The 125,242-nt window shown below is 42.5% G+C and overlaps 1 protein-coding gene and 1 long non-coding RNA gene across 3 annotated transcripts; both read left to right on the top strand.

Moving 5' to 3' along the window:
- The first annotated feature begins 12,951 nt into the window (after positions 1–12,951).
- Positions 12,952–28,757, top strand: PRDM14 (PR/SET domain 14). Its single transcript, XM_039225145.1, has 7 exons — positions 12,952–13,651; positions 14,213–14,266; positions 14,354–14,511; positions 15,692–15,962; positions 19,759–19,961; positions 25,805–25,906; positions 28,503–28,757. The coding sequence occupies exons 1-7, from the start codon at positions 12,952–12,954 to the stop codon at positions 28,755–28,757; spliced, it is 1,743 nt and encodes a 580-aa protein (XP_039081076.1).
- A 13,619-nt stretch (positions 28,758–42,376) lies between these two features.
- LOC120226983 lies at positions 42,377–120,951 on the top strand. Of its 2 annotated transcripts, none has more exons than XR_005527135.1 (4): positions 42,377–42,445; positions 46,003–46,061; positions 49,095–49,163; positions 120,756–120,951. It is a non-coding gene; the product is annotated as an uncharacterized LOC120226983 (long non-coding RNA). The 2 variants fall into 2 exon arrangements; XR_005527136.1 differs by lacking the exon at positions 120,756–120,951 and adding an exon at positions 66,687–66,746.
- The last annotated feature ends 4,291 nt before the right edge of the window (positions 120,952–125,242 follow it).

Genomic DNA, 125,242 nt, shown 5'->3' with positions numbered 1-125,242 from the left:
AAAAAAAAAAAAAAATAGGCAGAGGGCATTTTTCTAAAGAACACATGCAGATGGTAACAGAGACATGAAAAGATGTTCAACTTCACTCATCATTAGGGAAATGCAAATCAAACCCACCCTGAGATATCACCTGTCAGAATGGCTAGAATAAGAAAGACAAGCAATAACGAGTGTTGGTGAGGATGTGGAAAAAGGGAACCCTCCTGCTCTATTGGGGGGGATGTGAATTGGTGAGGTCAGTACGGTAAACAAGAAGGGTCTCTTCCATAAAATTCCTGAGACTGTACTTATGCATAATCAGATCACAGCTAATTTGAATACAAAACCATAAGTCCAACACAACTTGAGGATTTCTGTGAGGTACCAGAGTCCTAGTGGGCCTAAAATTTACCACCATTTTCAGGATTTCTGGGGCTGAGAATATCAAGGTTTAAACTAACCCATCCCAACTTTTACTCAGGGTGCATAGTACCCTTAAAACCTGAAGAAAATGGGGGGAAAACTCTGAAGAAAAGGAAGAATTAAGGGCCATGCTAAAAGGAATAATAGACGAAAGACCCATTTCACCCTGTACTCATCCTTAACACACTCCTATCCTGCAAACCGAGTAACTCAGTAAATGGATGTACATTGGTACCACCATCTCAGGACCATCATGAATAAAATTATACCCCGCAATCTAGGGTGCCAATTCCAAATACTATTCGTATCCTACCCTACTAGGGCTCTACAGCTGTGTATCTACATTCTGCCTTCTTTAGAACTTGTTCTCTTAAATTCAAATTAATTTTTGTTGACCTGTCCTTGGAAGAACCCAAGGTATACATGCACTATTATGCCCTAGAGATTCCCTGTCCTTACCTTTCACAAGTTCTTAATTAGGACCTCAACGTTGGGCTGCAGGATGAGATTTTGCTAAGCTCTAAAGATGAGAAAGGTGTGAAAATAAATTCTAGCTACTTTCTGACTTTTGGCACAAAAAGACAAATCAATTGTAATTTTTGCCAGCAAAAGTTTCAGTACCTGGGGCATGATTTTTCTCGGACCAGTCACTTATCTCTGATTGACTGACTACAGTTCATCCAGAACTTCCCAAGACTCCCTACTTAAAAATTATGCTAGGTCTCACAAGGCATTGTAGACAGAGAGTTCTCAGCTTTCCTGAAATTGCTTCTTCTTTATGACCAGACTAAATCCTTGGTGACAGAGCGCCTCTCCTGGGAACACAAGTATGAATTCACATTTTGCTGACTAGAGCCATCTGATTAGAGCTAGCTCTTCCACCAGACTCTACCCTTGGTCAGTCTAATTTTCCATAAGTTTTAGAATCTTCCTTGAACCTAATGGTCCCCCAAGCTGTACCACCTATGTTACTTAATGAAATGTACAGCATTCCTACCTGAGCCAGCTTACATCCTCTGAAATATTGTTACTTTCTCCTACACATATTTCTATTTCAGCACTGTAAGCCTTTGAACCCTGCTATGTTCCTTTCATCCCAAAAGTAGGGGAAATGCATTTTCCTGGGCATTTGTACAAGAACCATTCATACTCCATTGCAGACTTACTAGAAACGCCTTTGGAAAGTCCACCCTGGGCCCTGATACTTGACAGATTGTATCTACAGACAGAAATGGTAAATGATCAGGGTGACCATGCCATAAAGATCTCAAAATCATTCTTAGAATACTGTTCTTTACAGCACAGATGGCAGAATTAATTGCCCTCACCAGAGCCTGCCAGAGAAAAGAGAGTTAATATACAGATAGTAGATATGCCGTGAGGTGACCAGTGATGTCTGGGTCCTTCAGAAACAGTGAGACTTGTCTCATCTCAGTGGGGATTCCTAACAAGGCCAAGGAACTCCACAACACCCTAACACTACCAAAGAAATAAGTTGTGTCTAAGGCACACTAGATGTAAGAGAAATGCCCTGTCCAATCATTTGCCCCAAGCAGAGGGCCCTTACAACAGGACTGGGCCAGGGAACCAGCCAAAACCCCACTAACTTGTAGGGGTTCAAAGCAGTCATTATAGGATGCGAAGACTAGGTCCCAGTATCAAAGTAGAGAGACAGATCTGGATGTCAAATGCATGAAGATACTCTCTGGTGTTCTCAAGACAGCTTTTTGGAAACCAAAGCCTCTTGCAGAAAACCTTGCTGAGATTCCAAATGAGACCACCACCGTTACAAGGACACACTGGTCATCATTCTAATGTCTGAGGCTGTCACTGAGGCTGTCACTTGCCTGTAATCGATACACTCCAGGCAAAAGCAAATCACTAGAGATGGGGCATGGACAAGGGCCCCAACCTCAAGCTCCATTTGAATTCATCCAAACGGGCTTCAGACAGTTACACCCTGTAGTGGGATATGAATGTGTTCTCGTTGCTGTGTCCGTTTTTCAGGGTGCATCAAAACATTTCTCCCTCAGAGTGAAGGCTCTGACAGTACACGAAACAGCACATTCTGTATGATTCCATTTATATGATGTTATAGAACGGGCAAAACTCATCCGTGGGGCCAGGAAACTCAAAACAATCTTCTCTGGGGTAGTTAAACACAGAGATTACCTGGGAAGGGGCTTGAAGGGTTTTCTGGGGTGATGCATTCTATATTTTGGTAAGGAGCATAAATCCATACACTGATTTATGGAGCTGCTCAAACTCATGGTACATTTAAGACGCACGCATTTTGTCTGATATAAATTGTACTCTAAAAACAAAGAACCACATTTATGCTGAAATTATTTAGGCATGAAGTGTACTTATGGCCACAGCAGCTCCCTATTCCCTTTAAAGGCTTCCTCTTTCTCCTTCAATGGACTTGCAAGTAAGGAAGTAAGGACACTTACAAGTGTTCCTTGCAAGATCTGGCCTTGGCTGACTCTGTACCTCCTCCACTGTTTTTAATTTTATAATTAAAATTTTTTTTTTATTAATTCCTTTTCTTCCTTCAAAATGACAAAATTAAGGAATTCACCCCAAAAGAAAGAGCAGGGATAAATGACAGCCAGGGATTTAAGCAACACAGATACAAGCAAGATGTCTGAGCCAGAATTTAAAATCACGATAATAAGAATACTAGTTGGGGTTGAAAAGATTAGAATACCATTCTGTGAGATAAAAGAAATAAAAGCTAGTCAGGATGAAATAAAAAATGCTATAACTGAGCTGCAATCTTGAATGGATGCCACAGCGGTGGGGATGGATGAGGCAGTGTAGCCAGGGAATCAGTGTTATAGAGGACAAACTTGTGGAGAATAATGAAGCAGAAAAAAACAGGGAGACTAAGGCAAAAGACCACGATTTAAGAATTAGAGAATCAGTGAATCATTAAAAAGGAACATCGGAATCATAGGGGTCCCAAAGATGAAGAGAGAGAAAAGGGGGTAGAAGGGTTATGTGAGCAAATCATAGCAGAAAACTTTCTTAACCTGGGGAAAGACACAGACATCAAAATCCAGGAAACACAGAGGACTCCCACAAGATTCAACAAAAACTGACCATCCACAAGGCATATCATAGTCAAATTCACAAAATTCTCAGGCAAGGGAAGAATCATGAAACAGCAAGGGGAAAAAACGTCCTTAATCTATAAGGGAAGACAGATCAGGTTTGCAGCAGAGCTATCCACAGAAACATGGCAGATCAGAAAGGCGTGGCAGTATATATTCAATGTGCTGAATCAGAAAAATATGCAGCCAAGAATTCCTTATCCAGCAAGGCTATCATTCAAAATAGAAGGAGATTTTTAAAGGTTCCCAGACAAACAAAAATTAACGGAGTTTGTGACCACTGAACCAGCCCTGCAAGAAACCTTAAGGGGGACTCTCTGAGGGGAGGAAAGACGGAAGAAAAAAAAAAAAGACCAAAAGCAACAAAGACTAAAAAGGACCAGAGAACACCACCAGAAACTCCAACTTTACAAGAAACATAATAGCAATAAACTCATATCTTTCAATACTCACTCTAAACATCAATGGACTACATGTTCCAATCAAAAGACAGAGGGTAACAGAATGGATAAGAAAACAAGATCCATCTATAGGCTGTTTACAAGAGACACACTTTAGACCGAAAGACACCTTCAGGTTGAAAGTAAGGGGATGGAGAACATTCTATCATGCTAATGGTTGACAAGACAGAGTAGCCATACTTGTATCAGACAATCTAGACTTTAAAATAAAGACTGTAACAATCGATGGAGAAGGGCATTATATCATAATGAAGAGGTCTAGGCACCAATAAGACCTCACAATTGTAAACATTTATGCTCCAAATGTGAGAGCACTCAAATATATAAATCAATTAATCACAAACGTAAAGAAACTCATTGAAAACAATACCATAATAGTAGGGGACTTCAGCACCCCGCTTACAGCAATGGACAGATCATCTAACCGAAAATCAACAAGGAAACAATGGCTTTGAATGACACATTGGACCAGATGGACTTAACAGATATATTCAGAACATTTCACCTTAAAGCAGCAGAATACACATTCTTCTCCAGTGCACACGGAATGTTCTCCAGAATAGATCACATACTGACTGGGACACAAATCAGCCCTCAACAAATACAAAAAGATCGAGGTCATAGCCTGCATATTTTCAGACCACAACACTATGAAACTTGAAATCAACCAGAAGAAAAAATTTGGAAAGATAACAAATACTTGGAGACTAAAGAACATCCTACTAAAGGATGAATGGGCTAACCAAGAAGTTAAAGAGGAAATTAAAAAGTACATGGAAGCCAACACCATGGCCCAAAACCTTTGGGACACAACAAAGGTGGTCACAGGAGGGAAAGATATAGCAATCCAGGCCTTCCTAAAGAAGGAGAAAGGTCTCAGATACACAACCTAACTTTACACCTTAAAAAGCTGGAAAAACAACAGTAAATAAAACCCCAAACCAGTAGAAAACAGGAAATAATTAAGATGAAAGCAGAAACCAATGCTATCAAAACAAAAAAAAAAAAAAAAAAAAAAAAAAAAAAAAAAAGATAAATGAAACCAGAAGCTGGTTCTTTGAAAGAATTAACAAAATCAATAAACCCCTAGCCAGTTTGATCAAAANCTCCCTCTCTCTCTGACCCTCCCCTGCTCACGCTGTCTCTCTCTCTCCTAGAAATAAATAAAAAAAAAAAAAAAAAAAAGAAAAAGGGAAGGCCCAAGTAAATAAAATCAAGAATGAAAGAGGAGAAATCACAACCAGCAGAGCAGAAATACAAACAATAATAAGAGAATATTTTTTAATTTTTTAAAGTTTATTTATTTTTAAAATTTTTAACATTTATTTTTGAGAAACAGAGAGAGAAAGGGAGACAGAGTCTGAGGCAGGCTCCAGGCTCTGAGCTGTCAGCACAGAGCCCGATGCAGGGCTCAAACCCATGGACCACAAGATCATGACCTGGGCCAAAGTTGGACACTTAACCAACTGAGCCACCCAGGTGCCTCACGTTTATTTATTTTTGAGAGACAAAGAGAGCAAGCATGAACAGGGAGGGGCAGAGAGAGAGGGAGACACAGAATCTGAAGCATGCTCCAGGCTCTGAGCTGTCAGCACAGAGCCCGATGAGGGGCTCGAACTCACAGACCGCAAGATCATGACCTAAGCCAACGTCGGACACTTAACCAAGTGAGCCACCCAGGCACCCCAATAATAAGAAAATATTGTGAGCAATTATATGCCAGTAAAATGGGCAATCTGGAAGAAATGGACACATTCTTAGAAACATATAAACTACCAAAACTGAAACAGGAAGACATAGAAAATTTGAACAGCCCTATAACCAGTAAAGAAATCAAATTAGTAATCAAAAGTCCCCCAAAACCAAGAGTCCAGGGCCCGATGGCTTTCCAGGGAAATTCTACCAGACATTTAAAGAGTTAACACCTAATCTCTTGAAGCTGTTCCAAAAAATAGAAATGGAAGGAAAACTTCCAAATTCTTTATATGAAGCCAGCATTACTTTGATTCTAAAACCAAAGACCCCACTAACAAGGAGAACTATAAACCAATTTCCCTGATGAACATGGATGCAAAAATCCTCAACAAGATATTAGCCAACCAGATCCAACCATACATTAAAAAAATTATTCACCATTACCAAGTGGGATTTATATCTGGGATGCAGGGCTGGTTCAATATTTGCAAAAACAGTTGATGTGATTCATCACATCAGTAAAAGAGAGGACAAGAAAAACATGATCCTCTCAATAGATGCAGAGAAAACATTTGACAAAATTCTTTCTTTCTTTCTTTCTTTCTTTCTCTCTTTCTTTCTTTCTTTCTTTCTTTCTTTCTTTCTTTCTTTCTTTCTTTCTTTCTTTCTTTGAGAGACAGAGACAGAGTGCAAGTAGGGGAGGGGCAGAGAGAGACGGTGACTCAGAATCTGAGGGAGGTTCCAGGCTCCAAGCTGTCAGCACAAAGCCTGATACAGGGCTCAAACTCACGAACTGTGAGATCATGACCTGAGCTGAAGTTGGACGCCTAACCGACTGAGCCACCCACGCGTCCCCAGCATCCTTTCTTGATAAAAACCCTCAAGAAAGTAAGAATAGAAGGATCATACCTTGAGATCATAAAAGCCATATATGAAAGACCCAATGCTAATATCATCTCAATCTCCTAAGGTCAGGAACAAGATAGAGATGTCCACTCTTACCACTATTATTCAACATAGCATTGGAAGTCTTAGCCTCAGCAATCAGACAACACAAAGAAATAAAAGGCATCCAAATTAGCCAGGAGGAGGTGAAACTTTCACTCTTCACAGAAGGCATGATACTCTATATTGAAACCCAAAAGATTTCACAAAAAAACTGCTAAAACTGATCCATGAATTCAGCAAAGCCGCAGGATATAAAATCAATGCACAGAAATCAGTTGCATTCCTATACAAAAATGAAGCAACAGAAAGAGAAATCAAGGAATCAATCCCATTTGCAATTGCACCAAAAACCATAAAATAGGAGTAAATCTAACCAAAGAGGTGAAAAATCTATACACTGAAAACTACAGAAAGCTTATTAAAGAAATTGAAGAAGATATTAAAAAATGAAAAAAGTTTTCCATGCTCCTGAATAGAAAGAACAAATATTGTTAAAATGTCAATACTACCCAAAGCAATCTACATATTCAATACAATACCTATCAAAATAACACCAGCATTCTTTACAGAGCTAGAACAAACAATCCTAAAATTTGTGTGGAGCCAGAAAAGACCCCACATAGCCAAAGCAATCTTGAAAAAGAAAACCAAAGCTGGAGGCATCTCAATCCCAGACTTCAAGCTGTATCACAAAGCTGTCATTATCAAGACACATGGTACTGGCACAAAAACAGACACTCAGATCATTGAGAGAACCCAGAAACGGACCCACAGATGTATGGCCAACTAATCTTTGACAAAACAGGGAAGAATATCCAATGGAATAAAGACAGTCTCTTCAGCATGTGGTGCTGGGAAAACTGGACAGCGACATGAAGAATAATGAACCTGGACCACTTTCTTACACCATACACAAAAAGAAACTCAAAATGGATGAAAGACCTAAACGTAAGACAGGAAGCCATCAAAAGCCTCAAGCACAAAGCAGGCAAGAAACCTCTTTGGCCTTGGTCACAGCAACTTCTTACTCAACACGACTCCAGAGGCAAGGGAAACAAAAGTAAAAATGAACTGTTGGGACCTCATCAAAATAAAAACTTTTGCACAACAAAGGAAACAATCAGCAAAACTAAAAGGCAACCAAATGAATGGGAGAAGATATTTTCAAATGACATATCAGATAAAGAGTTAGTATCCAAAATCTATAAAGAACTTATCAAACTCAACACCCATAAAACAAATGATCCAGATGGCCAACCAACACATGAAAAAATGCTCAACATCACTCATCATCAGATAAATGCAAATCAAAACCACAATGAGATACCACTTCACACCTGTCACAATGGCTAACATTCACAACTCAGGCAACAACAGATGTTGGTGATGATGCCGAGAGGATCTCTTTTGCACTGCTGGTGGGAATGCAAACTGGTGCAGCCACTTTGGAAATCAGTATGGAGTTTCCTCAAAAAATTAAAAGTAAAACTACCCTATGACCTAGCTATTGCACTACTAGGTATTTATCTAAGTGATACAGGTATGCTGTATAGAAGGGGCACATGCACCCCAATGTTTATAGTGGCACTATCAACAATAGCCAAAGTATGGAAAGAGCCCACATGTCCATCAATGGATGAATGGATAAAAAAGATGTGATATATATATATACGCAATGGAGTATTACTCAGCAGTCAAAGGGAATGAAATCTTGCCATTTGCAACTACGTGAATGGAACTAGAGGGTATTATGCTAAGCGAAATTAGTCAATCAGAGAAAGACAAATACCTTATGACTTCACTCATATGAGGACTTTAAGATACAAAACAGATGAACATAAGGGAAGGGAAGCAAAAATAATATAAAAACAGGAGGGTGGATGAAACATGGAGAACAGAGGGTTGCTGGAGGGGCTGTGGGAGGGGGGATGGGCTAAATGGGTAAGGGGCATTAAGGAATCTACTCCTGAAATCATTGTTGCACTATATGCTAACTTGGAAGTAAATTTAAAAAAAAATTTTTTTTAAAGTTAAAACAAAAGAATTGTATTGTATTCCCTGTTTCTGGCTTAGTGCCCAGCACATCAATAGCTGGGGATTCAAGAAGTTCATTGGGTAAATGACTAAAAGCAAATTAAAATAAGGTACCACATGTTACATGAAAGATAGTTTTAAAGGACTGGTGATATTCAGTATTAGGTGAGGGCGTGAGGAAGCAGGGCACTTGCACTCTTTGTTGGGGGAGGGGTATAAATCGGTAGGAAGTACCTATCAAAATGGTCAATGTTGAGACCTGTGGATCCACCAATTTCACACCTAGGGATTTATTTTATAGGCACAGTTACAAAAATATGTATTTGTATAACGATGTTCCCAGAAGTTGCTTGAAGTGTTGAAAAACCGGCAACAACTTAAATACCTTTCCAGAGGAGACTAAAAAACCAAGGGTACACCCATAAAATGAATTTCTGTACTATGTAGCCATTATAAGGAATATAGTTAATCCTAATGTACTGATAGAAGCCATGACTAGTTGATAGTGAGAAAAAGCCGTCCAGAAGTATAAAATATAATCCCATGTTGTTAAAAAAAAAATCCTACATATATAAATACAATTTAAAAGTATGGTATTTCTCTGTCTCTGTCTCTCTCTCAAAAACAAATAAATATTAAAACAAATTTTAAGGGGCGCCTGGGTGGCTCAGTGGGTTAGATTAAGCAATTGACTTCTGCTCAGGTCATGATCTCATGGTTCCTGGGTTCAGCCCCAAGTGGGGCTCTGTGCTGGCAGCTTGGAACCTGGAGCCTGCTTCAAATTCTGTCTTCTTCTTTCTCTGCCCCTCCTCCACTCATGCTCGTGTTCTCTCTCTCTCTCAAAAATAAAACATTACAAAAAATTAAAATAAATAAAAGTATGGTATTTTAAGAAAAGGAATGGGCGTAGGGAATAAACCAAAGTATTAGTCAGTTTGCCCTCTGAGAGTAGGGAAAAGAGGCCGTCAAGGACTTCTACCTTTACTTTATCGATTACGCTAAACCAGCAAATCTTTTTTTTTTTAATTTTTTAAAATGTTTTATTTATTTCTAGGATAGAGAGACAGCGTGAGCAGGGGAGGGTCAGAGAGAGAGAGACACACACAGACTCCGAAACAGGCTCCAGGCTCTGAGCTGGCAGTCAGCACAGAGCCCGACGCGGGGCTCGAACCCACGAACCACGAGATCATGACCTAAGCGAAAGTCGGGCGCTTAACCGACTAAGCCACCCAGGCGCCCCAGCAAATCTTAGAATTAATTTTTGTTTATTGTTTTAAACCCTAGATAATCTGCATAACAAGACCTGAAGATAAGGTTCATGTTGCTTCTGCTAAAATAAAGCTACAACCGGTGAGTGGCGACACTGGAAAATGGCCTCCAGAGGACCTGCTGTCCCCAGACCACCCAAGTGTCGGCGCCCGTCTTTAAATCCTACAGGTGAGGTCTGGGAGGAGGGAGGAGGGAGGAATACAAGTGCTACCCACCCGCAGTCCTGGGGCCGGTCTGCCTCCCGAAAGCAGCCGGCAGCAGGACTTACTCGGCTTCTCCAAGTGCAAGATCCCCCCTGGAGGTGCTTGCTGTCCCTTGAGAAAAGATTCGTGGGCACTCTTCACTTGCTCAGACTAGCAGCCAAGCTGTCCTAAGAACTGGGGTACTGATGTAGCCCGAGGAGAGAAGGGAAGCCCTGAGCTCCTAGCCATCCCATCCGGGAGGAGCAAACCCCGCTCTCGCATCTCGGATCCCCCGTGCGACTGGCAAACCCATCCTCCCCGCTGCAGCGCGGGCCTCGCCAGCCGCCGAGCCGGCCCAGCACGTGGACTCTGCGGGCGGCACCGCGGTGCCTGCGGCCGAGGCGCCCGCCCCCTGGGCTGCTCGCAAAGGCGGGGGCGGCCACAGGTCTCTCTCCTCCGCCAGTTTGGGGACCTGTGGCGGCGTCTCGCGGCCGGCTAGACGTTTCCCCCTTTCCTGCCCTCCACCTTTAGTAACCTAGCCAAGACCAGCCCCGGCGGGAGGGTGTACGCCCCATTTTGCAAAGAAGCAGCGGCCCGGGGCGGCGGGGAACCTGGCCAAGGTCAGCCGGCATTACAAGGGTTCCTCTCCCACCCTAGATGCTTCCATGTGAATGTGAATGGGCCTAAGTGCTCCTTTCTTTCCCTCAATGGCCGGCACCGAGAATAAAAATGCGGTCTTTGAGCGCCAGGTATGGGTCTGGACCTTGCTTTCCAGAGGCCAGTGCATCCTAGGTCGCGAGCCTTCCCCGCGGGCAGCCGTGGCTGAGCGGGGGGCCGAAGCGCCCACATCCCAAGCTACTGGAGAAATAAACGCCCCCAAGAGGGCTAAACGGACCCCCCGGGAACCTCGGAGGCGTCCCGGAGGCCGAGCCCACCGCGTCCAGCTGCACCCAGCCGGGACCCGCTTCCCAGCCCTTAGGGCGGTGCCAGGCTCCCCTCGAGGCATCAGGGGTAAAGTCCCCCCTGTCCTCGGGGTTTGACTCCGTCTTCGGTCGGGCGCAGTTCTTGAGAGCTCGAAGCCGAGAGTCAGGCGCGGGACCCCGGGACGCTCGTGTTCTCGGACCCGGAGAGCCCCGGGTTGGTGTGTGAGCCCGGGGGCCTATGCGGGACGCTCAGCAACTCCTGCCCACGCTTTCTGCTCCCCTACCCTGCGAGCCTGGAGGGGCAATAGTGCCGGCCGCAGTCGGCGGAGGGCGAGTGCTCCCGCAGGGTCCCGGGAGGGGTTGGAGACCTGAGGAGTTAAAGGCGCGACCCCTGGGGACTGGAGGACTAGTGGAGCGTCGGCCAATGGCTGCGGTGGGCGGGGAGGAGACCCGCCCGAGACCCGCCGGGGACCTGCGTGGGCCGCGTCCCTTCCCCACCCTCGCCCTCTCTGTGCCCCTCGGCCCCGCCCGCCCGCCGCCCTCTTAAACCCCGCTCGACCCTCCCGGCCCGCTCGCAGCGTACCAGGCGGAGCCCGCGCCGCCCTCAGGGTCCTGGAGGCGCCCGTCCGGCGGCGGCGCTCTCGGAGGTGGGTGCCGGGCTGGGGCGCCGCGGTGGCCCGGGGCCGCCGTCCGCCGGGGAGGTTGGGGGCGCAGGGAGCGGGCGCGGGCGCAGTTCGTCTTGGGTGGCCCTTTTGCCCTCTCGGGACTTGCACTCCTTAAGTGGCTTTCAGCCCTCAAGTGGCATATCCTCGCGGTCAGCGGAAACCAGGAGCCGAGCGCCTTTAGGGGCGCGGGAGGAGAGCGGCCGATACCCTTGTCGTGGCTGACCTCTTCTCCTGACCCCGTGTTCTTTAATTTCGGAGTCACGACCCTGCTGGGTTTTCTTATTGGGCTTATTGATCTTGCCCTCGAGCCCCGCTGGCCATGAAGGGGCTCCATTCCTCGGCCTTGGCGAACTTGGGTCCGTGAAAACACGGTCCTTTCGGGGTGGGAGCGGCAGCGGCCGAGGCTTCTTTCCCACTCGGCCTGGGGGTCCTCGTGTGCTCCTGAGAGGCGACCCCAGGCTCCCTAAACCAGCAGGTGGGGCGACCAGAGTTCCCAGAGGGACTTGGGGAATGTGGCGGGACGCGGCCCACGTGGCAAATCCGGCGCTGGCTGCGGAGCTCAGAGGGGAGCCGAAGGTGGCGCCCTCCTCCATGCAGCCCGCGCTCCTGGGTCCGGGGGGGGGGGGTCAGACCCAAGGATCGTGGAGCGGCTGCCTCCCCGACCTGTCCCCGGGGTTTGAGGAGCTCATCTGTTTCTGCGCTAACTGGCCGGGGGCCCTTGACTATTCCCTGACTGCTGGGGACCCAGGAGCGCCTGGAGCCGCCGCCTGCCCTGAAGCGCAGTACGGCCTTGCGCTCGGCCCCCGGCCCCGGGAGTGGGAGGGTCTGGGGGCCCCGACCCACCCTGTTAAAGAGTTTCGTTGGACAGAGAAGGCGGCGGAAGAGGGAACTGGAAACGGAATTCGCAGGAGCCGGGTTTGGGGCCGGATGTAGAGGGGGCTGTTGGAAACGAGCTGCGCTTGGTCAGGGTGTGTTCGGAGAAGGCAGGCAAAAGCGACACTGACCGGGAACTTGGAGCCGAGCAAGATCCTGCAAGATTTTCGTTCTGGGTTTTGTGTGTTTGTTCGCATTGAGGTTTTGTTTTGTTTCGTCTGTGGGGTAAGGCTCGTGGGATCGAATTGGGGGGTTTAAGCGATTCCCTCCCACCCGGGGCTAGCTCGGACGGCAGAGGGTAGGCAGGTAGCGGGGCCGCAGCGCCCTGCGCACTCACTCTGCGCTTGCTTTTCCGCAGACCCGCTGCGCTCCGTGCCGGGGGGATGGCTCTGCGGCGGCCAGGTGAGGCCGGACCCCCGGGCAAGCTGTGCTACCCGCCTGAGAGACTCCAGGGCGGTCCCCACCTGGACGTCTACTGCCCGCCTTTCCCGCCCTATGGCCACTATGGGAACATGTTAACCGCTGCAGAGGAAGATTTCCAACCTTTCCCGCAGCTGGAGGCCGCCGTGTCTGCATCCCACGCTATGCCCCCCTTTGCCTTCCGGCCCGTGCCTCCCTTGCTGAACTCCAGCCTGGCCCTCCAGAGGGAGCCGCTCTACGACCTGCCCTGGTACAGCAAGCTGCCACCGTGGTACCCAATTCCCCACCTCCCCAGAGAGGTGCCGCAGTTCCTCAACAGCAGCCACGAGTATACAGGCGCCACCAGTGAAGACTTGGGCCGTACTGGTGGCCAAAGAGACAGTGGCCAGTGCTGTGGACCTGAAATTTTAATGCCGCCGCCGGCTGCTAATGCTTCCCTGTTACCTGACGGGGTGAAGGCCTCTCAGGTACTATCTTGCTCCCCCAACAAGTGGTCTGAGGACGGCTCCAAACTCCCGAACCAACAAGGGAAGTCGTCTAACCGCTACCACTTCACCCAGGAGGACCTTAACTTAGTTCTGTTCGGGGTCATTCCGAGCCTGGAGAACTCAGCCCCTCTGCATCATGCAGTGTCCGGTTTCCTGGTCCCCACAGACAGCTCTGGTAAAGGTGGTCACATCCGGAGGGAGTCACATTCCCTGGGGAATAGAAGTGGGAGGAGGAGTGGGGACAGGGCACCTCAAGCTGGATCTGAGACTGTTCAAGTCCAACAGGGAAGTGTGTATACTTCCCATCAGAGGGAAGCCTCACTTCTGAGGCTGTACTTGGCTGAAGTGCATGGGTCCTAAGGTTGGCTTTAGTGCAAGTGGAGGGCGAAGAGAGAGATGGTTCACTTAGTGGATGTCAGCTGGGATCAGATTCTACCAGGGTAGTGCAAGGTATCTCTATGAGAGTTTCATGCAATTCATACTGGAGTCCCAGTTTAGTCATCTATCTCGACCTCAGTCAAAATCAGCATTATCTCTGATTCTCAAGTTCTTTAAATTCGCAAATAGAACATAATCTTGCAGGGGTTGTTCCAAGTCTCAAATGAAAGATGTTATATGTAAAAGGAGCAGGGAAAATTTAAAGGATAAATCAAGATTAAGCTAAGGATAATGGTTACCTCTAAGGAGTAGGGAGGGAAACAGTTTATGAAAAATAAAATTTTAACTCCTTCTCTAGGATCTGATTCTGTTTGTCGAACTCTGGATAAAGACTCCCTTCAACTACCAGAAGGTAAGCAGGGCCTCTTGCGTAGACTTCGGTCCCTGACATAATGCAGTCAGTTCCATCATTGGCTTTCCTGCCTTGGGCTTCCCCTAGGTCTCTGTCTGAAGCAGACGATGTTTGGTGAAGTGCGGCATTTTGGTGTATTCTGCAGTAGCCTTGTTGCCAAAGGAGTCCGCTTTGGACCCTTTCAAGGCAAAGTGGTCAACGCCAGTGAGGTCAAGACCTATGGAGACAATTCTCTGATGTGGGAGGTAAATAAATATGCTTCTGGTGGGTTGACAGAGTGGGAAATGAAGCTGGTGGAGAACAGTGTTGGCTTCTGGCCCTCTGGGAGGGGGGCATTCTGCTGTCTGCTGCCCTTCTTGCAGTGTAAAGAGAAGGAAAGAGGGGTGCCTGCTCAGTTGGTTGAGCAACTGACTTCGGCTCAGGTCATGATCTCACAGTTTGTGGGTTCAAGGCCCTGCATCTGATGCAGAGCCTGTTTCAGATCCTCTGCCGCCACCCCCCCTCTTCCCCAGCTCGTGTTCTCACTTTCTCTTTCTCTCTCTCTCTCTCTCAAATAAATAAAATAAACTTAAAAAAAGAGAGAGAGAGAGAGAGAAGGAAAGGGGGATGTTCACTCCATGAAGATAGCACCTCTACATGAAGTCTTTGTGTTGTGTGGTGCCTTAAATCGTTTTACTCTTAAGATTAGCACTGGAATATACGTTTAAAGAATTATTATTTATCTATGTTTATAGGCAAAGCTAAATGCTTTAAATGTTTATACAGTGATGCTGAGAATATGCCAAAGAGAATAAAATTTGCGATATCATCTGCCTATGAAATTAGCTATGGATTTTAAAAAACTGATACTCTTGACCGTGTTTGGGGCATGTTGGTAGGACTCCAGTTTGTTCGAATATATCAGGGACCTCCCCTTGACCGTGAATGCCTACTTCTAGGAATATAAATCAGGAAAGTAATCTGAAATTCAGACCCTGTGGAAGATGTTAATCATAAGGTTGCTTAAAATAACAAAACATGGGAGACAGTGGAATTGCCAACAGCAGAGAGAATTAAAACATGGCTGCACTGATATGCATGACAACCAGGTTGGGGAAAAGCACAAAACTATAGTCGGTTGCCTTTAAGTTGTGAATTAAATGCAAACTTCTCTAGTTCCCCTTTTCTCTGCTTATGGAATTAACATACTCACGACAGAAATTTGGAAATTAAGAAAGTGATAAAAGTAAGAATCTTTAAAAATGTCACAGCACCTATTTATCTCAATAGCAAACAAATCTATTTGGGCTTAATATTAATAAATAATAAGTATATTCAGTGGACTCAAGCATGAGATTTGGAGTATAAATTTTAATAAGTAATCCTACAGGTTAGGCAAATACAAAAAGTGCATTTTAAACTTTCTTTCTTTCTTTTATTTTTTAGATCTTTGAAGATGGTCACTTGAGCCACTTTATCGATGGAAAAGGAGGTGCAGGGAACTGGATGTCCTATGTCAACTGTGCCCGCTTCCCCAAGGAGCAGAACCTGGTTGCAGTGCAGTGTCAGGGGCAGATCTTTTATGAGAGCTGCAAGGATATCTGCCGGAACCAGGAGCTCCTGGTGTGGTACGGAGACTGCTATGAGAAGTTCTTGGACATCCCCATGAGCCTTCAGGTCACAGAACAGGGGAGGCAGGCACCTGGGCCCTCTGAAGGTGAGTTCACACCTTTGTCTTTCCCAGCAAGGCTCTTCTATTAGAAGGACTCGGCTTTCTTGTGAACGTGAGCCACCTCTTGCAGCATCTCTGCTGCCTTGTGGAGCGCCTCCCTCTGCAGAGGCTAATGCAGGGGAGACTATACTGGGGATGTCTCTAACCAAGGGGGCACTACCCAGCGAGAGGGAAATGTGCTTGCCTTTCTAAAGCTGTGGATGCTGCTTCTATTCACAAGGAAACCTTTTCTTCTTCCCCTTCACCTCCTTTCGGAGGAAAAAAATAAATAAAAGCTAAATAAATGGATGCAGCTTCTTCCCTAGGTGAGCCAGTTTCTGATTCATCTCTGCCCAGGGTAACACAGCTGATGACTCCATCAGAGCTCTTAGATCAGTGTTTTTCAAATAGGGGTTGCAATATCTTAATGTGGTGGGAAATCAATTTAGTGGTTTAGACCACCTTTAAAGGAAAAAAAAATTAGAGTAGAATAGGAAATATCAATGTGAATCTCAAGGAAGAGTAAGCATTGTTTGGTGACGTTTGATTTCAAATGGAGATGTGCAGTATGCTGAGTCTCACATAAGTAATATATTTCTTACTGTGGGTCTTAGTCCACTTTGAGAAGCATCGAGTTAGACTCTCACCCTCACATTTTAATGTGGGTGTTGAATACCTGGGGATCTTGGAAAGATGCAGATTCTATTCAGGGCTGGGACCTAAGATTCTGCATTTCTATCAAGCTTCCTGGGGAGGCTGATGCTGTTGGCCCCTGGACCACATGTGAGCGGCAAGGAGCCAGAGAACCACCAACCTGCTCAGAATGAGCCTCGGGCTTTGCAGATTTCTGAGTGATTATTACATGCACAAAACCTTGGGAATCCTGATCTAATGGGTGGGATGAGTTAAATGAAAAATGAGTGTAATAGGATGGAAGCCCGCCTTATTATGTTATAATAAATGTGATAAGTAACAGTTTAAAAAGTTGCATTCATCACACAATACAGTAATTGTGTGATGCATGCGCATCCCCATTGTAAACCCAGACCCTTCAGTGCAGGAAATAATCCTAAGCGCCTTATTATCTCCTTCACCTGGATCCTAGAGTGTATTGAAGGAAAGCAAAAGGTATTAGGTCTAACAGTGGGGAAAAGCTGCTTAGGGATGAGAGGAAATAACAAGGTGCGTTAGACTGGGAGAAGGAAGACACTCCAGCTTTGGGGAATAGTGAAGCCAGGGGGAAGGACATGGACATGCTCATGGGGATTAGGAAGTGAATAATGAACAGCCTCTTGTTTCAAGAGTCCTAATAATGAGGGCCTATTGGAATCATTTGGGTGAACCATCTTCCTGCTACCCCAGTGAGCGGATGGTGGGGGGGTAAAGTCGGGAGTGGTGGTGAGATCATGGGACTCTCTAAAATCCATAGACTTCACAGTTGTCTCATACCTGGTGAGTCTTTTTGGTCACTTCCAAAATGTACTGACTGTTTTTGAAATAAAACTGAAAAATTGATTTGAGAAAATCTACACATGCTCAGTAACTCACAAGATATAATCATCTTTTTGAAAAAGTATTTAGCACTACGTATTGCTATTACAATGATCATAACTTTTGATTTCTCAAGAAAGTAATACTCTTCTGGAAATTTATCCTCAGAAAATGGTCCAGAAGGACAAGCTTTGTGCATGAAAATTTTTACAATGGCACCATCCGTATTAGTGAAACATCACAATCAACTGAAATGTTCAAGAGTAGAATAATTGTTATGTAAATGATGATATATTAACATATAGAATAATATGCAGAAATCAGAAATCCTTATCTGGTAATAAGGAACAGGGAGGGGTGTGGGCTTATAAACGGGGTTAAAATAATATATATTTGGGAGAGTGTATGGAAGGAAATTAGTAAACAGCTTAATTTGTTGGAAAGAATTATGGATGAACTCATTTGTTTTCTGTTAATGAGTGGATTTGAATAGGATTAAAAAGGAAAGAAAAATCAAAATTCTTCTGTCTTGTCAAAGAACTTTTCCTCAAAGGCTTTTGGCGAGGAACGGTGGGAACTTCCTTCCCCCTTTAAGGTCTTGAGTGGGAGGGAAGAGTCTGGACCCTATGTGGGCGGGTTATTTGAGTATGCAAGCCTGTGGAGTGTGTGTTTTGGGGGATAGAGGTGTGGAATGTGAAGACAGCTCTTAACTGTTACTAAACACTAAAACTGTGTGTGGTGGGGGCAGAAAACATCATTGTCAATATTGGGAAACCCCTTGGCTAAAAAGAGTAGTTGACTGGGGGTTGGGGGGGGGCTGGGGAGAGGATGAAGGAAAAGGAACAGGATAAAATTATTAAGTTAAATTTCCAAAGACCTGAGCAGAAAATGCAGACAGGTGACCCCTAATTAGTTAGCAAGGGTGGTGTGTCATTTTTGCCTAAGTGGTTGTTCTTATGCAAACTCACCATCAGAACCATTATTCTGAATTTTGGTGTGCTTTAGTGCTTTGATTTGTAAAGGCCACTGATCCAGCCTTGTAGCCCCTCTCCTCCCACTCTAGGAAGCAGGAAGGCCAGGCATTTCTGACCAATGAAAATTCTAGTGCTAAGCTAAAACCATCCCAGCAAGGGAATTCTGAGAGTATTAGCACCTCAATGAAAGTGATAGACATGCCGGGCGATGGATGTCCTGGGGATGGCGGTTGCCTTCCTGGTTATTTACTTAATGAATGGTTTATTTCCTTAGCCACCTGTTAAACGTGCCTGGGAGGTAGTTGTCAACTAACAAAGCCCCTGATGGATAACTTCCCTGCTGTCCTGATGCTAAAAAGATTTCCATCTACAGACTCCTGAATATACTTATTCCTGGCTCTTCTCTCTCTCCCTGGGGCCAGACAATGAGGTCTCAATGATGCATTCACAGTCAAAGCCACTTGATCCTCTGGAATCCAGAGTGTCCTCAGCAGGGATGCTTTTGTAGGTGGCCCCTGTCCTCTCCCCTCCCCCCAACACATAGACACCCCTGGACCTGGGACCTCCCTTGCTAGAGTCGGCTGAACCCTCTCTAACCTCTCTCCCCCTCCCTTCTCCATTGATAAAAACAGATTTACCTTTCTGGATATTGTCTATCACTCAATAAATGACAGAATTAAATTAATCATCATGATAACCCTATGAATACAAGGGAAGGCAAGATACTGTCAGCCTTACTCCATACCTGATGGTCCTAGCTCTGGAATCTTTTCTAAAAGTTCAGAGAAGTAAACTGTAAGCTAAACAAATGTCTAAGACTTCATAAATGGGGCCAGATGGAGCAGCTCTTGGGAAACCTAGGAGGTAAGCTATTCATGTCCCTGACTGTCTGGTATCCATCATTCTCTGAGGTGAATTGCTTTGAACTTAGAAATTGGACTGATCTGCACAGTAGGCATGTTTTGATATATTAACCCAGCCTTGTAACACGTGCCAGTCAGGAGTGGCTTCAAGACCTGTAGGGTTGACGGGCATCTGGGTGGTTGAGAATCAGTTAAGTGTCCAACTTCCGCTCAGGTTGATCTCACGATTCGTGAGTTCAAGCCCTGTATCAGGCTCTGTGCTGACAGCCGAGAGCCTGAAGCCTGCCTCGGATTCTGTGTCTCCCTCTCTCTCTGCCCCTCCCCGCCCCAAACACTGTCTCTCTCTCTCTCTTTCTCTCTCTCTCCCAAAAATAAATATTAAAAAGAATTTTTTTTTAGTCCTGCTGGAGGAAGTAAAAAAGAAGGAAGGTAGCTGACGAAGCCCGTGGCAATTTATCCTCCTGTGTTTCACAGAGTCTGCAGAAGGCTACAGATGTGAAAGATGTGGAAAAGTATTTACCTACAAATATTACAGAGATAAGCACCTCAAGTACACTCCTTGTGTGGACAAGGGTGATAGGAAATTTCCCTGCTCTCTCTGCACACGATCCTTTGAGAAGCGGGACCGGCTCCGGATCCATGTCCTTCACGTTCATGAGAAGCACCGGCCTCACAAGGTAAGAAGTAGGGCGACAAAGGATGGGTGGCCCATTACTCACATTGCTTTCATGCTCCTTTCTCCAACCCCTGAAGACATAGTGAGGGTGCCCTGGATGTGAGTTGCTGGGACACGGTGCTTGACGATGTAGGGTCTATGAAGAAAGGGACCGTACTGTGGAAGGGCAGGCATGAGCTACCTCGTGACAGAGCGCTGTGTGAGGTTGAGAGGACACGAAGGAAGGTTGTCTGCTTCTACCCGGAGACATGGGTTATGAAAGGCCTCACAGAAGAAGTGGCCTTGAGCCAAGTCTAGAAGGACAGTGGGATGTCTTTATGTCAGAGGCAGGGTTAGTTGATGGGAGGGGGTTGATATGTTCTGAGCAAGAAAGAGCCTCGCATATGCTTTTATTTATTTAAAAAAATTTTTTTTAATGTTTCATTTATTTTTGAGAGAGGGAGCGAGACAGCGTGAGCAGGGGAGGGTCAGAGAGAGAGGGAGACACAGAATCCGAAACAGGCTCTAGGCTCTGAGCTGTCAGCACAGAGCCTAACGTGGGCCTCGAACCCATGAGCCGTGAGATTGACCTGAGCTGAAGTTGGACACTCAACTGACTGAGCCACCCAGGCGCCCCCGCATATGCTTTTAGATCACCGTATATTGTTCCATAATCTGTGCAGGCATGTGGACAATTGTAGTAGCTAAGGAGGAAGCATAGGCCCAAAGAATGGAGGCCTCTGTGTCTTGCCAAGGATTCTGTCAGGTGAAAAGCAACAACGGTCATAGGGAGCCATTTTCTGCTATTCTAGATATCTGGTGGCTCTACCAGACTTGGTGAAAAAAAGTACAAGCTACCATTGTTTAGAAGAAAGGATGGGGCTTGGGTGCAGGCTTGGGTGTGCCTCCCAGCCCCGTCACAACTAGCCCATGAGGCTACCACCTGAGTGACTCTTGAGTCCCAGTTCTGTTCATTTGAAAAGAGAGTACTCTTCATAAAATTGCCCTTATCTTCCCCCAATGGTGGATCTTACCTATTCACAGCTAAGCTTACAGGAAAACCCCAGTCACTATATTATTTAATCCAAGAAAGTTTGAGGATTTTTACAAGCATCATGTGTTATTTGTACTCATCAAAAGACATTTAATATAACTAGTTTTCAACAACCCCTTGCTGATCCAGATAGATCTTCAAAGATGTCCACACCGACCCAGTCCCCTCCAAATCCCACTTCCCACAGAAAAGCACATGCTTACCAGAATTCCAGGACATTTGAAGTATAAGACGGTGAAATTACTGGGGTGCCTGGGTGACTCAGTTGGTTAAGTGGCTGACTCTTGAGTTCAGCTCAGGTCATGATCTGAAGGTTCATTAGTTCGAGCCCCATGTTGGGCTCTGTGCTAGCAGCACAGAGCCTGCTTGGGATTGTCCCTCTCTGTCTCTGCTCCTCCTCCCCTTCTCATTCATGCTCACTCCCACTCTCTCAAATAAACAAATATCTAAAAACTAATAATTTTTTATTTCCAATTTTTACTGTTTAACATGAGAAAAGAATGTATGCTTGGTAAATATAATTTGGACAAAACAAAAACCTCCTGATAGGCCATGATCCAAGTTAAGACATTTAAGGTGTAATGTTTTTCTATATGTATATGTATACATGTATGTATTTTAACGTACTTGGGGATATTCCGAGGCTAGTTTTTTGACTTAACATAATAACATCATGAGTAATTTATAAACGTAGTAATGGCTGCATCAGTGTATTTTAGATGGAGGTGCTATCACTTATTTAACCAATCTCCTGCTGTGTGAAATTTCCTTCCGGTGTTGCTGTGGTGAACAATATTATATACAAATCATTATCTCTGTTATTCATGTCTGATAATTTCTTTGGGATAGATTCCCGGGGGTAGAAAAACTGGGTCAGAGGGTGTATACAATTTGAAGGCTCTTGAATTGAGACACCAAACTGCTTTCTGGAGAAGGTGTAGATTTATAGTCCTGCCTGTGCAGCTTGTGGTAAATGCTTAAACTGTATTTTATTGGCACATTGTATTTGTCCTGTGATTTGTCAATTTATGTCCTTGGAAAACATTTCTATTGCTACATGCTTTAATAATAATATTTTACAAGCCATGTTTTATCAATTCTGGGATTTGGAGTTTTTTCACATCTTTATGTTTGTGAAATTTGAGTGTGTTCAACAAGTGACAATATGCCATCATTCTCATTGGTGGCATTTTCCTTTTTAGTTAGCACAGAAAGTAATGGTGGATCTTACAGTTGATAGGATACACCATCTAGGCTATTTGTCAGATTTGCTGCAGCTAGATAGATCAAAGGGTGTTGGTTAACAAAGGAGAAGCAATTGGATTTGTTTTTGTTTGTTTTTCACTAAAAAGAATATAGGAAAAGGTAATCAGAGCTCCATCAAGATATTTCTACTTGAGAGTTGCCTAGGTCATTTGGCTAAACTCTGAGGACAGTGGTAGTCTTCAGCTGGGGTTTGAGGGGAGAAGCTGTACTCGGGTGCTGCCATCTGTTTTTTGAGAGAGAGAGAGTATGGGTAGGAGATGGGCAGAGAGATGATTCAGGATCTGAAGCCATCTCCGTGCTGAGAGCAGAGAGCTGATATGGGGCTTGAACTCATGAATGTGAGATCCTGACCTAAGCCAAAGACCCACCCAGGCGCTCCAGGTGCTGCCATCTTTGAGACTGAGGGACCGTAGAGCAGGCTGCCAGTAGATGACAGAGATGAGAAGGAAGGTGTGGAAGCTGGTAATTGTGTAATGCGGGCTTGGTTTTATGGCCACGTGGAGGAATAATCATCTTAAACTGGCAATAGAAGAGGATGAGTCCTGCGTCCTCAGTGTCCCCACAGTTCTTTAGAGGTCTCCTCTTTGCAAACTCCCCCTGAGTGCTCTTGTCTTTTATCATGACCATAAACAGCATTTCACACTGGGTGTCCATCTCTAGCCAACAGCTCTGTCCTGAGCTCATGAAGCGTCTATCTAGCTGCATTCTAAGCATCTCAACTAGAGTTGCTCATGGCATTCCTTTTCTTATTTTTTACTACTAAACATTTTTTATGCTCTTTTAGTTTCCTTTATTTTATATACTTAAGTTTGAGTACCGAGCTTTTAAAGTGATAAAATATATTTAACTTTGCAAAAGCTTGAACAAAACATATAATTTAAATTGAAAGGAAGGGGGAAAATCTTGGTGAAACAGACCTGCAGAACTTAAGGTGAATAATTTCTTTAAAAAAAGTTTCTGAAAGAGAAAATAACTGATCGACAAAAATATTAGAAGATGCTGGGTGCACAGACAACAGTGAAAAACCCTGTATCCAGCACTTAAAACCTAAGTGTACCTCCTTTTGACATGATTTGTCAAGCAAACCAAAGAAATGTCAGAGGCAGTCCCTGTAGTTCATAACAATGAGTCCCAATAGTGTATACATGAATTTGGGGTGTCAGCCCTCTCCAGCCTCCTGAAATTCCTGACCAGTAGAGAGAAGGCTTTGTTTTTTCAGAAGGCATCATTTCTTATATTCCATCAGTTGCTCAAAATTATGCCAGGCTTTTTACTTTCTTTATATATTTTGTTTTCTACTTCCTTCTAAGCTTTTTGTTTTTGCTAGGATTTCTAATTACAAGAGGTAAATATAGTTTCTTAATTGTGTAAAAGATATTTACATTCTTGCTAAGTATTCTTCATGGAGCTTAGTCAGATTTGAACCACTTGCTTTCTAAGCCTGTGAACTGTCATATTGGGATAGTTTTCATCACCTTTCTGAATTAGTTCCACTGATTTTTCCATCTCACTCTTCCTCTCTCTTGTTCCAATTTTCAAAAACCTTCAAGGAATCTTTCCATTTAGTCTTATCATTTGATGCCAATCTTGTTCTTGATTGTTTATAAATAACTGGCTTCTTTCTTTATGGAAATTGTTATTGATCTTTGGACTTCTGAAATTTTAACAGAAAGTGTGAAGTTGGATGTCTTTTTCTTTTTGTCCTGCTTTATAATCAGTGAAGTACAAAGTACGCTTTTCTTCATTTGAAGGTATAAGTCCTAAATTGAAATGAATTTTCTGGGGCACCTGGGTGGCTTAGTCGGTTAAGCGTCCGACTTTCGCTTAGGTCATGATCTCCTGGTTCGTGGGTTCGGGTCCCATGTCGGGCTCTGTGCTGACTGCCAGCTCAGAGCCTGGAGCCTATTTCGGAGTCTGTGTCTCCCTCTCTCTCTGACCCTCCCCTGCTCACGCTGTCTCTCTCTCTCTCTCCTAGAAATAAATAAAACATTAAAAAAAAAAAAAGAAAGAAAGAAAGGAATTTTCTTCTTCATTCTCTGGTTATTATCTGTCTTCCAGGTCTTTTTTTTTTTTAATGTTTTATTTATTTCTAGGAGAGAGAGAGACAGCGTGAGCAGGAGAGGGTCAGAGAGAGAGGGAGTCACAGATTAAAACAGGCTCCAGGCTCTGAGCTGGCAGTCAGCACACAGCCCGACACGGGGCTCGAACCCACGAACCGCGAGATCATGACCTAAGCGAAAGTCAGACGGTTAACCGACTAAGCCACCCAGGTGCCCCTTCTAGGTCTTTATTTACTACTGGAACTCCTTTTGACTAGATACTAGCTACCTCCTTGTGCTTAACATTTTTGTTCTTTTCTTCTGTTTTGTTTGTTTGTTTTTTGTTTGCTTGCTTGTTTGTTTTTATTTTAGAGAGAGAGCATGTGAGCAGAGGAGAGGGGCTAAGAGAAAGAGAGAAAATCTTAGACTCCTTGCCAAGCATGGAGCCTGACATGGGGCTCGATCCCACAACCCTAGGATCTATGGCCTGAGCCGAAATCAAATCCAACTGAGCCGCCCAGAGTTAAATTTTAATTTTTTTGCTCCTATTCTCGAGTCCCCTAATCTTATTTTCCAAATCATGTATATCTTTACACTTGATCTCTTCTTTTTTGTAGTATTAACTCAGACACCTGACTTTTTGCGCTAGCAGTCATAGTAATGATAACAAATGCTCACCATTAAAACCTCAAACAGCACAGAAAATTTAAGACTTTTAAAATCTACCCCAAACATATCCTCTCTCCTGTCTATGCACATAAGCACACCTGAGGAGCAGGGCATGGAGGCAAAGTACTTTTCTTTTACCTGGTTCAGAATCCCAGAGGAGATTTGACAGGAGTCACAGGGTCAAGACCAAAGAGAAACGACATGAACTCTTGACAGCAGGTGAACACATGCTGCGTCACATGCTTTCACTGGAGTCCCAAACTGGTGACCTTTTCTTTAGGTACAATATGTCTCTGACCATCTGCCACCTGTGTTGCCTTCTGGGGCTACATATTCATCACCAGCCACTAGATTTTCAGCTCCTTGTCTCTATCAAAGTGTCGAACACATAGTAGGTACTCCATAAATACTTGTTGAATTAACTGGGTAGTTCCCATCGAGAAAATCAGAAGACAAGGAGTCCAAGTTTAACTGGCTTGCTCTGGTCACACAGCTACTCATTGACAGAGCAGAACTAATTCAAGCTTCTCCATACGTTACAATCCTGTTCACTTCCCACCTCGTACATCTGAAGCAACTGACACCCAGAGACTTGAGAGGAATTATGGAAAGCTATAGCACTGAGCAGGCTCTGGACCAGAACCCATGCTTCCAGATTCTTCAGTGTAGCCCTGGGTTGTCTTTCTACTACTTTCAGACCCCTCAGCCTGAGTCTACTTGATCCTCTGCCTACAAACATATGCAAGATAAATAGAATATTTAGCTTTTTACTCCCAGATAAACATAATGGTAAAATGAAGATGTGATTTCTAACTGTATGTTTCTTTTATGCCTTAGTGTTCCACGTGTGGGAAATGTTTCTCTCAGTCTTCCAGCCTAAACAAACACACGAGAGTCCACTCTGGAGACAGACCGTACCAGTGCGTGTATTGCACAAAGGTAAATGGAACCCCCTTCCAAGGGATTTGCCTTGAGCCCTGTTTGGATGTTCATGGATAAGAACTTGAAGCATAAAGCCTGGCTTATAAGGAGTTCTTGGTTAGTCCATTATCAGGCCAAACCCCATTTCCACCCCTAAATATGTTCCAGTTTGCTTAAGATGATCAGATATGATCTCCTATTGCCAAATTGGCATTTGGGTCATGTGTAATGAAATAACATCTCCCAGGGGTATCTGGATTCAGTCGGTAGAACATACAACTCTTGATGTTTGAGTCAGGAGTTCAAGCCCCAAATTGGATATAGAGATTGCTGAAATAAATAAACTTAAAAAAAAATTTTTTTAAAGAAATACACCCCCAATTTACAGGGAGCTGTGATGATTGCAGACATGATTACATAATATTTAAGAGCACAAACTCCTCTTTCTAGAGCAACATTGCTGAAATGGAATCTAATGTACATTATACAGAATATTGAATGATAAAAATGAAGACACAGATATATACTTAGGATTTGCTGGAATAGAAACAATGGTTTGACCATGCTTTAGATATTATGCCAAAACATCTCATGTCCTGTTTTAATGATAAACATCTGTGCTATCCAATGCTTAGTTAGCCATTAACTGTAGTGGCTATTTAATTTAGTAAAAATGAAATAAAATGGAAAATTCAGTAATTTGGTTGCAGTATCCACATATCAAGTGTTCAATAGCCCCACATGGCTAGTGACCATCAAACTGGATAGCACGGCCACATTTCCATCAATGCAGAAAGTCCTATTGCAGAGCATTGGAATACATTGTTTCTGTCATCAATTTTTTTTAATAATAAAGCCATAAAAGGAATATGTGCTGTCTTAGGGGGATGTCTATACCTCCCACAGAAAAATAAAACATTGAGTGCACCAGACTTGAGGAAACATACTGCCAAAGAAATTGTGGGTCGATAGAATGGTTGTAATCACCATGACAAAATGAGGCTGAGCCAGAAGTAGACCATGAGGAGTCTGTGCAAACTGAAGGAAGGGGACCATGGCTTTGTGTGAAAAAAGCAGCCTCTCCTGAGGAGTAAATTCTATCCACCAGGATTTCCAGAGCAAGGTCATAGTAACTACACAATGCCTTCTGTTTCTGGAGTTCTTACTCCGATCCCTACCTTGTAACTTCTAACTGACCTGGGACTGAGAGATGTTCTGAAGGGGAACTAAATATTTGGCCCCCAGTGTACACATTAGATTCCAGTTACTTAAGCTGATGAAGACTGATCATGTGTGGGTGTTCAGGCAAGTACAGCTTATGAACCTGACTAGGCAGTGACCCAACTCCACATGTGCCCAGACACCCCATTGTCTAGCACTTCTCTCTCAGCCCCCCAAATCCGAGGCCACCAGTTTAACCTAGTGTTTTATGTCAGTCACTGGACCTCAAAAAAAGTTATTACATCTCTAATATACTACTTGAAGGTGACAAAGTTAAGCACACAGTACTGAAATGAAGGAGGGGAAAAAGCTATAAATGAGGGAAAGAACAGAGTGGCCAAGAAAAGGTATGTAAGCACAGAAAAGTACTTGGGAATCTAAAATGTGACAGCTATTCTGAAAAAGTTTGGCAGTTTCACTAAAAACTATACTTGTTAACTGCCCTACAACCCAGCAATTGTCCCCTGCTCACTTATCTCAGAAATGAAGGCTTATATATTCACACAAAAACCTGTGCAGGTATTTACCTGTAGCAGCTTTATTCGTGAGAACCCACGTTGGAAACAACCCAGATGTCCCTCAACAGGTAAGTGAACAGACTGGGCACATCGCCACCATGGAGAGCTACTCAGCCATAGAAAAAGGCATGAACTATTGTCCACACGCCAACCTCAAAAACAGAGAACAGTTCAAGTGGTTGTCACGGCTGACGAGAAAAAAGTGGGAGTGAGAGGAATCGGTGTGGCTCTGAAAGGGCAACATGACGAGTCGTCATGATGAAATTGTTCTACATCTTCACTATCAGCACGAGAATCCTGGTTGTGGATACTGTACTATAGTTTTCCAAGAGGTACTACTGAGGGAGACTCTGTAAAGGGTGCACAGAATCTCTAATATTTCTTATGACTGCCTGTGAATAACCTCAACAAGTATTGTGTTTACAAAAAGAAGACCCCGGGGTGCCTGGCTGGCTCAGTCTGTGGAGCGTGCAGCTCTCGATCTTGGGGTTCTAAGTTCAAGCCTTGTTTTGGGTGGAGAGATTTCCTAAAAATAAAATCTTTAAAAAAAGAGAGAGAGAAGAAACCAATAAGATCCTACTTTATGCCAGACCTTGGCCAATAGGATCTACTCCTGTAATGCACTTTCTCTTGGTGTGGTCCTGAGTCCATGTGCATCGGAGTTGTTTGTTTATAAGCAGGTTCCTGAGCCTCATGTCTGCCATGCCCTTTTTTAAGACCACTACTGTTGACCAAGAATGCTCTATGGCCTTAAAACCCAGATTCATCGATTGGGGAACTAAGGATCAGTGACAGTGAAATTAACCCCTTTGTCTAGTTGGCTGTCCAGGTGATGGAAGCTGACTTTTTCTTCTTCTGCTTTCTGTTCTGTGCAGAGGTTCACGGCCTCCAGCATCCTCCGCACACATATCAGGCAGCACTCAGGGGAGAAGCCCTTCAAATGCAAGTTCTGTGGGAAATCATTTGCGTCCCATGCCGCCCATGACAGCCACGTCCGTCGCTCACACAAGGAGGATGAGGGCTGCTCCTGCAGCATCTGTGGAAAAACCTTCCCAGATCAAGAAGCGTTCTATTCCCACAGGAAGCTCCATGAGTGCTCCCAGCGCTCAGAGACTATGGGGACAATGTAAAAACTAAATGCCCGGATGCTGTCTTTGTTTTCCTTGCTTATGGGTGCATCGTACGAACAGATAAGAGTTATAGTAAGATGAGAAACAGAAAAATGGAACCAGCCAAAGAGCTGAATTTCACCAGCTTTCACAGAAATGTTTTTTCATAATTTTAAAAAAATTTTTTAATGTTTTATTTATTTCTGAGAGAGAAACAGCATGAGGAGGGGAGGGTCAGAGAGAGAGGGAGACACAGAATCTGAAACAGGCTCCAGGCTCTGAACTAGCTGTCAGCACAGAGCCCTGATGTGGGGCTCGAACCCACGAACCATGAGATCATGACCCGAGCCGAAGTCGGCCGCTTAACCGACTGAGCCACCCAGGCGCCCCGGTTTTTTCATAATTTTTAACAAGAGTGGAATTTTGGTGAATTTACCTAAAAGTAGTGAAAGCTGGCTATTACTAGAGCTTAAGAATCTGGAAAGTCAACACAAACCCTGAGGGAAAGACTGTATTTCAGGGACTGGGAGTAGAGTTTGATTTATGTGAAAAAGAAGACCTTTTCTCTGTATTTGTCTTGGATCCCCAGTTGTCATGTCTTCATAGAATAAACTATTTAAAAGTTCATTCAACCTGAGCTTCCATAGTATTGTAACTAAGTTTTAGGGTATAGGTTAGTCTGCCATCTTTCTTGTATTTATTTTAAACCCTTAGTTTCTACCCCTTGCCCATCAAATGACAAATGCGTGTTAATTTGTTCAGCACCACACGGAATTACTCTGGACACAGAAGTTATGTATTCACACCATTATCTGTGAGCTTTGTAATTGGGGAAGAAAAATTATTACCGGGGCACCTGGGTGGCTCAGTCGGTTAAGTGTCCGACTTCGGCTCAGGTCATGATCTCACAGTCTGTGGGTTCAAGCCCTGCATCGGGCTCTGTGCTGACCGCTAGCTCAGCCTGAAGCATGTTTCAGATTCTGTACCTCCCCCTCAACCCTCCCCTGCTCACGCAGTCTCTCTCAGGGAAAAAAAAAATTACAATAGACTAAAAAATAAGTGTGTTTTTATATTGCTCTAGTTTCAAACCTGATTTCATTCCTGATGATGACACGAGTGGAATTTTTTCAGGCCTAATTGGCCAGTTCATATTCGCATATAGAATGTAAAAGAAGAGGCCCACTGAAAAGGAAAATGTGCTATATCAGTTATCACGAGGCTGATGCAAGCCTTGGGGAATGAATGTCTTTTGTAATATGTGAGAGACCGCAAACTCATTTCACATGGGTAATATTAGCCAACATTTGTAAATGAGCAGGAACCCTGGGAGATGGTACCACTGAGCTCAACATTTACGGACCCGGAAATCGAGGCCAAGAGGAAGCAGGTGATGCAACGTTCACCTCCAAGGGACAAAGCCTGGTCAGCCTGGCTCCACCGCTCAACCTCTTACCAAACCAGCATGCTCCATTATGAGTCCTACCAAGGACATGGCACTTTCCTATCAATTAAGCCATTCTTCCCTATTATTAAAGTAAATCACACCACACTTTTAAATATTCACATGGAACATTTGGGACCAGAATTAAAGTGTTTCATAGGCAACCAGAGCTGCTAGAATGTCACGTCCCTAGCCATGGTGTTATTGACTGCCTAGGATTTTTCTTCACCCTTTATCCATGGCCCATGGCTCTCAAAATGGAGCAAATTCAATATGGAACAGATGCCCCATCCAGAGGGAGGCTCCCAGCTGTAGCAGAGTCCTTTGAGAAAGAGATGTAGTGCAGGTGGAAAGGCAGTGACATTTCCCTCTGGGGAATCCTTTGCTGCGTTGACTAGGTCTTGGTAATTTATCCTAATGGGAATGTGCCCTGTTGTTTTAGGACTGTTTTAGTTCATGTTAATTAAGTCAGAACAATGGTCTTTTGAAAAGATTGGGGCTCATCCTGTAATTAGGCAGCCTTTCTTTGACTGCTAGTTCATTTTAAAATCAAACGGTAAAGCAAGACATCAGGAACTTGGGTGATGTGTATTTTTTTCACTAGTTGAATAATTCAAATTAAGTACTTTGTCCGCATAGTAGCCAAGGAAGGTAATAATTTCCTTTGCCCTTTCCTAACAGTCACTCCAAAATGCCTACATGCCAAATAATATCCTTGTTTGGACCAAGCAGGCTTAATCTGACCTACTTCCACAAAGTTTGGGCCATCATGATCACATTACATGTCAACTTTTTTGTTTGGAAAATGCAGTCATTTCACAACATCCTTCTTTAATAATTACATTAGACTGGTGTTTATTTAAAATGTGTATCTCAGCTATTTTTTAAAAATTCTTTTAATGTGTATTTATTTTTGAGAGAGAAAGCACAAGCAGGGGAGGGGCAGAAAGAGAGAGAGAGGGAGACGGAAATCAAAGCAGGCTCCAGGCTCAGCTGTCAGCGCAGATTCTGACATGGGGCTCGAACTCACATACCACGAGATCATGACCTGAGCTGAAGTCAGATGGTTAACCAACTGAGCCACCCAGGTACCCCACAGCTATTTTAAAGTAAGCTTTATGAGGTGCCTGAGTGGCTCAGTTGGTTAAGCATCCAACTTTGGCTCAGGTCATGATCTCACGGTTTGTGAGCTCGAGCCCCGCATCTGGCTCTGTGCTGACAGCTAGCCTGCTTCAGATTCTGTATCTCCCTCTTTCTCTGACCTTCCCCTGTTCACGCTGTCTCTCTCTCTCTCTCTCAGAAATAAATAAAAACATTAAGAAAAAATTTAAAATAAATAAAGTAAGTAAGCTTTGTACCCAACATGGGGCTTGAACTCACCACCCTGAGAGAGAGCAGGAGTCACATGCTCTACCAACTGAGCTGGCCAGGCGCCCCTAAAATGTGTATCACATCTATTTTTAAAGATAATTTGAGTCAGCTTATAACAATTTTTAAAAAACTAAGGCAGTCAACATGGAAGACTACCCATTACATAAAATTAGGATAAAATGAAAGCTCTGGGCTGATACACTGACAGGATATTGACCAGACATAATACATAGGGTACAGATTTTGGAGGTGGACAAACATATTTGTTTACCGCGTTCTCATTTACATAATACTGGGCAAGTCATTTAATTTCTGAGGTTTAACGTTCTCCTCTATAAAATAACGTCTTAATGATGTTTGTAGGGTGGTGTTATGAGGATTAAATAAAAGGAGGTGACTCTCATTCTGGGTGATATTTAATACATCTATTTCCTTTCTCCTCAGGTAAATGGGAGATGGACTTATACGAATTTTATTGTTGTTATAGAGCCTTTCCTTCAGTCGTTCTCAAAACATGTGATTCCTGAACCATCACCTGGGGACTTGTTAGAAAGGACCATTCTCTAGCTCTACCCAATATCTAGGGAATCAGAAATTCTGGGGATGGAGCCCAGCAGTCCATATTCAACTGTGAGAACCGGGCTGTCTTTGATTTCTCTTCCTTGTCCCTGCAGCACAACAGTAGGTAAAACTGAGTAGCCGGGTGACTTGGCAAAACTGCGAATGCTGTCCATTAAGACACCATTAGATTGCAGACTGTAGACACAACAGCCCTCTTCTTTGGGAGAATGGGTGCCAGCGCAGCACAGTGTTGTCATTTGACTGTTGGAAATTTGGGACTCTTTCTGCAGCTATGACCTGATGATGGAATGTAGAAACCTTGTCATGACTCACCTCCACTCTGCCTGACTGACAAGAGAAAGAAAATAGATTTTCTGATTATGTTTCTTTTCCCAATCTGAGTCTAAGTCTGAAGATAAATATCATCTGTTCATTCTTGAGAGCTTAAAAAAAATGTGTAAGAAAGGATATCTGAACCCTGGAAAAATAATGAGACTCAAAGTAAAGTGGAATCCATGATACTTATGGGGCTCTTAATGGGCCCTCGGGCATCCTTCTAGGACTGGGAGAGGTTGCCAGCTGCAATGAACAAAGCCATCAAAGTGGACAGATGCCTGTGGCCTCTGTGAGGCCTGCGGTGCGCTCGGCATTGTAGCCATAAAGTCATAGCTCCATCTGTGCCTGCGCAGTGCAGGGCAGGTTGGGTTTGGAGGAACTGCCCTTCACAATACGTTAGATATAAGATCTCAGTTCTCGTCCTGGAACATCTATTACTGGTGAGTCTAATGTTGACATCACAGGTTGCACAGTATTTCATTCATGGTAGTTTTAAGTACTTCGAGAGTTATTTATGACTTTTTAGGGACAGTAGTTGCACCGAACTCTTATTTCTTGGACCCTATCCAAAGTTCAGGAGAACAAATTTCTATACTGAATTCTATCAATAGAGACATTTAACTAAAGAAAGACTTGGCTGGCTCAGTTGATGGAATGTGTGACTCTTGATCTCGAGGTTGTAGTTTTGAGCCCCATATTGGGTATAGAGATCACTTAAAAATAAAATCCTAGGAGAAAAACAAAAAATAAATAAATAAAATAATAAAATAAAATAATAAAATAAAATAATAAAATAAAATAAAAGCCTAGGGGCACCTGGGTGGCTCAGTCAGTTAGGTATCCAACTTCGCCTCGGATCATGATCTTGTGGTCTGTCGATTCGAGTCCCACATCAGGCTCTGTACTGACAGTTCAGAGCCTGGAGCCAGCTTCAGATTCTGTGTCTCTCTCTCTCTCTCTCTGCCCCTCCCCTGCTTCTCCTCCCTCTCTCTCTCTCTCATACACACACACACACACACACACACACACACACACACACGAATAAATAAAGATTTTTAAAAAAAATTTTAAAGGGGCACCTAGGTGGCTCAGTCGGTTGAGCATCTGACTTTTCATTTGGGCTCAGGTCATGATCCCAGAGTTGTGGGATCAAAGCCTCCTTATGTCAGGCTCTGTGCTGAGCGCGGAGCCTGCTTGAAATTCTCTCTTCCTCTGCTCCTGTCCCCATTCGTGCATTCGTGTACTTGCTGTTCCTCTTTTTCGCAAATAAAAAGATAAATAAAATCTTTTTAAAAAAAGAGAAACATTTAAAATTCTTATTTTATTTTTATTTATTTGGGGGGGGGCAGCGAGAGGGAGAGAGAATCCCAAACATGCTTCCTGTTGTCAGCACAGAGCCCGTTGCAAGGCTTAAACTCACAAACCATGACCTGAAACCAAGAGTGTGACTCTTAACTGACTGAGCCACCCACATGCCCCAGGAAAAGAAACATTTAACTAGAACATCATATCCCAGAACTTTTTTGTTGATTGATCTCCAACAAAATAGAATAACCAGAATTTTTAAGGAAAAATAGTGTTAATAATATAAAATAGAGATAAACTTCTACCTCCTTGATAATCTCTTCACAGAGTGTGGGAATCTCAGAAAGCAATAGTTTTCTTTATAATTGTAAGAAGTTATACAAGAAACAACAAGTACATGAAACTTTTGTTTATTGTTGCAAAGAAATTTTACTTTATTGCTTTGTTGACTTAAAGTAAGTGATAAAATATGGTATTTTGAAATGAGATATTTAGCACTAATTACAGCTAAGGTAGAGAAGGTTCGGGGAGAAGATTGTGGTTTTATTTTTGCATCTGTTCTGAGAATAAAATATACTTTCACAGTCATTTTTTTCATTTTAAGTTATCTCAAGATTTTTGTAAACTCCTATATTAAAAAGTAGGGTGAATTGTGTGTGTTTTAACAGGTAAATTCTATCTATACGCTTTTGAAATTTGATTTGGATTTATTTCTAGCATAGTACATTGTGGTGAAAGCAGTTTGCTATCAAAAAAATATATCAAAGGCATTGAAATTCCACTCTTGATTTTTACAAACTGTTTAAAAATGCTAGGGGCCTCTGAGTTGCTCTGAGTCGGTTAAGCGTCCGACTTCACCTCAGGTCATGGTTTCACAGTTGGTTTGAGCCCCGTTGTCGGGCTCTGTGCTGACACCTCAGAGCCTGGCACCTGCTTCAGATTCTGTGTCTGCCTCTCTCTCTAACCGTCCCCCATTCATGTTCTGTCTGTCTCTCAAATATAAATAAAAATGGCTAAAAATTTTTTTAAATAAAAATAAATAAATATATAAATAAAATATAAATGCTAGTGCTCTTCCACTTGCTTCCATGTATGTTCTAGTTGACATACATCTGTATCAATTATTTTTTGAATGGTAAGAATAATAATAGGTAAGCTTTTAGAACCAAACATGTAGCCTTTCCTCATTCATAACCAGGTAGACACAGCAAGACATCTCAGAAGCGCACGCAGTCCCGCCACATCACTAGGAGCTTGTTTTTGACAACAGCAGGATTTTTCCTTTGCAATGGTTTTCTCAACCTGATTGTCGCGAGACTGTGAGTACCTGAACTGGGGAAGGTGGGTAGGAGTCCTTTCTCTTGGTGAATTCCACTCTTCTGGGTTATCTGATTTAAAGGTGCCAGAGCCAAATTCTTCAATTTGGTTTTGAAACTCTCTTCCATTAAAAATGGGCAGGGTGTCTTTCTCCAGGTTCTCCCTCAGAGGAAGGCTGCTATCTAGGTTTCCCAGTCGTAAATACCAAACTTGTTCAGCCACAGATGTGCCCCTGGGCAAGCCCAAGGCAGCTCTCTTCCCATAACAAGAGGACCTGAAATCTTCCCAGGTGACTAGGAGCCTAGGGCTGGGTGGTCAAGAGCAGGCGGGAGATAGGATTCCAATCTTTTCCATTTGCCAAATGGGAGGGTTGGAGGGCCTGGAAAGGCCGATGCTCAAGACAATGATCAAATACAAAACCAGAGACCCTCTGGACTATCCTCAGCCAAGACTGGAGACAGAAGACCCTTGAGAATGGCTGCCAGGAACAGATACAAATTACGAATGTCTTTCCTCCTTCACTAGTTACCAGGGTACCGACATTTTGTTTTTCAAGGAGTAGCAGGATTTGAGAGGGAGGGAAAATACAAATGGAGAAATGGGTGTTTATAATCTGAAGTACTTGAATAACAAATACAAAATGTTAAGAGATTCTAAAAAATGAGGGTCTGTGTGTAAATGATATTAATTACAGAAATACTTTCATGCAGAATAGGGGAATTCTGAGACAGGTAATCCTACAACCAAGGTCAGTCATCTGTGGGTCTATCAGTTTGGACTTAAAGATTGATTTCAAATGTAGAAGGAGAGGGGTGGGTTCGTGGTTATAGATGTTCACTCGTTCATGCTGTCATAGTGCCTGGCCCCTAACTTTCTAATAATAGATAACAAACTCCAAAACCAATAATCCATGTTTTGAAAGAAATACAACCATCTTTTCACTTATCAGGTTTGTGATGTTTTTAACTCCCAAACAGAAGGAGCTTGTTGGGCGTGAAGGGGTCTCTATCATGCTAAAGCCTGAGTTTCTCAGCCTTGCCTAAAGATAAGAGTCACCTGGCATGCCTATTAAACCTCAGGTGCCCTTGGACCCTCCTCCAAACCACTGACTCCCAGTCCTGGGTGAGGTGAGGGTCTAAGAATTTGAAGTTTTAAGGAACACCCAGATGGTTCTTATCAGAAGTTTGGGAAATGTCAGTCATCTTTAAAAGGTAGCATTTTTCTTAGGAAGGTTTTCCTGGGTCTCAGAGGCTTTTAAAACTGCCATCTAGAAAAAAAGAGCAAGTGAATTTGGAATCAAAACATGAAGCCACACAACAGCCAAAAGGTAGAAGCAACCCAAATGTCCATGGACAAATGAATGGATTAAAAAATGTGATGTAGGGGTGCCTGGGAGCCTCAGCTGGTTAAAGCATCCAACTCTTGATTTCCGCTCAGGTCATGATCCCACAGTTCATGATATCAAGCCCCAGGCTGAGCTTGTGCTGACAGCGCAGAACCTGCTTGGGATTCTCTCTCTCCCTCTCTGCCCCTCCCAGGTGTGCTCTCTCTCTCTCAAACTGAATAAAGTTTTTTTAAAAAATGGTTAAGATGGTAACTTTTGACGTGTATTTTACCACAGTATTTTTAAAATGTTTTATTTTTAAGTAACTCCACAACAATGAGGGGCTTGAACTTACAACCCTGAGATCAAGCATCGCAGGCGCTACTGACTGAGTCGCCCAGGTGCTCCTATTTTACCATAATTGTTAAAATTTTCTTTAAAAAAGGGAGTGCATGCAACTCCTGATCTCCAGGTTGTAAGTTCAAGCCCCATGTTGGGTATAGAGATTACTTAAAAAATAAAATCTTTAGGGGCATTTGGGTAGCTCTGTCAGTTAAGCATCTTAACTCAATTTGATTTCAGGTCAGGTCATGATCTCATGATTCATGAGATTGGGCTCCACTCTAAGTGTAGAGCCTACTCGAGATTCTCTCTCTCTCCCTGCTCCTCTCGCCCAGCTCATTCTCTCTCTCTTGCTCTCTCTCTCTCTCAAATAAAAAAAATTTATTTTATTTTTTTTTAAAAATTAAATTAAATCTTTTAAAATTAAAAAAAAAAGAGACAATGCCAGATTCTACAAATGGCCAAACCCATATGAATTCTGGGGTTCTAAAAGCACCACCCTGAGGGAGTTCTTTCCTAAACTCTGAAACGGCTTTTCTCCTGTAATCTCTTCCTTCCTAATCTCTTCCTATCGGATCCCAGCACTGACTGTAATGTGAGGGCTGGACACTCCCTCACTCCCGAGAGAAGCTTCACTTTCAGAGTGTTTACCCCATACCCCCTCTCTAAGTGGCTACCTGTCATTTTCCATTTCAGCTCTACCTTTCTACTTACAGGGCTGCTGACCACCAGCTGACATATTACCTGTATTGATTGTCTAAGAGCTGTCACGGCAGAGGGAAAGACTATTCTAAGGCAGCCCTGAGCTCTTAGCTGAGTGGGATCATAAACGCCCCCATTAAAGGTTTTATTCAATAACAATCTTTGCTAAAGTAAATGGACATCAGTCTCCCACCCCCACAACGAATACAGAGACCATTATCAATGGGCAGAGAGCACTAACTGTGGCGGTATCAGTTTCCACATTTTCAAATGATTCCTTTAATGAAAAGCTGCGTTCTTTTCAGGCCATAAAACACCACGGAAAAGTCTATTCATTTAGCTATTGTACATATTAGCTTATTTATTTATGGCTAATGCTACCATCAGCATTCCCTGGATGTGGAGTTAACTCACTTAATGATTGCTTGATAAACTGCTAAAAAGCAAATATGCTGAAATCGGCTCTCATGCAGGGCTCCCTGCATATTGCCATCACACAGGGTGAGCTGTTTATTTTTTCATTGCAAACACAAACCCACTGGTCTTTATACTCTGTGTAAAACTATTCATCTCCCATAAAGCATTTTATAACAGCATGCCTATCTGATCTAGAGCTCACGAAAATTCATTTTCAACCAATTTCATAGGAAATAAGCAAATTGCCATAACTCAACCAAATCTCCCTTAGTTATTTAAAGAAAATCTTTACCACCAAATTGTAGGCTCTTTTAGGGCAAGAATCATCTTCCCCTTTTTCTCTTCTTCCCTACTCCTTCCTTGTCCTGTGTTCATGAAATAGGTACTGAGCCCCTAATCTGGAGCATCGCAGCAGTTATGTGTCTTGTATGGTAAGGACTTAAAGGTTGTGGACAGAATTAGTTTTGTTGAGAAAATAGTACCTAAATGAGACTAGTCATTGATGGATGTAGGAAAAGAATTGGGACTTGTACATTGGTGTTTTCTAAAGATTCAGGTTCAGAATTTGATTCACTATTTCTATTAGTGCATTTCTAAAGGTATTTTTATTTATTTATTTATTTTGAGAAGGGGAGAGCATGAGCCGAGGAGGAGGAGCAGAGAGAAAGAGGGAGAGAGAAAATCCTAAACAGGCTCAGTGCTGCGCAGGGTTCTTTCTTATCAATGTGAGATCATGACCTGAGCCAAAATCAAGAGTTGGGCACTCAACTGACTGAGCCACCCAGGCGCCCCCTGACCATTTTTTCATGAGCCAAACTATTCTCTTCCCCAGGGCCTTTACTAATTATATTTCTTCTGCCTGAAACATTCCCCATTCTTCTGGAATCTAGCTTTAAGTGCTGACTGCTTGGGTTTGGATCTGGACTCCACCATTTAACCAGTTGTGTGATCTTTAACTTCTGTAGACATCAGTTCCCTTATCTGTAAAATGGGGAAAATAATAGTACTTACCTAACTGGGCTATGATAAAGATTAAGTAAAATCGTGTGCCTAACAGTGCATGGCATTTTGTACATGTTCAATAAATGTTAGATATTGATGGTGGTATTATTTCCTTCTATGTTTCCAGAAAGCATAATGCCCTATATATAATAAGTGGCTCAATAAATATTTGTGGGATGAATAAATGAATGGACAAGTGTATTAAAGACAAGATCTGGCCTTCCCCTTATTGTCACTACTGTGGAACCAAAATGTCCCCATTAAGAGGGACAGACAGCAGCTCCCCATGATATCTGACAGCCCAGGGAGGACACAAAGCAAAAGAACAAATAGGAAAGCATAGCATGTATGAAGACAAGGAAGGAAAAGGCAGCACAGTGATGAGTTCATTATGCCTTGTGCTAGCAGACAGAGATGACAGCCCAGAGATCTGCCAGGGATGAACTGTGGGATCAGGGATGAGAGGTGGGAGGCAAGGTGTGAATGCATTTACTCAGTCAACAAACACCATGCAAGGTGCTGGGTGCTAGAAATGCCAAGCACAGTGGGTTCAAGGTGCAGTGCAGAAGATACACTACCCTGTGATGCCTCTGAAAGATCCTATATGGCCACTACCTAGCTGCTTCTAGACCTTGTTACTTTCACACACTCAACAAATTCTAAATGTCACCAGTAATCAAAGCAAGTGGGCACACTCATTCTGCTGAGAATGGTTTAAACTGGCACAAGCTTTTTAGAAAGCAGTTAGGCAGGGGCGCCTGGATGGCTCAGTTGGTTGAGCATCTGACTCTTGATTTCAGCTGAGGTCATGATTCCAGGGTTGTAGGATTCAGTGCCATGTTGGGCTCTATGCTGAGCATGGAGCCTGCTTAAGATTCTCTCTCTCTCTCTCTCTCTCTCTTTCTCTCTCTTTCTCTCTCCCTCTGCCCTTCTCCCCTACTCACACTCTTTCTCTGAAAGAAAGAAAGAAAGAAAGAAAGAAAGAAAGAAAGAAAGAAAGAAAGAAAGGAAGGAAGGAAGGAAGGAAGGAAGGAAGGAAGGAAGGAAGGAAGGAAGAGGAAGAAAAAAGAAAGCAATTAGTCACTGTGCACCAAAATCTTTAAAAAGTCTGTAGTCTGTAACCTGGTAGCTCCTGTTCAAGGAATCCATTCTACAGTCAGAAATGCAGAGATTTGTAAACAAGCATGTTCTTACCTGCACTATTTTTAATAATGAAATCTAATTAACAACATGAACATTCAGCAACAGGGCTTGTAGCACAGCAATACAATGCTGTATTGGGTGGCTATTGAAGTTTTTAAAATAATGTTTGACATTCTTTCTTCACAGCAGCATGACACTGGGGAAAGCTCACAGCATAATACTAAGCCAAAGAGGATCCAACCTTATTAGTAGGTATGTATCTATACAGAGATTGGTACAGTTTTTCATTTAAAACAGACAACTTGACAGGTATTAGTATCCAGACAGAGGGAAATTAGATAGGAAACCGTCCTAACAAGCTTTCCCAGGTCTTATCTGAATTCTTTCAAGACTGTCTCTATGCAGTGAGGGTATCATGCCATCCAGGAACTAGCCTGTCACCTCCGCTGGCTCTGGCTGACTTATCTGTCAAATGAGGAGTTTAGACACCATTACTATCGCTAAGGCTTCTGCGAACAAGCAAATATGCAAGGTAGACACGATTTGGGTTAACATTTGCCATTGTCAGGATGGCCCCATTTGAAAAGGTGCAAAGCTAAGCATTTGGATTGGAAAACTCTAGAAACAGCTAGCAGCCTCTAATCGGGCAACTGAGGCAGAAATAGAGAAACACAGATTGGGGGATCCGGTATGTTGGGGGATGGTCTGGGCAACAAATTCTGAGGAATAGGATCACCGCTCCTGGGGACCCTCTAGCAGATGCTTCAGGGCCAGTAGATGTCCAGGACACCCTTTCTTGGCTGCGTCCCCGGTGTGTGTGTGGGAGGGGGGTGCCCAGCGACCACCGGGGATTCTGCCGCCACTCCCCGCCTTGTGGCCTCCAGTGAGTTTCGATCTGGTGCGTGCTCTGAGCAGCTAAGACCTTCTTTGACCACCAGCCGGAGGAGGGGGAAGCAGGGCTGTTCGGGGAGGTGTGGCGCAGCCCCCTCTCCGCTACAGTGATCTCCTAGGGCAGATTTCGGGGTGAGGTCACCGCTGCGGAGACCTCTAAGGGACTGAGGGGCTGTTTGAAGCCTCTCAGGCCTAACCAGAGCTCTAATAAGAGCAGGGCATTTAATTGGCCTTGTAATTTCCGATCAATTCCCGAAATCAACACTCGGGGCGAGATGGGTGCAGACGCCACTCCCCCTCCCCCCCTCCCACCCCGACCGCGTCCCCACCCCTCAGCAGAAGGCCGGGGTCCCGCCCAGCCTCCCGGAGCTGACCTGGCCCGGGCCGGGAGAAGCGCGGGTTCCCTGCACTTGGCGGGGCGGGGGAAGGGGGTGGCGGGGGACGCGGAGGGGATGCAGGCGCCCTCGGAGGCGCGGGTGCCCCGCACGTGGCGGGCCCGGGGCGGGGGGAGGCACGCGGAGGGGATGCAGGCGCCCTTCCCGCAGCCGCCCTGCCGCTTCTTCCAGAAGGACTCTCTTCCAGAAGGACTCGCCCGAGGAGGCAAGAGCGAGAGACGATTCCGAGACGAGCAGAACCGAGCATTTTAAAATAACTTTTTCCCCTCTTATCTTTACGGAAAATTGACGCTCGGTTTTCAGCCCCTTAGAGATACTATTTTCCAGTCTCTGGCCTTTCAATTTATGTCTATAGGTTTCTTTTTATTAAACAGAAACCGTTTTGTAAACTTCCCCTACTGTATAGTGAACATTTCCTGTGTATCGTTATATCCCGCTGAAAGGATGTTCCATGATTTAGAATCAATGGCATACTGTTGGACATTTAGGTAGCTTCTAATTTTTCAATATGACAAAGAGCTGTGATAAACATCTGTGTAAATAAATATTTGCCTACATCCCGGATTGTTTTTCATTCGAATCGATTTCTAGACGCACACTAATGGCACCAAACGTAGGGAAGGAGTGGAAAGACTTAGGTGGGCCCAGGTGCGCTCACAGCACAGCGACGCGAGTGGCAGAGGCCTCAACAGGGGCTGTTTTTGTTACTTCCTTGATTTACCCTATGGCTGTCTCCCTTCCCCCCGTAATTATTACTCAGAGCTTTCCGAAATAAAGCAGGGCTCTGATTTCACCCGCACCGCAAGAGGTTTCCCTGGTGGGGAGGACTGCTCCGGCCTCGAGGCTCACGAGGCTCAGCTACCGGAGGAGGGACAGGGAGGGTGGAGGGGAGGCAGACGGGAAGAGGCATAGGCAGAGTCCAGATCCATTTTGTGGGATGGATGTCCCTCCCAGGTGACATCCAGGGTCTGACCCCGCCCCATGTCCGTGCGTAAGGGAGGGGGGGGGTCGTGACAATGGCCGTGACGACTGATGGTCCTCCTTTGAGCTGCTGGCCTTGGGGACCCCGCAGTCCCCCCCTTCCTCCCTCTCCCTCCCTAACCCCACACCTTCAGACCTCCTCCTCCCCTCCACCCGCGGCTGCCGGAGCCCCCACACGCCGGTGAGTGGGAAGCCCAGACGCCACCAAGGCGGGCCTCAGGCTAGAGGCGGGACGGGGAGGGGTGGGGTGACGGTGGGGAGCGCAGCCGCAGGCGGCGCGCGGAGAGAACTGAGGCACCGACTGGCTGCCTCCTGCCCACGTGGCCCAGGGCTTCCGGGAGCTGGAGCTCCTAAACTCGGTCCAGGCTGGCCGTCGGCGGGCCCAGCTCAAGCCCTGAGCCTGAAGCCTGGGCTGGCTCTTATCTAACTTTTGGAAGCCGCCTAGGTTGCAGCTAGAGAAAGGGGTCTAATTCGGGGCTGTCCACCTGCGCACTGAAATGGGACGACTGGTTTCTCCTGGTGATCTTTTTCTTTCTGCCGGAGAGGCTGAGACCTCAGAGAGAGCTTCTTGGTTGGGCAAGGCTGAAGCCAGACCTCTAAAGACAGGCATCTTCCCCCTTCATCTTCACCTTAGGCGTTTTGAGAGCTCACCAGGGAGTGAAGGGGTGAAGCGTTAAGTGCAGGCTTGGTGCAGGCCACTCACCTAACATTTTATGCAGTTTTTCCATTATTCACTTTCTCTAAGTCTTACACTCTTCACTACTGCGTATCCTTCTTGAAGGCAAGGGCTCCCTCTTACACTTGTTCTGTTGGTTCCTTGATGGATGTATTTTTATATACTGAATATATTTTAAATATATAATCCACCTATTTGTCTACAACTTTTTGTAGCAGATGTAGTCTTTGAAGCTAGGTATAAAACCGTGTGCAGGGAAGTCTGCCTCTCACACCAGTTGTCCTGCGATCCATGGTTAATGGGCATATCCTCTGAGGACTGTGGGGGTGGGGGGGCCTGGGGGTGGATAATTTCCTCGACCTAGCTCACTGTTTCACCTAGCTCAATTTCAGAGCTTTCAAGTCTCAGCTTAATTTTCATTCCTCTGAGAAATCTGTTGTGACCTTTCCTCCACAAAATTAGGAAACAGATCCTGGGGGCACATGGGTGGCTCAGCCGGGTTAAGCTTTGGACTCTTGATTTCAGCTCAGGTCCTGATCTCAGAGTTTGTGAAATCCAGCCCCACTTTGGTCTCTGTCCTGATAGCACAGAGCCTGCTTGGGATTCTCTCTCCCTCTCTCTCTGATCCTCCCCGGCTGTCCCTTTCCCCCATTCTCTATTTCTCTCTCTCTCAAAATGAATAAATAAACATTAAAAAATAATAATTTCTAATTTGAGGAATTCATTGAACTTTTTTACTGGCCTAATTAATATATAGCTAATATTTTGAAATATTCCATGAATATTTGAAAAGGCTGTGTTTTTTTTTATTGGGCAGGAAATCTGTACCTGTTTATTGAATTGTGTGATGTATTCCTCTACATCTACATTTCTATGTAAATTGGATCTGTTGATTTTTGAGTGATAGGTTAACATCTCCCGCTTTATTTGGGGTTTGTCAGTAGATATTTGTTCTGCTATCAGGTTTTGCAGTATGTATTTTGAATCTGTTAATAGGTGCACAAAGGTTCCTGACCATTACATGTATTTAGTGGATCATAACTTTTATAAATATAAAATATTCTTCTAGTACTCTTTAAGACTTTCAACTTTGATTTCAAATTGGTCTGATATTATTGTTTTTTTATTCGTATCTACCTTGTAGATCGATTTTTTTCGGTTGCTTCTGTTCCTCTTTTTTGGACTTTTATTATTTTGCTCGTCTTTTATTACATTCAATGAAAAAGAGAAAGCAGTGAGTCTGATGGCAATTTCTACCATTTTTGTGATCATTTTCCAAATTGTGTTCATATAATGTTGGTCTTTTTCTTGTTTCTGTTCAGATAGCTCTGTTCTGGAGTCACTAAAATCTTTCGTTCTCCAAGGGAGGAGCAATGAGGGTGTCTCAGAGGCTGGTCAGTGCCCTGGTCACTGATGTCTTTCAGGAGGACAGGGAGTTCCTATGTACACCCATAACTCTGGGGTAGTTCACCTGCACTGAGCAGTGCTCATTTTGATAAGCTTACCTTTATGTGTTTGTCCCTACTTTTAGTTTTGAATTCCATACTGGTTTGAATTGTCTCAAGTAAAGCTTATGCGTGAAAAATCCACACTCACGTGGTTTTTATGGTTTTATACTATACACTATGGACATCAAGTAAAATCTAGACACTAATAGTTAAATGTATTAAAAGTATGTCTGTAACGGTAAAAAGTCCTATTGACATCTATTAGTCCAAGCTATAAAAAAAGTAAAATCACCTACCTCCTTCCAATTCAGTCAATGGGTATTTATTTTCATTGTGTTATTAGAAGATCTGACAACTGATCTATTTCTCTTAGCCTAGTTTTCATACTCTGAGTCACCTAATCTACTCACCTGAAAGAGAGATTTGGTATGCTGGCTTTATGATATGTCTTTGCATAACTTTCTGTGATTTGTCCTACAGCATTTTTGGCACATTTCCTGAAATTCCAAATTTATTTTTCTTTCCCATTTGTTTTGGGAAATGTTCTTTCTTGGGAGACATTTTCCTTTTCTCAAAAAAACAACTTTTAATGTTTGTTTATTTTTGAGAGACAGAGCACAAGTTGGGGAGGGGCAGAGAGAGAGGGATACACAGAATCTGAAACAGGCTCCCTCCAGCTGCCCAGTGCGGGCCTCGAACCTGCAAAACTGTGAGATCATGACCGGAGCCAAAGTCGAAGCTCAACTAATTGAGCCACCCAGGCACCCTGCCTTTTTTCCTTTTTAACATCACAACCTCTATACTGAAATGTATTCAGTCTTCAGTCTTAATGAGCAATTTATTGAAAATATTTCATCTAAGTAGTTTGGTTGGAGATTCATTCATTCATTCATTTATTTAGGCCTGGGGCATGATTTTGAGAGAACATGTAATTGTGACCACGTTTTATCAATCATCTGGTACTCATTTCTAGTTGTGTTACCCATCTTTGAGCAAGCACTCGGGACTAATTGAACATTTGCTCTAACTCATGCAAAAGGCTGCTTCCTAGAAATTGATTTGGTGATTTTTAAAAATGCGTCTAGAATAAGGATCCCCATTACATTTCACATTGGAAAAAAGAAGCAATATGCATGATTGACACCACAAGGAATGTCTGTGTGCTGCGTGTGTACACCTTTTTGCAGTCATTATATCGAACATGACTCATTTTGAGACTATAACCTTGAGTTGTCATTGCTTTAGAAAACGTGGACTGGTTAGGACATCCATTAATGTCCTAGAACAAACGCTCTATAGCAGAGTCCCCAAGGGAGGCAGAGATTTTACTGGTCTCCGGACACAGGAATCCATTTGTTGGAGCATATGCTGAGTGTGATGAGCTGGAAAATGAAGTTAATTTCTGTGTCAGACCAAAGTAGGCGCAAGACAGAGTCACTGGATAAAATGAAGACTGTGTATCCTTGAGAGGGAGGAATAACTGTATTTTTCCAGATTGGGTTACACTTTTTTGGTTTATTCGACAAGGCTCACATCAAGCAGTAAAGAGGAACAGAATCTAAGAACTCCACGTTGGTGTCTAGGAAGCTCTCATTGTGATATCTTTAATTTCAGGTTTTACTTCATGCAGAGTAGTAGAAGAGAGGACAATACCTCATCACTAAAAGCATCCTGTAAGTGGAAAAGCTATTAATATTCTCACAAGTTCTTCTAGTTGAAGTTTTAAAACAGAAGAATTGTAATTTCCTGTCTTCCATCTGGGTCACTTGATTATCAAAGCAGGAACAGTACAACATTTTTGTTTTATATTTATTAGTAGGAGGTGGTTTTAAGTTTTGTGGATTTTTTTAAATGTTTATATATTTTTGACAGAGAGAGAGAGACAGATGGATAGAGCGCGAGAGGGGAGGGGCAGAGAGAGGGAGAGAGGGAGACACAGAATTCAAAGTAGGCTCCAGGCTATGTGCTGTCAGCACAGAGCTGGACATGGGGCTCAAACCCACAAACTGTGAGACCAGGACCTGAGCTGAAGTCAGATGCTTAAGTGACTGAGCCACCCAGGGGTCCCTTGTGGGGATTTTTTAGTAGTCTCTTCACCCGACATGGGGCTGGCACTCATGACCTCAATATCAAGAATGGCATCCATTTCCGACTAAGCCAGCTGAGAGCCTCTGCCCTGACTGACTGACTCATTCACTTACTTTAATTTCTATTTTAAGAGAGAATGAGAGAGAGCGTGAGCGCACAAACAGGGGAGAGTGGCAGAAGGGGGAGAGAGAGAAAGGACTGAGAGAGAGAGAGAGAGAGGGAGAGAGGGAGAGAGAATGAGAATCTTAAGCAGGCTCCACGCTTACTGTGGAGCCTTACATGGGACTTGGGACTGGGACCATGACCTGAGCCGAAATCAAGAGTTGGTCACTCAGCCAGCTGAGCCACTCAGGCACCTCTGCCCTGACATTTTTAAACTGACACACAGGGGCGCCTGGGTGGCTCAGGCAGTTAAATGTCTGACTCTTGGTTTCAGCTCAGGTCATGATCTCACAGGTTGTGGGTCGAGCCCCACATTGGGCTCTGTGCTGTGAGCATGGAGCTTGCTTGGGATTCTCTCTCTCCCTCTCTCTGCCCCTCTCCTGATTGTTCTCTCTCTCAGTCTCTCTCAAAATAGTTAAAGAAGGAAACAAAAAATTATTAAACATAACATACATTATAATGGAAGCAAAGCCCACATTTCTTTTCTACTCCCCACACCTCCCTACCCCAATGTAGTCAATTGTTTTGTAAGCAGAATATTAGCCTTGCAATCCTGCCTAGTATGATAATTAGCTTGGAGATATTTAAACTGTTGTATTTTAAATTTTACCTATTTTTACATATTGAGGAACTACCTCCTATTTTCTGACAGGAAGATGGTACAGTAATTAAAAGCAGAGGGGCATCTGGATGGCTCAATCAGTTAAGTGTTTGACTTCCTGGCTCAGGTCAGGATCTCATGATTTGTGAGTCCAAGCCCCTCACCAGGCCCTTTGCTGTTATCAGAGAGCCCACTTCAGATCCTCTGTCCCCCTCTCTCTCTGCTCTTCCCTGCCTCTCTCAAAAATAAATAATTGTTTAAAAGAAAAAGCAAAAACAAATAATTAAAAGCATAGACATTAGAGACCGATACAATTAATTGTATGATTTGGGGCAGCAAACTTCTCTGAGCTCAATTTTCTATTTGTAAAATGAGGATAATAATCCCTATCACACAGGCTTTTTGTGTGGATTAAATAAGATATTTTGTAAGTACTTAGAACAATATCTGGTTCAAATATAGTAGCACCTTTGTCACTAACTGCATGATTGATATTATTTAAGTGTTTTTTGAAAACAGGGTAATAGTTTAGTTTTATTTATTTATTTTTTGAATGTTGATTTATTTATGTTGAGAGAGAGAGTGAGTGAGCAGTGGGGGGAGAACCTGGGGGCTCAGTCAGCATTAAGAGTCAGATGCTTAACCAACTGAGCCACCCGGGTGGGCGCCCTGGGTTATAGTTTAGTTTTAAAGACTTCTACATTGTAACTAAAATTTTTCCTTCAAAAGGTAGTATTCTGCGGCTCCTGGCTGCTCAGTCCATGGAACATGTGCTTCTTGGTTTCAGGGTTGTGGGTTTAGGCCCCACATTGGGTATAGAAATTACTTAAAAATAATTTTTTTTTTTTTTAATTAAAAAGGTGATATCTTATGTGCCAGGTCCTGGTCTGAATACTTGATGGTTGGTTCATGATCATCCCTGTGGTACAGATGAGGAACTTGAAGGGCAGACAGAAAAAGCAATTTGCCCAAGTGCAGTGAGAGCTCTGGCTCTTACACAGGCAAAGCACTGCAGATTTCAATTAAAAAAATTTTTTTAATAAGTAGGAATAGGAAAATAAAACATATATATATGTAATAAAAATATACAACTGGGGCACCTGGGTGGCTCAGTTGGTTAAGTGCCCGACTTCAGATTCTGCTTCAGATTCTTGTCTCCCTCTCTCTCTCTGCCCTTCCCCTGCTTGTGCTCTCTCACTCTCTCTCTCAAAAATAAGTAAATAAATTTAAAAAAAAGAAGAGAGGAAGAAAATGCAAGGTGGTGTATATCTAGATCCTGTCTTATGAAGCTCAGCCATAGGCACTTTTCTAGGAAGACTATACAGCAACACTGTTTTAGAAAATAGCTCAGAATGCAAAACGGAGAGGATCTCAGTCTGCTGCCCATGGGAAGTTAACCCCTGCACTCCTTGGACAACCACTGGGGAAGCCCCACTGCCCTGATGCTTCAGATGAGTCTGGATGTTGTGGGAGGAGCCAGTGATGTTTGGTGGCCAAGGATCCCAGGGTCAGGCAGGAGCCAGGTGAACCAAGCGGCCTGAAAAGAGGGACCCAGTAGACCAGCTGGGAGACTTATCCTCTCTGATGATGAAGAAGTTATTTCACCTCTTTTTGTTCACTTTCCATATCTTTAAAATAGGAATAATATCAGCCTTTTAGGGCCAGTGTGGAAATTAAATAAAACAATGATTATAGTGATGATAGATGACATATGGTAATAGCATCTAACATTTCCTGAGCATATTCTAGGTATGTTCTGGGCATGGTGCTAAGCACTGTGCACTAATTGCCTTATAGAATCTCAACAATAATCTTACGAGATATAAAGATAATCTTATCTTTTCTTCATCAACAGATGAGGAAACGAAGGTTAAAAAAGGCTGCACATCTAGTGAGCAGCAGAGCCCAGATGTGAAGTCTAAGTGTGAGTGACTAATGAGTGTAGATACATAATTAGTACGTCGTTTTGCATTTGTTAATTCATTCGTTCATTCATTCTTTCACCAAATGTTTTTTGGAAACCTTTGCTGTGTCGAGTGTGTTCCAGGTGGGTGATATATGTGAGTGTCAAAACCCAAACCCCTGTGCTCATGAAGTTCAAATTCTAGTGGTGGGGAGTGGGGGAGACATTCACCGGAGAACAGACGTGGTGAAAAAGGAAATGTAGTATGTCGGAAAGCAAGTGCTTTGGAGATCAAACAAGGTCAGGAAGACTGGGGTACAGACAGGTGGTAATTTGACCAAGGGCAGTCAGGGCAGGCGTGAATGTAAGGGTGTCAAGGGTGGGGATCTGGGAAGGAGCCTTCCAGTCTGAGGAGCAAGTATTCTAAGACTTAAGAGCACAATGTGTCTGTGACAGAGGGACATGGAGGAGGCCAGCGGGTTGGAGCAAAGGCAGAAAGAATGACAGGATACAGTAGCAGGAGTTGAGGAATGCAAGGTTGCAGAACATACGGTCTTGGAGGACCTTGGAAGCCGTCAGAAGGGGTTAGCTTGCACTGGGAGTAATGCAGGCCACACTCTAATGCTACATAACGTAAAAGCACTTGTTACCTCAAAGCGTTTATGATAATTGCAATCTTTTCATGGCCCTCTGTCCTCACACAGCACTGAATCTGCTCTTGCTAAGATCATTAACAAACTCCTCATTGGCAAATGTTAATACACTTTTAAAATCTTATCAGCTCTATTGCATTTGGCTTCTACTTGACATTCAGACAAAGTGTATGTCTTTATATATTTAAGATGCTGTGTATAATAGCTTAAATGCAAAATGATCATGACCTGCATCCCTGTGTTGAACATTTTAAAATGTGTGATTAGAGTCAAATTGAGAAACGTTGTATAGGTAGAGACTTTGGAGATCAAAGCAACGTTCTTGACCCCAGGCGCGGCTTGTTCAAACTTTCTATTAACTGTGTGGCTTTAGGGAAATTAGTAAATAGTTTTGAGTTTTATTTTCCTGATCTTCAAAAATCTTCAAAAGATTGTTGCGAGTGGCTTATTGCTATACCCATTCTGCAGATGGGCAAACAGAGCCAGAGAGGTTGAGGAACCAACTTTCTATTCTCTTCTGAACAAAGACAAAAATTCATCCGCACCTGTGAAAACTGGAGAGCCTGGTGATCACCCGGGCCTCTATAGAGCACCACCCCAGCTTTGCAAAGGTGGGCTAAGGCAGCAACCGCTCACGGGACCAGAATTCTCTTTCAAAATGACTTCAGATCCACTCTAACTTACAGTTAAAATCACACTTGAAGCCCTGAGGTTTACAACTCTAGAAAATCATGGCTGGAATAATTTTTGTGTGGCCTAGAAAATGTAAAAGCAGATATACCTGAAGATTAATCTTAGCTATTTAAAATATAATGGCACATATTAATATCTATAAAACTTCTAGTATTGACCAATACATCTTCCTGGTGCCTTATTTTTTTTTTAATAATTTCTTTTTAATGTTTTATTTATTTCTGAGAGAGAGAAAGCATGAGCAGGGGAAGGTCAGAAAGAGAGAGGGAGACACAGAATCCGAAACAGGCTCCAGGCTCTGAGCTAGCTGTCAGCACAGAGCCTGACACGGGACTCGAACCCACAAACCATGAGATCATGGCCTGAGCTGAAGTCAGATGCTCAACCTACTGAGCCACTGCCCCTCTGGTGCCTTCTTAAAATTAGTCCCTGGTGCATCTTTACAACTAGTAAAATTTACATTAATGTAACTAACATGACAGATTTTAACTTATGAAGGAGTTATGAATTGGGGAAAGCCAAAATTAATGAAGAAAATGAAAGAAAAGCTGCCACATAAATAAAATCAAGGTCTGGTTATTTGGGGGAAAATAGCCCATAGCAAATAGAGAAAACTGACCAAGCTAAAAATAAAAAGAAGTGTCAATTAAAAAAAAACAACATTAGGAGTAAAAAACAAATCCTGAAAAAGATTTTTTTCACAAGCCCTGAAAAGATGAAAAATGACATTATTACATAAAATATTAATAAGTCTGAAAATATGTATCGTTGAATGTAAAAGTATTCTTTGAGTATATTCTATGAACACATAAATTATCAAAGTTGTCTTCAGAAGAGATGAAAATCTGAATAGGGCTGTATCTTCAGAAGGACTGAACATGTTGCCAAAGATCTATTTCCTGAAGAGATATGAAGTTTTACAGGTGTTGTGTGTCTGTGCAACCTTTAAAGAACATATGATTCCTGCCATTTAAATGGTTCCAGGGGCACCTGAGTGGCTTAGTCAGTTAAGCATCTGACTTCAGTCAGGTCATGGTCTTGCAGTCTGTGGGTTCGAGACCCCTGCCTCGGGCTCTGTGCTGACTGTTCAGAGCCTGGAGCCTCCTTTGGATTCTGTGTCTCCGTCTCAGCTCCTCCCCTCCTTGCATGTGTGCTCCCTCTCTCTCAAAAGTAAACGAACGTTTTAGAAAATTAAAACATTAAATAAAATGGTTCCAAGTTACAAGAAAAGTTGGAAAAGTTCCCAAAGTCTTGGGGGAAAAGATATAAACGGTAGTCTACAAGTTCAATACTTGTCCAGATCTGGTTAGAAAATATTAGCATCGTCTATGCCTCACTGAATTTCCTAAGGAACCAAAGCTGGCACAATTTTATCATGGTGGCATGAGCAAAAATGTGGCAGAGAGCTCAGTTTGTACTACCTGGGTAAAACGCAGTCCTTAGCACAAGGTGTGGCAGGAGATGAAGCCAACCTCCCCCATCATGGGGGCTCTGCTCCCCTTCCTGGATCCTGTGCCTGCTGGAACTTCCTTTTTTGGCAAAGAGTGCGAGGGGAAGCACTACACACCTTGAGCTTAAATCCTCAAGTTAACACTTAATGGAAGTGGTATGATTTCTCTCTTCCCTCCTGCTTCCTATCTTTCTGCATTCTCATTGTTTTAAAAACTTGGAGACCACACTTTATTTTATTTTCACACTTTAAAAAATAATTTACTTATGTTTTAATTTACATCCAAGTAGTTAGCATATAGTACAACAGTGATTTCAGGAGTAGATTCCTTAATGCCCCTTACCCATTTAGCCCCTCCCCCGTCCCACACCCCCTCCAGCAACCCTCTGTTTGTTCTCCATATTTAAGAGTCTCTTCAGCTGTTTTTATATTATTTTTGCTTCCCTTCCCTTATTTTCATATGTTTTGTATCTCAAAGTCCTCATAGGAGTAAATTCCTATTTTTGTCTTTCTCTAATTTCGCCTAGCATACTACCCTCTAGTTTCATCCATGTAGTTGCAAATGGCAAGATTTCATTCTTTTTGATTGCTGAGTACATACACAATGGAGTATTGTCAATAGCATTGCTATAAACATTGGGGCGCATGTACCCCTTCTGACTGTAGCCATATTTAACTATACTACTCAGTGGCACTGAGTACATTCCCATTTTGTGCAAGCATCGCCACCATTCTGCTCCAGAACTTTTTCATCTTCCTCCTGACATTTTTAAAGAAATGTTTATTTATTTAAGTTATCTGTATACCCAGCTAGATCTCAAACTCCAGACTTGAGATCCAGAGTCACCTGCCCTTCTGACTCGCCAGCCAGGCGCCCCCCTTCTTGACATTTTTAATGAATACCAATTGTAAGCCAGGCAGATGATGCTGGAGACAACCAATGAGCAAGATAAAATTGCCCCCAGACTCTCAAAACACTGGCAGGAAAAATTTTCATTTCAAAGCTACAGCTTTTCAGTCTTGCAAATGATGGGCTTGAATTCATCTTTGGGCCTGACAGTTTCTTGGTGTGGATACATCACCTGAATCTAGTGCATACAAACACATTATTGAAAAGTGTAAATTGCTTTGACGGTAATGTAAATGACTGTTTCAGTCCTTATCTGTGGGTTGGTTACCTTCTCACTCCCACCTTTGAGACATTCTCTGCCCTTCTCCAGAGGATGGCTTTTGTGGAGTCCTCACAGCCCCTGTTTTATTTATGTTTTTATTATTTTAAATATAATTTATTGTCAAATTGGCTTACATACAACACCCAGTGCTCATCCCAACAAGTGCCCTCCTCAGTGCCCATCACCCATTTTCTCCTCTCCCCCTCTCCCCCCATCCACCCTCAGTTTGTTCTCTGCATTTAAATGTCTCTTGTGGTTTGCCTCCCTCCCTCTCTGTTTGTAACTATTTTCCCCCTTACCTTCCCCCATGGTCTTCTGTTAGTTTCTTGAGATCCACATATGAGTGAAAACATATGATATCTGTCCTTCCCTGACTGACTTTTTTTTTAATGTTTTTATTTACTTCTGAGAGAGACAGCATGAGCAGGGGAGGGTCAAAGAGAGAGGGAGACACAGAATCTGAAGCAGGCTCCAGGCTCTGAGCTGGCTGTCAGCACAGAGCCCAACGTGGGCTCGAACCCACTAAACCTGAGCCGAAGTTGGATGCTCAACCGACTGAGCCACCCAGGCACCCCTTTCCCTGACTGACTTATTTCACTCAGCATAATACTTTCCAGTTCCATCCGTGTTGCTGTAACTGGCATGATTTCATTCTTTCTCATTGTCAAGTAGTATTCCATTGTATAGATAAACCACATCTTCTTGATCCATTCCTCGGTCAATGGACATTTAGTCTCTTTCCATGATTTGGCTATTGTTGAGAGTGCTGCTATGAACATTGGGGTACATGTGCTCCTATGCATCAGCACTCCTGTATTCCTTGGGTAAATTCCTAGCAGTGCTATTGCTGGGTCATAGGGAAGTTCTACTGTTCATTTTTGGAGGAACCTCCATACTGTTTTCCAGGGCAGCTACATCAGTTTGCATCCCCACCAACAGTGCAAGAGGGTTCCTGTTTTTCTACATCCTCGCCAACATCTGTGGTTTCCTGATTTGTTCATTTTAGCCCCTCTGACCAGTGTGAGGTGGTATCTCAGTGTGGCTTTGATTTGTATTTCCCTGATGATGAGGGACGCTGAGCATCTTTTCATGTGTCTGTTGTTGTGGCCCCAGTTTTAAATGTTGTATGGTCCCCAGGCTTCTCTCTTCTCTGCCTGTCTGCACAGTCTCTCTAGAGATCTCAGTCACTCCCTTGGCTTCGAATACCACATTTATGCACTTGGTTCCCAAGCCTTCCTTTCCAATCCAGACTGTCCCTTCCATCTGCATGACCCATAGGCACATCTAGATAGAAGCAACAATAGTAACCATCATCGCTGTCTCAAGGCACGGCACCTACCTACCCAGATGCCAAGTCGGAAATAAAGGGCTCATCCTTGATCTCTACCTTCCTCTCCCTGGACACAATGTCTGCTCCCCCCAATTCTATCTTCTTGTGTCCTTTAAACTTGCTCACTTCTTTCCACCTGTACCGCCAACACATAGCCTGAACCACTCTGCATTCTCCTGCTTTTCGGATAGCTTCTGGATGGATTCCCTTCCACCACTCCCTTCTCCACACAGCAGCCTGACATTTGAAAAGCACAAATTGGATTTTAATACTCAGTTCTTAGAGCCCTTCAGTGGCATTCCCGTTGTTCTTAGGAAAAGTCCAGTTGCTTTAACATGCGTGTAGAACCCGGCCTGATCTGGCTTCTGCCGGCCTTTACAGCGTCATGTGGAGCCCCATCTCCTTTCCTGTGACCCTGGGATTCAGGAACATTGCTCATTTCCCATGGGTTCCCCCTTCCCTAGGGCTGAACTGTCTCCTCCCTTCTGTCCTCTCCAGGCTCTTTGCCAAGTCAACTTAGTTTTAGGTTTCAGCTTATATGCCTCTTCTTCCAGGAAGCCTGCCCACTTCCCCTCTCCACACACACGGGTTAGGTCACCCCTTATATTGTTCCTGTTGCATCTGGCATGGAGAAGGCATGAATTAGCAGGATGTGTGCGGGGCAAACCGAGAAGCCTGCTGTTGCTCACAAGGCAAAGGGCAAGGTGGCAGTAGAATAGAAGGGCCGGTAGCAGCTGTTGTGGGAAGAACTGAGAAGATGGGAAGAGTGAAGGGCGTAGGCTTTGGGAAGAGCTGGATATGGGTTAGGGCGGTGAGTTAGCTTCTCTCATTAGGAAAGTGATCATTTATTTATTTGTTTATTTGTTTATTTATTTATTTATTTTTAGGACTGATTTTAGGTAAGTTACTCACTTTCTCTACACTTTAGTATTTTAGATTTAATGGGAGGCTTAAATGAGGTAATGGTTTGGAAAGGATGCAGGGGGTTAAGACAAGTTGGCAGTGCTCTCAGGCCTTTTGGGGATCAGGGTCTGGCTTGAGGCTGGCTGTGTGGATTTGGGAGCCGTCAGCATGTGGGCAAAAGCTAAAATCAGAAGGAAGCTGAGGTTGCCAAGGAGGGGTGGAGGGGTGTGTGCAAGAGAGGATGGGGTTGCACCTGGGGAGCGCCAGCATCTACACAGCGGGTGCCCAACCCAGCCTGGTACATGGCAGACACCCAGTACACTTCATATGGAGACCTATGGGCGAAATGACTAGGTTTTTCTGATGGAATCTTAGTCCTTTTTAGTTATTTCCCCAAATTCTGGTCTTTTGTCAAAAGGAAACATTTCCCAGTAGCCCAGTGGATGGGAGAGTTTGGGTCTGTTTTGAAGGAGTTGCACTTTTCTGGATTGATAGCTCATCTGTGGATGGACTCCTAGCCAGAGGCGGGTGTAGGGGGAGAGCTCAAACACCCATCTTGCCTTCTGTTATGCCACTGGGAGCCGATATCTTAGGCTGTAGCTCTTGACTGAGCAGTTCCAGGATGCCAGGCCCCTGTGTGAGCTCCTGCAGTCCTTGACCTGGGCCTTGGTGACAGGCATTGTTATGACTTCCATGAAAAAGAAAAAGCTGAGGGGCACCTGGGTGACGCAGTGAGTTAAGCGTCCCACTCTTCGTCTTGGCTTAGGTCACATTCTCACATTTCCATTCCTGTGATTGAACCCCGAGTCAGGCTCTGTAGAGCCTGCTTGGGATTCTCTCTCTCCCCCTCTCTCTGCCCCTCTGCTGCTCTTTCTCTCTCTCTCTCTCAAAATAAATAAATAAACTTAAAAAAGAAAAAAGAAAGGCAGATCACAATTTTTGCTTGTTCCTTGTATCTTATATGATTGAAGTGTTGCCTCGGTGGCTCAGTCGGTTAAGTGTCTGACTCTTGGTTTCTGCTCAGGTCATGCTCTCACAGTTGGTGAGATCGAGCCCCACCTGGCTCTGTGCTGACAGCATGGGGCCTGCTTGGGATTCTCTCTCCCCCCATCCCCCTCTCTGCCCATTCCCCATTTGTAATCTCTCTCTCTCTCTCTCTTTCAAAATAAATAATTAAACATTTTAAAAAATATTTATTTATTTAAGTAATCTCTATGCCCAACATGGGACTTGAACTCATGACCCCAAGATCAAGAGTCACATGCTTTCTGGACTGAGCTAGCAAGGCAGCCCTCTTCCCTAAACTTGGTGGGGATGTCACTTTTGTATAGATCTCTGTAACCAGGAGAAGATAGTTTAAATCAGTCATATTTCTTTTCTTTTCTTTTTTAATTTATTTATTTTGAGGGAGGGGAGGGACAGAGACAGAGAGAGGGAGAGACTGAGAATCCCAAGAAGGTTCCATGCTCTGCGAGAGCCCCAGACAAAACTCAAACTCACAAACCGTGAGATCATGACCTGAGCCAAAATCAAGAGTCAGATGTTTAAGCAACTGAGCCACCCAGGTGCCCTGAATCAGTTGTATTTCTAAAGCCATGGTTGTCATTTAAAAAAAAAAAATTTTTTTTAATCTTTATTTATTTTTGAGAGTGAGACAGAGAGAGACTGAGTGGCGCACGGGAGAGGCAGACACAGAATCTCAAACAGGCTCCAGGGTCTGAGCTGTCAGCACAGAGCCCAACACGGGGCTTGAACTCACAAACTGTGAGGTCATAACCTGAGCTGAAGTCGGACGCTAAACTGACTGAGCCACCCAGGCGTCCCTAAAGCCATTGTTTTCAAAGTGGGGTTCCAGAACCAGCACTATCAGCATCACCTGGGGAAATATAAATTCTCTAACCCCACCCAGACTACTGAATCACACACTCTGGTAGCGGGGCCAATAATGTGTGTTTTAATAAGCCCTTCAGTTGATTCTGAGATCTAGAGCTATGCTCTCCAGTACTGTGTTCATTAACTACATGTGGCTAATGAGCACTTGAAATGTAGCTAGTCTCAGTTTACATGAGCTGTAAGTATAAAATACACACCAGATTTCAAAAGTTTAGTCTGAAAAAGGAAAGCACAAAGGGTACCTGGCTGCCTCAGTTGGTAGTGCATGCAACTCTTGATCTCAGGATTGTAAGTTTGAGCCCCACGTTGGGTATAGAGATTACTTAAAAATAAAGTCTTTTAAAAAAAGCACAATATCTTGTCCATTGTTGGATGAATGGATAAAAAAAAGTGGTGTATACACACACACACACACACACACACACACACACACACACTAGAATATTATTCAGCCATGAAGAAAAGAAAATCTTGCCATTTGTGACAATATGGAGGGACCTGAGGGCATCATGCTGAGTGAAACTAGTCAGACAGTAAAAGACAAATACTGTATGATCTCACTTATACTTGGAATCTAACAAAGCTGACCTCAGAAAACAGAATAGCAAGGCAGCTGCCAAGGGCTGGGGAGTGAGGAAATGGGAAGATGTTGGTCAAGGATGCAAACTTGCGCTTATAACATGAGTAAATTCTGGCAATCTAATGTATAGCATGATGAGTAGTTAACACTATTGTATTATTTTCCTGAAAGTTGCTAAGAAAATTGACCTTATTTGTTCTCAAATCACACACACACACACACACACACACACACACACACAGATGAAGTGTTGGAGGTATTAATGAACATTATTGTGGGGGCCACTTGGTGGCTCATTTGGTTAAAGTGTCTGATTTTAGCTCAAGTCGTGATCTCATGGTTTGTGATTTTGAGCCCCTCGTTGGCTCTTTGCTGACAGCTCAGAGCCTGGAGCCTGTTTCAGATTCTGTGTCTCCCTCTCTCTCTTCCCTTCCCCTGCTCTCAATCTCTCTCTCAAAAATAAATAAAACAAACAAACAAAAACCTAACATTATTGTGGTGATCATTTCACAATATATACATGTATTTAACCATCACACTGTACACCTTAAACTTACACAATATTATATGTCAATTATATCTCAATAAAGCTGAAGGGTGGAAAGCACAATATCTCATTAATAATTTTATATTGCTTATACATTACAATAACATTTTTTTTGTTTTTGTTTTTGTTTTTTTTTACAAATAGTTTATTGTCAAATTAGTTTCCACATAACACTCAGTGCTCATCCCCACAAGTGTCCTCCTCCATGCCCATCCTCCCCTCCCCCCCACATCCATCAGTCCTCAGTTTTTGTCAGCATTCAAGAGTCTCTCATGGTTTGCCTCTCTCCCTTTCCCCCACCATTTCCCCCCTTCTTCTCCCCCTTGTTCCTCCATCATGTTCCTCCTAATCCTCCTATACGTGCAAACATATGATATTTGTCCTTCTCTGCCTGACTTATTTCGCTCAGCATAACACCCTCAAGGTCCATCCATGTTGCTACACATGGCCAGATTTCATTGTTTCTCATTGCCATGTAGTATTCCATGGTATAGATAAACCACATCTTCTTGATCCATTCGTCTGTTGATGGACACTTAGGCTCTTTCCATGTTTTAGCTATTGTGGAGAGTGCTGCTATGAACATTGGGGTACATGTGCTCCTATGCCTCAGCATTTCTGTATCCCTTGGGTAAATTCCTAGCAGTGCTATTGCTGGGTCCTAGGGGAGTTCTCTTGTTAGTTTCCTGAGGAACCTCCACACTGTTTTCCAGAGGGGCTGTACCAGTTTACATTCCCACCAACAGTGTAGGAGGGTGCCCGTTTCTCCACATCCTCGCCAGCATCTCGAGTTCTCTGATTTGCTCATTTTAGCCACTCTGACTGGCGTGAGGTGGTATCTCAGTGTGGTTTTGATTTGTATTTCCCTGATGAGGAGGGATGCTGAGCATCGTTTCATAACATTTTTGTTTTTTTTGTTTTGTTTTGTTTTTTAAATATTTTTTTAATTTTTTTAATTTACTTTTTTTTATTTCTAGGAGAGAGAGGGAGTCACAGACTGAAATAGGCTCCAGGCTCTGAGCTGGCATTCAGCACAGAGACCGACGCGGGGCTCGAACCCACGAACCGCGAGATCGTGACCTAAGCGAAAGTCGGACGCTTAACCGACTAAGCCACCCAGGCGCCCCTACAATAACATTTTTGATGGTTTGGAGTATAAACCATATGCTGTCAAAATTAATTTCACTTGAATGTGGCTACTAGAAAATTTTAAATATTTCCATTGGATAATGCTGGCTTGGAATATTGGAATATTCCCTCAGTGGTAAGGGACTCCATTCAGAGTTTGGGTTTAGGGGAGAGGCGTTTCTTGTTACCTCTTTTGTCAGTCATCATCATCATCACCATCATCACATTCTTTCTCTGGCCTTGGGCAACACTTACCTGATGTCCTGAATAATGGAGGTCCCCAAACAGTGAGATCACATAGGACTGTTTCAGCAAGAAAAATGGCTATAATTGGAGAGTATGCAATCTTCATAGGACCATTAGTATATTACTGTATTCCAGTCTGGCTGCATTAAAAAGTAAGATTAAAAAAAAAAAAGATGGTTAAAAACAAGTAAATTATCTGTCTTGAAATAAAATTGCCTCCTTAGTTTGCCCTTGCACAGTTTAGCATCAGTGCCTTATTGATCAGAATTAGGAAGTTAATAAGGTTTGGGCTAATTAATCAGATGGGTAGGGACTGGAACTGCACTGCAAGGCTTAATCAAGTCATCAAAGCTCTCAAGCCATGAAGAAGGTAATTAAAGGGAAAAAATGCCTGTTATATAGTAACAGGAGACCGGGAGAGGACAAGAGCAAGATAGAGAACCTCCATTTTCTTTTGTACATTTCTGATATAAATCAGACCCAATGACCAGGGCACATTCATTGCTCAGCTTCCTATCAGAGAATTAAGCTGAATGAATTTATAAATCACCTCGTCGGATAATTTACTTGCCCTAGACCAAATGTCCATGAAACTATACTTATTTATAACAAATTTATCTTTACCAAGTTCCATGGAGATGAGTTCTTTAGGATAGTCCTCAGTTGTCCTTAATGATGGCAGCAATTGTGATTTACAAGCAACAAATAATTCGGCTGTTGATTATGCAACAGATACTGACTACTTCTGCTTCCAAAACTGTGCTAGATACTACTGTGGACCATCTAAACTGTAGAGAGCTATTTATTCAAGCAAATTCTGCTGTATGGCAAATGGTGAAGATTCTTGGGGAATCTTTTCTAACCCCTCGGCCTCCTTCAGTCTGTCCCAACACACCTCTTCCCTCAAAATACTTAAGAAACTCAAGTGGGAAAAGAGTAAGGACAGTGTTGGTGGGGGACGCAGGGAAGTTAGGGGCAGGGGAAGAGGTGGAGGGGAGGAGGGGGCCTGGAAGTAAAGGCAGACATTGTTGTGTGCGATCCAGGTGTCATTGTATGGGGAGTGGACTCTCTTAGCCTGGGAAGATAAATTCTAAAGGACCCAAAGTTTGAAGCCATTCAAACATACAGCTTCCTGACGGTATCAGCAAGGTACCACTATATTTTGAAAACTAACCACGGGACCCTAAGAGAAAAGTCTATTGTACTTAAGAACCAGAAAACCTAGGGGCGCCTGAGTGGCTCAGTTGGTTAAGCGTCCGACTTCGGCTCAGGTCATGATCTCACGGTTTGTGGATTCGGGCCCCACGTCGGGCTCTGTGCTGACAGCTAGCTCAGAGCCTGTTTCAGATTCTGTGTCTCCCTCTCTCTCTGACCCTCCCCTTCTCATGCTGTCTTTCTCTCAGAAATAAATAAAAAAAATTAAAAAAAAAAAAAAAGAACCAGAAAACCTAGTGTCCTTGTCAAGAGCCTCACAGTGGAGTGGAGAGGGCAGAAGCCAGATCAGAGACAGAGGGAGTACAGGCCTCATCTCTCTTCTTCCCTTCCTCTCCCGAAATTCTCTCTTCCCTCCTCTCCCTTTCAGGACCTCCTGTGTCCGTGTGGGCCAGTTGAGCTAATTAACATCTCAATGTTCCCTCTTTTTCCTGCTCCAGTCAAATCTCTGGTTCTTTGAGTTTCTCTAGCCTGCAATGCAATTTATTCACATTAGCCACAAAAATTCAGAAAGTAAATAAATAAAAGGAATGAGGGAGTTCTATCCTTAAAAGATTTTTTTTTTTTTTTTTTTTTTTTTAGTTAAGTAAGCTCCATGCCCAACATGGGGCTTGAGCTCAGGACCCTGAGATCAAGAGCCATATGCTGTACTGGCTGAGCCAGCCTGGCACCCCTTTCCTTGACAGAGTTCAAAATCTTTTGTAAAACTTCAGTAAGTGAAGCAGTTTGGTATTGCGCATGAGCATACTGCTCAAGAATATGTAGATCCATGAAACACCGCAGGGAGTACAGAAATACTGCAAAATTCATTTGAGAATTTAGTATGGTATAGGAGAAATGGGGACATTTCAAATCACTGTGGTAAGAAACAACTTAGTCAATAAATCATGTGGAGATAACTAGCTTTCTCACCTCAGGATGGAATTCCAGATGGAGTGGAAGGCATATGCAAGGGTGAGAATTACTAATTTACTTGTAATAGAAAAAGACAGGAAATAACCCAAAATCTACTGTAGGGTTAAATAGTTTCTAGTAACTCAGGAATATTGGGCTGTCTGAAAAGGAAAAGGGTGTGTTGCTCAAATAATTCCAAGATCTATTGCTGTAAGTGGAAAGGGGGGTGCAAAACCATATGTACCTGTGTATCTACACATATACACATATGCCTGTGTGTGCAAGGAAATATTCTAGAAGGATACTGAAGAAACTAAGAGATAATTCTACCCCACCAACCTCACCTGGAGGCTTTCTTTATGCATATCCATTTTTTTTTAAGTTTATTTATTTATTTTTCGAGAAAGAGAGCACAAGCAGGGGAGGGTTAGAGAGAGAGGGAGACAGGATCTGAAGCAGGTTCTGTACTGTTAGCACAGAGCCTTACAGAGGACTCACTAACTGTGAGATCATGACCTGAGCTGAAACCAAGAGTCAGACACTTCACCAACTGAGCCACCCAGGCACCCCCGCATATCCATCTTTATGGCTTGAATTTTTAGATAATCTTTAAATTAATTAAATTTAATAAGTTAGTTACTTGTATTATTTTGTTTTAATTCAGTAAGCTTTATGCTCAACGTGGGGCTTGAACTCACAACCCTCAGATCAAGGTCACGTGTTCTACCAACTGAGAAAGCCAGGCACTCCCAAATTAATTAATTTTAAAAGCCTAGTTTTAAAAAGCTGTGAAAGAGGCTCAATTCTTTCTAGTGACTTCTGGAGCAGTTCCAAAGTAATGATTAAATTTGGGGGTGAAAGGGGGCTGCCTGGCTGGCTCAGTTGATAGAGCATGCCGCTCTTGATTTCAGAGTGGTGAGGTCAACTTCTTTGTTTGACATAGAGTTTACTTAAAAAAATAAAAAGGGGGCACCTGGGTGGCTCAGTTGGTTAAGCATCCAACTTCGGCTCAGGTCATGATCTCATGGTTTATGGGTTCGAGACCCGTGTTGGGCTCTGTGCTGACAGCTAGCTCAGAGCTTGGAGCCTATTTCAGACTCTGTGTCTCCCTCTCTCTCTGACCCTCCCCTGCTCACGCTGTCTCTCTCTCTCTCTCAGAAAAAAAAAAAAAAAAAAAAAGACTTGGGGGTGAGGATAAAATCAGAGTTTGGGTCCCGGCTAAGTCCTTGACAAGCTGTGTAGCTTATGAGCAAATATCCTTCCTGAGTACAACTTTTCTTTAACAGGAATAATAACCCCTGGCTGTTAGGTTTATTTTTGAAGGTCAAATGAATTAACACATATGTACAACTCTAGCATCATGCCCTACTCTTCATATGCCCGAATGAACATTCCCCCCATTTTAAATAACTCCTTATGTCAGGGACCCACCTTCCTCTCTCTACCCCATCTCAGAGATTTCCATCTGACGTGGCTGTGAACTTTAGCTTCTGAAATCAGAACACAAAATATTGGCATCTCTGGAGCTGGGGGGCCCAATCTTCCCGCACCTCTCACCTCTCTTGTCTTTACTTTCTTCCTGGTCCAGCCCAGATTTCCCGGATTTCCAAGCACTCTCCTGCTGATGTCCTCTGTCCTTTCTCCTTCTGTCACATTCCGCAGACCAAACCCTAACAGGGCCGCCTTCCCCAAGCCTCTGTCTCCAACCACAGGTGAACTCTCAGCTCTGCCTGGCCACTCTCTGCCCCAGTGAGCTTGCTTTCCCACTCATCACAATTTTTATTTCAAACCTACCCTCTCCTAAAACTTTTGAGCCTTTTCATTGCCATCCGCAAATGTGCCCCTTCTCCAGCTTCACAGAGAAAACGGAAGCCTGCGTAAGGGAATGCCTTCAAATCCTGGCCGGCCCCTTGCTTACATTACATTCTGCACTCACTCTGCCCTCCTATTCTCAGGACATAAGGGAACATCTGTCCTTTATTCCATCAGAAACTAATCCCAGACTCTGGATTCGATTTCTCCCCGCATTCTTCCCTCCTCAGAATCAATGACTTCTCCTTCCTTCCTTTCACTCAAAACATTCTCCTGTGTCCCTATCTCCAGCAACAAGAAGGACAATAACGTTATCAGCATTATTATCTATAACCTCCTCACCACCGCCAACTCTAAATCCTTCCTCTAAAGCACACACAAAACAGACTCCAAGCTCTCCCTAGAATATCTCCTTTCTCCAGCCATCACCACCCTCTCTCCCTTCCCTTTTGTAACGAAATATTCCGCAAGAACTTTGCACACTCACTGTCTCTACCTCCATGCCTCCCACCTCTCTCCCTCCCCTCTGGCTTCTGCTTCCTCCTTTCCACTCAGAAGTTCTTGACAAGGATGCAGGGTTGTTCTATTTTTGTTTTTGTTTTTTTTTTTAATTAAAAAAATTTTCATTGTTTTTCAATGCTTATTTATTTTTGAAAGAGAAAGAGAGACAGAGCATGAGTAAGGGAGGGGCAGAGAGAGAGGGAGACACAGAATCTGGAGCAGGCTCCAGGCTCTGAGCTGTCAGCACAGAGCCTGATGTGGGGCTTGAACCCACAGATTGTGAGATTATGACCTGAGTAGAAGTCGGATGCTTAATGGACCAAGCCACCCAGGCACCTTGGGTTGTTCTGGTTGTTAAAATGTACTCTTCTCTGGACGCCTGGGTAGTTCAGTCAGCTAAGTGTCCGACTCTTGATTTCGGCTCAGGTCATGATCTTACAGTTCTAGCCCCACATCAGGCTCTTCGCTGTCAATGCAGAGCCTACTTGAGATTCTCTGCCTCCCTCTCTCCCTGCCCTTCCTCTGCTTGTGCTCTCTCTCTCAAAAATAAATAAGCATTTAAAATAATAATAATAAGATGGACTTTTCTCTCAGTAGTGTTTGTGTCTGTATACATCGAACACTTCCATGTTCCTCCCTTGACTGCAGAAGCCATCTTCTCGTTTTTTCCATTTCACTCTACCAGCCTTCCCCTTTATCAGCCTCAGTTCCTGGGTCTTTCACTTGAATGTTGGTATCCATGGCACTCTGTCTTACCCCCCACCTCTGTTCCTTCTGTACACACTCATCAAGGACAATCTCATCGAGCACTATGGCTTCAAACGTTATTTGCTAATGATTCTCTCATCTCTGTCTTCAGCCCAAATCTCTCTTGAATTTCAAGACCATCTGTACATCTGACCATTCATTCATAAGCAGTTTTCTCATTGGGCAGTTACTATGTGCTTGGGAACAAAAAAAGTCAAACAAGGTTGACTCTACTGTTTCTTCTTTAAAGTATATGTTCAACAATTTAATAATATTTCCAATTAAGTCTCTCATTTTTCTTGTGGGATCTCTGTTTGGGCACCACCAATGTGCAAAATCATCTATTCAAATAGATCCAAGGTCTTGGTATAGGTGTGACTCTTCATCTACCTCCTTCCTAAGTTAATCAGTCACCAAGCTCTATTTCACCTCTTGAATCTTTCTTTCTTTTCTTTTTTTAAGGTTTTTGTTTTTAGTTTTGAGAGAGAGGGAGAGAGTAGGTGGGGAGGGGCAGAGAGAGAGGAGGACAGAGAATTAGACGTAGGCTTTGCACTGATAGCAGTGAGCCCGACGGGAGGCTCGAACCCATGAACCACCAGATCATGACCTGAGCTGAAGTCTGACACTCAAATGACCGAACCACCCAAGCACCCCATCTCTATATTAAATATCTCTTGAGTTGTGAAACTTTCCATTTCCTTATATTTCACTGTCACTTCCATAATATTGGTCACATCACCTCTGGCTATTCATTCTGCCTCTAGGTTTGTGCCCTTCCAGTCTATCGTCCCCTTGGCAGGCTGAATGATCTTTCTAAAATGCAAACTTGAGCATATCCTCTCTCGTGTTTTAACCTTCAGTGGCTCCCAGCTGCTCTCAGCATAAAAGTTACACTCTTAATCATAAAGTGACTTAGAAGCTGTCTCAAGATCTGGGAGCTACTTATCTTTCCAAACTCATATCTCTACTCCTGCAGCTCCTGAATGAATGTATCATGGCTTCTTTTATCTGTACTTAACACACCTATTCTTTCTACCTGTAACACTGCCCTAGCCTCCTCTTTGCTGCACTCCTGGTAACTTCCACTCAGCCTTCTGATCTTAGCATAGCCAATGTTTTCTGGGAAATCTTTCTGAATACTCTGAGTTCAGATAATTAAAAGAGACAGAATGGCATGATTAGGAACATGGATGTGGGGCCCCTAGCTGGCTTAGCTGGAAGAGAATGCAACTCTTAATCTAGGGGTTGTGAGTTTGAGCCCCATGTTGGGAATAGAGATTACTAAAATAAATAAATAAACTTAAAAAAAAAAAAGGAACATGGACTCTAATTATGATTGCCTGGGCTTGAGTCCTGGCTTTGTTGCTGCCTGTATGACCTTAATCAAGTGACTTAACCTCTCTGGCACCTCAGTTCCTCATTGGCAAAATGGGACAAATGTACTATCTTCTCATAGGGTTATTATGAGGAATAAGTGAATAATTTCTAAAGCACTTTAAATGTACCCATCAGAGTAAATGCTATGTGAATATTAGCTCTTATTTCCTATATGTCCCAAGCATGACAATTAAAACACGTTCTTGTTAATTGTTACTTTGCAAGTCTGCATTCCACACTACAAGCTGGGAACTCAGGTCCATCTTGTTGACTATTGTAATCTCTAGTGCTTAGCTTAGAGGATACCAACATTAACTGAGCAGGCTTCTAAGCATTGAACACATATATATGTATACAATACATATTTTCATCACAAGGTAGCCACTATTATTGTCTCATTTTATAGGTGAGGAAACTATGACACAGAAAGTGAAGCAGTTTGCTCATCATGGTAACAGACTTAATAAGGTCAGGATTTTACCCTATTCTGTCTACTTCCCCAACCCATGTTCTTAACCACTACGCTCTACTGTGTAGATGGTACCACACACAAATCAATATTATTGACTTACTGGCTGGCTGAATTTCTGTAAGAATTTTCTTACCAAGCTTCTTGTATCTCACCGTCCCCATCCCCCAGCCCCCACCCCCAACTTGGGCTAGTAATCTAGAATAAGAATAAAAGCTAGTCAGCACTGTATCCTTCATTTCATGGCTCCCATTTCCCAAATAATTCTCTATTGAGTTGGTTGGGTCGGTGTAGCCAGACACCTAGTGAAGAGTCAACAATGGAGAAATCTCTTGAATCAAGAGAAAATGGTTTTGTTGGAGATTAAGTTGTAAACATTAAATACAAATCTTTCTTTTCTATTCTAGTCTCTTGCTCTATGAAGAGCAATCATAATTTCTAAGTCTTAGTGATATAGTAGAGTTTCCATTTAGATTCAACCACATTTACATTTGTTTTGAATTGATAATCAAAAAACAGTAAAATAAAATTATATGCTGATTATTTAACATTTTTTTTTGCAAATTTCAAACTTGGAGAAAATTTTCAAGAAATGTACAAAGAATTCCCATACCCCCTTAACCAATAGGATTCACCAATTTATATAAAAAAATCATTAATAACCTAAAGTATTTTTCCACACATTTTTGTTACAAATGGTGCTTGCTAGCTAGCATATGATATACAGTAATATTTAATTACTTACAGAGTACATATTTAATCCATTACCTTTTTAAATGTCAGTTTTTCATGATCATAAGAACCTTTATTTCCATATATTCTTTCACACGAAAAATTCTGAAAAATGTTTCCCCCAGGATGTCCTCTTTTGAATTTTATAAGAAATATTTAAAAAGGGTGTGTGTGTTTGTCTTAGTGGTTCAGTGGGTTACACATCTGACTGTTGATCTCTCCGTTCATGAGTTCAAGCCCCGTGTTGAACTATGCACTGAGGGCATGGGGTTTGCTTGGGATTCTGTCTCTCTGTCTCTCAAAATAAATAAAGAAGCCTAGAAAAAAGGTAAAACAAAAAGAAATATTAAAATGAGCAGCATCATTTCCTGGACTTTCAGCTCAGTGTGATTTCCTGAAAGCATTATGTAGTTCTGGCACTGGCTTTTCTATGAAAATTAAAGTATTGATTCAACTACTCCTTTGTAGTAGTTCATTAGTCATTCCCTTACCATTCTTACTCTATTGGTATAATGGAAAGTGAATGACTTTTGAAGTCAGACAAACTTGCAGTTGAATTACGACTGTTGCTTACTAGTGACATAAAGACTTGGAGTCCTTATGTGGTAAAGTAGCTGATCAAATGTTTCTTACAAGGATTAAACAAGATCATCTAGGCAAAGTGCCTGGTACATCATAGTTTAGCAGGATTCTCTCACAAAGACAGGACACTGAGGCTCTTCTTTCCAGGAAGCAACTTTATTTGTGCCAGCACGGGCTCAGTGGGGTGTAGCCAAAATTTTATGCAATTTCTACTTCTTTGTCTCCCGCATATAGTGACACATATAGTCCGATTGGACATAGTCCAAGTTACAGAGTCATGTCAGAGTTGTGGATATGTATATAGGAGTTGCACTTGTCTTCTTTTGTTCTGTGAAGGCCTCCACCACATTCCTTAGGGAGGGGCTCTACCACATTCCCCCCTTTGATGCTTGGACCCCCTATTTTGGGTCAAAGAGCATCATCTTGGTTCAGAGATTTATATTTCCATAACATCATCACATGTGTGGCTGTTTTTCTTTCAACCCTTGCCTCAGTGATGCTGGAGACAGACTGTATGACCAGGGGAACTAGGCAAGGTACGATTAAGCAAGCTCCCAAAATTAAGAGATAATATCTATAAAGGTTTTGAATCCTCTGAGAGTTGAAATCCATCCTCCAAATAACTCCCTGGGGTTCCAACCTTTCCAGGTCTGGACTGGAACATGCACAGCCTTTCTCATTCGATCTGTGAGCTCCTCTAAGACTTTTCCTTCATCATCTATCTCTAAGCAGCAGCTGCTCAGGTTAAACTTTCCACAGACTTCTCTCTCAGAAGCAAACAAGTACTCTAAGGCCAAGCGATTTTGATAGATGGCATGCACATTTTGGTCTGCTGCTTGGCTGGAAAGTTAAGAGCTCTGGTAGTTCCATTGGTTATAATCTCTACAACCACCTGCAGCCCTATTATGTGGTTTAGCACGCAAATGGGAGTGCAGTAGCCCCAGGACCCATCCTCTGCCCAGGTGGCAGGGCCATAATATTAAATTATGCACTTGGGAGGCCATTCATCATCTTTCCAGTTGCCAATTTGTAGGACATGTCATTTCCTTTGAGTCTCCCTGTTCCCATACACTTGGACTCCCATATGTTCCCCTCTGGCAAGTGGGAGCAGGAAGAAAGGTGGACGAATAGTTCCCAGCACACATGACCCTGACCAGCCTGAGGGAGGTACTGTATAGGTTGTCCTTCCCCAGATCCTGTATAATGCACCTGGGGCCCACCATTGGATAGAAGCATCCACATTGTCCCAGGCCTCTTGGAGATGAGAAAAATTAAATGAGGGGTGGGGATCTGGTTCAAGGTGATCTGGGGAACCCACATTGGGTTTCCTGGGTGGTTGAGTTATAAAATCTTTGGCCTAGGCACGTTAAGCTTTCAACAGGGATGGTGAACTTTCTTCCCCATTGGGCAAGGCAGTTTTTCCCAATAATTGGGATTTTGAGGAGCCAAACCCTGGTAGTGGGACTGGGGTTTTCTATTCCATTATAAGGTTCGTGGCGATCTAATTCTCTAGCCTCCCATGGCCATGGATCCCCCCATGTTGGTTCCCCTTCATACACAACAAGAAGAGACCTTTAGAGTCTGGGCTATAGTCTCTGTTAGGGCTAGAAACAGAGTTTTCATTGTGACAAGACAGGAGGAGGGCCCTTCTCCATTTCTTCATAAAAGGAATGAAAGACCTGTTGGGTCATGGCCTCCTGTGTAACAGTAACTCTCTTAAACTACAACATAGTTCCTGGGTCTATGCCCTGCCCATAGGTAAGCATACCAATCTGGTGGTACATTTTCCATTTTGAGTCTCCTGGGTCAAAGATGGTAAAATTAACGGGGTTACAGGTTCCCTATTGGCAGTTTGACTCAACCACACCCTTTTGGATGAGTGCTGTTTTGTCTTTAGTCTACCATGTGGCCCATGTGACACAGCTCCAATAAAGACAGAAGAATTCAGGTGCCCGGGGCTAGGAATCGCACATACCAGACCCCTCACACATGTATTTATTATTGAGTCGGTACTCTGTTTCCCACGTCAGACCTCCACATGGCAAACCATATGGCAATCTGTCCCTTGTGGTTCTACATACATCAAAGAATATAGATACTAGCCAGTTTGATTGGTAATTTGAATTTTGTTAATTAGTCAAGCCACACCAGTGGTGCCTGTCTTGAGGTGACTCTGGACCTCTAGCCATTCCTCCGTTGAGTGTTGTGGGTGAAAACAAGTGTATTGACTCTCCCAGTGGCAGATAGAATAGGTGGTCTTATTGTGTCTGTAGGTCACCTGACATGAGACGTGGGTATGATGGTATAGTAAGTTCCCAGCGACTCCCTAGCCTGACCTGGTTATGCAAATACATGGATCACATGATGAGGAATCTAGGTCTACTGAAGGGGTCCAGGTTAGGAGCAACCAATACCAACAAAGCATCCTATCCACAAAAGGAAGGTCAGTGCTAACAGAAACCTCTCACGACACTCCCCGCTGGCCGGGGTGGCCTCTGCCAATCCTTAAGGTGAAAAGTGGAGCAAGAATCATAATAGTGAGAAACAAGAGGTGACAGTGCATCACAGTAAGGAAACAGATATAGAAAATAAGGACAGTCTACTTGTTCCACCGGATCGTCAATTCCTCAAGCTTCTGCCGTGTGTATTTCAGTCAGCTTCCAGAGTGACTAAAGCGGGGCTTCAGTCTCCTAGGGCCTCTGGAGTTGCATACCTCTTCTTTTGTATGGTCAGCTTGCAAGGTGTTGATGGATTAAGAACGGACTCCCAGCTTCGAGATGCCAGCTTCACTCTACTGTGATGAATCCAGGGACCCACCTTGGCTACCTTTACTGCAGTAGGGTGAACAAAATGACAGTGAATGGGCTCCCCCAGAGGGTTTTAGGGGTTAGACATTCTATTCCTTCACCCATACAGCATCTCCTGGTTTAAAGGGGTGAGCGTCTGTGGTCAGACTCACAGGTAATTGCTTCCTAACCCAGTGGTGTAAGAGGGTTAGGGTAGAGCCAAGAACCTGTATCTGTTGCATTAGGGTTAGATTGCCTATCTTATTTAGATCCCCTCTTATGCCCTTGATAATGGAGGGAGGGCACCTATAAAGGATTTCAAAAGGGGAGAACCCCATCTGCTTCTTCAGCCTCCCACCTGCAGCTGCAGTCTGCCTCCCTGAAGGTCCTTATCTCTCCCTGCCTAATGTTAACCCTTTCCTTATTTGTTCCTCCCCCTGAAATAGGGCCTCTAACTGGCATTAGGGAACAGGGACCATGATGACCATTCTGGCTTCTTCAAGCTGATCAAGGACGGTGTGGGAGTACAGTTTACCCAAGGGTCAGCCCAGTGGTCCACGGTATGGTTCTATGGGGAGGCTAGCAGACATGAGGCAGCACAAACATTGGCAGACACAAGGAGAAAAACACAAAGATTATACTGACCAACAAGATGGCATCTTAAGATAATGTCCCCAGGTCCCAAATCTGTCAAACAATCCAAGAGAGACCCTGACTTTGTCCAATTATGCAAATGGAATAGATGTCATCTATCAGTTCTAAGACTGTGAGAATTATCAGTTATATTGAAACAACACATCTCAGGGACTCTCTCATAGCCCATGTGATAGAGGAGGAGTAAGTAATCAATGATGGCTCTATTCTCCAAGACTCTGGCCCTAACTTTATTTAACTTTTTTAATTTAAAGTATCTAATGCTTGTGAAGTGTTTAGAGTTTTGCTGAGTATAAGCAGACAGTTTGCTTTATTATGAGGTGTAAAACTTTATACAGAGCTGGGAGTCCTACCAGAGAAAGGGTTCAAGGTAGCTGTTTACCATTATTAATTTGCAAAGTTTTAGGTAAGCCGAACCTGGGCATTATTTTATAAAGTAGAGCTTTTATTACTTCTTGTGCCTTCTCCATTTTTTTTAATTTTGGGGTTATTTTGTTTGTTTTTGTTTTTTAGGAGAAGGCCTCTATCCAATTAATAAAAGTGTCAACCCATACCAACAGATGTTGGGATTCCTTTGACCTTGGCATATGAGTGAAACCTAATTGTCGGTCTTCCCTGGATAGCTTCCAGGTCCTTGATGGTCTTGGAGAGCAAGTTTGTGGCTGAGAGGATTGTTTCTAAGACATTCTTCACAGGCTGATACTACTTGCTGAACTGTCCTTGACAAATTTTTCCCAGTAAACATCCTGTGGGCCATTTGATAAGTTTAATCCCTCCCTAAATGAAAGACCTGATGCAGTGGTTTCACGATCTTTTAGCTCTGTGAGCTAGGTAATAGTAATTGCCCCTGCTCTGCTTGTAACCATTCCAAGGGCTGGAGGCAGTGTTGGTGAGTCAGACCCCAGTTTATTTCCTTGGAGAGAGAGTAGGTGGGATTGAGCTTCTTTTAATAATTGATATAGCAGCAAACTATTTTCCTGAACCCTGGTATCTACAGGGTACAATATCCACTAATTCCTCAAAACTAAGACAATTGTTTATCTGTCCTGGAGTTAGTAGCACTATAGTCTCTAATTTAGTTATAATGTCCCATTCCAGCAAGGGAGTAAGGCTCTCTGGTATTATCAAGAAAGAATGAGAAAAAATTAGTTTTCCCCATATGCATCCCAGAGGCTGAGAGAAAAATTTAGTCAGAAGCTTTCCGGAGATACCTCTAATCGTCATGCTGCGTTTGGATAGTTGACCCGGAGTGGAAAGGAGGAGGGAAAAGATGACTCCGGGATCAAGAAGGAAATGAACCGGACTTTTAGTTACCTGACTTTTCCAGAGTTACCAGAGGCTCTGGGCTTCCAATAGACAGTTGGTTCCAGAGCCACCCCGGAAGAGCCCCAGGCCCCATCAGTCCCTTTCAGGGACACTGGTTATCTGAACCCTCACAGGTAGAGGTTCCCCAGGGCATTCAGACTCCCAGTCTTCATATAAGGGGCATGGCTTGTGGGGCCTTGACTTCTATTGTTCTTCCTGAGGGCAGTCTCCTTCCAGCGCTTTGACTGCCCAGTAGATGGTATTTGGTGCCACGACCTCTGGAAGTCTGGTCTGACAGTGTGTAAGGGCAGGACTAAGGCCTCAGATTTTTCTTAAGCCTCCTTTCCTGTGTTTTGTTTTTTAAACTCAGTCATAATATACCTGATTGGCAGCTCATAAGAGCCCCTCCAGAGTCCCTTCCAGGCCAACAGCCAATCTTTGCATTTCCTCTGAATATCTAGGACTGATTGAGTGACAAATTTGTCCTTTAAAATCATCTCAGCCTCAGGGATGTCAGGGGAGATAGCTGTATATTTGATAAGAGTCCCCTCAACCTCTCCAGGAAGGCCACTGGGCTCTCATTCTGTGTTTGTAAAATAGTGGCTAATTTAGCATAATTTATGGGTTTAACCTTAGACCTCCTTAATTTCTCTAAGACACAAGCTTGAGAGTGGTGGCAATACCATTTTTTAATGGGATCTTGGGATGGAATTACCTGGGCCCCAGTAGGAAACTGGAAGTTCCCTACAAGATCTCCAGCCCCAAGATAATTAATGAGTTTTTTCCCCCCAAGAGTTTAGGGATCAAAATTATTGCAAATTTTCAGAATGCATCCCAAGGGAGTATTGGGCTTGGTTGGGGAATTGCCCATCTATAGGAACAAGAAGGAAGAGGCGTCCCTTATGTTAATTTTCCACAGCTGGTCAGAAGAAGCCTCATCTCCTGGCCCTGCACTTTGGCTGGCTGTTCGACTGACAGGCAAAAGCTTTGTCAGTCTTGCAAGGTGCTGGGAGCAGTCACTCTTATCCAGGCTTGACCCTACTTCCAAGAGTTGACCTTGTCTTCCCCAATTTCTCCTATCCCTTCATTTTCCACAGAGGGACTTTAGGGGTATTGATTGTGACCATGCAGGACTTTTCTGGTTGTAGAAGGATGCACAAATTTTATTTTGGCCCAACACTAATCCTCTTTACAAACTTTTTTTTTTTACATTTTTACTTACTTTTGAGAGATGGAAAGAGACAGCACGAGCATGGGAGAGGCAGAGAGAGAAGGAGAGTCACAGAATCTGAAGCAGGCTCCAGGCTTCAAACTGTCCCCACAGAGCCCTATGCAGGGCTCAACCTCACAGACTGTGAGATCGTGACCTGAGCCAGAGCCAGACGTTTAACTGACTGAGCCAACCAGGCGCCCCTTACAAACATATTTTAAAAGGCTGGTGAAAACCATTTCTAGGAAGGATAAAATCAGCTGTCAAGGGGGCTAAAAGGGCCAAAGTTGAGGTCTGTTCCCTTGCCTTTTTCAACAGTGCCCAGATAAATATGTCCCGGCCATGCAGATGTCCCCATTAGAGTATGTAGGTTGTTACAAGTTGGTATACGCTGGGTGAAGTGTAGCAAAATGGCTCTATGAATTCCAGTAAAAGCCCTTTATATATAATGGTCGTCTATCCCTTAGATGCCAGGCATCCATTCCTTTGCTAAACAGAAACCACACAAATATGAAGCATTTGGAGTCGGGCAGCAAGGACGTTGTCACCATCTCCCCAGCCTTTGGATCAAAGGAGGGGCAATTCCAACCAAGGCTTGAGTAAAACAACTCAAAGGGCTTGCTGTCCCGCTGTCCTGCCCTTGTGGTTAAAATCTTATTTTTTTCCCCATCTTTTTGGGCAGACAAAAGGGAGGAAAACCCTTTTTTTAACCTCTTTTTTTTTTTTTATCAAAGCATACCAACAATCCAAGAAAACTTTGCCTTTTTAACAGAGTAAAAGCAAAATTTTAATCTTATGCCAGCGTACTTTTAAAATCCATTTATTTTAACCTTAGTCTGTCCTGACCACATATAAAATTTCTTTCCAGGGGCGCCTGGGTGGCTTAGTCGGTTGAGCGTCCGACTTTCGCTTAGGTCATCATCTCGCGTTCGTGGGTTCGAGCCCCGCGTCAGACTCTGTGCTGACTGCCAGCTCAGAGCCTGGAGCCTGTTTCAGTCTGTGACTCCCTCTCTCTCTGACCCTCCCCTGCTCACGCTGTCTCTCTCTCTCTCCTAGAAATAAATAAAAATATTAAAAAAAAAATTTCTTTCCAAAGATTTCTCTTCACAAACCCACAACTTTCCTTTGCTTTTAGATTTCGACCTAAGCCCTTTGTCTCTAACCAGTCTTTAGGACAAAATTACTTTCTTTTACCTTCGACAAAAATGATTCCCAATCCTTATATCTTTCTGACATATCTCCTACTTTTCAACAGAGTTACTTTCCTTATTTTTATCAGTGTAGATTACATTCAGCAGGATTTTAATTTTTAGAAACCTTAGTCTCCGGTGAAAACTAAGTAGTAACCAACTGTGAACTATCTGTTACATCAGATTTGTTTTTTTTTTTTTTAAATTTTTTTTTTTAATGTTTTATTTATTTCTAGGAGAGAGAGAGAGAGAGAGAGAGACAGCATGAGCAGGGGAGGGTCAGAGAGAGAGGGAGTCACAGACTGAAACAGGCTCCAGGCTCTGAGCTGGCAGTCAGCACAGGGCCCGACGCGGGGCTCGAACCCACGAACCGCGGGATCATGACCTAAGCGAAAGTCGGACGCTTAACCAACTAAGCCACCCAGGCGCCCCCAGATTTGTTTTTTTAAGATGGCAAACTTATGAATCCATTAAGCATAAAGCATGTTTTATTTTAAAAGATCTAAATATCTTTAGTTGTTATTGTTGTTTCAGCACCCTGGGTTAGGTTTTGGAACGTGTCTATGCATGAACAGGGTTCTCTGAAAATGTGCCAGGTCCTTTTCATTTGCTTAGAATCTTGCAAGGAAAATGGAACCTTTATGGGACCAAATCCACCGTGAGGCGTTTCAGTCAATAGATACTTTGAACGTGCCTTGATTTTACAGAAAGGATTTTTTATCCCTGGCAATCCTGGATAAGGAGGGCACGGGGGTCCAACAGGTGGCTTTTCCTGAGGGAGGCCTCAGGGTATGAGTCTGTAAGTACTTGCCTTTCTTGGCCCCTTTAGGGCAAAGAAGACCTGCACATAAGGAACTTCTGACCATGTACCCGGTCTTCTACAATACAGATATAACTCTAAGATAGTACTGTACTGAATAGTTACCTCAGGAGGCCAGGACTCGCCATCATCCAGGAGATATTTCAGGTGCCTCTTAACATTGGTGAGTTCAGTATGAAGCCCTCACCTAGATGAGACTCCTGAGGAAGCCTAATGCTGCCTTAAGCCGTATGAGGTCACCACAGACTCAACACTCGCTTCGGCCCTTGGTCAGGTCAGAACCTTTCCACTGTCCTCTCATTCACACACAGTCACACAGTGACTCCAGCCCACTGCCCAGTGCCCAGTGTCTTGCAGCTGCCGTTTCGTTCCTCATTCCTTATGGAACTACTTGGGCATCTCTGGGAGGCGATCAGGCTCCCCTTCTGCCTCTTAGGGGCAGGTCTACTAAAACAAACCTGGGTTCTTACCAGTCTGACAGGCAGAACTCCCTGAGCTGGTTCCTGGACCTCACTGGGTTCCATTGTGTATCTGGGGTCCTTGCCCCAGCACAGCAGAGGGGCTAGTCTCCTACTGATCAAGTGGTCCACTGGCAACAGGCAAGGCCATTCCTCCCAGCCCTCCAAGGCTCACACCCCGATGACATAAGAGGTGGAAACACACCGTCTTGGAATCTTTGCTGTGAGCCTCCAAGAAATGTAGCAGGATTCTCACACAGAGAGACAGGACACCGAGACTTCTTTCCAGGAAGCAGCTTTATTTGTGCCGGCACGGACTCAGCATGTTAAGACCTCAAAAAGGGTGAGCCCCAAGTGCAGTGGGATGTAGCCTTTTTTGCAATTTCCACTTCTTTGTCTCCCATATATCGTGACATATATAGTTGATTGGACACAGTCCAAGTTAGAGTCGTGTCAGAGTTATGCATACGTGTATAGGAGTTGATTAGGTATGTTGCACATTGCCTCCCTTTATTCTGAGAAGGCCTCCACCACATTCCTTAGCGAAGGGCTCTCCCACACTAGGTTTTTGATAAACAGTGCTTACATGATCTGTAGTTTGTTATGAAACTGTGAAGGCTAGGAAAATTGGAGGGAACATAACATTGGAGCACCTTCAGACTACACTGAGACATAAGTCAGTTTACCACATGGCTGCTCTAGACTGCACATTGTCTGTTGGTGTTACACTACCTGGAAGGCCTGTCCTCCTTGTCTTTCTAGCAAAGTGTTCTAATCCATCCATATTCAGCTTTCTTGATCACCTTTCTCCTGTGTGAGAGCTAGAGAACCTTTCTATATTTTATACCTCTACATACCAATTGTCATCAACTGTCTCACTACTATCTATCCATCTATCAGATTTAGGGCCTATATTATATCCATTGCCTATACTTATATCTCAGTTTCTTTTGTTAACATATCTAACTTCCTATGGTAGATATGAGCTCATTGGCCTTTAAGGATTTGGGGTCTGGGGGCTCCTGTGTGCCTCAGTCGGTTAAGCATCCGACTTCAGCTCAGGTTATGACCTTACGGTTCGTGAGTTTGAGCCCCGCGTCGGGCTCTGTGCTGACAGTTAGCTCAGAGCCTGGAGCCTGCTTCAGATTCTGTGTTTCCCTCTCTCTCTGACCCTCCCCTGTTCACACTGTCTCTGTCTCTCTCTCAAAAATAAATGAAACATTAAAAAAATAAAGGATTTTGGGTTTGGGTCATCATGAATCCTCAGCATGTAACATAATAAATGCTCATTAAATGTTTGTGGAATGAATAAAAGAGCAGCAAATGAATATATGAATAATTAATCAATGTTCTGGGAAGGAAGGGAATGATCTGCCCTCACTGAAGATCATCAAGATAAGGTACAACGTTTCTCAATCACGAAGTCACTGTACACACTGATGTGTCACAGTAAATTATAAGGTAGTTCACAAATATTTGTTTTTTTTTCCCCCAGTAGTATATTCAAGGTTGCAAGGTTGCAAATATAGCCAAGTTGGTTTGTCTGAAAAGAAATCTCAGAGCAGATATGAGATTATCCACATAGTATCACTTTTACTTGCTTTCCAATGTGCTTTCTTGACTGGAAGGAAAAAGGGTAAATTAGAAGTGGCCAATCAAGATGGGTGCCTTGCCCTGCGGCTGCCCACACATGTGCTCTGAGAGTGGACAACATCCGTTAGGAGTCACAGAGGAAAAGAAGAGAAAATTTCCATGTTAGGAAATCATGATGAAGGAGCCTGTGGGACAATGATCCCAGAGGCTCCTCCCCTGACTATGAATGAAGCAGAGGCAGCCATGTCGGGAGGCGTGAGGAGGATGGTAATTTTGCAAGATTCTCCTCCTGGGCATGCAGAGTGGATGCAGCATTCATGTTTTCTTTTCTCTGAAAATGCAAAGCGCTGGGCTGACCAGTAGCCCTATTTTTTTCTGGATGTGAAGTGAGATTTTCTAAAAGAAAGAGCCAGACTCTCTTGGAGAACATTGTTACGAAGCTCACACGTTTAGGAAGATTTCTATCCAGTGATTAGAAGCGTTGATGATGGAAACTTCTGTGACCTGGAAAATTCATTGGTTTTACTTCTTTATAGCTCGAGTACAAAGACCCATTGTCTACCGATTCCTCTTAAAGTTCAATTATTAGAAAATTGATCACATGTCGAAAAGTGACAGATTCATTGCCCCAGAAATCCAAATGTGTAAGGGGCTAGCATCTGCAGGCCAACTGGTGCTTGCATGTTTGACTCAGGAAGAACTGACCGGGGTCACACACATGTATTATTTTGGCTGTTCCGTAACTATTAGGTTTAGTGACTCTTCTTGTTTGGTCGGGGGGGATAGTGTGATTCAAAAGTGGTAGCCAGTAATGATAATGTTTGTTTTATTTATTTGTATCTACTTTAATTCTAAGGGAATATCCTGAAGAATCTATGTGCAATTTCTCCCCAAGATATTTTTTAAGATTTTTAAAAAGTTTATTTATTTATTTATTTATTTATTTATTTATTTATTTATTATCTCTACACTGAATGCAGGGCTTGAACATATGACCCAGAGATCAAGAGTCATATGCTCTTTTAACTGAGCCAGCCAGGCACCCCAGCTCCAAGATGTCTTTAGATATTAAGAAAGCAATTTGTATCATAATTTTAAGTATGCAAAATAGACTCTGTGTGATAATAGTAACAGCTAATACATTGAGCGCCATTCTCACAAGTGCCCTGGTCTCTGTGATATGATCACCCTTCTCACTGAGCACTTAATTTGTGCTATATGCTCTTCTCAACTTTATACGGAGTCACGTATAGTCACGGTCCCATATATCATAAGACCATCCTTTCAAAGTTTGAAGACAATTAAGCATTTGGCATCGGCTAAGTGATATTGTGCATGAGGTTAATAGACTCTCTTAGCATTTTCATTAGTCAGGAGTGTAATGGTGCTGGGAAAAATCTAATAATAAAGGTAGGCGATGGTAATTGGCTGTTATGGATTAATCAAAGAGTATATAAAGCAGAGCATATAAATTTTGGATCTAATCATCACTGTTTGGAAGTGCTCTGTGTCCTTTCAGGGAAGATAAATGAGCATTGAGAGAAAACTGACATTTCTTTCTCATTAAATGACACCTCTTTTCATTAAAGATGAGTTTATCACTGGTAATTACCTTCTTTCCTTTAAGTAGGCTTGTAGAAATTAACATGGCTAGAGAAAAAAAAATACTGAAAAATTTACCATAATCAAATAGTAATTGTTGGTCCTTTCACATTTGCTCTCCTGTATAACAAAGGTTAAATTTTAGGTCCCTGACAACTGTGACTATAGTAAAAAAACATTGAATTATACACTTTAAAATGGGTGAATTGCATGGTACATGAATTATATAACAATAAAGGTATTTAAAAAATATAGGTCCATGTTACATTGAAGTTTATAATCTCAAAAAACCCCCCAAAATGTATTGATGCACACATTGTATATGCAAAACGTATATATAATTACATCAATTTCCATTTCATGCAATTTGTAAATTACTGCATGTTATTGTACCATAATTTTACTTGAGAAAGTATTACATAATATGGACAAGAAATATATAAAAGATAAAAATAATATGGGCATTGTATGCTTTATAAAAAGACTAAATTATGCTTAAGTAGGATTGATTTTAACATGAATTGACTGATGGTTTTGATAAACATCACAAATGCACCAAATATAAAAAGTGGAATCTGGTCTAGTCACACCCAGACCTATCAAAGCAGATCTCTGCAGGTGGGATTGGAGCATCAGTAGCTTTTAAAATTTCCTGGGTGATTTCAACGTGCCACCAAGGTCGAGGGACACTTGGTTAGCTGAAAACGGATGGGTGACAATTCACCTTCTTTCACTTGGATATGCTAGAAATGGGCCTCTATCTATGGTAAGAACTGCTTTGCTTATATGTAAATATATGCAGGGATACGTTAGGTACTAATTTTGGATGAGCTCAGGATGTACTGAGAACCAAAAATAAGAAGAAATCACAGCTAGAAAGGGCAGGAAGCATACATTAGTAATAATAATAAGGAAGAGCTAAGGAGGTAAATGAGAACCTAGAGAGGGGCCCTTCCGCTGTTCTTACAATTTAACACTAGAAATGACATTAAGAATCTAATTCAATATCCACATTTCTCCCCTGAAGATAAAGGAATAGAAGGTAAGTGTGTCCAAGGACGTACAATTAGTTTACAACAAAACCTTGAGTAGAAGCCAGGAATGTCAGTGCCTGTGCATTCTAGTCCTAATACTGGGTGGGAGGTGCTCCTCTTTCCAAATCATCTTATACTTCCAGAAAAACTGCAATCATATGTGGGTGATTCCCATCAGCCGCCCACATAGCTTTCCCTAATGTGAACCTCTAAGTAGCCTTGGTACAACGATCAAAGCCAGGATATCAACATTGGTACAATGCTATATTCTTTTACAAATGAAGAAACTGAAGCCGAGAGAGGTTAAGGGACTTGCCCAAGGGCACACAGCCCTTAAGTGGAGGAAACCTACTTTAAGGATCAAGTACCCAGTTTTCCTTTGTTTCATCTAAAATCCACTTTACATTACAATGTGTTACTAGAGTGAAGGCTGGGTGCGAGCATCTTATTGTCCTGCAGACCTCAGGGATGCAAGACACCTCCAGGGCATGTGAGAGCCCCTCCTCTTAGGAGGGCCCTCAGCACGTTGTTTAATGCTCTGCTGTTGTTGAGGTCATGAAATTCTTAATAAGTCTATCTTGGAACTTGTGTTTTGAATGTAAAGGGGGATGGTGCATGGGAGATAAATCCATGGGCTGCAGGGCTGAACTCACGCCCTAGGGGGTTGGCACTGAGGCATCTGAGCAATTAGCCTGAAGCCCAGTGCGCAGCCACAGGCCTGGGGCCAGTCCTGGGTGGAGGGTCAAGGCCCTGAGCTCTGATTTGCGGTGGCTGGTGGCCGAGGTTGAGGCACCTGCAAAGGCGAGAGGAAGGAGGGGGTCCGATCCTCTGATCCCTGGAGCACAAACCTGAAGCACCTCTTTGGCCTGCAAACTTTGTCAGTAAACTATAACAAACAAAGGTGTGCACATGGACATTGCAATAAAGGATATCCATAGTCACTAGAACCTTCAATGAATTTATTACTGAAAACTACCTGCAACATTGCAAAGATAATATCCACACTTAGAAATTAAATTTAAAGATTGTCACATTCAATGCAAAAGAGCACTATTTTCATATGATGCTTCAGATGAACCAAGTATTAACGAAGACAACTTTTTAAAAATAGGTATTTTGAGAGAGGGAGGGAGAGACAGAGAGCGAGCAAGGGAGGGGCAGAGAAAGTGGGAGACACAGAATCTGAAGCAGACTCTGAGCTGTCAGCACAGAACCCCACTGGCTTTCTCAAACTCATCAATGGTGAGATCATGACCTGAGCCGAAGTCTGATGCTTAGACTGAGCCACCCAGGTGTTCCAGGAGGAGAACTTTAAAAATAAGTTTTCTCCTGTAAATGAAGACTCAGAGGTAGAATGCATAAACATACCCTTTGAATTACATACAAATCATGAAAACTTCTTTCTGTTTCTTGTTCAACTTCAGCCAGTTACAGGAAATGTCAGAGGAAGCATTAAAACGCCATCGCATACCCTTGCACTTAAAAGCTAGACTTCACCGTCTCACTTGTATGAAGACCTACACCTTTTTTAAAAATTAAAATTTAATTTATTTTTTAAATTTACATCCGAGTTAGTGCAACAATAATTTCAGGAGTAAGACCTAAATCTTTTTAGAAAAATAATTTGATGAAGGTAATCAGCAATGAATGTACTAAAATTTATATTTTTAAATGATTTACCACAATTGATCCAAATATTGCCACAGCCTATAAAATAGTCTTCAAAACTCCAGTAACACATCAACAGAAAAGTCATTATCAAAAATTATTTGAGATTTTGCATTTGCCAAGTGACATTCAATTATATCAATTGAAAATGTAGTTTAAGGAGCACCTGGGTGGCTCAGTTGGTGGGTTAAGCGCCTGGACTCTTGATTTTGTCTCAGGTCATGATCTCGCAGTTTGTGAAATCAAGCCCCTCATAGGGCTCTGTGCTGACAGCATGGAGTCTGCTTAGGATTCTCTCTGCCCCTCCCCTGCTCACATATACTCTCAATTGTGCACGCATGCTCTCTCTCTCTCTCTTAAAAATAAATAAACATTTTAAAAAAGGAAATTAAGTTTAAAAAATATAATTTTTTTTTCGATGCTTTAATGGGAGGTGGATCTGTCTCATAATGTGGAGGCTTGTGTACCTAGGGTGGAGGTTCAGATACTAAGTAGCCAAAAAAAAAAAAAAAAAAAATAATGGCTATCTACTACAGGGAGATACCCAAAGCCTGAAGTAGAAATTGCTGTTACACAGGACATCATAGATTAGAAACACACTAAGCTAAAACCAAACGCTTTTAGGGGCACCTGGGTGGCTCAGTTAATTAAGCATCTGACTTTGGCTCAGTCCATGATCTCATGGTTCATGAGTGCAAGCCCTGCACTGGGCTCTGTGCTGACCACTCAGAGCCTGGAGCTTGCTTCAGATTCCGTGGCTCCCTTCCTCTCTGCCCCTCCCCTGCTAGTGGTCTGTCTCTGTCTCTGTCTCTCAAAAACAAACATTAAAAAAAGTTTTTTTAAAGCATAAAATCCTGAAACAGGTTTAAAAAAATAAAAAATAAATAAAAACAAATGCCTTTAATAGTAATGTTATTATTTACTTGAATTCTGAATAAAGGTGTCACTTGACTAAGCAGCTTTGTAACGTGGGCTGGCTAATGAGCACATGGCTATGAGTGAATGACAGTGTTACTGAATAGAGACCCAGTTAGAAGGTTTGAAGCTCGGAAAGTAGTGTGTCCAATGCCTGAATGATAATTATGGGATTGGGTGTAAGGAGAGAAACTGGCCAAATATTGTGTTTTTTCAGCACGAGGAACCTGATCTCAAATACAGTACAATTCTGTATTCAGGGAGTGGTGGACATTTATGTGTATTTAATAGAGATGAACAAAGAGAGCCTAAAAAGATGCTACAGAAGAGGAGCGTAGGAAAGAGATTCACCAAAGATTCTTCATTTAAATTAACTTTTGGTTGTCATGACTTGCTCCCAATATCAGTTAACCTACAGGTTTTGACCCTCTAACAAATAACCATGGAAGAACAAACCAGGAAATCCAAGTAAATACAGAAGAGAGACATTTGCCCTAGGGTCCCTGTCCCTTTGGTGCCCCCATAATAAGCTAGCCTTTGTTTTTTTGCTGTGATTTGTTACTATTTTATCAAGGTGTTATGATATTTAATATCCAAAGAAGTAAATAGTCAGACTTGGTAGTTGTAGTGGAGTTAATGGTGTCCCCCCTCCCCCCCAGATATGTCCCTGTCCTAACTTCTGGAAACTGAAATTGTGACCCTATTTAGAAAAAGAGTCTTTGCAGATATAGTGAAGTTAAGGATTCTGAGATGAGTTCACCCTGCATTATCTAGATGGGCCCTAAATCCAGTGAAGAGTGTCTTGTGAGAGACAGAAGACGACACAGAAGCCCACGTGACGACAAGGCAGAGATTGGAGTCATGCAGCCACAAGCCAGGAATGCCTGGAGCCACCAGAAGATGGAAGAGGCAGGAAGGATCCCCCCTAAACCTTGATTTTAGACTCCCAGCCCCCAGAACTGTGAGAGAAGATATTTCTGTTGTTTTAGGCCACCCGGTTTGTGAGACTTTGTTACAGTGCCTGGAAAACTAACACAGTCGTCTGCAGAGGGTAGTGAACCTGAATGAACTTCAGTGTTCATAAGTTCTTCCACAAAGATTTATTAATCATGTGATTTATGAAACTGACATTTCAACTGCATCATCCATAGCTATCCTGTGGCTCCTTGATCTTGCCACCAACATTATCTAATACCATAAGCACCTCTCTCTCTTTCCATTTTTGAATTTTTTCCTGAACTGCTCGCTGGTCTACGGCATGCACCAATACCCAAGGTGGCTTATTAGTAAGGCAACTACCTAATTGAGTATTCCAACATCTGAGAACATAAATCTAATGCAGGATGATTTTTACTCAACTGAACCTCAGGAAGGTCATTATCACAGGGATTTGGGGGTGAAGTACTCTACATTGTTTCCTCAAGGTATTGCTTGTCCGTATTAACAGAGTACTGCTCTGGCTTTGAAACACCTTATTAAGAGAAGAAAATACTCTTTCTCCTAAAGTTGCAAGCCACATTTTTCTTGGTATTCTCCTTTTGACTTAAAAAATATATACAGTTTAATACTTAAGCAATCAAATTCTCTATTTTTTTTTTTTTTTTTAAGAACCTTTGTGGGGCGCCTGGGTGGCTTAGTCGGTTAAGCGTCCGACTTTGGCTCAGGTCATGATCTCAGAATTTGTGAGTCTGAGTCCTGCATTAGGCTCTGTGTTGACAGCTCAGAGCCTGGAGCCTGCTTTGGATTCTGTGTCCCTCTCTTTCTGCCCCTTTCCTGTTTGTGCTCTGTCTCTCTCTCTCAAGAATAAATAAACATTTAAAAAATAATAATAAAAATAAAGAACCTTTGTGAGCTAAGCATTTTTAGAACAAAGCAGTAATTTTCCTATTAAGTATTAAGTATTTTTCATTTATACAATGCTCTAATTTAACTAGGGTCGCTTAAGTATTTTTCATTTATACAATGCTCTAATTTAACTAGGGTCGCTTCTCCATCATAGGAATCTTGAAGGCAACTGCATAGTATCTTTCAAGACAGTTCTCTCTCTGTGTTTTTTAAGCTTATTTATTTATTTTGAGAAAGGAGAGAGAGCATTGGCAAGGGAAGGGCAGAGAGAGAGATGGAGAGAGAGAATTCCAAGTAGGCTTTGAGCTGCCAGCACTGAGCGCCCGTCTCACGAATCTGTGAGATCATGACTTGAGCCTAAGTCACTTAATGGACTGAGCCCCCCAGACATGCCTATTGCCTTTTCTATTTAATTTTTTAAAAATTTTATTTAAATCTAAGCTAGTTAACAGATAGTGTGATAATGGTTTCAGAGTAGAATTTAGTGATTCATCACTTACATATAACATGCCGCGCTCACCCCAACAAGTGCTCTCCTTAATGCCCATCACATGCTTAGCCCATTCCTTCACCCAATACCCTTCCATCAATCCTTAGTTTGTTCTTTGTAGTTAAAAGAGTCTCTGATGGTTTGCCTTCCTCTCTGTTTTTACCTTATTTTTCCTTCCCTTCCCATAATGTTTTATTTATTTCTGAGAGAGAAAAAGACAGCGTGAGCAGGGGAGGGTCAAAGAGAGAGGGAGACACAGAAGCCGAAGCAGGCTCCAGGGTCTGAGCTAGCTGTCAGCACACAGCCCGACGTGGGGCTTGAACCCACGAACTGTGAGATCATGACCTGAGCCGAAGTCGGATGCTCAACTGACTGAGCAACCCAGGTGCCCCCAACTACATCTTCTTTATCCATCAGTTGGTGGACACTTGGGATCTTTTTATAATTTGGCTATTGTTGATAGTGTTGCTATAAACATTGGGGTGCATGTGCCCCTTGGAATCAGCGTTTTTGTGTCCTTTGGATAAATACATAGTAGTCCAATTGCTGGGCCATAAGGGGCCTTTTCTATTTAATTTTTAACAATTCAATGTTCCTTACCAGCGTCATAATATTATCTAATAGAACTGTGACTTGAAATACAAATATAACTGTATAGATGAGTCTCCATATATATACCTTAACATATGATTGTCCTAGCAAAGGAGTCATTCATGGATAAATATGGATGTTCTCAATCACTGAAAAGTAAACACAGTTTACTGGAGTTACTGTGCTGTGTATCTTCTATTTGCTTCTCCAGGCTCCCTGTCGCACTATTTTTCATACATTTGTGCCCTGAGAGGATGACCTATATGAACTGCAGTAACCGACTCCCTTCTCTCTGGTTCCCATTTGAGTTTGGCCAGCTGAGAAGTGCCATAGGAGGGCATGGGATTGGGGCATTTTGTCCTCCGACCCCCTTCTGATGTGGTGCCATGGGCTGTCCGCACTCCTCTACTGAAGCCTCGGCTCCTAACCTCGTATTTCTATGTTTGTTATCTATGCTGGATGGTAACAAAGCCAGTATAAACTCGGTGCTTTAAAACAACACACATTAGTTATGGGACAGAGATCGCGGCTCAGGAATCCGGCCCACAGCTCCGCTGAGTCTGTACAGCTGTAACCAGGGTGTCAGCAGGGCGACAGCGCATCCCAGGGCTTGACAGGGAAGGATCTGCTTTCAAGTCAACAAGGTTGTTGGCAGCACTTGGTTCCTGGGAGGCTGTCAGACCGAGGGCCTCAGCTTTGTGCTAGTTGTGGGCCAGAAACTGTTTCTAGTTCCTTGCTGTGGGGTCCTCTCCATAGGGCAGCTTACAACATGGCGGCAAGGCTGGCAAGGGAAGGAACTAGTTATTGACCTTGTGTGATGAGGGAAATGACATTCTCTCAAGTTCGCCATGTTCTAGAAGTCAGAAGTAAGTCTCGGGTCCTGCTATCCTCAAGGGGTGATGGATTACACAAGTTATTAATTCTAAGAGGTGGGGATCCATGTAGACTATATGTAAGTCTGTCCACTCTCCACACTCTATACAGCCACCCAGTCTGGGTTCTGGAAATGGTTCCTTCACTGTGTCCTTTATTACCTCCCTTCACCTCCTACCACTTGAAGTAAGCCCTATATTATACGTCATTTTCCCTTATTCTTTCCTTGGCTTTGTGCATTGTCCCTTTATAAAATGCTCTTCAACCACCCTGTTAAGTGTCGCCAATTTTCCCTGATGGGCATAGAAAGAAGTAGATGGACACTGGAAGAAAATATGATAAATTAATATTTTGTCATTTAACTTCCAAAAATTAAAACATAATGGGGCACTTGGGTGACTCAGTCTGTTAAGCATCCAACTTCACCTCAGGTCATGATCTCAAGGCTTGTGGGTTCGAGCCCCGTGTTGGGCTCTGTGCTGACAGCTAGCTCAGAGCCTGGAGCCTGTTTCAGATTCTGTAACTCCCTCTCTCTGACCCTCCCCTGCTCATGCTATCTCTCTCTCTCTCTCTCAGAAATAAATAAAACATTAATTTTTTTTTAAATTTAAAACATAATACAATAGATTAGAAGTAAAAAAGAAACATTGTTTTGATTTATATGTGTCAAGCTCTTTGATGCTTTAGGTCTGGTGAAACTATCAAATTAAGGTACATATTCTTCGATTTAGTTGGTGACCAAAACATCTTTTATCTCTCCTATTAGATTAGAAACTCCTCTGTGAGCAGGGACCTTGTCTTATCCTGAAGTAGTTCGGCTTAATGTGCTAACATAATATTTTTACTATTTTACTTCAAAATTCTGTCCCAATTATTTAGTACTAACAATAGAACAATTGATTTTAGCACAGGAATAGAAATTTTCCTCAAATCTTTGCAGCTCCCTGGAAAAAAGAATTCTATTGGTTACAATAATCTGTGAAAAAAATTTTTTTAGAAAGGACTTAAGTTGTGTGTGTGTGTGTGAGAGAGAGAGAGAGAGAGTGAGAGATGCCCTTTTGCTCAGAAGGTTTTTAAAAAAAAAATTTTAATGTTTTATTTATTTCTGAGAGAGAGAGAGAGAGAGCATGAGCAGGGGAGGGTCAGAGAGAGAGGGAGACACAGAATCTGAAACAGGCTCTAGGCTCTGAGGTAGCTGTCAGCACAGAGCCTGATATAGGGCTGGAACCCAGAAACCGTGAGATCATGACCTGAGCCGAAGTCAGACGCTCAACTGACTGAGCCACCCAGGCGCCCTTCAGAAGGTTTTTAAATGCATAAAATTATATATATGTATATATCAAATGAGATACTGCCGCACACACCTGATACAGTGGCTAAAAGTACAAAGACTAGAAATGTCAAGTTTTGGCAAGGATTAGGAAACTGGACCCCTCATACTTGGCTGGTGGGAGTGTAAAACACTTTAACAACTTTTGGAAAACTGAAGATTTCTTTATTTCTTTCTTTTTATTGGAACCCCAAACCTGGCAGATTCAAATGTAAACATTCACTCTGTAACCCAGCAGTGGCATTCCTAGGTGTGTACCCAAACTGGACTCAACAAAAATGTCAATCTACAAATGAATGGGCAAATAAATCATGGTATATTCGTATACTGGAATATCATATAGCAATAAAAAAATTAAAAACTAGTGGTACGTGGATGGATTTCAAAAAGATTTTAAATAAAAAAAATCAGACACAAAAGAGTATGTACTATATGATTTGATTTATATGAAGTTCAAGAACAGGCAAAATCAAGCTGTGCTGATAGAACACAGAATGGTGGTCACTGAAGAGGTATTGACTGGAATGAGCATAGGGAAACCTTCTGGGAGGATAAAAATGTTTTATTTTGTTAATTTTAAAAAATGTTTTATTCATTCATTCATTCATTCATTATTTCTGAGAGAGAGAGAGAGAAAGAGAGAGAGAGAGAGAGAGACAGTGTGAACAGGGGAGGGTCAGAGAGAGAGGGAGATACAGAATCTGAAACAGGCTCCAGGCTCTGAGCTAGCCATCAGCACAGAGCCCGACACAGTGCTCAAACCCACAAATTGTGAGATCATTACCTGAGCCGAAGTTGGACACTTAAGTGACTGAGCCACCCAGGTGCCCCAAAAATGTTTTTTTTTAAGTTTATTTATTTTGAGAGAGACAGACAGAGAGAGCGTGTGCACACGTGCATGAGTTAGGGAGGGGCAGACAGAGAGGGAGAGAGAGAATCTAGAACAGGCTCCACACTGGCAACCCCAATGTGGGGCTTGAATCCACAAACTGTGAGAGCATGACCTGAGCTAAAACCAAGAATCAGACACTTAACCAACTGAGCCACCCAGGCACCGGGGAATAAAAATGTTCTGTATCTTAAACCTAAGTTGTGGCTACAGGGATATATACATGTGTAAAAATTCACTCAGTTAACCTCTCAAATTTGTGCATTTTGCTATAAGTAACAAATATATAAGATTATAAGAGAAACTAGTTATACTGAAAGAGTTATTAATATGTTACAAATGTGGGGCACCTGGTGGCTCATTTGGTTAAGCATCTGACTCTTCGTTTTGGCTCAGGTCATGATCTCACGCTTCATGAGTTTGAGCCCTGTTGTGTGGGGCTCTGCACTGACAGCACCAAGCCTACTTGGGATTTTGTCTCTCTCTCTCTTTCAAAAGTAAATAAATATTTAAAAATGTGATATATTAATATAATGGCTTCTTAATACACTGGATAACAAGATTTAGCAGCAGATCTAGTTACAGATATTTCAGAGTAGTATACATATATACACTAAATTATACATAATTTATATGCAAATTATACATCAAGGTACATGCAGCAGTAGTTATATGATGTGAAAAGAAAATGTGGTCTCTCTTTTTGTTTTAATGTTTATATGTTTATTTTTGAGTGAGAGAGCCTGTGCCTTGTGGGGGAGGGGCAGAGAAAAGGGGAGAGAGAGAGAGAGTCTTAAGCTAGCTCCATACTGTCAGTGCAGAGCCCATGTGGGGCTCAAACTCATGAACTGTGAGATCATGACATGAGCCAAAATCTAGAGTCAGACACTTAACCTACTGACCCATCTAGGCCCCCTGTGGTTTTTCTTAGTAATAGTTTCAGATATTGATCATACTACTGTCATTTGTTGACTACATTTGTCATTAGAGGAAGTGATCAATTTCAGAGATGAGTGAAGCTAAAGATATATATTTATTATCCTACCCAAGTTCATGGATATCCTGATTCTATTCACAGACTATCTGTGAATATAATTGTGTTTGGTATCACTGTTTTTCTGGTTTTGCTCTGTATGTTATCCATTTAACAATATTATGTTGAGAAGGACCACAGACTTCACCAGGCAAGGTCTTTGTGGATATCCAGTGGTGGTGGTAATGCAGGTGCTGCTGACAGTACAGTTAGTGACATAAAAGAGGCCATTTATATCATTTTAGAGCTTCAGTTTCCCAAAGATCAGAGAAAACTTGCAGTTTTTTATTCTCTTCAGCTTCTTGAGAACTCTAGAGCAGTGAAAACATCATTCTGCACATCCTATTGGGCTGCAGATTTTCCAGATTAATGAAGCTCCACTGTATATTCATTTCAATGAAAATTCTTTTTTTTTTTTTTATGTTTTATTTATTTCTAGGAGAGAGAGAGAGAGACAGCATGAGCAGGGGAGGGTCAGAGAGAGAGGGAGTCACAGACTGAAACAGGCTCCAGGCTCTGAGCTGGCAGTCAGCACAGAGCCCGACGCGGGGCTCGAACCCACGAACCGCGAGATCATGACCTAAGCGAAAGTCGGACGCTTAACCGACTAAGCCACCCAGGCGCCCCAATGAAAATTCTTAAACTCATTTTTTGTTATTGGATTAAGAAATATATAATTGCACAGACCACAAAATAATATAATTGGAAACAACATAATAGATCATCTATCCATTTAGGTAACTCCATAACCACAGAAAGTAAATTGTTACAGCAGATCTTATGAACTCACCGGCCATTTCATTCTTTAGTTTGATATCGCAACAGGTTGGAAATTAATATATGTAGGGAACAAACATGAAGAAAGGTCACATTGAAACCCAAATTTTCCTTCAAATTTTCCTTTATTTTTCTACAATACGATAAGTAGCTACCTCCCCTGGTTATACCAACAGGGGACCCATTTTTTTTTTTCTAGGAGAGAGAGAAAGAGACAGCGTGAACAGGGGAGGGTCAGAGAGAGAGGGAGATACAGACTCTGAAATAGGCTCCAGGCTCCGAGCTGGCAGTCAGCACAGAGCCCGACGTGGGGCTCGAACCCACGAACCACGAGATCATGACCTAAGCGAAAGTCGGACGCTTAACCGACTAAGCCATCCAGGCGCCCCAGGGGACTCATTTTTTAAAAAAATGTTTATTTATTTATTTTGAGAGAGAGACAGGGAGAGAGTGTGTGTGTGCAAGCTAGGGAGGGCAGAGAGAAAGAGAGAGGGAGAGAGAAACAGACAGAATCCCAAGCAGGCTCTGTCTGTGCTGTAGAGCCTGATTTGGGGCTCAATCTTACAAACCTGGGATCGTGACCTCAGCTGAATTCAAGAGTCAGACACTCAACTGACTTAGCCACGTAGGCATCCTGGAAGACTCATTTAACAAACCACTTTTCAACTGTCAGTGAATTCACAAACCCCTTCACATCTTTAGGAACCTATGGCAAAACATGTTTAATGACTTAAAATTTGCTCCCATTGTTTCATGGTTAAGTGAACTGTAGCGCTTTTCTCCAATTTGTTTTCTGTTTGATACCCACATACATTTCTCATTCTCAGTAGTGGTATCAGGATTATCAGAAAGGATAGAGACCGAACTAACACCACAGTTCAAAACCTTGTTTCAGAATACCCACCCACACTTTTAGAAGAACATCCCTCTACAGGCACATTAAACAGAAAGCCAATTTACAATGAGACATACACTCACTAGGAGCACAGGAGCTGCATTTGTGTATTGATTACAGCACTTTCTCTCTAGGCAAATGTACTTGGGAAAGCAAACAATAATCAGAAGGTTGCTTGGGAGCATCAAATCAGAAAGATGGGTATAGATGATCTTGCCATCCTGTGGGACTCCCCTTCCCCCTTGGGTGTCCAAGACGGCCATTCTCTCTTGCTACATCCATTTTTGACTTTAACTTAGAAACAGTAATTTCTGTTATAATTGTCATTTGGACATGTATACAATTCAACCTTTGTTATAACTGTTATTGGAAAAGATGTTATTTTTACCTAGTATTTATTTAAAAAAAATTTTTTTAATGTTTATTTATTTCTGAGAGAGAGATATCTCTCTGAGAGAGAATGTGAGCAGGGAAGGGTCAGAAAGAGAGGGAGACACAGAATCTGAAGCAGGCTCCAGGCTCTGAGCTGGCAGTCAGCACAGAGCCCGACGTGGGGCTCGAACCCACGAACCGCGAGATCATGTCCTGAGCTAAAGTCGGCCGCTTAACTGACTGAGCCACCCAGGCGCCCCCTAATATTTATTTATTTTTTATTTTTAAGTTTATTTGAGAGACGGAAACAGCACAAGTGGGGGAGGGGCAGAGAGAGGGAGACGGAGAATCCCAAGCAGGCTCTGCACTGTCAGCACAGAGGTACTGTGAGAACGAACCGTGAGACTGTGACCTGAGCTGAAATCAAGAACTGGACGCTCAACTGACTGAGCCACCCAGGCACCCCCGTTTATTTATGTTTGAGAGAGAGAGAGAGAGAGATCAGGGGAGTGGGGAAGAGAGAGAGAGAGACAGAGAGAGAGACAGAGGGAAAGAATTCCCAAACAGGCTCTATGCTGTCAGCACAGAGCCCAGTGCAGGGCTCAAACCCATGAACCATGAGATTATGACTTGAGCCAAAATCTTGAGTCATATGCTTAACCAACTGAGCCACCCAGGAGCCCCTCCTTTGAACATTTTATAATTGAGTTTTCTTTTTGTTTTTGAACTCTGTACCTCTTCTTTCTGTCATATAATGATGATTGATATTTGAACATATGACCATTAATGAGGCTATTTGATTGTCAGGGTACCTCATTGTTCAACCTATTTTACTGAGTGAGAATTTACTATGTAAATATTTTGATTTTCAGGTAACATATAGTAAGGATTTCAAGATGATTGGTTGCATAGGCTTTCTTTTTGATCACCCCATGTAACAACTAAAACAATTTTAGCTACTTGGATTTTTAAAATATTTTAAAAATGTTTTATTTATTTTTGAGAAAGAGAGACAGAGTGCAAGCAAGGGGAGGGACAGAGAGAGAGGGAGACAGAATCCAAAGCAGGCTTCAGGCTCTGAGCTGTTAGCACAGAGCTAGATGTGGGGCTTAAACCTGCAAACCGTGAGATCATGACCTGAGCTGAAGTCAGATGCTTATCGACTGAGTCACCCAGTGCCCCACAATTTTAGCTACTTGGAAATGTTTTCAATTGATGCAAATATAAAGTTTTCCATCCTGATTTTAAGTGTAACTGATTTTAACTGTAAAAATAATTAACAATCTATTGGCTGCTACCTGAATGCTAGAAGATATCGTTTCTGATGGTGGGTTATTGTTAAATGCTTGGCCAAAATATAGTGACTTCAGTGGCCAAATTTTCAAAGTTGTGCTCTTGTTTATAGCTATATATTCTATTCCTAGTTTATATATTAATGGATCAAGTGAAAAATCTCAGCTTAGGGGCATCTGGGTGGCTCAGCTGGTTGAGCACCTAACTCTTGATTTCAGCTCAGGTCATTATCTCACAATTTGTGGGGTCGAGCCCCACAGTGAGCTATGTGCTGACAGCACAGAGCCTGCTTGGGATTCTCCCTCTCCCCCTCTCTCTCTCTGCCCCTAATTTAATCTGCCTCTCTAAAAATAAACTAAAAAAAAAAAAAAAAAAACCTGTTAAAGAATCATATCGGCCTTTAGGAAAGGTGTAAGAAATGGGATTGAGCCCAAAGAAGAAAGTACAACAAAGTAGAAATTCTCTTTATTCTGAATCAGACAGAATTTTATTTTTAGACTTAATTGTGTATGATACTTGAAACCTCTTGGCTTTGGTGTTCATTGGTTATCATCTACTCTAAAGTCAACTAAAAACATCAACAGTGAGTTTTATTGGGCAAGAAGCAAAGACAACTATAATACCCTTTATTTCCAACTTTAAAGGCCACTATTCCTTAATTTGGCCAGTGACTATATATAAATGATTGCATTTTAGACTAAGAAATGCAGTCCTAGGGGCTCCTGGGTGGCTCGGTTGGTTGAGCATCTGGGTTTGGCTCAGGTCATGATCTCACAGCTTGCAAGTTCGAGCCCTATGTCTGGGTCTGTGCTGACAGCTCAGAGCCTGGACCCTACTTCAGGTTCTGTGTTTCCCCTCTCTTTTCCTCTACTCCGCTTGCACTGTCTCTCAAACATAAATAAACATTACCAAAAAAAAAATAAAAATGCAGTCCTAGAATCCTTTAGTTTAGCTAAATCTTTAGAAATAAAGATGGGTATTAGAAGGAAGCCATATGATACTTTTAGATCTATTACTGTTGCCATGTTTCAGGGAATAGGTTGTCTTTTTTTTTAATCCTTTATTCCCTTATTACTTGGCTGAACACATTTGTGGTTTCTTGGAGCTCTTGATCTGTACAATGGGAGAATTATTTTGTGCTATATTTTAAGCTCCTGAAGTTTCTGTTTAGATCTCTATGTGTAAATTGTATAGAACGGGAAGGTGGCATTTGTTGATTTAGAAAACTTACATTCTGTATTCCCTAGAAGAGAATAGAAATGCTTATTTCTCATCAGTGCCCTTTATCCTTGTCTTGAGGGAAGGAACAGAAAATTGTTTGATAACCAGCTTGGTTAAGTTAAATACATATACCAATTCAAAGCATCTGCTTTTATTTTATTTTAAGATTTTACCTTTGGGGTGCCTGGGTGGCTCAGTTAAGCATCTGTAAAATTTTTTAAATCTTTATTTTTGAGAGAGAGAGAGAAAACAGAGACAGAGTATGAGTGGTGGAGGGTCAGAGAGAGAGGGTCAGACACAGAATCTGAAACAGGCTCCAGGCTCTGAGCCGTCAGCATAGAGCCTGACACAGGGCTTGAACTCACGGACCACAAAATTATGACCTGAGCCGAAGTCAGATGCTTAACCAACTGAGCCACTCTTGATCTCAGCTCAGGTCATGATCTTGTAGTTCATGAGATTGAGCTCTGCACTGGGCTTTGTGCTGGCAACTCAAGGAGCTTGCTTAGGATTCCCTCTTCCTCTCTCTCTGCCCCTCCCCTTCTCTCTCTCTCAAGATAAATAAACATTAATTTTTTTTAACTTTACATAATGTCTACACCCAATGTGGGGCTTGAACTTATATGCTGTAGTGACTGAGCCAGCCCAGCGGCTCAAAGCATCTGCATTTAGTATTTCTCACTGTGTTCCAGATGCAGAGTGTTGTGGATGAAGACAGGTAAGGGATTCTCAGGATGAATGTTTCACAAGAATACCTTTGTGACAACACGGGATTTAAAAAATCACACACTGGCATGCTAACTTATGTTGGACTGGTTTGTCTCATGGCCTATAAATTAGAATAAGTTTACCTGTTAAAGCAACTGCCTGTCCCACACCGGTAATCTGTCATAGAAGCCCCAACAGAGCTCTCCTGGTTCCACAGTGAATCAATCAGCGTGAAGTAAACAGACTCTTACATTTCATCAAGATGTATTGTCTTTTGATTTTACTTTGATTTAGAAAAAAAATTTTTTAAGTGAAAGAAATACCAACAGGTACACCAGTGAGACACCATTTACACAGTTATCTCCTGCGTAAGAGAGGCTCTTTACCCTCTGGGACTGAGGCTTATTAATCTTAGCCTCGCTGTGGTCTTGAGCTGTCACTCATTTATTATTTATCTTCATACCCTCTAACCCAGTTCTCTATCCATTTTAAACCAACAAGCCCTAAGGGCTCTCTTAAGCCACCTAAAATATAGGTGTTCTCCTACCTCCACATGGGCCTTAGGTCCTCCGTGTAATTAGTGGCTGATCTGTGAAGTCCCAGTGCCAGAACCAGAATTCTGGAGATAAATAAGACCTAATTTTTGCATTTTAAAAAGAGATCCAAGACTAAAAAGCTACTGAAAAAATCTTGAGGGGCTTAATTTTGGGCATTTGTCATCAGAGGCCTGGGGTCCTTTGCCGGAGCGTGGAAGGAGGCCCTGACTTCAGTGTCAGCCCGGAACATAACGTAATGTAGAGTGCCCCAGCGGTATAGACAGTGGAAATTACAACACTGCGTGCAACCAGTTCTTAGTCTATGGACACTGATCAAAGAATATCCCGCCGAGGGAAGTGGTCAATTAATTATACATTCTTTTCCTCATCTCCTTCTTGCCTGGAAGACATTTCAATGAGTCACTGAAACCTAACCAAAGTCTATTTTCATATTTTCCTTTGTCTCAGCACACAGGGACATCTTTCTTGTTCCCTTTGTCTTCCCGTGGCAAGGGTTTCTTGAACTGGTGGAAACAATCTGTTCACCTCCTCTGGCTTCCTTGGTCTAGTTCATGCTGGAATCCTCACCCTCTTCACTTCCACCTCATGTTTGGTCTTTCCCATTTCAAAATATTGTTCTTCTCAAGTAACAAAGGAAAAGCCAGACCTAAAAAGTAATCTTCCAGAGATAAATCAATCCAGGTCTTCCCAAACTTGCCAAGAAGCGTCACCTTGACTGCTGGTTAAAATACAGACTCTCCCTCCGCACAGTAGCTCCACCGAATGCATTTCCTGGGGAAGGTTCTGGAAATACTTTGTTTTACTCTGGGCTCCAGGTTACTTTTTATCACTGGAATATGCTTCTCAAAGGTTAGCCTGTCTCAGAATCCCTTCCAGGGGTTGTAAAAACACAGATTACTGGGCCCCACCCCCAGAGTCTCAGTTTCAGTAAGTTTCGGGTGGGACGAATATTTGCATTTCTAACCTGATCCCAGCAGCAGCTGCTGGTCTGAGAACCCCACCCTGACAACCACTGAGTCCAGACCAGCGGCTTCATTTGAAACGGAGTTAATTAACTGCTGGTGAAGTTACTTATGCATCATGACTGATACGCTGCATCTGTACCAAAGAAAACGCGGGCCATACTTCTCAATTAAATACACTAACCAGAGAACACTTCTTAAAGAAACCATGCCCGCCTCCGTCCTTCAGAGCAAATCCACAGAAGCCACTACCTGTGCTTTTCTCAAGTACCAGAATTTTTTCCTAATAAACCAGTTCCTCATTCTTTGCTTTCAAAGCTTTCATTTTTGCTTTCCATTATTTTTCAATTGTTTCCATTGCAAACGATTAGAATGACTCAGGAAGTTTTTGTGCCCTAGCCACAGAAACTTACAACTATCGTAACAATAGTGCGACATGAAAAGGAGTTTCAGTTGCAAACACAGAAGCGCTGAGCACACCCTGGAAACCGGAGTCGCCGATTCCAGCGCCGCGCGGTGAGTGTGGCCGTAGGTTCATCGCAGGCGGTGGAAACGGTGAGGGAGCCGAGCGGCTGGTGGGAGCAGGATGCCTCCGCCCGCATGTTGCTGATCAATGAGGCATTGATGCGCTTGCTCCTGTAAGTAGGTCTTCGGGGAGGGACTAAAAAGGGATCCGATATTTTGATGCTGCGCTACTTTGCAGACATTATGAGAGTTAATAAAACTCATTACCTCTTAGCGTCTTAGCTTCCTTCTGGCAAGGGGCAACACGCTAATTTACTCTAGCGTAGTCGTGTGTGTGTGTGTGTGTGTTTGTGTGTGTGTGTGTGTTTGCGTGCAATTAAAATACCTTTCACGCGGAGAAATGCAGAGTGAAAACTGGATTACTGACATTTGTCAGCAATGTATTTGTGAAAGCCCGCAGCTTCCGTGTGTTGTTATGATTCTGTTTTCTGTGCCTGGCTTCTTGGAATATAAACATCAGCAAGAGAATTTATGGTAACCTGGTATTCATTTATAGGTAGACATTTCCATTCGTTGCCACAGACGTAGGAGAAAGTTTTGAATGCACAACTCAGGTCGGCGGGCTCGAGAAGGGGCATTCCTGAAAATGTTAATTATTGTTTCACGGTGTACAGTGGGCATATGCGATGTGAAGAAAAAAATTTAACCAGAGGGAAAGGATATGTTGTTTTCAGGATCTTTAGGCAGAACAGTTCAAATTCATTACAGAAGGAGCAAAATAGGTTTTGGAGATCCATTTTAATTGACAGTGCTTCCTAAAGTCTTCGTGTAAATATAACGGACTGTCAAACAGGAAATTAGATGTAAATCAAATGTACAAGTAATAGGCAAAGGCAATCAATTAAAGAAGGAAACATGTAATCAAATCAAAGGTCTCTTTTCAAAACTACGTCATGCCTTCTTTCAAGATTTACAAACTAAGTTTTATCCAATTGAGGAGAGGTAGACTTGAAGATTCAGTTCTGCACACTGTGCAGGAAGATAACTTAAAAACGATGTTTCTGTCTGGCACAACAGTTTGGAAGAGCATGGAGGTAAGATGTGAGGTAATTAAATGAAAATCACATATCTGGGAAGGTGTGTCTCCAAGAAATCTTGTAAGGGGCAAATAGTAAGCACACATTTCATAGAATAGATGAACTGAAAGGTAGCCTGCATCCTGCATACATACTTTATCTTTCTTGAAAAAAAATGGTGAAAGTAATTATTTTGTCAAAGAAATTATTACTATTATTTTTAAGTAAGTTCTACTACACCCATTGTGGGGCTTGAAGTACTGACTCCAAGACCTGGAGTCTAATCCTCTACTGACTGAGCCAGCCAGGTGCCCCATCAAAATATATATTTTTTTAATTTTAAAAACTGTTGTTTGGATGATTACAAAGTACTGTGTGCTCATCAGACAAAACTCAAATATTACACAAGTGTGTGTGACATCACTAATTCCCCTTCTTACTCCAATATTTTTGAGTTATGATTACCACGAGCATTCTCACTGTAATCAGAAAACTAGGGTAGATTATGAATAAATGAGTAAATTCACCAAGTTTCCTAAATAATTAATTGGAGGTGTGCCTGCCTGGCTCAGTCGGTAGAGCATGGGACTACTGAGCTTGGGGTTGTATGTTTGAGCCCCACATTGGGTGTAGAAATTACTTAAAAATAAAATCGTGAAAAAAAGAAAACAATTTGGAAATCCTACCCACTGAATCTTGAGCATGCTTTCCCGGGCTTTCTCTCTGTAGATTTCCAAAAATGTTTATAACTTCTTTACTAAGCAGCTTCAGTTTAAGAATAAAATTTAATGTTAGATTTTGGCATTCAATAGAATCTGTCAGTTAATCATTCTTTTATAGGATAAATTATTGCACACAAATGCTTCACTTTTCCTTTGTGGTCTTATTAATCCATTCATTGATGAATGTCTCATGAAAAAATAAAAAGGTAAGAATGGACTTTATGGCATATAGACCCACTTAGTTAATAATCTACAGAGAGGACTTGTCTGCTGCTTTAGGAAAGACCCTGCCCAAACACTATGACCTAAGAAATCTGATTAGTACGTGTTAAAATAATTGCAGTTGCTGCGATATAGTTAGGAATGAGTGACACCAGTGATTTTTTTTGGACAGGGAAGAACCGTTTTTAAAACCTTAAGGAATTTTCAGAGTTTTTCATATCATTGTAATCGTGTGAAGATGTTGCAGAAACGCGTGACTGACTTTGGGTCTTTGTGCTAGTGGGGTCTCTATTTAGGTTAAAACGAAGCACTTAGCTCATCTTTTAAACAATGCAAGGTAGTCACGCTCTAATACCTTAACCCTGTGGAGCTATTGTCTACTTGCAAGTATATTCTATAGGCTTTGCATTTAAGATTGATTTATGCAAGTAAGAAAATCTTTTGTTAAGTAAATTTAGGAATGCAAATAAATATGCAAGAAAAAGAGGCCATTAAAAAATCTTTAACTTCCATCACTGGTCATTCAAGTAAGAAAGCAACTGAGGAAAAAGAAGAAGTTATGTAGGGTTGTAAATGCTTACTTATTAAGAGTTGCAGTAGATTCTTTAGTTCAAATAGCACTGTGAAGCGGCAAAATTGTACCTTTTGGGAATTTGATGGAGAGCAGATAGTGAGTTAAGTGACACATGTACAGTTTATTCTTACAGTATTAATGTATACCAATCCTGTTCAAGCTCCTAAATATAATTACATGTGCCAGATATAGTCTAATCATTCACCATTGTTCTCTTTTGTTACTTTACTTAAAGAGGTAATATAAACATCAGATAATTTCTTAACAAAAAATTTCAAGAAGACTGCTTTCTACTTTTGTCACCTTTGGCAATCCTTTATCCTCATGGTTGGGACTATGGGGCTGTGATTTGACCTAGTACTTGTACAAAGGGGCAAATCTCAGTGACATTTTATGTGTATAGAAATTTCCTCTTGGGCATGGGGGCAGGGGTGAGGAACCCAAGGACAGGCTTTGTTATTCCTTTCCTAGTTTTTGTCCTGGGCCAAGGCCTTCTTCCTCCTCCCCTCCCCCCTTTGTGCCTGTAATGAATATGACCTTGGGCATGTAAATTAACCTGTCAGTGCTTCAGTTTTTCTTCTGTAAAGTGGGAATAATAAACATAATACTGTACAAAAGAAATACTATGGGAATTGAAGAGATTAATGCAAAATGCCCAGCACCATCTTTGAAATCTAGCAAGTGCTGAATAGAAGCACATTTGCTTTTTATTATTATTAATTATTATTATATAGTATAATAGTGTATATATTATTAGAGATGAAGGTGAGACACATTCATGAGCTTGTGAAAACATTGAGATGTTTTCCAGTAGAGATAATAACCACCAACATTTATGAGTGTTTGCTTGGGGACAGGCATGCCATTTCTCATTCGAGTGTCACAGTTCTGTCTTGTGGCAGAGCTGTGATAGAGGTATTGGTGTATCGGTATCCAGCACCGGGCACATGCTCATTGTGTGAGATCACTGTTCACTTGGTCCTTAGCCTTTTTTCCTCTTATTTTTTGAATGAATTCATCCTTCTGTGTTTTCTCGATCACTGGTGATTCTGTAGTTCCAGCCAGATCTTTCTCCTAAAATCTAAACCTATTATTTCCAATGCATACTCTATATCTCAAATCGAATTCCTTTCCCCACTAACTGTCCCTCCTGAATTCTCTGTCCCTTAATGGCATCACTAGAAATTTGGGTGTTATCCAGGACTCTGGACTTTTCTTTCCTTTGTCCTCTACATCCAACTGGTCACCAGGTCCTGCCTCATTCCAACTTCAAATCACCTCTTAAGTCTTTCCTCTTCCATCTACTTGTGATTACTTTAATTCAGAGCCTCATGAGGGACTTTCCAAACATACCCAGATCAAGTCTCTCTTTTGCTTTCAATTTTCCTTTGGGATCCTCAACTGCATTCAGAAACAGTTCCAACTCTTTCGTGAGGATTGCACTTTAGTGAGGTCGCTTTCTGATCTGGCCCCTACCCTCTAACCACCTTCAATGGCAGGTGTCCATCAGTCCAGATGAACCCACTGACTTGAGGTTTGCAGTTTGAAATATAAACTCCTTGCTTCTGGCCCCAGTGATTTGGGTGGCTCCTTTGCCCTAAACACTGAGCTCATACATCCTGCCTATTTTCACTATCATCTTCCCCAGGGTAACAATTTGACCTTTTTATGTGATATCTCCACCACTGTAACTCTCTTGCTTTATACTTTACTTATCCCATTGTATTTTTATCCATAGTTTTCTTGGTTTTCTATTAGTTTGAACTTTTTTTTAAGTTTTTGTACTTATTTTGAGGCAAAGAGAGCGGGAATCAGGGGGTAGGGCAGAGAGAGAGGAGGGCAGAGAATCCAAAGTGGGCTGTGCATTGACAGCAGTGAACCTGATGCGGGGCTCGAACTCACGAACTGTGAGATTATGACTTGAGCCGAAGTCAGATGCTTAACCAACTGAGCCACCCAGGCACTCCTATTAGTTTGAACCTTTTAAAACCAAGAAGGCATTGGAGCAAAGTAGAAAACACATAGTCTTGGTCAGAGAGCACTGGGCTTATTAACTCTGTGACTTGAGGCAAAAGTTGGCTTAATTTCCTCTTCTCTAAAGTGTCTAACATCTGTCTCATAGGATTGCTATGAAGATTAAATGAGATAATGATGGTATTAGTATTATTATATATCTTTAACCAACATATTAGCATATAGAAAGTTCTTGATCAATGTCACATGAATTAATCATTTTGTTAATACTTACATTCTGTCTTGTCTCCTGGTTACCAGTAGGATGCAATTATAAGACAACTATATCCAACCATGGTTGTGGGCATCCTTATGATTTATTGGTTCTATATGAAACAGTATATTGCTCAATAAGAAGGTTCATTTGAAATTAGGCCAATGTGATTTAATGAACCCTACAGAAAATTATTCTAAACTTTTTAAAAAATTCAATTTAAAAATTTTGAGAAATATGAATTTAGAATGAGAAATTCTGGGTATTGGATGTAAAGATTACTTTTAAACAATATATTTAAAAACCACTTTCTTTAAAATAAAATAAAAAAGAAAACTGTCTCACCAAGATTTGGAGAAAAGTTCTTACATGGGATAGAGGAACAAGAGTTTTGGGAGTTAACTTCCCATCAGGGGCAGAGAGGAGGTAATAACTATCATTCTGTGCATGCCAAACAGTCGAGGGAGGTCTGGTGCATGTGCATTACATTGATGAGAATCCTAGCATGCAGCTGTTACCAAAAACAGTTCCAGATTAGAACATTGGAATTTCCATACTGTTGTTATTATTTTTTAAAGGTAATTGAACATTTTCTATCTTTCTGTCTATCTATCTATCTATCTATCTATCTATCTATCTATCTATCTATCTATCTATCATCTGTCTATATTATCTATCCACACACACTCACAATATATTTCATATATAATAGTAAATAATATATAATGTGTATTTTATATGTTAACAATTTTTTTCTTATAAAAACTAAAAAACTCTATATTGAGGGGCACCTGGCTGGCTCAGTCAGTGAAGCTGCGACTTTGGATCTTGGGTTGTGGGTTTGAGTCCCACGTTGGGTGTGGACATTACTTAAAAATAAAATTTATAAATATCTATATTGGGTTGCCTGGGTGGCTCAGTCAGTTGAGTGTCCAACTCTTGATTTTGGCTCAGGCTGTGATCTCACAGCTTGTGGAATCCAGCTCTGTCTAGGACTCTGCACTCACAGTGTGGAGCCTGCTTGGAATTCTCTCTCTCTCTCTCTCTCTCTCTCTCTCTCTCTCTGTCTCTTTCTCTGTCCCTCCCCTGCTTGCCGCTCTCCCTCTCTCTCTCAAAATAAATAAACAAACATAAAAAACAATAAAAAATCTATAGTGAGCTGGAGTTTGAACTCCATATACTCTAAAGTTGCTGTCATTTCAGCAATTCTAATTTTGAATCTATAGCTTTACTGAAATATATATATATATATTTCAGAAATACATATATATTTTTCCCCATTATAGAAATTGGATTTTTAAGGGGTTCCTGATTGGCTCAGTCAGTAGAGCGTGTGACTGTTGATCTTGGGGTTGTAAGTTCAAGCCCCACATTGGGTGTAGAGATTACTTAAAAACAAAATCTTAAAAAAAAAGAAATTGGGTTTTTAATTTTTTAAAATTTTAGTTCCAATATAATTAATATTATATGTTATGATTTTTAAACCTTTGAAATTATTTTCCTTCAAGTGGGTGGCAGTGCTTTGTCAAGATTCATACAGTTTAGGGGCACCTGGGTGGCCTAGTCGGTTGAGCATCTGACTTAAACTTAGGTCATGATCTCGCGGTTCGTGGGTTCGAGCCCCGTGTCGGGCTCTGTGCTGACTGCCAGCTCAGAGCCTGGAGCCTGTTTTGGAGTCTGTGATTCCCTCTCTCTCTGACCCTCCTCTGTTCACGCTGTCTCTCTCTTTCTCTCCTAGAAATAAATAAAACATTAAAAAAAATTTAAAAAAAAGATTCATACAGTTTATTGCCAAATATTAATGATGTCATTAGTTTCTAGTCACACTACTGAGGTCTTGTACATGTAGCTACTTAATAAACATTTTGCAAGTAAAGTTCTGAATTAATAAACGGCATAAATCATAGGAAGGGAAAAATTAACAGAGAGAGCTGCTGCTATGGTTCTCGACTCTATTAGCTCTATTTAAGAATTTGCAGAGTATTGGCTAAAATTCTTTTGATGAAATGCAGGTACGGACTCAAGGTAGAATTTATTTTAAGGACACGGGTGAGCCAGACACTAGGGCTTCTCCACATTCCTCTCAATTCATTTCCTCTCTGCAGTCTCTCTCCTTAACTCTGTGTCCACACAATAGGGCTACCTCAGGTTCTGAATTTAGTTGCTACAGTTCCAGCCACCTGGAGAGGTTAAGTCTCCCTTGGTGTCTCAAGCATGTATTAAAGAGGAAAGGATGTTTTATTTTACTTATATTTTATTTTATTTTATTTTTTAAAAACTCTAGCTTAATCTTTTACTTTAAATTTTAATTTAAGTAGTTTTATTCCATTTTATTGAGATATATTTAATATAGAGCACTCTGTAAACTTAAGGTGTACAGCATAGTGACCTGACTTACCTATATTGTAAAATGATGACCAATAAGTTAACATCTGCTTTCTTGTATAGATTTAAAATTAGAATGTTTTGGGGTGCCAAACATTGGTGTTTCAGGGTGGCTCAGTTGGCTGAGCGTCTGACTTCAGCTCAGGTCATGATCTCACAGTTCATGAGTTTGAGCCCCACTGTGCTGACAGTCCAGAGCCTGGAGCCTCCCTTGGATTCTGTCTGTCTGTCTGTCTGTCTCCCCCAACCCCACCACCACTCGTGCTCTGTCTCTCTCCTTTTCTCTCTTATAAAAATTAAAAATAAAATAAATTTAGGATTAATTCCCTTAGAAACTTTCAAATATTTCATGTAGCAGTGTTCGTGTGGTCATACTGTGATAGGTTATATTCAAGTACCCACTTATCTGGTAACTGGAGGTTTGTACCTGTGGCTTACCTTCATCCAGTCCACCCTTCCCCCATTCTCTGCCTCTGAAAACTGCAGATTTGATCTCATTTTCTATGAGTTCTTTTTATTGTTGTGTTTTAGATTCCATGGATAGGTGCGATCATACAGTATTTATCTTTCTCTGACTTATTTCAATTAGCATAATGCCCTCAAGGTTCATCCATATTATCACAAATGTCAGGATTTCCTTCTTTTTTAAAGTTTGTTTATTTTAAGAGAGAGTGAGAGAGCACTTGCGAATAGGGGAGGGTCAGAGAGAGAGAGAAAGAGAGAGAGAGAGACAGACAGAATCCCAAGCTCAAACATGGACTCACACTATAGTTCCAACTATTCAGGGCTCAAACTCATGAACCATGTGAGATTATGACCTGAGCTGAAAGATTTTACTTAAATAAGTATTTTATATGTAAATATGTATGAACTTACCATAAAAATAGGAGGGATATACATAAGGTGTCACTTGATAAATCATGTTCTCTTTCCTATTCCCCTATATGTTATTCCGCATTTCACTAACCATTTACATAGGTAACTGCTTTTGTTAATGATTGGGTACCTTTCCAGTGTTTCTTTACTGCAAAAACAAGAAAACACAATTATATATTCTTTTTCTTCTTTATTATGCAAAAAATAGCCCGCTATAAATACTGTTGCATTATTTAGCTACCACTGCATAACAAATTTCCACACCCCTCACCAGAAAGAAGACTTGGCATTTTATTTTATTTTGTTTATTATTATTATTTTTTAAATGTTTTATTTATTTCTAGGAGAGAGAGAGAGAGAGAGAGAGAGCGTGAGCAGGGGAGGGTCATAGAGAGAGGGAGTTACAGACTGAAACAGGCTCCAGGCTCTGAGCTGGCAGTCAGCACAGAGCCTGACACGGGGCTCGAACCCACAAACCGTGAGATGATGACCTAAACCAAAGTCAGATCCCTAATCGACTGAGCCACCCAGGCTCAGTAAAATGAAAACTTAGCATTTTAAAGCAACAAACATGTATTATCTCATAGTTTCTGAGAGCTATCAATCCAGCATTGATTTTGCTGAGTAGTTCTGGCTCAAGGTCTCAGGTGAGATTTCTGTCAAACTTTGGCCAGGGCCACAGTCATCTTTACGTGTGACTGTGGATGGCGGATCCACTTCCAAGCAGATGGCTCACTCACATAGCTGTTGGCAGAAGGTCTCAGTTCTGTGTTGCAAGGGACCATCAGAGTGTCCTCACAGCATAGCAGTTGAGTTCACCTGAGGGTGTGATTCAAGAGAAAGAGCAAGGAGGAAGCCAAAAAGACTTTTATGACCTAGTCTGTGTAGTCGCACACCACTTCTGGCTCTTCATAAACACGTGACTGAGCCCAGCCCACACTCAAGGAAACAGGCCTTGGCTCCCACTTTTTTTTTTTTTTAAGATTTTATTTTTAAGTAATCTCTACACCCAGCATAGAGCTGGAACTCATAACTTCTAGATCAAGGGTTGCAAGCTTCACCAACTGAGCCTGCCAGGTACCCCTGGATCCAACCATTGAAGGGAGGAGTGTCAAAGAATTTAAGCACATATTTTAACACCACCATATTGTAATTGTTTTGCACCTTAAAAAAAAAAGTAGCTATATATATCATGGAGATATTTCTATACCCATACACGTAAAGCTTCCCCATTCTTTCCTTCATTGTGTGAACATGCCATGGTTAGTTTAAGTTTCCTATAGATGAGCACACACATTGGTTTCACCTTTTACTATTATAAATAATACAGATACAAATAGCCTTATGTTAGTATATAATAATATTACTGTAATAATAATGCAGACACGAATAGAACCTATATAGAACCAATGTTGGCATATCTTGGAGAAATCCCCAAAAGTGGGATTGTCAGGTCAAAGGGTAAATTCCATGGCCACTTCTTTCTTTCTTTCTTTATTTAAAAGTTTATTTATTTATATTTATTTTTGAGAGAGTGCATGTGCACGAGTGGGGGAGGGGCAGAGACAGAGAGAGGGAGGGAGAGGGAGAGGGAGAGGGAGAGAATTCCAAGCAGTGTCAATGCCAGCAGTGTTGAGCCTGATGTGGGGCTGGATCCCATGAATCATGAAATCATGACCTGAGCCAAAGTTAAGAGCCTGATGCTGAGTCGACTGAGCCACCCAGGCTCCCCTCAGTTGTCATTTAAATATATATTGGCACATTCCTCCCCAAGGGTTATACTTGCCCTGTATCCTCAGCCCCAGAGTCTGTTGTCATAATTTTTAACTTTTGCCCATCTGATAGAAAACAAATTGTATCCTATGGTGTTTAACATACACATACACTTTCTTATAGTTTGTATAGAGCTTTTTTTTTTTTACATGTTTTAGTCCTTTATGCTTCCTTTTCTGTGAACTCTCTCTATTCATGACCATTCTTTGTTAGCATCATTGTTAATTGTGGCACTTTTCCATCTTTGTGATGTGTGTGTGTGTGTGTGTGTGTGTGTGTGTGTGTGAAGCACAATACATTTCTCTGGTGCTGTACTTCCCTCCTCTGGGTCCCCACTCCAATTGTGTTTGATTTCGTACTCCCATCCCATTTTTCTTCTCACCAACCTCACAATAAAAAGACTATTAGTCCATTAATTTCAGTTATTCCTAGCAGTGAACTTATCAGAACTCTCATTAGGTAGATATTTCATGCTTTTTGCACTCCCTTCTTTTTAGTTTCTTCATTGCATTCAGGAAGCAGACCACACATGAGAGAGAGAGATGCGCAATAACACCCATGACATGGTTTTCACCCGTGGGAGCTGCCCGCCTCATCCTCTTCCAATTCAACGAGCTGATAAGCCAATGACAGGGTTTGAGACCCTCCGCAGTACTGAAGGGAATGGGGCTGCAAATTTTTAATGACCTTTTGAGGAAGCACAGGGGAATTTTGGCAAGCCTAATGAGCCTCTTAAATCACCTGTGTAACATCCCTCAGCAAAATTGTACCTTAAGGAGAAATAAAGTGAATGTGGAATCTGTTCGTTTCCCCTGTCTTCGTGCTAAATCTCTGCTGACTTTGTGCCAGCCTGACTCAGGAACATCTGAACAATATTGGGCTTATAATTTTCATATGTAAGTAAATCAAGCGTAGGGATTTGAAGTGTCTATGTATCCAACCCCCCTCCCAAACAAAACAAAAAAACTCTTCCAGGCAGAGACAATTTCATTAACTAAGGTCATGAAGTCCATAAACACTTAGGGGAATCTGATAAGACAGGCAATCATTTCCTTAAGAAAACCTCCTCAGCTCACAATTCTCATAATAAATATGGAAACAATGGTGACATGAACGTGTTTTGGGGGGTGATTTCTAGGTATTGGGCTCTAGCTTAGCTTCCTAGGGCTGCTCTAACAAAGCCTCACAAACTGGGTGGCTTAAAACAACAGAAATTTATTTTCTTACAATTCTGGAGGCTACAAATCCAAAATCAAGATGTGTTGGCAGGGACATGCTCTCTCAAAGCCTCTAGGGGGGGCACCTGGGTAGTTCAGTTGGTTAAGCGTTCGACTTCAGCTCAGGTCTTGATCTCACAGTTGGTTGGTTTGAGCCCTGCGACCGGCTCTGTGCTGACAGCTCGGAGCCTGAAACCTGCTTCGAATTCTGTGTCTCCGCTCTCTCTGCCCCTCCCCCACTTGTAATCTGTCTCTGTCTCTCAAAAAAAAAATGTAAAAAAAATTTTTTTTAAATCTCTAGGGGTGGGGCCTTCCCCCCTTTTGTTTTTTTTAGAGAGAGAGCACATGTGTGGGGGGAAGGGGCAGAGGGGGAAAGAATCTTCAGCAGGCTCCAAGCTTGGCATAGAGCCTGTCGTGGGGCTCCATCCCACGACCTTGGGATAAGGACCTGCGCTGAAATCAAGAGGGAATGCTCAACTGACTGAGCCACCCAGGCACCCCCCCCCCCGAGGGGCCTTTCTTGGCTCTTCCAGCTTCTGGAGCCCCTGCTATTCCTCGGTATAACTCCTGCCTCTGCTCATGTCTTCACATGGCCTTCTCTCCTCTTGTGGAATTAGGGACCACTTTTAATGACCTCATCTTAACCTGATAACATCTGCGAAGACTGTTCCCAAGTGAGGCCAAATTCACAGGTGAGGAGAGGTTAGTACTTTACTACATTTTTTTGGAGGACACCATCTAACCCATAACAGGCTCTAATCCTCTCCAATGGGTTTGCTGTAGCCTTTGGTCTCTACTACTGGGTTTACAATTCCAAAGAGAAAACAAGTCAGTTGAAACACGTGTAAATTCTTAAAATCTAAGGCTTTTGCCCTGGATAGCTAACCTCAAAGGATTCCCTTTAATCCTCCTTCTTTAAGCACAGAGAGGAACTTTCCCGAAGACTGTGTCCTGGCTGTGATGGGAAGTGCTCGCCTCCCTAGTGGGAAGGGAAGAATCTCAGGTGTGCTAGTTCAGAACTTTGCGTCATCTCATCCTCTCTTCTGGTAAGGCTCCCTCTTCCCCATTTTATCCTGGGGAGCTCTGCTCATGACTTGGTATCAGAGTCCTTGCCTCTGTCTTGAAGAAGATGAAGTGGGAGGGAAGTATGAATGTCTAAAGGGCTCTATACTGCAACCTGAAGGATTTCTCTTTCTCTTTTTGAGTTTGTATCACACTAGGTCAAAATCTTCTTTTCACCCACACCAACAATGTGCTAAATGCTGGCTACCTACCTATGGGGAAAATTTCACTGAAGTCCATTGCTTGCCTCTGTGTACTCTAACATTACAGATAACAGGTGAGAGTTAAAAATGGCAATATTTGGGTGCACCTGGGTGGCTCAGTTGGGTAAACATCTGATTCTTGGTTTCAGCTCAGGTCATGATCTCACGGTTCGTGAGATTGAGCCCTGCACTGAGCTCCTCACTGATGGAAATTCAACTGCTTTAACTGTTGGGGACTCTCTCTTTCCCTCTCTCTCTCTCTGCCTCTCCCCTGCTCATGTCCTCTCTCTCTCTCACTCTCAAAATAAATAAATAAACTTTAAAAAATTAAAAAAATTAAAAGATGACATTTTGAGCCAAAGACACTGTTAATACATAGATGAGTGGCATGAAGAAGATGCGTTATTGCCGGTAGGAATGTAATATGGTATAACTGCTGTGGAAAACAATATGCTGGCTTCTCAAAAAATTAAACACAGAATTGTCGTGATCCAGTACCATTTTTAGGTGTACGCCCAAAATAAATGAAAATACGGATTCAAAGAGGTGTTTGTACACCCATGTTCATTACAGAATTATTCACAATAGTCAAAGGCAGAAACAATCCAAGTGTCCATCGATGAATGAATGGATAAACAAAATGAGGCATATACACACGGTAGAATTTTATTCACCTTGAAAAGGACACCTGCTACAACATGGATGAACCAGTGAAATAAGCCAGTCGCAAAAGGAAAAATATTGTGTGATTCCTCTTTTCTAAGGTTCCCAGAGTAGGTCCATTTCTAGAGACAGAAAGCAGGATGGTGGTTACAAGGGAGGATGAGGCAATAGTGTTTAATGGGTACAGGGTTGCCGTTTAGATTGATGAGGATATTCTGGAGACAGATGGCAGTGATAGTTACACAATGTGATTGTACTTAATGTCACTGAAATATACATCTAAAAATGGCTAAAATGGTAAATTTTATGTTATCTGCATTTTACCATGACTTAAAAAAATTTTTTTTTTGAGAGAGAGCATGCTTAGGAGTGGGGGAGGGGCAGAGAGACAGGGAGAGAGAATCTCACTCAGGCTCCCCACCTACTATGGAGCCCCATGCAGGGCTTGATCTCATGACTGCGAGATCATGACCTGAGCCGAAATCAAGAGTCGCTGCTTAACTCACTGAGCCACCAGGCACCCCATCATGATTTTTTTTGGTAACCATATATTGTTTTAAAAAAAGAATACGCTAGCTTCCCTGTGATGGAAGAAACGGAGCGTCCACTGATGGTGGCAGGTCCCCTGCCATGCTGACTCTTTTGATGCCACCCAGCATAGTCTCATCAGACAATCAAAGGTTATTAAAGAGGTGGTAATGGAAGGGGAGCCGTATTTTATTCCAAGGGCTCAGCATTTTGACCGAAACTCCTTTTTTCTGTTTCTCTGGCAGCTTTTCGAAGGAGAGTTGCTTTCTCTCCTCCGATTGTACTGATCTAGTCACTTGCAGAGTTGTTTTCTGAGAGACCCAACTTCTCTGATCCTGGCTGGAAAGGCAGTTAAATGCCTCTGGTGTTTTACTAAAAATCATGGGCACAGTCAAGGGCACAAGGGGCGGGTACACCCAGGTGCCCCTAATTCTTGAATCTCAAAGAGAACATAGCCTCTGCTTTACTTTTTTTTCTTTTTAAAATTTTTAATGTTTTATTTATTTCTGAGAGAGAGACAGCATGAGCAGGAGAGGGTCAGAGAGAGAGGGAGACACAGAATCTGAAACAGGCTCTAGGCTCTGAGCTAGCTGTCAGCACAGAGCCTGACATGGGGCTCAAACCCACCAACTGTGAGATCATGATCTGAGCCAAAGTTGGATGCTTAACCGACTGAGCCACCCAGGCACCCCAGTCTCTGTTTTTCTAAAACCAGACTATCATACTGGTAAATTTCTTAATGTTCAGGATTTCCAATTAAAACAAAGATTGATAGTCCTCTCACCCCATGTGTAAGGGGAGAATAAGAGACTAAATTGTGTGGTTTTGTAATTCCAACCAGACTTGTGCTCTTTATAAAAGCTTGGTGCCTCTCTCTCCATATTGCCGTCTTGTGATCATGGCTAGTTGTCAAGTTGGAAATGGTAAATGACCCTTCAGCCTTTGCTGACAAACATTATCTATTCAATTAATGGCCCATAAAATGATTTAGGTAAAAGACAAGACTGCAATTTCTTCTTCCAAAGGAGAAAGACGATACTGTCTAATTTACCAAACTTGGAGCCTTTAATAGGTTTTAGGAAATGTAAAATATCACTTGCATAGAATTATAGAAGCCACAAGAAGAAACCAGAAGCTAAGAGGCTGAGAAAGACTATAGGTACATTTTGAAGAGGAAGAACTTCACCATTTCCTTTCTGTGTTTGTGAACAATTTATGCAAATGAGTTGCTCACTCAATGGGAACAAATGTTGATAAGAAACAAGGGAAACAGTCATTCTATGTACTTAAAAAATGTAGAAAAGCATTGAATTTGGCCTCCCATGGTACACAGTGTATTTGTTCTTTGTCATGTACACCATAAGCCAGTAAAACTATTTAATAAAAACCATCTGATGTAGAAATGGAAGTCTGTGGAACATGGTAGTGCCCCCAGATGACATTAAGGTGCAGTTCTTTAGGGGGTGCTGTACTCTGCTTGACAGACAATTTCATTAGTCTCCACTCCATGAGACTGCTAATTTATCAGTCCCTTAAGAGTTTTTTAAATTCAGGACCTTATAATAACATCAGAAAGTTTAATTGTGGGGCACTTGGGTGGCTCAGTCCATTAAGCATCCAACCCTTGATTTCAGCTCAGGTCATAATCTCCTGGATGTGAGATGGAGCCCCATGTCTGGCCGCGCACTGGGCATGGAGCCAGATTGGGATTCTCTCTCTCCCCCCAAATAAATAAACTTTTTTTTTTTTTTTAATGTTTATTCATCTTAGAGAGAGAGACAGACAGACAGAACGCGAGCAGGGGAGGTGCAGAGAGAGAGGAAGACCCAGAATCCGAAGCAGGCTCTAGGCTCTGAGCTATCAGCACAGAGCCTGATTCATGGCTCAAGCCCAAGAACTCCAAGAGCATGACTTGAGCCAAAGCTGGATGCTCAATTGACCGAGCCACCCAGGTGCCCCAAAATAAATAAACTTAAAGAAAAAAAAAAGTTTAGTTGAAGGGTGACTGGCTGGCTTAGTTGCTGGGGCATGCGACTCTTTATCTTGGGGTCTGAGTTCTTTTTTTGTTTTTTAATTTTTTAAATGTTTTATTCATTTCTGAGAGAGAGACAGCATGAGCAGGGAGGGTCAGAGAGAGAGGGAGACACAGAATCTGAAACAGACTCCAGGCTCTGAGCTAGCTGTCAGCACAGAGCCTGACATGGGGCTTGAACCCACAAACCGTTAGATCATGACCTGAGCCGAAGTTGGACGCTCAACCAACTGAGCCACCCAGGCGCCCCTTGGGGTCTGAGTTCAAGCCCCACATTGGACCTAGAGCTTACTTGAAAAAAAAAATAACTGAGAATGGCTGGACTACACGATTGAGCAAGACCTCTGCCTTCTGAAAGGATTGCCTTAAACATGAGTTTCTTTACCACAATGACCTTACGAATTGGTTCTGACTTTAACCTCCATTTCCTCATGAGGAAGCTGGTGGGATCCTCAGCTGGGTGTGTCTAGAGCCATTGCTGCCCTTTGGCTACCCTGGTTCTTTTCTGTCTCCTTTTCGGCAGCTTCTCAGGATCTGTTCCAGGCACCAATGTGCTTGCTCAGAATTCTGTAGAGTGAGGTTTGCTAACATTGGCAAGTCCCCCAACTTTCCCTGGGAGGGGCTCCACAGCTGACTTGTTTTCCCCTGGGGTCACTCTGAGCCACAGGGTAGGGTAGGGGAAATGTAGTGAGGATACGTTCTACTCTCTAATATTAGCAGAGTAGCTTCTGGGTTGAATTGCACCTGAAAAAACAGGAGTTATGGACTCAATCATTCAATCATTCCATTCTTTCATTTGATCTTGGTCTTTTTTTTTTTCTCACAGTAGCTAAACCAAATCAAAAACATGAATTTGAGCATGTTATTTTCCTACTCAAAATATCCTCAACGTCCCATTGCCTTACAACAAACTGCAAGTCGGGGCTCCTGGGTGGCTCAGTCTGTTAAGCATCTGACTTTGGCTCGGTCCTGATCTTACAGTTCTTGAGTTCGAACCCCACATTGAGCTCTGAGCTGTCAGCACTGCTGGAGCCTGCTTCAGAGTTTGTAACTTCCTCTCTTCCTGCCTCTCCCTTGCTTGCACTCTGTCTCTCTTTCTCTCCCAAAATAAATAATAAACATTAAGAAAAAAATTTTTTAAAAGAACAAACTGCAAGTCTTTTTTTAAAGAAATTATTTATTTTGAGAGAGAGCATGAGTTGAGGGACAGAGAGAGAGGGAGACAGAGAATCCCAAGCGGACTCCATGCTCTCAGTTCTGAGCTCGATGTAAGGCTTGATCTCAGGAACTGTGAGGTCATGATCTGAGCCGAAATAAAGAGTCCCACCCAGGTGCCCCCAAATCCCAAGTCTTCATCTTGGCCTTCATGCCATTCCTTCAGTCACCAAGTATTTATTGTGTGTTCTGCCCTCGGTAGTTTTGGATGGTTGAGACAGATCAGTGAAGGAAACAGATGAGTGAGAGCCTGGGCTGTGGCCACTATGTTCTGGCAAGAGGAGCTAGTAACTAATAAGCACACTACATTAGTAAAATATAAAGTTTATTAGAAAGGGAAAAGCACTATGAAGATAGGAAAGACACACAGTGCAGGTGAGTGGTGGGGAGTGGCCTGCTGGATCAGACCCCTGGCTGCCTATCCTGCACACGGGCTTCCCCAAGCCCTCGGCCTCAGGAACTTTGCACTTGTCACTTCTCTGTGGGGAGCTCATCTCCCATATATCCCGTTTCTTTTGTTCGCTGCTCCAGTGTGTCTCCTGAGACTTGTGTAGCCCACCTGACCTAACACTCAGCACCTCTATTCTCTTACCTTGCTGTTTTTCTTCATGATACTTAAAACTTCGTTGTTTCTCTGCCTGCACTAGAACATCAGCACCACAAGGTCAGGACTTCGTGCAATTTTTCCACTTTTCTATCACCAGCACTTAGGATTTACTAGGTTTCAGGTTCTGAGCTGCTGCTGCAGAGGGTGGAGGTAGAAATCGATGAGACTAATAATAAGACCTTACCCAGAGGCTTCCTCAGTTATTAAATATTCTCCCGGGGGGCTGCCCCGGGGTGTTTGTCGCTTAATGCTCACCTTTCTGAGGCTCCATGTGGGTATTTATAATATGAATTAAGGGCCCTGATTATGCTGACACCAAATCGGTGTGTTCTAACCTCAGCTTGAAAAGCTTCATTATAATCACAATGGCTCGTATTTATGGAGCTCTCATTTCGCACTCACTTCCCGATAATCTCTTTATGAGAGCTTCAGACCTTCCAGTTTTACTCCTGAGGTGGATAATATTACCATCCCCATTTTATAGATGCCTTTCCCGAGGCTCAAGGTCATGCAGTTGGTAGAAGGCTAAGCCAAGATGGAAAACTAGCTCACTAGGATTCTACTCTTCACTCCACTGTAGGGCTGCCTAGTTCCAGAATGTCAGGCATTTGGGGACACTCGTTTCCATGCCTCACAGTCCTCCCCCCCTTCCCGCCCCCCGCCCCCTTCATAGCCCCTGGAGAGATGCTGGTTGCTGGTTCCCAGGGTAGAGGACCAGGCAGGCAAATCCTCTTTGTTCCTGCTGCAAGTTTGCCCAAAACTTCTATCACGTCTGTCCTATTGCTAAACTGAGGAGGATGGTGTGGGGACCTCAGATTTCTTTTTTCCTCTGGCCATAAGGCCCAAGGAAGAGTCAGCTGTAATCTACCTGCTCTGGGTTTGTTTCCTTTAATCTGGACACCATAGGGGTCCTTGCTGGTCCCATTTAGGGGGAGAATAAGTCCCTCTTCCCTACACTTGTTTTCTGGTGCAGGGCCTTTTAAGCTCTGTTTCTCCTCCCATGGAAAGTTCTACTCTCTAGTCCAGTTTCTAAATTTTACATCTTGCAGACACTGTTTTGTCCTTTTTTTTTTTTTTTTAATGTTTTATTTATTTCTAGGAGAGAGAGAGAGACAGCGTGAACAGGGGAGGGTCAGAGAGAGAGGGAGTCACAGACTGAAACAGGCTCCAGGCTCTGAGCTGGCAATCAGCACAGAGCCCGACGCGGGGCTTGAACCCACGAGCCGCGAGATCATGACCTAAGTGAAAGTCTGACGCTTAACCGACTAAGCCACCCAGGCGCCCCTGTTTTGTCCTTTATCAGAGCTCCTTTATAGGGGTAGGAGTGCAGGGTGGGAATGAGGCCTTGACCTCTGCCCCCTAAAGGTTAGAGGGTCTGATCCAACACAAAGCAACATGCATTTGGACTTAGTTTTCATTTCTACAAAGAGGTGATGATTTTCCAAAGTGACATATAATCATTAACCTCCTAGTTGGATTGGAAAATGGATCTCTCTTTGCAGCTTCTATGCTCAAACCACTTCATCACACTGTTGTCTTTGGGTAATTTCAATTAGAGTATAGACTGTCTAGCAGAGTATCATGTCCCCAATAATACAGTGGCTGGATAAAGGATAGGGAGAACCGAAGAAATTATGTGAATCACATTCTATTAACTAGAATATCCGGCTCGCATGTATCTGGGTAAATGAGGCTGGCCAGCAGTTCAACATCTATTTAACGTAGTCTGACCTCTGGTGACACAGAGTTCTGTAATAGTGGGATCAAGCTGAATGCGTAAAATTCTGCATTTTCAGCCCCCAGGACACCATTTGACTAAAACACTGCTTCAGAAACCAAAGACTTGCCTCTTGCCAGTGAGCTGAAAGACAGCTTTCCAAAAGATCTGGTTTACTCTGAATATTGAACCTCAAGTGTCAATTTTGTAGGAACCAGAGAATATGACGTTACGATTCTTTGTCCCCCTTGCTGAGTGTGTTTGTTGCACATAATGTAAAACTTCAAAACCAGAACACTCCATTTCTATGCTCTACTTGCTGCATACACCTATGAGAGACTCACCAGGGGAAAACAAAAGCTTGGTACCAGTTTATACTCTTAAAGAATTCAGGTCTTCTGCCCTGGCCCTAATGGCTTCTATGACCATGAAAATGAAACAAGAACATGTTAGTTGTTGATCATGGAGCCTACCAATTCCCATAAGAAATTACTGACATGGATTGAAGAACAGGCTAGTTTAAGAGTGGTGACACATTTTCACATAGATGCTTTACTTCATGAATCCCATAGACTTCCAATGCAAGTTTATAACTGAAGTAGACATAAAAAAAACAGTGCACAGGAATTTTAAAAAGCAGCTAATTTAATATGAAATGGAATGAAACTAAAGAGAGAACATAAAAGTCCATTCAATAGAGACATCAGATAATATAGATAATTTCTAGTAATCATCAGGAGCAATACTAAAAGAAAAATAAAATGAAGGGAAATATTTGGATGGTGTCATAGATGTTTTGTTAAGCACTATGTTATGCAGATGATGAAACTGGGCTTGTTGGGGTCAATCTACTAACGATAAATTCAATCAAAGAGTAATGTGAAAGCCTTTGATTTGTCAGATAAAAATCAGCTGCAAAAGTGGGGTGGGAGGAGGGGGCAGCTTTAACTTGGCACTTAGGTGCCAAATAGGCCGCCTCTGTGTGTCAGCTGTCGGTGGCTGACTGGAGATTGTGTTGAGAAGGAAGCTGAGGACACGTCTGGGCTCCGGGGAACAGTGTGCCACACTGAATATTGCGTTGTCCGGCTTAGCTGCGTGGGGGTACACATGCAATAAATAGCATTGCGTAACATCACCTACGTGCTCAAATAGATTGCAAGTTCTGAATGTGTCGGCAGTATAATGTGACTGCCTGAAACCATTCGACTCTGTTAGAGGGAGGATAGAGTCAGGAGGAAGGGAGCTGATACACTGCCGGAGTACTGTGCTCAGTACAGGGTGCTGTACTTTATGAGGGATGTCGATAGGAGGGCACCCAGGATGGTGAAGAAATGAAAACTCATTGCAAATAATGACTGAAAGTGTTAGGACCACCTGGATCTGAACAGAATTAAGAGGGTCACTTCCTACCTTGCTGTATAACTGTACCTGTTAAGTCAAAGAAGAACTAAATTTATTCAAAAGGCAGAAAGAAGACCAGTGAGTTAAGTTTTAAAGAGTCAGATTTCTGCTTAATTTAAGGAAGGGTGCTAAACATTTCAAAATTTTTTTTTTGCAAATGAACATTTCCAGGTGAAATCGTGAGCCCCCTGCTGGCAGAGGTCAGGCAGCGACTAGATGACCCGCAGGTCCAAGTTAGCAGGGATGATGCGGAACAGACTAGAAGCTGGAGTGATAGAATGTGTAAGAGTCCTCTAAGATTCTCTGACCCTAAGACAAGGGAGACCCATGGAGCTGAGAGCCAAAGGGAAGGGCTGGCGCACCCTGGGCTTCTACGCAGCAGTGTACCTGCCTCCACCTGGCAAGCTTGCTTAAATGTCACAGCTCTGTTAGGCCCCAGAGGCCCCTTCATTCTCACCCCGTTATCTGAGAGCCCAAGGCAGTTTGAGATGGTCTTCTCTCTCAAGACAGCAGCCTTGCTTATCTCAGCCACTGCCCGTCTTTGTCTCCTTAGATGCCTCATTCCCAGCCCCAGGCCTACCCTGACCCTGACCCTGAGCTTCACCAATTGCCCTGAGCTTTCCACACATCATCTCTTTGACAGGAGATAGGCAGATCAGAGCAACCTAGTACATGATGGAAAACTACGGATTGTATACTGTTACAGTTAGCTGAATTATTATTTAGCTAAAAAAAAAGAAAAAAGCACATCCAAGGTGATGCTTAATTGATGGGCTGTTTCTAACATGAAAGATGATTTCTAATAATGTCTTCAGTATTGACTTTGTCCATATTGTAATCAAAGGCTTAGATGACTATAAATTAAGTTTACTTATCATGTTTGTGGATAACATGAAGTTGGAGGGGTTTATAAGTGTATGGGATCAGAATTCCAAAAGACCATATTGCCCGGTTAAAATAATAAATCAGACCGAAGAAATACAAATGTAAAGGACATTAATATGAAGTTCTACATTAGAATCTGAAAACCCAGCTGGACAAATTTGCACAGAAAATTGAGAGTGGCGGCTACTCTGAATCAAATTTGAAGCAGCATGACCTAAGAGAGTAGTATAAGCTATGCATGTAATTTTACATTTTCTAGTAAGTCCATTAATAAAAGTAAAAAGATTTAGATAAAATTAGTTTTAATAATATATTTTGTCAACCACAATTTATCCAAAATATTATTTCAACATATAATCAATATAAAATGATTGAGATATTTATACTTCTTACATGAAACCTTTGAAAGCTAAGTGTGTATTTTAAACAGAGCACATCTCAATCCAGAAGCAAAATTTTCGTACTTGATCTGTACTTAGATTTCATAAAATTTACAGGTGAAAAAGTAGATTCATATATCCAAGTTGTTTCCAACTTATTTAAAAGATATCTGACGCACCTACCTGGTTCAGTTGGAAGAGCATGCGACTTTTGATCTCAGGGTCATGAGCTGGAGCCCTAGGTTGAGTGTAGAGATTTCCTAAATAAATAAAACTTAAAAAAAAAAAAAAAGGTTTCCAGTAATTGAACTAAGTTTCTATTTTTCAGTTTAATTTAAATTATATAAAATTAAAATAATTGAGTTCCTTAGTTGCACTGACCACATATCAAGTACTCAATAATCACATGTGCCTGCCATTTTGGACCATGTTGCTTTAGAAGTCTTTTTTTTTTTAATGTTTACTTATTTTTGAGAGAGAGATGCAGAGTGCGAGTGGGGGAGGGGCAGAGAGAGAGGGAGACACAGAATCTGAAGCAGGCTCCAGGCTCTGAGCTGTCACAGAGCCTGGCGTGGGACTCAAACTCATGAACCACGAGATCATGACCTGAACTGAAGTCAGACTCTTAACTGACTGAGGCACCCAGACGCCCCTGCTTTAGAAGTTTTAATTGGCTAGAGCTGTTTAAGAATCAATAGTGCAGTGTGCTATTAATAATGTGAAATAGTAAAGGTATAGTATTTATTATTTATTTTATTTTGAAAAGGTACAGTATTTAGAAGAAGGGAGTTGATAGTTTTGTTCTACTCCACTTTAGTTAGACTTATCTGGAGCATTTTAATCACTTCTAGGTAGCAGGATTAAAAGGGGTGTAGACGGGGGTCCTTGGCTGGCTCATTTGATAGAGCATGTGTCTTTTGATCTCAGTTGTGAGTTTGGACCCCATGTTGGGGGTAGTGATTACTTAAAATTAAAAAAAAAAAAAACAGAATGAAAAGGGATATGGACAGGCTCTGGGGTTTGTGTATGTGTAAGAGTATATGAAGTTGGGGGCATGATCTCTGCTTTCCAGTAAATAGAGAGTTGGCCCATGGGGTGAGCCTTACTATAGAATACAGGATTAGGGCCAGCATGGCACTGAGCATTAAGAACTTTCCAGTAGATGGGGCGCCTGGGTGGCTCAGTCAGTTAAGCGTCCGACCTCGGCTCAGGTCATGATCTCACGGTTCGTGGGTTCGAGCCCTGTATCGGACTCTGTGCTGACAGCTAGCTCAGAGCCTGGAGCCTGTTTCGGATTCTGTGTCTCCTTCTTTCTCTGACTCTCCCCTGTTCACGCTGTCTCTCTTTCTCAGAAATAAATAAAACATTAAAAAAAAATTTTTTTTTTAAAGAACTTTCCAGCAGTCATATGGGCTATCCTGAGAATTCATGAACTGTTGACTCCTGGAGGCCATCAGTCTTCTGGGGAGATATGGAAGAGGACTTCTGAAAACAGAATGGTTTTCTGAGCTGGATCATTCTCATAGTCCCTTTCAACTTTGACTTTACAGATTCCTTTTTTTCCCTTTGTGATCACTCAGGATTCTTTTTGGGGGGAACAAAGTAAAATTTTTGAGTTCAGAAGGTACATTAGAGGCTGTCTAGATCACCCTTAACTTTTTCTAAATAGGAACCCTTAGAGGTTAGGTGCTTGTTCAAGGTCATATGGTTATCTGCTGAGGCTTAGAGGTGTCTGGAATCTGGCACTTACCCTTCAGTACACAGGTTATATCTCCTCCAGGTGAACATAGCATTATTAAAAGGGAGAAGGTACAGGGAACAAGGCTATACTTCTTTCTTCCTCACTAAGAAAGAAAAGAATTGCTGCATTTGATGTATGCTATTTGCCTAATGTGATTCCTGAAAGGGCAGTGTTTCCTTTTGCTGAAACCAGTGCATGGATGCCACCTACAGGATTTTTGGAAAAGAGATGCAGAGTGTTTTCCTGTTAGGACACTTGGCTGTCAGTACAAGGATCCTAGCTACTCATTTACAGTCATCCAAAACCTCTTATTATTAATATTCAAAAGAGACTGATATCTAGTGATTTTGCTGAAGGAAAAATTGTAGCTAGATAAATGAGAGCCCTAAGAATAATGGAGAGGTCTGTGTGCCTTTGGGATGTATTCATCAGACCATCTTTAAAAAAATTTTTTTAAAATGTTTTATTTCTGAGAGAGAGAGAGAGAGAGAGAGACAGACAGACAGACAGACAGACAGCGTGAGCAGGGGAGGGCCAGAGAGAGAGGGAGACACAGAATCCAAAGCAGGCTCCAGGCTCTGAGCTGGCTGTCAGCACAGAGCCCGACATGGGGCTCAAACCCATGAACCGTGAGATCATGACCTGAGCCGAAGTCAGACGCTTAACTGACTGAGCCACCCAGGCGCCCCCATCAGATCATCTTAACAAAAATCCCCCCCACCCCCGCTTCCCCTGGAAAGGTCCAGTGTTTACCAAGGCTTTGCTCCTTTGGCTCTTAAATACTTTTCCCTCTGAAACATTGCCTTTTGGTAAAATACAATTACTAGGAAGTGTTACACTTGCAAGAGGCAGAATGGAGTAATGAGAATAACACGGGTGACTTCAATAGACTTAGGTTTAAATCCTGACTATGATGATATGTATGTATGTATTTTAAATTTCATTTACTTAAGTAATATCTACACCCAACGTGGGGCTTGAACTCACAACTCTGAGATCAAGAGTCACCTGTTCTGACTGAGCCAGCTAGGTGCCCTGGTGATGATGTTTAATGGGTGACCATTGTGCTCAGTTTCTTCATCTGTGAGAATAATAACACTTATTACCTTGTGTGGTTGTCATGAGGATTCAAGACACACAACATTCTAGAGTCAAGTCTGAAAGTTCTGCAAGACTAATTGTAATGGATTTTGTCAGTTCTCACTTCAGATGACATTTTGATGTCTATGATTAAGGGACCTTTGTAGGTCTCTGGAGACTGCCCTAGAATCATGGATAGCCAAGCCGGGAGTGGTACAGCAAGCCCCTAACCACAAATGGTTTCTCCATTATTCTCCTCAGCAACATGTGAACTTTCCTTTTCTGCTATAACCTATTTGTGCCTTTCTGATAGCATTGGTGTTGTTCTGACTTGCAGAATATGATAATTTGTGTCTTTGTCTAAATACGCTTTTAGATTATAAATTCATTGTGGACAGAAAATAGGTTTACATGTTTCAAGTCTCCCCAGAATCAGGCATCTTGCTTGCCCATGAAAGAAAGCACTTAAAATGAACTTATTCAGTGAATATGTGAAGTACAGACAGGTCCTATAATAGTATTGGGGGGAAATTATTAATAAAATGGGTCTTGATTGCTGGAAATATTTGACCAATATTTTTAAAAAAGATTTTATTTTTAAGTAATCTCTACACCCAACATGGGACTTCAACTTACAACCCCGAGATCAAGAGTTGCATGCTCTACTGACTGAGCCAACCAGGCACCCCTATTTGACCTATTTTTGGTGACTGTTCTAAAGGGTGACTTGTTGGGAAGGGTGCTAAAACTCTATGGATTTCTCTGGGCCATTTCATTCCGTCTCCCCTTCCTGGCTTTGCATCCCTCCTGGCTTCCACCCAGAAGGTTACCTTAAATGCCTTCTGTATAGAAATTCTGGAGCTGGGTCGGCAACCAACATGTGCTTTCTCTGGATTTCCCCTTAGGAGGTAAACCACTTTGCTGAGTGGCTCTGCTGCAAATACCCAGAAGTTATTCTCAAAACTCAGTGTGCTGGAATTGGCACTCTCCCCTTTATTTGCTGGGAAAGATGCCCTCTTTTTGGTTCAGTGTGGGTGAAAGATGGGTATTTCCACTTCTTTATTTTTCCTTATCCTTCTTGTCAGCCAAGATGGAACTCTTTTTTCGAAGTGAGCATTTCTGGTCGTGGAATGTCACTGAACCAGGGAGAGCCATTCTGGCCTGTTCATTCTGGCCCTGTTGCAGAGCCCAGTTCGGGGGTCCTCCAGAGCTGAGCTCTCTGACTTTGTTTGGGGCAGAGTGACACTGTGCAGACCACTGGGTCCTTTCGAACGGTACCTGGAAACTCTGAACTTAATTGCATTAAAATGGAATCCTTAAGAAGAAGTGGGTTGGTGCCCACAATCAATGCAGGGACATTTAATTCGCTTCTGAAGGGAAATATAACGTTGACTACGAGTTTTCTAGCAGCCAGATGAGGAGTAAAGCATGATCAGACATGGCAGGTGGCGAGGAACAATGAGGCTCACTCTGATACCTCCATGAACTATGCTTTCTTAATGTGTGCACCCTGGGGCATCACCCTCATTTATTAGCACAGATTTCCTACCACATCCGGCTTATGGTGGTTGTGAGATTAACTTGAGAGTCATCTGACTTGTCTCATTTGAATGTTGAAATTGCAAATATCTAATCTGCAAATGCCAAGGGCTTACTGTTCATGGTTTGTATCTAAAAATAAACTAGCTGCTTAGGAGAAGGACAACTATTACTGGGGCTGAAGACAAAGATAAATTTCGACTGTCTTGTAGAGTATATTGTATTATGTAGTGATCAATAGCCTCCACAAGATTCTTACAGTAAGTATGAATTTCACATGTACGCTATTTTTGTTAATATCGCCTCATTGTAGGCTGAGGATATGTGCTACTGAAGCACAATTCATTGAACTGATTTGAGAGTGAGGTGGGGCTGTGTTTGGTGTATAAGAAGAATTCAGTCCAAAACACACACCAAGAAGAAGAATATTCCGGCAAAGTGTCAAGCCACTGGCATGTGTCTTGAGTACATTTTCTTCCATAGTCAACTTTTCTAGCTGGTTGCGGATACTATTCTCAGCAATGGATTATCTTCTGTCCTACTTGTTAAATGATCATTATCATTTCTTAACACTCAGCGAAAACCTCACCTCATCACAATGAATGAACACAAGATGCTTCTGACCTTGAGCAGAACATTAGATTATTTAAATTGAAACGTAGGAGACAGAGAACTGCGATCTGGCAGTTCAATGCAGGAGGCTTGTTAGCCTATGATTTAATAACTCTGAGCTCTTGTGTAGCATCTCTTCTCTGTCGGTTTTCATCATTTGGTCGATTATATATCATACAACAGTGGGTAAAACACACAGAAGGTCATATTGATTTAGCTCAGACAAGATAATTTGTCCAGTCTCATCTTTTTAAAAAAATTACCAGTGATAATTCTTTCCTCTTTGAAAATAGGAAGAAAAAAACAGATGATCAAGATTTTTGACTTAACTTGTATGTTTCTTTTTACGAAGCTTGTAAATGTCAGAACGGGGGCTGGATTTGAAGTGGACTGTCCTGCATCTTCTGTGGTCTGCGTGTGCACTATTGTGTCAAGGAACCGTGTTAAGATGTCTGTGGAAATTGCAGATTCCATAAGACATGCCCATCAGAGGCTTTTCCGGTCAGCATAGACCAGTATTCTCAAAGAGGGAGGTTTGGGAGTGTGGTGGGGCAAGATCACTCCTAAGGGAGTGATAACTGATTCTTGGGTACGGGACTAGGGACAAAAATATCTCAGATAGTTCAATATACTCAGAGAGTATATTGGTTTGTGGCCCTCCAAAGGGACATGGCACATAACAGCATATCTATAAGTGTTAAAAATTTATTGGTGGGCATGATTAGGGGAAAAAATGGCTATTGATGTAGAAAGGTGTATTTAAGTATTTTTAGGGGTGCCTGGGTGGCTCAGTCGGTTAAGCATCTGACTTCGGCCCAGGTCATGATCTCGCAGTTGGTGGGTTCGAGCTCCGCATCGGGCTCTGTTCTGACAGCCGGCTCAGAGACTGGAGCCTGTTTCAGATTC

The sequence above is a fragment of the Hyaena hyaena genome, unplaced genomic scaffold, assembly GCF_003009895.1.
Source record: "Hyaena hyaena isolate Hyena2069 unplaced genomic scaffold, ASM300989v1 scaffold_1919, whole genome shotgun sequence".
Lineage (NCBI taxonomy): Eukaryota > Metazoa > Chordata > Mammalia > Carnivora > Hyaenidae > Hyaena > Hyaena hyaena.
The sequence above is the reverse complement of the archived record's forward strand: the minus strand, read 5'-3'. Positions and strand labels throughout refer to the sequence as shown.

What these genes read in the sequence shown, in the direction of transcription:
- PRDM14 (XM_039225145.1), top strand. Translation starts at nt 12,952, where the DNA reads ATGGCTCTGCGGCGGCCAGGTGAGGCCGGACCCCCGGGCAAGCTGTGC. An exon ending in GGTCCCCACAGACAGCTCTG is followed by an intron (nt 13,652 to 14,212) that starts GTAAAGGTGGTC and finishes CTCCTTCTCTAG; the next exon opens with GATCTGATTCTGTTTGTCGA. An exon ending in AGTGCGTGTATTGCACAAAG is followed by an intron (nt 25,907 to 28,502) that starts GTAAATGGAACC and finishes TGTTCTGTGCAG; the next exon opens with AGGTTCACGGCCTCCAGCAT.